The following is a 144179-nucleotide window of genomic DNA, read 5'->3' as shown; positions in this document are numbered from 1 at the left end:
TTACTTCATGAGCCCACTCGAATCGTAAATGGTTGCGAAATCTTAGCAACAAATAATCCTGGACAAATAGGGAGTATCATGACGAATACAGGGGTTAGCGACCACAAGGCAGTTGTTGCTAGGCTGAATACCGTGACACCCACAACCATAAAAAATAAACTCAAAGTACATCTATTTAAAAAAGCTGATAAAAATGCTCTTAACACCTTTTTGAGAGACAGTCTCCAATCCTTCCGATCTGATCATTTAAGTGTAGAAAAGATGTGGAATGATTTCAAAGAGATAGTATAGACGACAATTGAGAGGTATATACCATATAAGTTAATAAGTGATGGTGCTGATCCCCCATGGCACACAAAACGCGTCAGATCGCTGTTGCAGAAGCAACGTAAAAAACATGCCAAATTTAAAAGAACGCAAAATCCCCAAGATTGGCAAAGTTTTACAGAAGTTCGAAATATGGCGCGTACTTCAATGCGAGATGCTTTTAATAATTTCCACAACGAAATTCTGTCTCGAAATCCAAAGAGATTCTTGTCATACATAAAGCACACCAGTGGCAAGACGCAAACAACAGCTTCACTGCGCGATAACGACGGTGAAGTCACTGATGACAGTGCCACTAAAGTTATTAAACACGGTTTTCCGAAACTTCTTCACCAAACAAGACGAAGTAAATATTCCTGAATTCCAATCAAGAAGAGCTGCCAAGATGAGAAACATAGAAGTAGATATACTCGGTGAAGCAAAGCAGCTTAAATCACTTAATAAAGGCAAGGCCTCCCGTCCAGACTGTATACCAGTCAGGTTCCTTTCAGAGTATGCTGATGCGATAACTCAACCGCTCGCTTACAAAAAGTTCCGTACCTAAAGACTGGAAAATTGTTCAAGTCACACCAATACCCAAACAAGGGAAATAGGAGTAATGTGTTCAAATGTGTGCGAGTTCCTAAGAGATCAAACTGCTGAAGTCATCGGTCCCTAGTCTTACACACTAATTAAACTAACTTATGCTATGAACAACACACACACCCATGCCCGAGGGAGGACTCGAACCTCCGGCGGGAGGGGCCGCGCTGTCGGTGACATGGCACCTCAAACCGCACGAAATAGGAGTAATCCGCTGAATTACAGGCTCATATCACTAACGTCGATTTGCAGTGGGGTTTCGGAACATATACTGTATTCGAACATTATGAATCACCTCGAAGGAAAAGATTTATTGACACATAGTCAGCACGGATTCAGGAAACATCGTTCTTGTGAAACACAACTAGCTCTTTATACTCATGATGTAATGAGTGCTATTGACAGAGGATGTCAAATTGATTCCATATTTTTAGATTTCCAGAAGGCTTTCGACACCGTTCCTCACAAGCGTTTTCTAACCAATGCGTGCCCATGGAATATCGCCTCAGTTGTGCGACTGGATTCGTATTTATTGTCAGAAAGGTAACAGTTCGTAGTAATAAACGGAAAGTCATCGAGTAAAACAGAAGTAATAACTGGCGTTTCCCAAGGAAGTGTTATAGGCGCCGGCCGGGTGGCCGAAAGGTTCTCGGCGCTTCAGTCTGGAACCGCGAGATGTCTACGGTCGCAGGTTCTAATCCTGCCTCGGGCGTGGATGTGTGTGATGTCCTTAAGATAGTTAGGTTTAAGTAGTTCTAAGTTCTGGGGAACTGATGATCTCAGATGTTAAGTTCCATAGCGCTCAGAGCCATTTGGACCATTTTTTGTTATAGGCCCTCTATTGTACCTGATCTATATTAACGACATAGGAGACAATCTGAGTAGCCCTCTTAGATTATTTGCAGATGATGCTGTCATTTACGTCTTGTAAAGTCATCAAATGACCAAAACGAATTGCAAAATGATTTAGATAAAATATCTGTGTAGTGCGAAAAGTGGCAATTGACCCTGAATAAAGAAAAGTGTGAAGTTATTCACACGAGTACTAAAAGAAATCCGCTAAATTACGATTATGCGATAAGTCACACAAATCTGAAGGCTGTAAATTCAAGTAAATACTTAGGGATTACAATTACAAGTAACCTAAATTGGAACGATCACATAGATAATGTTGTGGGTAGAGCAAACCAAACCAAAGACTGCGATTCACTGGCGCAATAGAACTTAAAAAACTGTTTTGATTATTCAGCCACCTCCACATGTCGCATGTCACGGAAATATAACCAATCTCTGAAAGTAATCTTTCAATTTTCTCAACCATCTTATGATATATCTCTGGAATTATTTTGTCTGAAATCTCTAAGGATGACTTTGCATTTTATACCACGGCAAAGCGCTATAAATCAGTCTTCCAAAACCAACTTTTTCTACTGTATTTACTACCTCATTGTCAAGTGCTATCATTTAGATAATTAAGAGACGGTAGTTTTCAGCTGTGGGTCATTAATATCCCATGGTTTACGTATTTCGGCACATTCTTCAGACTCAATTGCTTTTTTTGATGTCGAAGGTTTACTCACATCTGTATCTTGATAAATAGTTTCTTGCCGCTTAGGAAGCATAGGCTGAAACTTACGATGTTTGTCACAGTATTTATTTTTCAAATGATTTATCATTCCTGATATAGTCGTCTTCTTTCCAATCCCACCACAAGAAATTTTTATTTCACACAATTTGTGCACAACACCTTTTGGATTATTCTCACCCCTCGAAGTATCCCCATATAGGCGATTTTTTTAGAAGTCATAAACAATTATTATTAGTTAGACCTTAGACAATTTCACTTTTAAACAAATCAAAATGTAGAAAATACGATAAACTGTGTTTGCATATTGACGATGTGTATCAAACTAAACTTGTCAACAAAACAACAGTAACAGTCGAGCACGTGGGATGGCGCGGCGTGGGAGGGAGGTAAGTAGATTTGGACAAACGAACGAAAAAAAAATGTCGATACAGGTTTTCCACCAAGCTGTGGTTGAATACTCTTCTCTAATATTCGGCTATTTGGCTAGAAATCCCGTTGAATATTCGATATTTGGCGTGTGGTCCAATAAACTTTAGTCTGGTTCACACATTTAATGACAAAGAGTGCACACATCTACAGGAGCACACCTTTAAAGCATGAGCTAGAGTGTTGGGTAAGCTGGCAGCCAAGTCTACCTGTTCTATGAGAAATTGCGGATCAATCTGTTGGTGATGGCATGCAAAAGTTGTCGACCATCAGAAGAAACTACCATTCGTTTTACAATTCATGCTGTGCATCAATACAAGTTGAAAAGCATAGAGCAACTGTGTTTGATATAAATACAGAACTACGGTTGTGCTTTGTTACTTTCATATACCCTGCAATATATGGGAATTTATAAATAAACCAAAAATTTGGAAGAGCTACATATGTGTTATTTATTTCTCTACAAAATCTCCTACATGCTAGAGTAATCAAACAGTCACGACCATGATTGAGAGGACAAAACAACCTAATCACAAGGTTCATATAGTAAGTGACTGGTCCTGAAATGACACTGGAAACTTTGAGAAGAAGAGGAATGGTTTGCTACTTCCAGATAATATATGTGCTTTGATTGTTGGACCATCTGACTGCTGACTGACTGTAGGAAGACTAATCTTATTGCATCTCTGTTGACACATCCTGAGGAGACTCGTTTATTAAAGGACATTTTGCATTCTATCGATTGCGTAACCTACCACACATTCTGCGAAAGCAGTGATATTCCACTACCTGAAAAAGTAAATTAAACAGTGTTATTATATATGAAAACCAGGATCCGATACACTAATGTTTCTTCTTTTGGCCATCATATAAAAGCTGATGTATTTTATCTGAGCCAGAAATATTCCTGGACTCCACAGCATTTGGTAGGGAATAGTGCAGAACTTGTTATCGCATTCAAACAGGACAATATAAATTAAAACATATTTACCAAGTACAGGTACGAAGTGACCAACAAATTTATTAGCATATGCACTGATTGACAGAATCACATGTAGTATGACTTTCTGGTGATTGATAAGGCTAGGAAACTGAATGATAGCTGATATAAATTAAACTTCTAGGCGTTCCTACTTAAAAGGTAGTGCACCAATACACAACTATATCAGTATAGTGTGGGCTATGGACAAATTTGCACGTGTTGTACACTCGCTTCGAGGGTAAGGCCCACAAAAACTATACGTCGACAGAAAAATCTAGGCAGTTAATGTGAAAATATGGAGCTGGAAGTCTTATCGAAGCAGTATCTAGAAAAGGTTAGATATTGAATGATAGAATTGAGGAAGTAAACTAAATACTAATGGATGCTCTTAGTTTTATCATGGCAAGAAATATGAAGTAATTTCATAGTATACATGAATTGTATGTGACCACAAAATGGCCTAGTACAAAGCAACATGTCGAGAACAAAAGGTAAAGTTATTCAAGCGCAAGAAGCTATTTGACGGAAATTATAACTTCTAAAATAAGAACAGCTGAAACGAGGACAGTCTCTCTCAGAAATGTTTAAACCAATAACAGAAAGTCTGAAAAGACTCTTGCAGACAGCAGATGGAGACAGACCAGAAGAGGAAGAACAGGATGGAGAAGAAGGAAGCACTCTTTCCGATTACATAAACAAATGTAGTGGTAGAGAGTTAGACATCATACATGGCGCTAGCAAAGATGAGCCATATATGCTAGGTAGCTAGCATGTACATTTAACCAAGAATGCAATACAGGTCAGGAAAACGAAATTTGGGAGAACAGCTTTTTTATTACAGCTAATAGTATTCAAAATTTCAGGTTATGACAAGTATCTATCGAAATAGAAGCAAGCATATACCGAAATGCAATACAGGCCAGGAAAACGAAATTTGGAAGAACATCCTGTTTTATTACAGCTAATATTCTTCAAAATTTCAGGTTATGACAAGTATCTATCGAAATAGAAGCAAGCATATACCGAAATATTACGTACGACTAACACACATAGGACAGGCAAAAATCCAAAAGGGAGAAAAAGAGGCTATAAAACTAAGAAATATAATAATATTATTAAATCCCCTTTAAGTGGCGTATATCACACAGGTGAAGACATCGACATTCAGCATAAAAAGACTGAACACTCTACCTCTATAGTATACAGGGTGAGCTACTAACTATTTCCACCAAGAATAACTCCGAATGTATGATAGGAGCTGAAAAGTTCGTAGGACAAAAGTTGCATGGGACAACGGGGGCCATAATATGATGCTGGTTTTTTGTTTCTAGGCGGGGTCGCTTCAGAGATATGAAGGTCAACTTTGTTTTCTTTTTTTTTTTTTAAATGGGATGCAATAGTTTGGTACTTATTTTCTGACAGCGGCTATCGAGAAAAATCGAATGATGTGTAACAGTAAGGTCTTTGAAGGTCAACGAAGGTCACAAAGGTGCCATGAACGTCCATTTACAGAAGGTGTTCGAAGTAATGCAGTGCTGCAATCTTCTTATCATGGATTGAGTGGTATTCCTTATCATATTGGCACTTATCGAAACACATGCTCTCACAATTCTCTCTCGCATATCTTCAGGTGTAGTTGGAACTTCTTTATAAACAATGTCTTTTACGAATTCCCACAAGAAAAAATTCAGAGGCGTCAAGTATGGCGAACGTGCCGGCCACGACACATCTCCGCGTCCAATCCAACGATTTGGGAATTGTCTCTATAACTCATTTCTAGCTTCGATCCGCATTCATCAACTTGTTGACCAGGGCCTAGAAGTGCCAAGACATGAATAGTGGTCACTTTCAACATCTGCTATAGTCAGGTTAGTACTGTATTTCCTTTCCTCTTCTGTGTTTCTTTGTACCCTGGAACTCTTGTTCTCTGGGCCACTTTTATTTGCCCACCCTGTATCACACGCCTCCGAAACTGGCAGCGGCATAGCAAAACTCCTCATAAAAGGCACCATGCCACAGTATGTACTGTACCTACCGTCAACTCGTGTATTAGCAATGACGGTGCTTGAAGTATGACTCATCGATATCTATGTACCATCCGATAGAGACAGAAGCGTTTCCGTTCTTTACAGAGGAAATTGCCCCGCTCTTTCAAGGTCGGCATGACCTTCTTATCAAGGAGGTGACTTTAACTGTGTACTTGCACCGGAAGATCAATTCCCTCAATATACCCTATGCCCAGAACTACGAATACTGGTGCAGCATATACATTTGGTTGACACCTGAGAGCATGCCGAAGGCCATACGACCAGTCATTCTGCTAGTCGTCTCGACCGAATATACAGGGTGCTCATTTTAACTGAAATATATCGAAAACTACACATCTGATCAAAAAAGATTATAGTTCCAATTTTTTTGGGAACCGGAGAGGGAAATCCGATGATACCACACTCGACTCCACACCCCATCCCACCCCACCCCATACGTGATTGGCGGGGGCAATTATGAATTCTTCAAAGGGAGCCCTCATTTTTCATTGCAGATTACAATTCTTCGAAAAAAAATCTACATGCGTTTTGTCCGAAGCATTTTTTTTCGTTTCGTCACAGATGGAAGAACACAAATGGGTACACAATCGTAATTTACGACGTGCTTCTCAATGGCCCTTGAATATCCAATGGCAGATGGGACCCCACCTCCGTGCTGCGAGGGTAGGGCAGGACAGTATTTCATAACTGCTAATTGGAAACCCCGTTCGCAACGCTGTACTCCTCCGACATGTCGAACAGATGACTACACGACGCGACACCATGGCCGTGTAGCGAACTACGAAGTATCATAACACGGAGTACACCGCGACCAGAGCTCGCGTATCGTGCAGATGTATAACAGATAGTGGCTCTAAACATTACGATATTTGCGCAGAGTTTATTGCCTGCTCACCTACCTATCATTTGGAGAACAGACGTGCAAGTGGACGATGAATGTTTCAACCATAGAAGAAAAAAACTGAAATGATCCTGATTTACGGTGATTGGAGGAGAAATGTTGGGCTGCTGTTGCGTTGTATGCCGAGCGTTTTCCAGAGAGAGCCCCGTCTCGTTCGTTCATTTACAAGGTCTTGAATGGTTTTATGTCTGATGGCAGTGTACAGACCGGAAATGAATCAAACGTGTTACGGGAGAAGCTAATAAAATTTCTCTCCTAGAGGCAGTGCTCCACAACCCACAGGTATGCGCCCGACAATTACAGCGTGATTCCGGCATTTTCACAATATTGCATCGTCATAAGTATTATCCACACCACGTGTCATTGCATCAAGAACTTCATGGCGTCGATTTCCATAACAGGGTAGTGCTTTGTGAGTGGTCACGTCAACAAATGCAAACGACCCTACGTTATTTGCCATGGTGCTATTTTACAATGTGTCTACATTCACAAATCATGGCAGCGTTAGCCGGCATAACATGCATTACTAGAAAGTAGACAATCCCCACTGGTTACAGGACGTTGACGATCAATTTCCTTGGTCGGTTAACATATGATGTGGCATCATGGGGAACTAATTTACTGGTCCGTATTTAATCGACGGCACATTGAATGGACGCAAATATCGAACGTTTTTGGAACTGGAACTACCGATAATACAGCAGGATGTTACCCTGGACGTTTGACAACGTATATGGATTCAGCGTGATGGGTGTCCAGCACATTGCGCAACTGAAGCACGGGAGGTATTAGACCGTGTTTATACTGTCCAGTCCCAAGAAAAAAAATTAATAATGATTTTATTAAGCAATACTTGTCAGATAAAATGAACGGAGAACCATTGTCACTTCATGAAATTAGTAGCATCAGAGTTGAAGCATTGGGAAACCCTAGTGGAGGATATTTGTGAAGGGAAGAGAGATAAGACGCATAAGATCAGTACACGCGCATTAAGACATTATTTGAACCGCACTTGGACAACAGAAGTTTTCCATATGTTACGTAAAATAGGGACATCCAGTAGCCCGTCGGACTACGGATTAACCACGTGATGGAACTATTTGAGACTGCACCAAGGGATACAAGCCCTGACACCAACGGTAGCTTTCCAGTATACGTAAGTGATAACATCGAGTGGAAACCTCTAAGAGAAATGAAACATTAAAGTATTTACGTGTCAAGGGAGCCAGCTAATGGAAATATCCCGAACTACTATTATCGAGGGTCAGCCGCGACTCTAAGCAAGAGATAAAATGAGAAGAGGTAGTCTGATGGAGAAGTCTGATGCAGTAGTCTGACGGAGGAGTACGCCAGGCAGCAGCAACATGAGTATGCAGAAGTAATATTCGCAGCGAGAAGTCGGTGACCAGATCTGGAGACACACACATCAACTGCAAGATAAGTATCATTATCTATTCTGGGGAATAGCTCTGAACATAGACGATCTGTCTTTGTCTCAAGGAACAGCTAGCAGTTGTAGCTTCGTAATTAACAAGAACAATTTACGGAATAGTAATTGTCTCTTGTAAGCTTAGGCGAGTGGCCTGTTGATAAGAATAAATTGAGTCTGGCAAGTAACACAGGAAGGGGTTAGGAACTGGCACCTCTTTTATAAGTTATCAAAGAGAATAAAGGTATTACTTAAATAAATACTGAACTCTTCGGCATACCCATCCTGCCATTAATCCTAAAAGATTATCACTGCAGACAATAACCACCCAGTTCTACATCGGAGAGCTTTCTCCCTCTCATCTCCAACAATAAAAGTGGACACTCAAACAACCCTCAGATTGTTGTCAACGTTCCTATCGCACTACAAAACTGTGCTGGGACACGACAATACTGGTTGATGGATCGGCGGAGGTGACTCAATTAATTGGCCCGCCAGGCCGCTGGATTTGACGTCGCAGGATTTCTTTATATGGGGACATTTAAAAGGTAAGGTGTACCAGCAAGTACCAACAGGCCGTGAAGACATGATCCACTGCATCAGAAACGCCTGTGCCGACATTCCCGCAGATATGCTTCTGTCCTGTACATGGTCATTTGAAAAGCGGATCACTAAGTGTATTGAAGGTGGCGATACTACGTTTGAACACTTACTCTAATTGTAAAAGTAGAGTAGCGTTCACCTCGCACCACAGCCACAGCGGCGCGTTGAGTAGCCCCTGTTCAGTATGTCGGAGGAACACCGTGTCGCGAAGGGGGTTTCCAATTAGAAGTTGTGAAATACTGGCCTGTCGTACCCTTGCATCATGGAGGTGTGGTCCCACGTACCACTGGATATTTAACGAAAATTGAGTAGGGTGTCGTAAATTACGATTGTGTACCCATTTCTGTTCTTTTGATTACAGCGCTGACAAAACGTATGTAGATTTTGCCGTAGAATCGTTGGGCGTTCCCATTGAAGATTTCAAAGCTGCCCGCCACCAGAACATAGGGTAGGATGGGTGGGTTGAGTGCTGTATCCTTGGCTGTCCTCCTCTGATCCAAACAAATTGGAACTATAACTTTTTTGATCTGATGTATAGTTTTCGAGATATTTCAATGTATTCAGTTAAAATGAACACCCTGTATGTGGCATGCAATCTAACGCTGACGTCCTTGAAGCGGAACTGTGGTCTGCAGCCTGCACCGACCGTACTCCATTAATATGTACGATCTCCCCCCGGCGGCAGCGGCTGTGGCGTAGCTGCCGTCCTTGGAAAATGAATGTTACCCACCCGAGAGACCCAGCTTGTCGAGACGCTATTGAAGATGTTTGGAGATTCTGAGAACGACGCCTTCGGGCGTATCCCATGACCCTACGTTGGTGGATGGACTGTGCCAAACCGGAGCTATGCCGTGCAATGATGACATATGGTCCTGAGCAAGCTGTGCGGCAACGTCAGACGATGGACTTTATTTGACAGTGCTACGCAAACGCGCCAACCAAGTGCCTTCTCCGGAGCGCAAGGTGCGGTACAACGAGCTAAGGTCAAAACTGTATCCATGATGCGACTCCACTTCGAAGGTGCAGTGGTCAGTGCACCAACACTAGACCGGGTTACAGGAGAACACTCAAAGAAGAACAGTCATCGATGTTCCACATTCACAACGAAAGCAAAAGACGACGAAGAGCCCTGATACATGCCCTGAACACAGATGATAGCAGACACCTAGCGTCGCAACAAGAAATATACAATGCCTTTGTAGAGAATTACCATCAACTTTACACTGCAGTGGATGCCGACATGGCGGCCATTACCGAAGCTACAGATCCGATTTTCTGCACCATTAAACCAGAGGTGAAAGCACAACTGATGGAGAAGTTTAGAGAGGAGGAAGTGGTGGAGGCCATTGGAAGGGGAGCGGTGAGTAAATCACCGAGACCAGATGTCCTCTCTTTTGAAGGCTATATGACGGCACCCAGGTGAACTGCTATCTGCCGCGAATTAACGTCTGCTGACGTGCTTAGCGCCGGCTTTAGTGGAGAGGCCGATTATTCCGATACACAAACCCTAGGGTGGCACAAGGTTACGGGACTACCGACCACCGACGCTCCTTTACTGCGTTTTTAAAATGTTTACCAGACTGTCAGCAGCGCGCCTCCGAGGAGTATTGCACCAAGTGATCTCACTCGATCAAACGTCGTTACGCGGAGATACCAACATCCAGATGATGGCTGGTGAGAATAACGATTTGATCGTTCTGTCAAAGAGGTGCCACCTAGCATAGATAGATTTTGATCAAGCGTTCGACAAAGTCAGTCATACTTATCTTGCAGTAGTCCTGACTCACATGCGTTTTCTACGATCGTTTATCACTGTTGTGATGCAGCTAGTCCACAACGCATTGTCCAGAGTGCTCGTCAATGTACATACAACGAAATCCGTCATGGTAGCGAGATCGGTCAGACAAGGTGAAACGTCCCCTTTTGAACAATTATACATGACTGTGCTTAAACTGACACACAATATTTTTTAGCGCAACGCAATCTGACTTTCAAAAATCCCTACAAAAGAATGGCCCTGACTAACATTAACCTATACGTTTCACAAATCACTTACCTCACAAAAATCTTCGTTACTCGAACTACTGCAATACAGCGAGCGCCACTACTGCCAGCTAAATAAAAGATTCAAACTACTGAAGGCACTAACTACTGATATGCGTAGTTAGCAAATGAAAGATTTTGATAGAGAACAAACAATGTATTTACCTTAATAGTCATAATTGACATCCAGTCTTACAAATTTCAAAAACTCCGTCATCTCTCTCCCCACATCCACCACTGCTGGCGGCTCACCTCCAACTGCGCAACGCTACGCTCTGTTAACATCCAGCTGCCGCTGCCCAACACTACAATGGCAGACAACAATGCAAACTAGCCACAGACTGCACACAGTACAGCCAGTGATTTTCATACAGAGCGCTACGTAACGTTGCCAATAAGAAAACATAAACAGCCTACTTACAAAGGGTGTCCCCAGTCTACGGTATTATATACACTGGTCCTCGACCCGTTACTCAGTTGCCTCCGTCACCGCTGGCGGGATTGACTTTGCAAGGATATAAATTTAAGTGCAAGGCGTATGCGGATGATCTGGTGCGGAATGGAAACGATATGCATGTGGCTTTACGCTGGATCCAAAAATATGGAGTGGCCACTGGCAGCCGCATAAATGTGAACAAGCCAGTGGTGATGAATATTGGTGTTGGACTAACGGAAGAATGTGTAGCGTCTTTATGCCTTATGGATACCTTGAAATGCCTAGAAATTGTTTTTACCAACGGCATGCGTCGAACAGCAGCTTACGACTATAAGAGACCACTACTGCAGTCAGTCCGGATGGGCGTCAAAGGGAATATCACACAGGCCTTAGACAAGCTGCAGGGTCACATACGTTAGAACCTACCTGGCGTTACGAATTCTGCACTTACCTCACGTACCGGTACTCCCGATGTCGGTGACGGTAGAACGACGCCTTCTGGCGGCGTTCAGTTCTATCGTGAATGTAGTTCTACTATTTACAGTAAGATACGAAGCCTTAATTCCTTGGTAGGGGTGGACTTGGTCTTGTGTATGACCACGAGTGAGCAGCTGCGCTATATATCAGCACGATGTTAAAATAGTGGAGACGACATCAGATATATCTGACAGGAATCTTAGTACAAGACTTGCACCAGTTTCGCAAATGGCGACAATGGCGGTCCAGCACATTTCCCAATCACTTCAGCATACTCTCGCTTTTTTGAATTGCTAGGATAATTCGTTCTCATGGGGTTAGTTTATGTTAAATGGGAGCAATTAATTCAGTAACCTGGACGTCAAACTGCTTACTACAGTGTGCATACTATCCTGAAAGAGAGAATCTCAGAAAGCGATGCAGAAATATGAGGTACCAGGCAATACATAAATGCCGAGCACTCGCTCAAAGAGAAAAATTCACCTGGAGCATTTTATCTGTGTAACACTAGAAACACATGCTACACACGATTAAATACTCTGATTTACAGCGGAAAAGATTTATGAAAACGCAGAGAATTACTGCCTTCGAGAACAGTCGACACCACTCTGCAGGTAGTGGTGAGCTCTAGGCAGCCAGGGACTCAAGAATGCCGACCTGGGCAAGTAATGTCACTCACCTCTTCAGCTAGGTGCAACGAACCTTGCTGTCAACAGCAGAGTGTGGCCATGGCACCAGCAACAAATATTGGCAAGGCTACTTTCTCAAATGAGCAGCAGCTAGTCAGGCAGCTTTAGTCCTCCAAAACTGCAATAAAACAGACCCCTTTTGCAAAGGCCGGCCGAAGTGGCCGTGCGGTTAAAGGCGCTGCAGTCTGGAACCGCAAGACCGCTACGGTCGCAGGTTCGAATCCTGCCTCGGGCATGGATGTTTGTGATGTCCTTAGGTTAGTTAGTTTTAACTAGTTCTAAGTTCTAGGGGACTAATGACCGCAGCAGTTGAGTCCCATAGTACTCAGAGCCATTTGAACCTTTTGCAAAGTGTTACCTCCTCTTGACTCTTCTTTGTTTCATGGTGATTTCAGATTGGTTCGTCTATGTACACTCTCTAGCCAATGGATTTTCCCTTTAAAAACCATGGCTTGCACTAGATCTTGTTGGTGTCACTTTAGTCAGCAGCTAAACAAATATCTTCGTACACGTTGAGACCACAGGTTCCAAATTTCGCGACCATTGCTTCTAGTCATAGAAAAATTCCTTCTAGGATGGCTAGGTTTCCTTCGAGTCACAATTTTGTAGCTGCGTTTTTGGTGCATTTGTGCCATCGTGCTACACTCATTCTTCATAGACTGACATTTCTGATTTCCAAGTGGACAGCCTAGGATTAAGGAGGTATGCCAAGACATCTACTGATAAACGGATAACGAGCCTTTTTCAGGAAGCCTTCTTCGTGTTATAGTCAAATGCATTCCTTTCTCACGAATTCAGCACAGTGCCTACACCTGCGATTGTAATCATATCAGAAGGTAATAGAGGAAAGCATTCAACTCCTACTTTTACCACTGCATAAACACATTTATACAACGAGAACACAGAATTGCTTCAATATAATGCTTCTTTGTGTTCAGGCTATTGGGAAGATTCATTTCAAGACTTGATTATGATCAAGTGTTAGTATTGCTTAGTGGAGTTTTCATCATGAATTAGCAAAACGTCTGTGTGAAAGTGGAAATTCACAGAGCAAGTCAAAGTGAGGGCGGGACAGTGATATGTTATTTATCGAACTTGATTAGCGCCAGGCGATGCACATTTATCAAAATGCGGCTTTTTTTTCTCTCAATGGTTCTTAATATTTTAGAATTTGATAGGGAACTCAGTGGGGTCATGTTTATAATAATCAAGAACAGCGTGTAGATCGTATTTTCTTTCTTTCCAAGCATTTTTCTGTAGCCTTCTCTTGCAAACCCGAAGAAACAAAGCAAAAAAAGCGTTCACAGTTTTTTTTCGTTGGATAGTGATAAAAAAGATGGCGTGTGACGAGGGCCTCACGTCGAGTGATAATTGCGTTTTGTAGACTTACGGGACTAAGTTGAACCTCTATTTGCTGGATCAGAGGTATACGTGTGGACAATTAACCACAAGAATTTTTCCAAAGACTCACAGCATTAAGATGAGCTGCACCTTATGGGAAAACATTATAAAAGTTTAGAAGTTCCCGGTTGCTAAACATGTCTGGATGCATTTAGTAACAATATAGAATTTTTATGCCTGACTAAGTTCTCAAAACTAGTATCAAGGTTTCTGCTACCAAATGCACTTTGCATAACACAAAAAAGTAATTACGTTCCACTTTCCTGTTCGCTATTATTATCTTTCTTAGCAAGGCAGATGGATGACCTTTCCCTAGATGAGAAGACGCCATTTAACATATTTGTGTACATTTGAGACAACATTTGGCACCCATTGTGGCAGAGACATAACATTTTCCCCCAGTATGGAGCCCTACATAGTACATAAGAGCATGTTGTCGTGTCGTATCTGAATGTTTTCACTGGTGCAGAATTGTTGGTCAAACACCAGGTCTATTGTGCAACTAAACACAGAAACTTCATGAAGCTTAAGAATTTTGTACTCAATGAGTGGGTGCCATTCCAGTCAATTCAGTTTTAAACGTTTCCTCATTTTCGTATCGGCTGTGAAAGTGATCTCATGCCTACACACCACCCATAGCTTTATCACATAATATCTTAAACACTAATATGATTAGAAACATTATTATTTCATAAGATATGGCGGGAAGAATCAAAGAAATGATTGCTATCTAAGCTTGAACAATTTTCATAGCAAGCTGCTAGTAGTTCACTTTTCTAGTTATGGCACAGGAGGACAAACTGCGATTTCAGAGTTCACATTTGCGCAATGTCACTTAACACAGAAGAACAAAATTACACGACCACTGCACGTTCTTAGCTTAGTGTTTTGCTTGGAGGCACACATTCGTACGCATCGTTTTCCAAGAAAGTATACAAAATTATTACGTTCTGATCTTTAATTTCACGTAGATTCATGCAGGTCCCATTTTAAAACTGCCTGAGATTTTGTGACTCTCTCAGGGTGGACGTCTTGAGTGAGCAAAATTTCATCCATTTACGCGTAAAGGTGCTTTTCCGTATGAACACCTGGATTCATGGCAGGAAACTAGCTGAAAACTCGCTGTGTAATATTTCTGGGTTTTCCAGCGAACATACGGGCGGTGCTATGACACGTGTTGCAATTGTGTTTGTGGCTTAACATCCCAAACTTGGGTACATATGTGAGGCTATACTTTGACAGAGAGGTATGCATTCTTATGTATGTATTTCAACAAGAAGGCAACACACAACTGACACGCTGCTCACAGTTATGGTGTCACTGATTTAGCATTGGTTGGTAAACGAACTCCGCAACTTCTCCGTGCTCAACACACGAATTCTATAACTTGCCCTAAACTGCTCTTACCGCCAGTACACGAACTATGCAACTAACAATAGACCTAGTATTTTATCTTGAACACTGTCTCTAATACAACAGTGAGTCATACCTCAGTAGTGGGGTGATGGGGCTCCTAATGCACTTTTGATATCAACTTGATATCAAATCAATCACTCACATTAATTAAACTGATCAATTAATTACCCCCACCCCCTGATGACATTATGAATTTTCACCAGAAGGCACGTGGGCCCCTCAGGGAACTCCCAGCCCACTCTCCTCCCCATAGCCACCCCCTCCCACCCTGTAATGTAATCCAAGATGGCGGCCTTCAAACAAATGGCGGGAAATTCGCTCAGTCTGTGTACAACTGCTGGACTGGAACGACCACATATTCCCTTCCCCTCCTCCCATCCTACCACCCCTTTAAATGGTCGGAAATTGAAAATTTGATGGTAAGTTGAAAAAATGGAGGGAAATTAAAATTTATTGGTGGAAATATCAAACACCTCACCTTGAGATCTGGACACCAATTGACCTAGTTCACCTCACCAACACCAACACCATGCCCACTTCCACCCCCACCACTACCACTATCACTACCTCTACCACTATGCCATGTCCCATCCCATCCCATCCCATCGCATCCCATCCCATGCTGTCCTATCCCATTCCATCCTGTCCTCTCCCCTCCCCTCCCCCCACCTCTTATGGCCCAAGATGTTACCTGTAGTAAACACATTGTCAACTAACAAGTAACTTATTACTGGGGTAATAAAAATAAATACTTGAAAGCTATAGTTTGTAGATGGCCTGCCAGGATAGTGGGTAGCAGCAACAGAAATAAACTCTGTAGACATGTTAAATCACTGTTGCAGACCCTAAATGATGGAGTGGAAGTCAAATGAACATGTAGAACTTTTCAAAACTTTAAGTTTACATCAAGCGCAGCAGTACATGAGTCTGCAGACTGGCTCTATGATGGGTCAGAGCAGTACACGGAATTGTTTCCAGACTTTGGCACCACTCGTTGAGTCTCATGTAGGTACAAAGCGACTGTAACTCTAGAAAGATGTAAAGTCCATATTATGTCGTAAGTGAACTGTCTTATAAGTGTCACTATTTTAATAAGATGGTAAATGATGTAAATATATTGAAAAAAAATATTAATTACGGCATGACAGTAGTTTGACAGTTTCACTCTTACGATGCTATATGGACGCCACATCAATCTAGATGTGCTTGACAATGGCGATAAAGGCTGGAACACTCTGTCGTGAATAGAGCATAGTTATACAAGCAGCTATTTGGTGCATCTATTCTAATAATCGTGTCGTTATCAGACATATATTATGTTGCTGACGCTAAAGAAGAAAATGTCGGTTTTGCACCTCACACCGACCTCGAAGTCATAGTAGAAAAACAAAATGTATCGCTGTGTGCACAGCTGTAGTCATATACTGCTTCGATATGCTACAACAAAAAAACAATGTATCCGATCGCTTCTGAAACAACAAAACAAGAACCCTCTCTTTGTGAGTGAGAGTCGATATGGTCTTTCTCCAATACAGGCGACAAAACCTCACACAAACCCGTGGAAACGACTTCGATCACTAGTCACCTGGTTCAGTAGACCAATAGATGTATATTTGATGGGATCACCACATATGGTCGATGTCAACATGCAGACGGTATTTCTTTCCCTGATATATATCGGAAGAAAGAGATGAGTTCTCTACCAGATAACGTTAGCGAAGTTTTCATAGTTCGTAGTTTTACTCCGTTGGATGTTACAAAAATATCAAGGGGAGAGAGAAACACTGTGCTGTCAAGAAAGACTCAGTCACTATTAAACTGTAGTATTTCTGGTGCGGTTATCATAGGAACATGATAAAGGAGAGACTGTCATTCAACATCGATGAATTGTAGCTGGTATGCTTCTGAATTCGTTTGTGTAGTCCGAGTATACTCCGCATGGTTATGAATTTCCTCGTGTACGTTAGTTTGTTATTTTTCTCGTTTGATAGCTCTCTACCTACAGCCTTCTAACTCATGTAACAGTGCTGTCGGAACGTTATGGGATTTCGAGTGAATTAGCAGGGCTCTGAAACTTGGTGGGGGATATCTCTTACTCGTCGCAATCAGGTGGATTCAAATGCTATATATCGAAGACTGGAAGATTCGTGAGGATACGACAGGTAAGCGATACTCTGACGAAAGGATAGTTGAAAGGTGAGCTCTATACCGTTTCTTCTAAGTACTATGGGCAAACATATTACAATCTCTCACATACATCTCGCGAAGTGACTGCAATGAGAAAATTACTAACTAATATGAAGGTTTCTACTGAGAGACAATAAGCAGCAGATGTTCCATTTTTTGTTTTCTCGATAAATAAGAGAAAACATTCTTCTTTGAGTTTTGTGTGCCTACAAGTGGATGGACTGACATCTTAATAGGGAGACTAAATTTACATTTATGTCTATATGCTTACTTCGCAAGCCATCATATGGTGTGTAGTGGAGGGTAACTTGTACTACTACTAATCATTCCCTTTCCTGTTCCACTCGGAGCGAGAGTGAGGAAAAAAGATTACCAATATACCTCACTATGAGTGCTAATCTCTATTATCTTACCTTCGTAGTCCTTATGCGAAATATACGCTGGTGCCAATACAATCCTTCTGCGGTGAGCTTGAAATGCAACTTCTCAGGAGGTATGAGGGGGAACATATTGTTCAACACCCTAGTATTTACCCCAGCGGCATTTAACCACCTAGCCCTTCTGAGAAGGATAGGACAACGTTTGCGAGACTGGAATCATTAACAGCTGTCAGGCACGGCGAGTGGTGGGTTGTTGTCGGTCGGGAGTCGTAAAGCCCTGTTACGAGGGCAAAGGTTCGCGAGCCAGTGGCAAAGGTTCGCGAGCACATGCAGTCCGGTGGTGGAGGCGTCTTGGGGGTGAAGAAGGGAGTGAAACATCCTAAAATTCCACATAGACTGATACGTCTCAGTCGGAGTGGTTCGGGAGCACTATGCAGAATTCAAAGTGACTTACTTCCAACAGCATGAGAAGACAACCGAGAGACAGAACGCAATTATCGTTGGATGTCTTCAGCTATTTGACGACGGTTACTGCCCATTTTGGTAACAGAGCAAGTGACTACCTTGCCTGTGGGAAGCCTACAGAGACGACATGGAAGCGTCTGTAACGGCTATCTGGCGAGTGCAATCCGACTGCAGAAAAAAAATTCCTCGCCATGCAAAGGGACTCTCATGATCAATATAATTAATTAGCCTATCCGTTCGATATCAGTGACGTGACACTGGACACGTGGAAGCGAGGGCAAGACTATCACGAAAAAGATTCAAAAGTTGGAGCAGGAATCAGACGTCTTTTCGTTGCGGCGTGATCTTGCATCGGAATTTCAATCTCCCACCTACACTGGGACAGATGATCATCATAATAAAATCAGGTATATAATCGAATTTAGAAAATGATATCAAGCATAAAGCTGATATTTACATCTTCTCTGTGCTGTTAACCTTGAGAGATTTCTGTATGTGACGAGAGATTTGTTAACTTTAAGAGAGTTTGAAAGTGAGGAGGGATCTTGTGACTGAGGCAGAGCATGCTCTTAGCACTCCGTCATGTGCCTAAAATGAGTTTAATAGCCGGCCGAAGTGGCCGAGCGGTTCTAGGCGCTTCAGTCTAGAACCGCGCGACCGATACAGTCGCATGTTCGAATCTTGCCTCGGGCATGGATGTGTGTGATGTCCTTAGGTTAGTTAAGTTTAAGGGGCTCCGGAACGCCCTATACTTGTAATGTTAAAATAACGCTTATAAATTACATCTTTCCTCACAAAATATTTGAGGTAGGAAGTTGAACTTTTTACAGATTATTTATTGGAATATGGGCTACAACTTAACACAGGGATTTTACAAAATTTTAGTTCAGTTATTAAAGATGATTTTTTTTCAATTGTAATGAAAATTCACAACGTTTTTTTGCAATTTTTTATTTATATATTCAAAAATATACAGTTTTTTGGAAAAAAGGCTGTGTTAAATTATGCAGAAGGTACTGTGTAACATTTACTGAAAGTTTGAAACAAATATGTTTGGAAGATCCTTAGAGAACATGTAATTAGTATGAGAAAATAAAAGTTTTGGGAATCGAGCGACAAAGATTGGATTAACTTCTTAGTGCATTCCTGGTCCATAGGATGGATTATCTTCATCCTCTGCAAACTCCTCCTCCAGCTTCCTCTTGTTCCTCCTCCTGTTTACTCTTGCTTGTATTTCTAGACTCTTTACAGCCCTGTCTGCAGCCCGAAGGCGTTCCTTGTCTAAAGCAAGCATCGCTCATACCATGTTAGAACCTATCTTCATTCCCATATTTCTAAATACCTTGCATCTTACAATGTTGCCATCATTGAAAGTCGCAACAGCATCATACACACCAAAGTGAAGTGTTTCTATTCCAACAAATACAGTCTTGGGGATTCTCGACCATATAACACTATTTACACTTTCATTGGGGTTTTGAGTTTTTCCGTGAATACACTTTGTCAACAGTTCAGGTGCTGCTAAGTCTCTGAAAATAGGTTTTATCACCTCCATTATTGCATGAGGCAGACTATGCTTATGAGTGTACACTTCACCAGTTAGCAATCCTTTGTTATATTTACACCAACTGTCTTCTTCTTTGGGACACAAGCTATGTTGGGGATTTTCATCGTCTTTATTGTTTACAGTAATAACACATACCTTTGGCTTTCCAGCATTTCTCCTTTTCTTAAAAGCCTTCAGAGGATTTCTAATAACTTTACTTTTACTCATTATTGTACTTCAACAAAACAGAGACTCAAGAAACAGAATTAATTACGAATATTTTCGAGATAACGACAGAGTAAATAAACATGAAACAATCGACAATCACACCAGCGATATATATTGAACCATCACGGGTTAGCCACAACACATACTTTATCTCACATCACTAAAATGTACCTGATGAACACGGACGTTAATAATAACACCATTTGACAGCAGTTTAACAGCGCCACAGTGGGTCACGCCCATGTAGAACACATTTCAAAAAAAAAAAAAACATTAAAAATAGTTGTAGTCTTCGGAATTGAATAAATTATATATCTATTAAAAGGTAATAGTCTGCAGATTCAGAAAACGCAAAAAAGTAAAAATTGAACTTTTCATGATTTTGAGCCTTTCCGGAGCCCCTTAAGTAGTTCTAAGTTCTAGGGAACTAATGACCTCAGAAGTTAAGTCCCAGTGCTCAGAGCCATTTGAACCATTTTTTGAATTTAATATTCTGGTCCTGTGATGAACGACGCGGCAGACAAGAGCAGATTTTTCTACCTGCTGAGAGACTGCTTAGAGGAAGTACAGCCTGTGCCATAGTGTTGTACAGGATTTTCAGTAAAGTAACGATACTTTAGCGGGGTGAAGACGCGTGTATGATCCAATTTCTTCTATCTTCAAAAGTTACTCGTGTAAACGGGAGATATCTACATTTCGCTTGAGAAATTCGAGGTGTATGGTCAACAACATCACTGTCTCAGATTTTTTAAACTGACGGGTCTACGTCAGTGATGGAACTACTGTATACATCCCACCCACTGCCGCTTCACTTGCATTGTGCCGCGGTCAGAGGCAGGAGTCAAGAGGGGTCGGGCAGCGACAGGAAGTCGTGGATTAGCCTGGCCTCCTTCTCAACAGGCGGTTCTCGGCAGTCCAGCTTTTCAGATACACAATACACTCGGTAGATGGTGCTGGACTAGACAGGAGGTGACTGATCATTTTTCTTTTTCGTCTTGAGGCAAATTGTTAAGGCAACTTGTTCAGGAAAGCTCTCAGGAAGTTCCACCCATCAGCCTCACGTCCTGAACAACCACAGAGATAACCCCCAACTGTTCCCGACAGAGTGAATCTTGTAATGGCGGACACGGTTGGTCTGGCTGCTCATAAGCCTCCCCCCCACCCCTCCACCTCCACGGGGCAGGTGTGGACTGCAAATACAACACGAGAGGGACGACCATTTGCTTCAGCACTGCAGGGTGAACAGCATGACACTGGTCGTTCAACAACAAGGGCATCTCGAGACAAAGATACAGGTGCTGTGCTTATGGAGGTGACAACCATTCTCAAATCTATTAGCAGCTAGAGCTTTCTACACAAACTCATCACTGCTGGGAAAAAATGTTGGTAGCTTGTGGTGTGCATACTGTAAGACCTTCGGTACACACACCATCAGATTATTTGACTTGTCGCTCTAACGAAGTAGGCGAGTGTCAGCAATATGTCTCGTGGTCTTATCGTGGCGTGTTTATCTTCTGCCGTTAGGTCAGACGATAGAAATGCCACTTGCACGCTTAGAGTAGCAGATTGACGGTGACCACCTTTAAACAGAACCTGATTAATTTTCACACACATTTATTAAAATAATAAAAATCATAGACATTACGTAATTTGGTTCTGGATGCTGTTTACAATTGACAATCTGAAGTTCCTTTGGTCTTGGTACGTTAATCTTATTCTCACATATCTCTGATACTTGATAAAGTGTCTATTCATTTACAGGGTGTTTCAAAAATGACCGGTATATTTGAAACGGCAATAAAAACTAAACGAGCAGCGATAGAAATACACCGCTTGTTGCAATATGCTTGGGACAACAGTACATTTTCAGGCAGACAAACTTTCGAAATTACAGTAGTTACAATTTTCAACAACAGATGGCGCTGCGGTCTGGGAAACTCTATAGTACGATATTTTCCACATATACACCATGCGTAGCAATAATATGGCGTAGTCTCTGAATGAAATTACCCGAAACCTTTGACAACGTGTCTGGCGGAATGGCTTCACATGCAGATGAGATGTACTGCTTCAGCTGTTCAATTGTTTCTGGATTCTGGCGGTACACCTTCTTTCAAGTGTCCCCACAGAAAGAAGTCACAGGGGTTCATGTCTGGCGAATAGGGAGGCTAATCCACGCCGCCTCCTGTATGCTTCGGATAGCCCAAAGCAATCACACGATCATCGAAATATTCATTCAGGAAATTAAAGACTTCGGCCGTGCGATGTGGCCGGGCACCATCTTGCATAAACCACGAGGTGTTCGCAGTGTCGTCTAAGGCAGTTTGTACCGCCACAAATTCACGAAGAATGTCCAGATAGCGTGATGCAGTAATCGTTTCGGATCTGAAAAATGGGCCAGTGATTCCTTTGGAAGAAATGGCGGCCCAGACCAGTACTTTTTGAGGATGCAGGGACGATGGGACTGCAACATGGGGCTTTTCGGTTCCCCATATGCGCCAGTTCTGTTTATTGACGAAGCCGTCCAGGTAAAAATAAGCTTCGTCAGTAAACCAAATGCTGCCCACATGCATATCGCCGTCATCAATCCTGTGCACTATATCGTTAGCGAATGTCTCTCGTGCAGCAATGGTAGCGGCGCTGAGGGGTTGCCGCGTTTGAATTTTGTATGGACAGAGGTGTAAACTCTGGCGCATGAGACGATACGTGGACGTTGGCGTCATTTGGACCGCAGCTGCAACATGGCGAACGGAAACCCGAGGCCGCTGTTGGATCACCTGCTGCACTAGCTGCGCGTTGCCCTCTGTGGTTGCCGTACGTGGTCGCCCTACCTTTCCAGCATGTTCATCCGTCACGTTCCCTGTCCGTTGAAATTTTTCTAACAGATCCTTTATTGTATCGCTTTTCGGTCCTTTGGTTACATTAAACCTCCGTTGAAAACTTCGTCTTGTTGCAACAACACTGTGTTCTAGGCGGTGGAATTCCAACACCAGAAAAATCCTCTGTTCTAAGGAATAAACCATGTTGTCTACAGCACACTTGCACATTGTGAACAGCACACGCTTACAGCAGAAAGACGATGTACAGAATGGCGCACCCACAGACTGCGTTGTCTTCTATATCTTTCACATCACTTGCAGCGCCATCTGTTGTTGAAAATTGTAACTACTGTAATTTCGAAAGTTTGTCCGCCTGAAAATGTACTGTTGTCCCAAGCATATTGCAACAAACGGTGTATGTCTATCGCTGCTCGTTTAGTTTTTATTGCCGTTTCAAATATACCGGTCATTTTTGAAACACCCTGTATCTTCATGGTTATGTACAGGAATATGGTAATCTTATTAGGCGCAGACTGAAACTTGACTACAGACTAATGCAGACAAATGCAGACTGACTAATCGGAGGTCCGTACACTCGTTATAATACCTCACACGTTCAGGTATCACTGCGCGAGTGTGATCCGCGAGGAGAAAAGGTTCTATGTTAGCAGCAATCTCATTGGCTGCGTTACATATTAATACGCGGATCAGCGGAAGCAGAACTTTGTCCGTCTCTAAGACAGCGCCATCTGGTAGTGCGGAGACGGACGAGCGCTGCGCCTGCGCTGTTGTGCTTAGCAGGGCGCGCTCTAGTGGGAAAGTTGTGTACGCGCTGACTACGCGGAACTATGTACACAACATAGGTAAAGACAAGCTGTCTAAGATAGTTAAACTAATGGAAACACTGGCTCAGCTTGAGGGGTCAGATTACCGTCATGGCCACACATATGAAGGGTATTCGCATCTGTCTATGGAGTGCTACTGGAGTTCACAATAACAGACATGAACTACAAGATTTTATTGGCCACCATAAGATCGTAGCAGTCATCTTTTCAGAGAATCGCCTGTGACCGAATGAAACTTTACAACTAGGAAATATGGTGGGTTATTGCACTGACAGACGTGCACAAGGTGGTGGCACAGCAGTTTACCTTCGCCTTACTATTTCTCACTGGCATGTCGATCTACTCAACCTACAGGGGATGGAGGCGACTGGGGCTTCCATCAAGACAGATTTGGGAGAGGTCACTTTTATGGTGGCACATCTTCGCCCTGCAGCGCAGCTCATAGCACAAGATTTACATCATATATTAGTACCAAACGGCAAGACATTTATAGGCGACGACTGGAATGCAAAGCATCCTACCTGAAATTCACGTACCACCAACCCTAGGGGCTGGTGTTGCACTGCCTGGAACAGGACTTTGATCTGAAGATCTGCAGACCTCTTGAGCTGACACACACTTCCTCCCCTAGTCATCAACCTCCAGATGTCCTTGACATTCTTATCACCCAAGGACCTGGGATTGGCCCCCGTCTTGTTACTATCAGTGACTTATCTTCGAACCATGATCCTGTTCTGACAACGCTACCAAGGACGAGTCATCTACCGAACCAGTAAGTTCACCGGGAAAATAACTGGCCCAAGTTCAATAGGTACTTAGATAACAACATCATGCCTACCCTGGAGGTTCAGACAGCAGCCCAAATCGATTATGTCATTGATTACTTAATGTGGAAACTAAGGAAGGCTGACAAACTGTCGTCTATAACGGCTGTTGATGACTTCCAGTCCCACGATCCGTTGCCTCCCTTACTTGATGAAATACGGCTACAGAAGAGCCGGTACCAGAAGCTATGGCAGTGGACTCGTGACCCAGTTTACCGCCGATGGGTGCATCGCCTGGAAAGGCAGTTTCGACGACAATTACTTGACTAGCGAGTGGAAACGTGGGAGGATAAGCTGTGCTCCTTCCTCCTGCAAACCAGAGACGAATGGTGGCTAGTGAAAAACTTGGCAGCTGATCCCACGCCCAAACGACCGCTTCAGATTCAGAGATTAATGGAAGACCCACACAAAAAAGCGTAAATATTCGCGACGGCGTTTGAGTGACAAATGACGCTTCTGAGGGAGCCTCTGAACAAAGCCCAGAGGGAACAAGAGTATGCCACCATACATCTAATTGGTCGGATGATCACTGCTCCAAAACAGTTCCATCCCCATCTAACTACACCTAGCGAAATTAGAACCATACTCAGGAAGCTAAATGGGAATAAGGCACCTGGTGTTGACAAGATCAGCAACTTATCACATAAATCATTGATGCTCTTGACAAGAACGTACAATGTCTGTCTCTTGACAAAGTATTTCGCCACTGCGTGGAAGATTGCCAAGGTAGCTCCTATTCCTGTTCCCAAACCACAGAAGGACGTTATCCTGGCCATAAATTGCCTACCCATTAGTGTTCTTACTGGTTTGGGAAAAATCTTCAAGAGAGTCATCCAGGCCCACATTTTGGAACCGCTGGTGGCAGATGGTAGAATCAGGGTAGAAAAGTATGGCTTCCAACGTAAACTATCCGCAGAGCTGCAGCTCTTTCGTCTGGCACAACATGTTACCGTAAATTTCAATATGTCTAGCGCTACTGCAGCGGTCTTCTTAGATATTGAGAGAACCTTTGTCCCCCCCCCCCCCCCCCCCCCATGAACCATGGACCTTGCCATTGGTGGGAAGGCTTGCGTGCCTCAGCGATACAGATGGCCGTACCGTAGGTGTAACCATAACGAAGGAATATCTGTTGAGAGGCCAGACAAACGTGTGGTTCCTGAAGAGGGGCAGCAGCCATTCCAGTAGGTGCAGGGGCAACAGTCTGGATGATTGACTGATCTGGCCTTGTAACACTAACCAAAACGGCCTTCCCGTGCTGGTACTGCGAACAGCTGAAAGCAAGGGGAAACTACAGCCGTAATTTTTCCCGAGGGCATGCAGCTTTACTGTATGGTTAAATGATGATGGCGTCCTCTTGGGTAAAATATTCCGGAGGTAAAATAGTCCCTCATTCGGATCTCCGGGCGGGGACTACTCAAGAGGACGTCGTTATCAGGAGAAAGAAAACTGGCGTTCTACGGATCGGAGCCTGCAATGTCAGATCCATAAATCGGGCAGGTAGGTTAGAAAATTTAAAAAGCGAAATGGATAGGTTAAAGTTAGATATAGTGGGAATTAGTTAAATTCGGTAGCAGGAGGAACAAAACTTTTGGTCAGGTGAATACAGGGTTATAAATACAAAATCAAATAGGGGTAATGCAGGAGTATGTTTAATAATGAATAAAAAAAATGAGAGTGCGGGTAAGCTACTACAAACAGCATAGTGAACGCATTATTGTGGCCAAGATAGACACAAAGCCCACGCCTACTACAGTAGTACAAGTTTATATGCCAACTAGCTCTGCAGATGATGAAGAAATTGATGAAATGTATGACGAGATAAAAGAAATTATTCAGGTAGTGAAGGGAGACGAAAATTTAATAGTCATGGGTGACTGAAATTCGAGAGTAGGAAAAGGGAGAGAAGGAAACATAGTAGGTGAATATGGATTGGAGATAAGAAATGAAAGAGGAAGCCGCCTGGTAGAATTTTGCACAGAGCATAACTTAATCATAGTTAACACTTGGTTCAAGAATCATAAAAGATGGTTGTATACATGGAAGAATCCTGGAGATACTAGAAGGTATCAGATAGATTATATAGTGGTAAGACAGAGATTTAGGAATCAGGTTTTAAACTGTAAGACATTTCCAGGGGCAGATGTGGACTCTGACCACAATCTATTGGTTATGAACTGTAGATTAAAACTGAAGAAACTGCAAAAAGGTGGGAATTTGAGGAGATGGGACGTGGATAAACTGACTAAACCAGAGGTTGAACAGAGTTTCAGGGAGAGCATAAGGGAACAATCGACAGGAATGGGGGAAAGAAATACAGTAGAAGAAGAATGGGTAGCTCTGAGGGATGAAGTACTGAAGGCAGCAGAGGATCAATTAGGTAAAAAGACGAGGGATAGTAGAAATCCTTGGGTAACAGAAGAAATATTGAATTTAATTGATAAAAGGAGAAAATATAAAAATGCAGTAATTGAAGCAGGCAAAAAGGAATACAAACGTCTCAAAAATGAGACCGACAGGAAGTGCAAAATGGCTAAGCAGGAATGGCTAGAGGACAAATGTAAGGATGTAGAGGCTTGTCTCACTAGGGGTAGGATAGATACTGCCTACAGGAAAATTAAAGAAACCTTTAGAGAAAAGAGAACCCCTTGTATGAATATCAAGAGCTCAGATGGAAACCCAGTTCCAAGCAAAGAAGGGAAAGCAGCAAGGTGGAAGGAGTATATAGAGGGTCTATACAAGGGCGATGTACTTCAGGACAATATTATGGAAGTGGAAGAGTATGTAGACGAAGGTGAAATGGGAGATACGATACTGCGTGAAGAGTTTGACACAGCACTGAAAGACCTGAGTCGAAACAAGGCTCCGGGAGTAGACAACATTCCATTAGAACTTCTGACGGCCTTGGGAGAGCCAGTCCTGACAAAACTCTACCATCTAGTGAGCAAGATGTATAAGACAGGCGAAATACCCTCAGACGTCAAGAAGAATATAATAATTCCAACCCCAAAGAAAGCAGGTGTTGACAGATGTGAAAATTACCGAATTATCAGTTTAATAAGTCACAGCTGCAAAATACTAACGCGAATTCTTTACAGACGAATGGAAAAACTGGTAGAAGCGGACCTCGGGGAAGATCAGTTTGGATTCCGTAGAAATATTGGAACACGTGAGGCAATACTGACCCTACGACTTATCTTAGAAGCTAGATTAAGGAAAGGCAAACCTACGTTTCTAGCATTTGTAGACTTAGAGAAAGCTTTTGACAATGTTGACTAGAATACTCTCTTTCAAATTCTAAAGGTGGCAGGGGTAAAATACAGGGAGCGAAGGGCTATTTACAATTTGTACAGAAAGCAGATGGCAGTTATAACAGTCGAGGGGCATGAAAGGGAGGCAGTGGTTGGGAAGGGAATGAGACAGGGTTGTAGCCTATCCCCGATGTTATTCAATCTGTATATTGAGCAAGCAGTAAAGGAAACAAAAGAAAAATTCGATGTAGGTATTAAAATCCATGGAGAAGAAATAAAAACTTTAAGGTTCGCCGATGGCATTGTAATTCTGTCAAAGACAGCAAGGGATTTGGAAGAGAAGTTGAACGGAATGGACAGAGTCTTGAAAGGGGGATATAAGATGAACATCAACAACAGCAAAACGAGGATAATGGAATGTAGTCGAATGAAGTTGGGTGATGCTGAGGGAATTAGATTAGGAAATGGGACACTTAAAGTAGTAAAGGAGTTTTGCTATTTAGGGAGCAAAATAACTGATAATGGGCGAAGTAGAGAGGATATAAAATGTAGACTGGCAATGGCAACGAAAGCGTTTCTGAAGAAGAGAAATTTGTTAACATCGAGTATAGATTTAAGTGTCAGGAAGCCGTTTCTGAAAGTATTTTTATGTAGTGTAGCCATGTATGGAAGTGAAACGTGGACGATAAATAGTTTAGACAAGAAGAGAATAGAAGCTTTCGAAATGTGGTTCTGCAGAAGAATGCTGAAGATTAGATGGGTAGATCACATAACTAATGCGGAGGTATTGAATAGAATTGGGAAGAAGAGGAGTTTGTGGCACAGTCTGACAAGAAGAAGGGACCGGTTGGTAGGACATGTTTTGAGGCATCAAGGGATCACAAATTTAGCATTGTAGGGCAGCGTGGAGGGTAAAAATCGTAGAGTGAGACCAAGACATGAATACACTAAGCAGGTTAAGAAGGATGTAGGTTGCAGTAAGTACTGGGAGATGAAGAAGCTTGCACAGGTTAGAGTAGCATGGAGAGCTGCACCAAACCAGTCTCAGGACTGAAGACCACAACAACAACAACAACACATGATAAGGTATGGAGGGAACAACTACTCTGGAAACTGGTTGAACTGACATCGATACCCATTGTTATGTGAAACTTATAGCTACTTTTTTGACAGACAGAAAGATGATTGTTATAGTAAAGGCCCAATCGTCTGATATCCGACTGGCGCAGGTGGGGCTGCCTCAAAAATTCTTTTTATCCCAAATACAATTTAATCTCTATGTAAATGACATGCCAACTTTCACAGGGGTACAAACTGGAAAGTTTGCCAATAATACAGCTTTTTTCACCAGCAGAAGACATATTCACATCAACAAAAATGGTTCAAATGGCTCTGAGCACTGTGGGACAACTTCTGAGGTCATCAGTCCCCTAGAACTTAGAACTACTTAAACCTAAACCTGGACATCACACACATCCATGCCCGAGGCAGGATTCGATCCTGTGACCGTAGCGGTCGCGCGGTTCCAGACTGCAGCGCCTAGAACCGCCTGGCCACCCTGGCCGGCTTCACGTCAACATTCCACGCCTTCAGTTACAACTCTATGCGACAGCCGCTTGGTGTGCAACCAATAAAGTGCAACTACATCCTGCGAAGATGACAGCCATCTGTTTCAGCAAGAAACGCCCCTTAATGCCTACAAATTCGAGACTACATTGGTGGGATATGCCCTGGAGGGCAACGATGACTTACCTGGGGGTCACTTTGGACAAACACTTCTTCCTCTCAGGAACAAAGCTTTTGGTATGGCCAAGAAACTCCTCCCCTCTTTCAAAAGTACTGACCTCTGTACCACAGACGAGCTTCAGTTATATATGGCCATGGTTCTCTCTAAGATACTGTATAGCAGCTCGGTCTTGGGTCTTGCCAGTCCAACACAAATTGGCTTTCTACAAGTTTTACAAAATATGGGATTTAGATGGATACTTCATGCCAGCCACTATACTTGCATCAGTGACTTGCATGCTGCCCTCCATATTGATACAGTACTTGAAGCAGTCCACCAATTGATGACAATCGTGTACAACAAAGTAGACACTTTGCATAACTCAGTGTACCATATAAGAACTCTGGGCAGGACAATACCCCTCTCTTTGCATCAGTATAAGGTCCCACATTCCTTGGTACTATGACATCATAACCCATTCTACCAACTGGCGGTATCTTACAGACCAATAAACAGGCCCTACGGAGTTGACTGTGAAAGGTTACTCATAATAAAGTGAACCCAAGCACCTACTTACCTTCCACCATGAAGTCTTGATCGCCATCAACGATGGCATTTCGATTTACAGCATGTCATAAAAAAAGGTGCATTGGGACAGTGGGTCACTGTTCCAATATCATTATTACTCATCTTTATGTTCCTCCCAGCAGCAGTTATTCACTTGTAGATCGACAGGAGGCTACTCCCCTGTACTTAAGTGATAGCTTACTGTCCCGTTATTATTACCACCACCTATCCTTCCCATATAGGGCTACCAGCTAGACTGGCTGGAGCAACCCTCTTGCGATAGACTAACAGCGAAAATATCCACACAACATCCTGTAGTTATTGATGAAATTGGACAGAGATACTGTCTAATGCTCTATCAATGGCAAATCAAATTGTTTAAATAAACAATATACTGCACGGCATGCAAAATAAAGACTTACATCAGTCCTGTCCGACGGCTCAGCACAGACTGAAGCTCCCTCACAAGTGGGGGATGGGAGGGGATGTGGGGAAGTGGCTGAGGGGTAGTGGTGGGGGTGGGGATGGTAAACAGTGCCCTCTGGTGTTAGTGGTGGTGTTGTGAACTAGGTCAGTTGGTCCCCAGACCTGAAGGTGAACACACAAAATTTGATATTCCCACCAATAAATTTGAATTTCCCGCCTTTTTTAATTTCCCATCAAAATTTCAATTTCCTGCCACTGAAAGAGGTGGGAGGACTGGAAGAGAACGTGTGGTCCTCCCAGTCCAGCAGCTCTACACAGGCTGAGGGAATTTCCCGCCATTTTTTCAAGGCCGCCATCTTGTATTATGTCACAGAAGGGGAGAAGGTGGGGAGGGGGAGGGTAGTGGGCAGTGAGTTCCCTGAGGGGGATCCGCATGCTGCCTGGATAAAACCCATGACGTCATTGGGGCGGGGGTATTTAATTTATCAAAAATGGTTCAAATGGCTCCGAGCACTATGGGACTTTACATCTGAGGTCATCAGTCCCCTAGAACTTAGAACTACTTAAACCTAATTAACCTAAGGACATCACACACATCCATGCCCGAGGCAGGATTCGAACCTGCGACCATAGCAGTCGCACAATTCCAGACTGAAGCGCCTAGAACCGCTCGGCCACTCCGGCAGGCATTTAATTGATCAATCTAACTAATTTGCATAATTAATTTGATATCAAAAGTGCACCAGGAGCCCCATCACCTCACTAATGTCTTACAATATTAAAATAAATAGTACTATTATATTTAATTATACTTTTTTATTACAAAAAAGTAAATTATTATCTTAAATAGCCTAACTGACAGAAAGATTTCGAAGAAGTGTTTAAAGGAAAGAAATTATGTAGTGATAAGCTTAAGTTGAAAGAGCTTTTATTCCTAAGACATTTTTTTAAGTTTTGTACAAAACAGTCTTCGAAAGTGCATCTGTCCATTTTACCGTTTTGCCATACAAAATTTTTTTATGGATGAATACTCGCCTTTCTTTGGTTTCCTTGTCAGTTTTTGATATGGAACCAGATCAGACGTTATTTGTAAGACTGTAGGAGTCTGTCTGTACTCTTTTGAAGTTACTCAGAAAAATGTAGTTTTTATGATGAGCCGATTCAAACAAAAAGTTATAACAAGAACGAAAACTATCACGCAGTTTTATCATTCTGCAATGCGCAGAGGGCTGGTCGGCTCCAATACAAAGAAAGAAAGATAAATACATTTCCTGATCACCATATTTTTTTATGAACGAGAGTCTCCACATCTAATGGTGCTCTGTGAGACAATGTTCGCCTAAACTCTTTAAATATCATTGGGGATAGCGCTTCTTTTACGCCATACACAACGTCCCTTCCCGATTGTGCTGGTCATATGGGCCACTCGACAAGTGGTAAGTGCGTCGATAACCGCTGCAGCAATGACTACTAACTTTCAACCGAATTTCCTTAAATAAGATTGGAGAGGGTGTACTATGGATTCCGAAAATTGTGTCGAATATTTTTTTCGCTTCTGTTTTGAGCTAAGCGGACAACTTGGTGATAACGACGGTGCCAACGCAGCCAGTTCCGCTCACGTGTGGTGAGGAGGCGATTGATATAGAGCGCCTCCCTACAGCTCAGCCGCGTGCAGAATTGCTGCGTGGGGCAAATTCTCGCTTATCGCACTCTGGTGTACATTATGGCATTTTCGGTGGACTTTCTGTACATGAATGGATGAATGAAGAATAGATTAGATTTCCGACAATGAGATCATTAGGGATTCAGCAAATGTTTAGAATGGATAAGGACGACAAAGGAAATCTGCTGTATCCCTCTTAAAGAAACCAAATGTACATGGCCTGACGGGGATTAGGATCTTCGTCGTCCCGAATACACGTCTAGTGTCTAACTAAACAACTGCTGCGAAGAACGCGCTGTTTGATGTGACATCTGAACCACTCTACATTTTTCTCGTACGCAAAGTTAGTTGTCACATAATGCGACAGAAAAATTCTAATAAATGATCAGGAAAATTATTAATACGCACCCTATAAGGTGATGTTATGGTGATCAGCAAACGCAAGAAAATATACAGTTTTTACTTAGACTCACATCTTCAAATATTATTAAGGTGTTGTACAGATGACATGAATCGTTCTAGCTTTCCGAAAGACTTTCACGAAAAGAAAAACAGGACTCAGCTTTTTACTATAAATATTTTGTATAAAATTAAAACAAGGCTAATTGAATGCAGTCGAATTAAATCTTATACTGGTGAAAAAATTAGATTAAGAACTGAGACCCTAAAAGTAGTAGATGAGTTTTGCTATTTGGCAGTAAAATAACTGATGATGGCCGAAGCAGAGAGGATATTAAATGTAGACAGACAGTGGCAATAAAAGAGTTTCTGAACAAGAGAAATTTGTTATCATTGAATATAGATTTAAGTGTTAGGAGGTCTTTTCTGAAGATATTTGTCATCATACAATGTAAACTTTCACGGCCGGTATTGTCTTCACTTAAAACTTCCGGGCTGATAGGCTGTGGTCGAAGTATAAAACTGTCTCCTGACGTTTCGTCTCCGACTGTGGGAGATATCCTCGGAGGTAAAGCGGCGAACTGCGAAGAGAACTCGAGGAAGCGCTGATTATATAGGCAGTACAGAGGGCGCCACTGTTGATCACGTGGCGTCGGCTATGAGATTGTCTCTGGTAATGCCAACATTCTCGATTGAAAGTAATCGATCGTCACGCTTGCGGTGCAACGTTGACATCCAAATTTTATCCAGTTTAACACCTTCGTCTTTACTGTTAAAATTATTACGATGTTTATCAATCTCGATAACCTCTCTATACAAGCGTGCATAATAATGCGAGGTTTTTGACATGACGCTCGTCTCGCTGAATTTTATTTCATGATCACCTTCCTGGTAAACATGTTCCGCTACGGCCGATTTATCCGTGTGACCCAGGCGGCAATTCCTCTTATGTTTGACAAGACGGGTGTTCACACTTCTCTTTGTGGTACCGATGTAAACCTGTCCACAACTACAAGGAATTTTATATACCCCCGGTGTAGCCAAAGGGTGCCGTGCATCTTTTGCCGACCTTAAAAATTCTTTTATTTTCCTAGTAGGTCTGAAAATAGTTTCCACCCCATACTTGCCTAAAACTTTCCCAATGCGATCTGTGACCTTGCTAATGAACGGAAGAAATACCTTGCCCATGGACGACTGTTGTTCGTCGTTACTCCTGATTCTCTGCCTAGAGCGAAGTGCTCGATCTATATCCTTGCTAGAATAGCCATTCTTCACGAAAGTTGACCGTAGATGTTCAATCTCATCTTTTAAATAAACAGGTTCACAAAGTTTGTGCGCCCTGTCTACCAAAGTTTTCATTACACCTCTTTTTTGTCTAGGGTGGTGGTTTGAATCTTTGTGTAGATAACGATCAGTATGTGTGGGCTTTCTATACACCTTATGGCCCAACGTTCCGTCCGGTCGTTTAATCACAGACACATCCAGGAAGTTCAATTGCCCATTCCTTTCTGTCTCCATAGTGAATTGGATTTTCGGATTAATGCTGTTTAAATGTGTCAGGAAGGCATCCAACTCCTCTGCTCCGTGTGTCCATACTACGAACGTGTCATCGACATAGCGATACCATCTGGCTGGTCTCTTACTGGCAGTCTGCAACGCCCGTTGTTCAAAAGTCTCCATAAATAAGTAAATCGGCCGTAGCGGAACATGTTTACCAGGAAGGTGATCATGAAATAAAATTCAGCGAGACGAGCGTCATATCAAAAACCTCGCATTATTATACACGCTTGTATAGAGAGGCTATCGAGATTGATAAACATCGTAATAATTTTAACAGGAAAGGCGAAGGTGTTAAACTGGATAAAATTTGGATGTCAACGTTGCACCGCAAGCGTGACGATCGATTACTTTCAATCGAGAATGTTGGCATTACCAGAGACAATCTCATAGCCGACGCCACGTGATCAACAGTGGCGCCCTCTGTACTGCCTATATAATCAGCGCTTCCTCCAGTTCTCTTCGCAGTTCGCCGCTTTGCCTCCGAGGATGTCTCCCGCAGTCGGAGACGAAACGTCAGGAGACAGTTTTATACTTCGACCATGGCCTATCAGCCCGGAAGTTTTAAGTGAAGATATTTGTCAAGTAGCCTTGTATGGAAGTGAAACGTAGACGATAAACTGTTCAGAATAGAAGGGAACAGACGCATTATAAATTTGGTGCTACAAAATATTGTTGAAGATTAAATGTGTAGATCATGTAACCAATGAGGAGGTACTGAATAGAACTGGGGAGAAAAGTTTGTGGCATAACTTGACTAAAACTTAATGATTAAGCGTTAATGGTTAATGGGACACACCCTGAGAAGGGATCACGAAATTAGTATTGGAGCGAAGTGTGGGGGTACAAATTGTAGAGGGAGACCAAAAGATGAACCTCTAAGCAGGTTCAGAAGAATGTAGGTTGCAGTAGTTATATGGATGTGAAGAGGCTTGCAAAGGATAGAGTAGCATGGAGAGCTGCTTCAAACCAGTCTTCGGACTGAAGACCGAAACAACAACAACAATCGTCCTGGTGGCAATGATTTCTGCATATATATTCCACAGAAAATGTTTTAACTTTGTAATCGATCATTGTGAAGCACCTGAATGTTTGCAATAATATAAAGTGGATTTTTAATTAATACAATCAGGTACGCTACACACATCTGTTATTACCATTCGCACTGTAAAAAGTACTTAAGTCTGATGGTAGTTTGAAACACATCGTGATGAAGTCTTCTGTCTCTCCCTCTCGAATACGGCAATGAGTAGGTGTCATGTATTATTTTTGTCGGGTCTTACCATAAACTTTAAACATTAGATGAAGTAATAAGACAAATAAATTAAAACAGTAATACAAATGAACAGCGCATCTGCCGAGGCATACCATTAACTAAATGAAGTACTATGAATCCAAGTTCATCAGGCCGGCCGGTGTGGCCGAGTGGTTCTAGGCGCTTCAGTCTGGAACCGCGCGACCGCTACGGTCGCAGGTTCGAATACTGCCTCGGGCATGGATGTGTGTGATGTCCTTAGGTTAGTTAGGTTTAAGTAGCTCTAAGTTCTAGGGGACTGATGACCTCAGATGTTAAGTCCCATAGTGCTCAGAACCAAGCAAGTTCATCAAGTCGGACCGTGGGATTTGATGAATTGTGCATTCAGTAGATAAACCTGCACGGGTTAAGTGTGGGTTTCTGTCATTTTCAGATAGACAGTCCTTTATTTAACTTCAGTTTCTGTCCATGATATTCGGTGAATTTCATGGCTATTGCCGCTTTTAAAGGGATAGTTACTGCGTCGTATAAATACTGATGTTAACGGCAGCTGAAGACGCGTTCTCGATTGACGATCGGCAGTGGAATCGAAACAACTTTCTGTATTAAAAGCCAGCGTACAAGAAAGGGAAGATAATTTAAACGCAAGGCCTCGTAAAACAGTGGGTTTTTTTGGTGACCTCTCCAGCAAGCGACTGCAGAGTAAAGCGGGCCACGTTATGTTGGAACCGAAGTCAAACAAGAGATAACGCACTCCACCCGCAGTTGTTTTCACGGCAAACATGCAACCTGGAAGTGGGCTGTGTGCCAACGGTTTACAGACCGGCTGCCTTAAGAACACAGTAGCTAGGCAGCATCCGGTCTGCAAACACCTGTTTATGGCACTTCAGTGCAGTAAATGACTGAATCGATAATACCAGTCTCAGCCCTTTTCCTAGACTGTTCTTCTGTTGTTCAGATGTTATCGTGCTAAGCTTTTTCTAACACTGACTCATCGTTGTCACGTCGTGTAACGATAACCAGACAAGTCATCGTAGGAAGGTAAATTGCAGACGAGGTCATTAGAGACAGAGTACATGCGATGATGAAAGAAGGGAACTATTCTGTCATTGGATGTATGCGATTCAAGGAAACAAAGAAAAAGTTAAGTTAGTTTTTAGGAGGTGAATATTATTTTCACTCCTGCCAACTAGAAAGTATCTCTAAGAGTTCAGCCCATTTCATAATACTGTTACTGATTCTGGAACTTAATTTTTGTAGCTACCTAGTTAACACGTGCGAAATAATTCAAAATACACTATCTATTAGCTGTAACAGGGAACAGTGAAATGTTCTCCATAATAGGACCAAAAAGTCGGAAGAGTAACGAATAAGTCATCAAAATTTTCTATAAGTTATGGTCTTTACATTGATTTCGTATGTGCGCAGACAGATATGTTTGAGGTGACACAGCGTGCAAATTTGGGAGAATCAGGCTACAGTTTTCATCTGGTCATAATGATTTAATTTTCCAAAGGTACCCCATAAACTATTTCCGGCAAGGTATGATGACCAAGGCCTCGAGTACTTTTCAAAATTCTGGTCCGTTTATATAGACCTCAGTATCTAGAGCACGTCGCCTAGGTTTTTTTCTAAAATTTATTTCTGTATTCTAGTACTTTCCAGCTATGATTAACTATACAGGTTTCTAGATTTAACGAAGATATCAATGAACGCACAGATTCTTGACTATCCCCGGTGGAATTATATTCAGCAATATTGCGGCTGAAGTACTCGTCCGACCATCGCAATTCAGATTTTCCATGCCACAATGGTTCCTTTTAAAATTCCATTGCCTACTTCTTGTCCCACACTAGTTCTATTCAAGCTTGTGCCTCATATCTACCGGCCTCTTAATTTTGAGACATTAAAGTACAACTCTCCTTTCTTGAAAAATCTGAGACTGACTACTAAGTAATCATCGCTAAACAAGATGCTAAATTTCCTTTGTAATTCATGAGAGGAGTTGCCCACGGTGTCTTCCCACGCAGAGAGCCTAGTTGCCTTATTCTTCTGCCGATCTCCTCTCCATGTGGTGCGGCCAGACTTCTGGCGATAAAACGTCCAGCATAGTGCCATAGCCCTCTCCTCCTACGTAAAAGAAGTGAAAAATTCGATTGTTGGCTGGGAAGATGAAAAATGCATCGATAAAATGATGGAGAATACATGAAAGACAATGAGATGAGCGACCACTACGGTCACGGTGGACAAAGTCCTTAGATATCGTCTGCTTATATATCTTAACTTACCTTAATCCATCTCATTAAGTTTTAATAAATTCTTAAAGTGACTTTTGGCCTCCAAGATACACTTAAGAGCCAAAGAAACTGGTACACCTGCCTAATATCGTGTAGGGCTCCCGCGAGCACGCAGAAGTGCCGTAATACGATGTGGCATGGACTCGACTAATGTCTAAAGCAGTACTGGATGGAAGTGACTCCATGAATCCTGAAGGGCTGCCCATAAATCCGTGAGAGTACGAGGGGGTGGAGATCTCCTCTGAACAGAACGTTGTAAGGCATCCCAGATTTGCTCAATAATGTACATGAAAGGGGAGTTTAGTGGCCAGCGGAAGTGTTTAAATCCAGAGGAGTGTTCCTGGAGCTACTCTGTAGCAGTTCAGGACGTGCGGGGTGTGGTATTGTCCTGCTGGAGTTGCCAAAGCTCGTCGGAATGCACAATGGACATGAATGGATTTAGGTGATCAGACAGGATGCTTACGTATGTGCCACCTGAGTCGTATCTAGACATATCAGGGGTCTCACATCACTCCAACTGCACACGGTCCACACCACTACAGTGCCTCCACCCTATTGTTCTGTTAAGTGGTTTATGAACCCCTGGGGATAATCTGTCCTTCTGAGAAACCCTCCGATCCCATCACCCTCCACCCCACCTCCATCCCTCTGAAAAATGGGCACTTGTTCAGTTCTGAGCCACTTTTACCACTCCTAGGAAATACCCCAGCCCTCTGCTCCCCCTAGCCACTTCCCTCCTCCCCTCTTCCATCTGGAAATTGTTGGGTAAAACATTTAGTCTGTGCTGGTGTAGAAGGATCTCAAGACACAAAATTCGAATCAATGTCAATAACATACTGCTGCATACGCTTTATTTAACCTGTTTGCAGGAGACAAGGCTCACCCCTGGTGGGAAATAGCTCAGTTGTGGTATTGCCACTCTTATGACATTGTATTGATGGGTACTAGTGCAGTTAGGTTAAAATCCTTAGTGTATCAATCCCATAACCCATCGGGTCCCCAGATATATTGAGGCACTATTGACTGATCCCTGCAGCTCATTTGCATATTTAGTGGGAAACATCTCATCAAAATGATTGACTGTGTGAGATATTGCAATTTGCGGGAAAAACACTTGCCACATATCTGAGGTCTTGTATGCACCAACGCTTGATTACACAAGCATCCTCCTACACCACCGCAACCTACATCTGATGAAAAAAACCTTGTGATCATGTCTCCACACTGTATGCAGGGCACATGGGCCAGGACATCGCATCATCACATGCCCATGTGCCAGCCACTTCGCTGCAACCACATCACACACCACTGCAACCAACCAGGACAGGACTGAAGGTCTGCATGTGCATCAACACCACTCAAGTGGATACTTCCTGTTGATCAATGCATCAGGGGGCGACAAGCCTTCGATATATGATACCTGGAAAACCAGCTCTGCTCTCTCACAAGTGGCTTCTTTCCATTTGTGTGTGAACCAATGTGTATAAACATGCAGACAGAGGTTTTCATTCCTCCACAGAATACTGTATTCCAATTGCTGATGCTGAATCAGTGAAGGTGTATAAAGCCTACGTTCTCTCTTCTCGTCCGCATTTTGCTATCATCCGCGATTGCATCAGTTTGATCGTCAGTTTACTGTTTCTGTGTTAATTTGCTTGCAACATGAAGCGTTTTTAGACAGCACTAGCGGCAGCACCAGTGGCAGTGTCACACGCCTGAGGCAAGGTGAATTACCAGGTAACCACATATTTAATTTCGCACTGTGAGATCGGATTCCGCAGTGTATATTTTCGTTAAATATGTTTCGTAGCATGAGTTTATTGTGTTCAGATTTAGGTACTGTAGCATCTGTTAAGATGTAGGTTTAATAGAATCAGATCGGATTTTATACTGTGTATTTTCGTAAAAAAAGTTTCATAGTATCAGGTCATTGTGTGTTCTGATTTCGAAGTATATTTTAGTAAAAAAATTTCATAGTAACGAGTAACTACATGTTCAAATTTCATAGGTTTTGTAGCTTTTGCTCATATTTCATATCATTGTTCAGATTTCGGTGGGTTTTTTTCCTTGTTGTTTCGGCATACATCCAGCAACTGGTGGATCAGCTGGAAGCTGAAAGGGAACGGCAGCAGCATCAACATCGCAAGTAAATATATTTCCTTATTTGTAGTTCTGTGTGTAGATAATATGTTGCTGTTAGACATATTATTGTTTACATTTAAAAAATCATCTTATACGTAATATGACGTCTGAGGCATATTCTTTGTTATTGTTGTAGTCGATTTCAAGGAGTGGATGAAGGTTGTGATGCCATTTGCATCACAGCTGTCATGTGAGTACATATTCATTCATTAAATGATTAAATTTTTCCCTAGTTTTGTGGGTGTATACTTCTTTTTCTTAAATTAGTATGTAGCTGTTGTAGATGCCTTCAGCGTCCATAATCGATGGATCCACAGTGGTTCAGGTGAAGTGATGGCTGAGTGGGTCGAGGAGATGGAGAGGGAGCTGTGTCACTGTGAGAAGATGCCAGATGACCTGAGGGATATAGCACAGAGCCAGACTAGTATGGGTGATATACGGACACACTTACTCTACTTACAAATAATCAGTGTTCTTTCCTTCCTTGCAGCAGCAGGTGGTACCTAGAAAATTGCACTTACACTGAAGAGCCAAAGAAACTGGTACACCTGCCTAATATCGGGTGGGCCCCCGCGAGCACGCGGAAGTGCTGCAACACGACGTGGCGTGGATTCGAAAAATGTCTGAAGTAGTCCTGGAGGGAACTGACACCATGAATCCTGCAGGACTGTCCATAAATCCGTAAGATTACTACGTGGTGGAGATGTCTTCTGAACAGCATGTTGCAAGGCATCCCAGATATGAAACTTACTGGCAGATTAAAACTGTGCGCCGGACCGAGACTCGAACTTGGGACCTTTGTCTTTCGCAGCCAAGTGCTCTACCGACTGAGACACCCAAGTACGACTCACGATACGTCCTCACAGCCCTACTTCCGCCATTACCTCGTCTCCTATCTATCAAACTTCACAGAAGTTCTCCTGCGAAACGTACAGAACTAGCACTCCTGTAAGAAAGGAGACTGCGGAGACATGGCTTTGCTACAGCCTGGTGGATGTTTCCAGAATGAGATTTTCACTCTGCAGAGGAGTGTGCGCTGATATGAAACTTCCTGGCAGACTAAAATTGTGTGCCGCACCGACGGGAGATTCTGTGAAATTTAGAAGGTAGGAGACGAGGTACTGTTGGAAGCAGAGCTGTGAAGACGGGTCGTGAGTCATGCTTGGGTAGCTCAGTTGGTAGAGCAGTTGCCCGTGAAAGCCAAAGGTCCCGAGTTGGAGTCTCGGTCCGGCACACAGTTTAATCTGCCAGGAAGTTTCATATCAGCGCACACTCCGCTGCAGAGTGAAAATCTCATTCTGCATCCCAGATATGCTCAGTAATATTCATGTCGGGGTGGTTTGGTGGCCAACAGAACCGTTTATAGTCAGAGGAGTGTTCCTGGAACCACTCTGTAGAAATTCTGGACGTGTGGGGTGTCGCATGGTCCTGTTGGAATTGCCGAAGTTCGTCTAAATGCACAATGTACATGAATGGATGCAAGTGATCAGACAGGATATGTACACATGTGTCACTTGTCAGAGTTGCATCTAGACATATCAGGGGTCCCATATCACTCCAACTGCACACGCCCCACAGCAGTACAGAGCCGCCACTAGCTTGAACAGTCACCTGCCGACATGCAGGTTCAATGGATTCATGAGGTGGTCTCCACACCTGTACACATCCATCTGCTAGGTACTATTTGAAACGAGACTCGTCCGACCAGGCAACAGTCCAATGTCGGTGTTGACTGGCCCAGGCGAAGCGTAAAGCTTTGTGTCATGCAGTCATCAACAGTACATGAGTGGGTCTTCGGCTCCGAATGCCCATATCGATGATGTTTCGTTGAATGTTTCGCACGCTGACACTTGTTGATGGCCCAGCACTGAAATCTGCAACAGTTTGCAGAAGGGTTGTACTTCTGTCGTCATTGGTCCCGTTGTTGCAGGATCTTTTTCCGGCCGCAGCAGTGTCGGAGATTTGAAGGTTTACGGGATTCCTGGTATTCACGGTACAATCGTGAAATGGTAGTATGGGAAAAACTTCACTTCATCACTACCTCAGAGATGCTGTGTCCCATTGGTCGTGCGCCGACTATAACACCACGTCCAAACTCCCTTAGATCCTGATAACCTGCCATTATTGCAGCAGTAACTAATGTAGCAATTGCGGCAGACACTTGTTGTCTTATACAGGTGTTGCCGACTGCAGCACCGTATTCTGCCAGTTTACATATCTCTGTGATTGAATACGCATGCCTATACCAGTTTCTTTGGCGATTTGGTATATTTCTCATTATTCGTTCTCTGCAGCACCATCATCCACGCAGTATGCAGTGATGTGGGTACTGAGGACAGTGAAGAAACAACCATGTAGACGAGTTCCTGTGCACCATGCTCTGCGATGAAAGAGGCCCCTCATCACTGTATGGGCAGCCACCACTGTACAAGCAGCCAAAGCCACAGTCGCCAGCACCCCCGCACCTCACCACATCTGCTCTCGTGTCTGTGCATCTGCCTCCCTCCGGCAACTGTCTCAGAGTTGTGATAACAACCATCATTGCAGCTGTAGCTGCAGCCTGGCTGCTCACACTGGGGTAATGCGCCATCTCCTCCTCCACATTCTTGCCCAAACCACAAGGTACGTGAACCTCCCTGTTTCTCATAGCAGCCACCAGCAGCGGCATCGTCGTTAGCTAGTTGTAGTTACAGCGGCCGGCCGCGGTGGTCTCGCGGTTCTAGGCGCTCAGTCCGGAACCGCGCGACTGCTACGGTCACAGGTTCGAATCCTGCCTCGGGCATGGATGTGTGTGATGTCCTTAGGTTAGTTAGGTTTAAGTAGTTCTAAGTTCTAGGGGACTGATGACCACAGATGTTGAGTCCCATAGTGTTCAGAGCCATTTGAGTCATTTTTGTAGTTACAGCAATAGTAGTAAGCCTGTGGATAGCGCAGTTCCCTCCCTCGTCCTTTTAGTGAAGGACATCAGATTAGTAACACCATACTTCAGTCAGAATACTCAGTGACTGCAGACGCCCCTGAGGAGCGAATCTCGTTCACCAGGATCGAGAATCCAGCAGGACAGTACCATTACCGTGTAGGGTTTCTCAAAGCATGCTTTCCGTTTCTGGAAACCGAGCTCCTCAAGGTTTTTAATGATCCACAATATCCAATCATTAAATGCTGTGCTTTGCTTGTTTCGAACTGGCGCACCCACACTCTCCCCCCCCCCCCCCCCAAACAGGCGTCTGGAATTGAAGAGACAAGCCTTCACTATATTTGGGAGGGAAAATGAGGTGATATCACCTTGAGTGCTATAATGGACTGGTTTTCTGGGATGGAAGTTAGAGGGTCAGCTAAATCACTCACTCAAATATTACACCTCGACATCCATAAGCATGTCTGTGGTCCAGTATATCGAGGGTCCAGCTACATAAAGCTTCCTGTGATCCCCACTGTGAAGGCGACTCTGCAGTCTCATATACTACCTACAGAGAAAAACATGTATAATATGCGACAGTGTACCAAACTGCATCATCCTATGATGATAAGGAGGCATGTATTAATGTCAAAAATAAAACCAAGGAGACTTGTGAGCCATGGTAAAATTTGCTGTTTTGAAGAGCGCGCCGCAGTGCGTAGTGTCAAGCAGTCGCTCTCCGTTTCTTGCAGTGGCGCCGTTGTGGCAATCGCAGCTTTGGTGTCTCCCTCTGGTGGGAAAGGAAAAGGTTGCATGTTCATGTGCATTTAAGGGGCGCTAGCAGCTCGGCAGTTCATCGCCAACTGTTATTTTTTATTATCTTCATCTTTTTAAAACAAATTTTGTAGGCTGAAGAGCGGCGTAGTAAGCTGCTGCCAGCCCGCCCCCTTCAGGGGGAATCGAAACTCAATAAAGGACAAAAAAAACTCGGCAGTTGGTCAGTCCGAGTGAGGCTGGGTCAGTCTCGCGTCACCAGTTGCTGGTCTGTCTCTCGTTCGGATTTGTGCGGCAGTGAGTGTTTGTCTGTCGTCAGAGTGCTAGTATGTCTGTCGTTTCGATCAAACTTTAAAGCCAGAAAATGAGAGTCTTGCCACTCCGTCAGTAACAGAACTCAGCTAGTTGACGCCCGGTCGGGGCTGTGTTCCTGCATCTGAGTCTGCGCGTTAGGCCGCCAGTCTGCTCGAGTTGCTTGGGCGACAGTCATTGGCGGTTGGATCGGTCGGTTGATCGGCCGCGCACTGAGACACAAGATGACTGGTCCGCCTTGAGCGTCGGCGCATGTGAAGTCCCCACGTGAGTCCAGAGGGCAGCGCCGTATAGAAAGGGGTAGTGGTTTCGGGGTCAATACGAGAGCAACAGGAGTCAAACCACGACATCGGGCTGGCCGGGGCGAGCTGCGACGCCATGAGACGGGAGATCGGCGCGCCTTCCTGCGTCTGCTGAAGCGGCTGGCAGCGGACGGTTCGGGAGAGCGTTGGGGGTGCTGCGCCAGGTCTTCGCCAGAAATCGCAGTTTATTAGAAGTTAAGTGATTGGAGATATGTTGTTTCATTTACTGGTTAAATTCTACTTGTTTTCTTGGTGAGGTCACCAGACGCTTTGTTTTTAGGTCGTCCCACCATTCTTCTCCGTTTGCCCACCCGCGGGAAGGTGGTTATTTATGAATTGGGTGGTCCGTTTTCCCTTGTGGAGTTGGGGCAGGTTAGAGCACTCTGCGGTTTGGGTTGTTCAGTAATCCCCCTGTCAATCTGCTATAAGTTAATAGCTGCCTCTGTCATGTTTGTCGGATTCGGTGTTAATGAATTTATTGCTTAAGGTGCAAAGGCCGAATTCTTGAAATATGTCTTTATCTTGCCTATCATCTTGCGAGGTGGTGTATGTGTAATGTAGAGCATGTTGGTACATTTTATGTAAAACTGCATTTCATGGATTTTATTTAAATTGTCTTTTTAGTATATAAAGTTGCCACCCTTCCACCGTAAGAATTCTTTTAAAAACAAGTTGCTCTTTCGCTGGCAAATAATTTTTAATGTGAGTGTTTTGTACCATTTCCATCCCTCTTACGGGGTGCATAGTTCATATGTTTGTGTGAGTTGTTAAAATTTTTTGTTTAAAGTAGTCTGGTGTGTTGCAGATTTGCACCAGTGTACTCTTTCAGAGGTTGTTGTGAGCGGTCGTGACTACGGCCGTGTTAAAAGGGAGCGGCAAGTTTCTCAGCCCGAAAGCTCATACTATTTAAAAAAAATAGTTATTTCTACGTCTGAATAAATTGTAACTTGATATTTACAGGGTGCTTTCTGATTTTAATTTTAAATCTGTTTAAAAAAAGGGCTTTTAGGAATAAAATTTCCATTTATTAAAAAAAAGGTTTGTAATTTGTTCATCAGTTACCTATTGGTAACTGCTTCCACGCTCACATAGTGTCATTAAATGTGTTAATGTTCTTGATGAATCACTAGTAAATAAGTAAATTCTTAAGAAAAGGTTTTGAAAGTAAATTCACGGTTCGGCTTGTTTTGCATGGTCTATCCTGGCTTGAGGAAGAAATTACAATTATTGGGGTCATCCATAGTGTACATCTCGATACAGCGTAGGTACTGGGGTTCGTGTGTGTTGTAACTCTGATGGTATCAAGTTCTCCGTCAGGATACGAGAAATACAGAAATTTGGGTCGTAGAATACCAAAATATCGGTTCATGTTTATTGCCTGGAGAGAGACAAGTCAGATGAGCAGAACAAGCAGGATAAAAATACAGTCGTCAGATGCTTCCATTTCTTAAAATTTGTCAGAGAGTGTAACATGCATGTGAGCATGCTGCTATTCTCCAGTGGAGACAAACACCATTATGTTTTAATCAGGGACATGACCTGACTCAGTTTCTCCAAAATTAGTAAACACAGGTGTAAAAAGCATATTTGCTTAAGGTGGGCCAATGCTTTCCAGCAAGCGAGTTTATAGCAAAGCATGTAGTATATTGTGCTTCCAAGGACCCAATACGTGTTCTTATGGGTACTGAGGGAAACAAATTCACAAAGTTTAAGGAAGCTCACCATCAGGAGCGATGCCCAGTTCTGGTGCACACTGACTTCAAATGCCTCCTCGCGCCTGTGATCCCCACTGTGAAGGCGACTCTGCAGTCTCATATACTACATTCACAGAAAAACATGTACAATGTGCGACGGTGTACCAAACTGCATCATCCTATGATTTGTGTCTTAACCAATACAAATCTTATGTTGAGGTTAATCCTGCAGTTTGGCTTCTCATTGAGCTTGAAAAACTTTCATGGGAGGTTGATAAGCTTTACAGCAACAACGTTTCCATGACCAAATTGAAGATGAATGAAGATTTGTACACTAACGCGGTGGACTGTCAAATCTGTGAGCTGCCATTAGACAGAAAAGTGGGAACTTTATATAGGGACTGTTGTCGTCTTAAGGTTCAAATGGTTCAAATGGCTCTGAGCACTATGAGATTTAACATCTGAGGTCATCAGTCTCTGGAACCGCAAGACCGCTACGGTCGCAGGTTCGAATCCTGCCTCGGGCATGGATGTTTGTGATGTCCTTAGGTTAGTTAGGTTTAAGTAGTTCTAAGTTCTAGGGGACTAATGACCTCAGCAGTTGAGTCCCATAGTGCTCAGAGCCATTTGAACCATTTTTTGTCATCAGTCCCCTAGAACTTAGAACGATTAAACCTAACTAACCTAAGGACATTACACACATCCATGCCCGAGGCAGGATTCGAACCTGCGATCGTAGCGGCAACGCGGTTCCGTGCCGAAGCGCCTAGAACCGCTCGGCCACATCGGCCGGCTCGTCTTAAGGGAAAGTTCCTTGGTGCCGCCCGTAACACATGTAACTTGAAGTATCAATTACCGTGACACTTACCCGTTTTCTTTTATAATTTAAGCAGCAATGACGCTCACTTTCTTGTTGAGTACTTGGCTAATTTCGGTATGGAGAAGAATAAGTCAGTGTCCTGCTGAGAGTGTTGAGGAACATATTCCATTCTCCAAACGAATGACGGCAAGAATTATGCTCCACTTCCTTGACTCGCTACGTTTTATGCAGGCATCATTCCAGAAACTTGTTGAAACTCTGCCTCAGAAGGATATGCACATCACTTGATCCGAATTTCCCGACAAGGCAAAGTTTCAACTCGTGACTAAGAAGCGGTTTTTCCATATGAGTATCTTCGTAATATGGCACATTTCAACGAAACCAGGCTACCCGACATAACTGCATTCTCCAGCAACCTTACAGGCGATGCCATATTGGATTCAGAGTATCAGCATGTTGTGGATGTCTGGTCTGAATTCAACATCTCCAGTTTAGGACAGTACACACAGCTTTACATGGACACTGATATGCACTTGCTCGTGAATGTTTTCGAGAAATTCCGGAGTATATGCAAGACCACATACTCTTTGGATCCCGCCTTTTTCTACACAGCACCTGGGTTGTCCTGGGACGCTATGGTCAACAGAACGAAGCACAGCATCACATTGTTAACTGATATTGATGTGCTTCTTTTCTTTGAGCGAGGGAGCTGTGGGGGACTTAGTGTATCCACAGGGACGGCAAGGCAAATAACACAACTAAGGGTGAGAGGTTCAACGCATCCCTTGATCCGAGTTACACCATGTAATTGAAGGTCAGTATCCTATACGGGCACACCATGCAACAATCACTGGCGATCGGCGATTTTTGATGGGTGCTCAAAGAAGGATGCAAGGGATTAGATGAAAACTTGAGGGTATGGCGACTGATTCTGATGTGGGGTATGTGTTGGAGGTAGAACTCACTTACCTTGTTAGTTTGCATAATGCACGTGCTGTTTTGCCACTATATTCAAAGAAACTAGTTCCACGAGGAGTCTCCACCTCAAAACTGATGACAATACTGGGGAATATGTGTGAAACGTCCCCTTAGAAAAATTATACATGACTGTGCTTAAACTGACACACAATACGTTTAGCGCAAAGCAATCTGACTTTCAATAATCCCTACAAAAGAATGGCCCTGACTAACATTAACCTATACCATTCACAAATCACTTACCTCACAAAAATCTTCGTTACTCGAACTACTGCAATACAGCGAGCGCCACTACTGCCATCTAAATAAAAGATTCAAACTACTGAAGGCACTAAATACTGATAGGCATACTAAGAAAATAAAAGATTTTGATAGAGAACAAACAATGTATTTACCTTAATAGTGTTCAAAAGTCATAATATATATATCAGTTCATGACATCCAGTCTTACAAATTTACTGTCTCTGATGGACACACGTCCAGATCATCCGCTCTCAAAACTCTGCCATCTCTCTCCCCACATACACCACTGCTGGCGGCTCACCTCCAACTGCGCAACGCTACGTGCTGTTAACAGCCAGCTGCCCAACACTACAATAGCAAATATTACAAGAATGCTAACCAGCCACAGACTGCACACAGCACAGCGAGTGATTTTCATACAGAGCGCTACGTGGCGTTACCAATATAAAAACCTAAACAGCCTACTTACATAGCCCCCATGCTCCCCACAAAAATTTTTGCAAATTGTTTTGGGCAGTGGCCAATAATGATTTGATAAAATTTTTCATAATTACAATAACAAAGATATCAAATGCACAGCCGGCCGAAGTGGCCGTGCGGTTAAAGGCGCTGCAGTCTGGAACCGCAAGACCGCTACGGTCGCAGGTTCGAATCCTGCCTCGGGCATGGATGTTTGTGATGTCCTTAGGTTAGTTAGGTTTAACTAGTTCTAAGTTCTAGGGGACTAATGACCTCAGCAGTTGAGTCCCATAGTGCTCAGAGCCATTTGAACAATTTTTTTTATCAAATGCACACACTTATTGATACAATGTTGGTCAAAAGCTAAAATTTTCTCACAGTCCATAAAGATAGTGCTGATTGTTCATCACAGTAAAATTTCAGTGTTTTTTTTTTTTTTCAAAGTCTGAGCAGTAAAAGAAAATACCCACGGAAGTAGTGGATTTCCATACAGTCTTGAAGAAGTAGTGTTGCCCTTCCAACGGAAAGACAATGCTGACTCTTGACATACAGACAGGTAATGGGCCGCAACAGAGCAAACCCACAGCAGAGTCAGTCGAAGTTTTGAAGGATATTGGTAGGTAGGTCATCACAGAGCAGACCCACTGTAGTCCTGGTAGAGATTATGGTATTGGTGGGCCACCAGAGGTGCAGACCCACTGCAGTCCTTGTAGAAACAATGGTATTCGTGGGCCATCAAAGATGCAGATCCACTGTAGTCCTTGTAGAGATGGCCAGCAGCCATCTGTTGCGACTGTGCAGGTGCACAATCATCATCGAAGAGTCTTGCGGACAATATAGCAAGTCCATGAACCACCACTTGTGCAATCACAAAACTTTTTGGAATGTCCTTAGAACCAGCAATGCTGTTAACCAGTCCCTTGCTGAATTATCAACACACGTGCAAGCACTAACAGTCCCTTTTTTTCACATATTGTGCATATACTATGACCCACAGAAATGAATGCTTACAAGTTACTTAGTTTGATGACTTGGTGTCAATTACAATTTTATAACATGAGAATGCAATTACAAAGGTACAAAATACATCATTAAAGAACATAACAATACAGATAACATTTGTGGTAATACAGGATTTACAAAAGAATCGAAGTAACATATACATCAGTGTTACAGGAATTATGACATAAGTAAATACATAAAAGGTCAGAATAACTATCGAAACATCAACTTCACAACAGAATAAACAGAATAAATAATGTCTAAACATCTTTACAAAGTAAATAACATATTATAAATGCAAATTATATTTGAGGATAACAGTATTCCTCATCATAGTGAATGTAGCTGAGTATTTGAAGAATTCTACAACATAAGTCTTATCAGATAAACACATAAAGACAGGAAGAACACAAATACACAAGGTACACAGGCACATAGTGAAATAACACAAAAGGACAGGACAGGGTTTGTTTTCAGTGTGACATTTGGTACTGCAGTCCAACCCAAAACTTCATTTCATAGATGTTTCCTCTTATTTCACCTTTTTTAAATACCTTGTCAAAACGCTACGCGCTGTTAACAACCAGCTGCCCAACACTACAATAGCAAATATTACAACAATGCTAACCAGCCACAGACTGCACACAGCACAGCGAGTGATTTTCATACAGAGCGCTACGTGGCGTTACCAATATAAAAACCTAAACAGCCTACTTACATGTAGAGATACACCATTCACCATCGTAGTCTTCAGCAGTGTCTCAGGTTAGGGATAGGGCTGATTAGAATCACCCAGGCTATCTCCTTCAAGCAATCCCACTCATTAAAGGAGTGTAGTGATCTGAATACAACACTAAGGGCTTCTACGACCTGAGACATTCAGAAAGATCTTTTTAAATTAATGAATAATTCAGTTTTCGCTAAAACAATGGAGAATTTGAGGGAACATTGGGAAATTTTGATTAGAACCGAGCGGGATGGGCATTATGGCGTAAGAAAATGCATCGCCAGACCAAATTTTAAACGAGTCACAGTATTCAGTGAGAACTTTGTTGCTGTGGAAATGGCAAAGGCTAAGGGTGTGCATCGTGTGGCATCGAAAACCGTCTCTATTTAAGGCTATTTTCAGTGCTTTACGTTGGTGTTCGCCGATCTTCGCTGCAGCCGCAGCAAATGGCGTAGCAATCTAGTGTTAGACCCAGAGGACACAAAACGTGTATACTATGCTGCAATATAAAGTCGGCCAGTCGCCTCATGCCGATAAAAGGGCAGTTCTCGTGATGGGACTGAAACTCTCCCATACTCACACTATTTTCTTGTTGAGAGACAGGGGATGGGGGGACTCTGAGTGAGTGAAAGGGAGATAATATGGCTGTGTGTAAATGTTGCAGAATAGTGTGACCCTTTAATCATAGCGTAAGTAATTGTGTGTTTGTGTGAGTGATGTAAATATTTATTTACTTATTTATACACACAATGTGTGTAGGAATGTGTTCTCGCTTCCCGCGCCCGGGTTCCCGGGTTCGATTCCCGGCGGGGTCGGGGATTTTCTCTGCCTCATGATGACTGGGTGTTGTGTGATGTCCTTAGGTTAGTTAGGTTGAAGTAGTTCTAAGTTCTAGGGGACTGATGACCATAGATATTAAGTCCCATAGTGCTCAGAGCCATTTGAACCATTTTTGAGGAATGTCTACTGTATACATTTGAAAATATATAACTTGTAAAAAAAATCTGCACACCATGTGCGTGAAAAAAAGTTGTGCATCAGAAATATACGAGGGGCGTTTGAAAAGTCCATGCAAAAATAAAAACTACTTATGTGTTTGGGGTAAACCTTTTTTATTTTTCGACATAGTCTCCTTTTAGACCTACACACTTCATCCAACGCTTGTAATTTGTTGATCCCTTCCAAATAATAGGAATTGTTCAAGTTTGCAAAATAGCAGTTAGTTGGTGCAATCACCTCCTCATTTGAATAAAATCTTTGTCCCGCCAGCCAACCGGGGAACAAATAGTGATCCGAGGGAGCCAAGCCTGGAGAATGGGGGGGGGGGGGGGGAGGGGGGGTGAATCCACAACTGCTGAGGTGTGTGCTGGTGCATTGTCGTGATGGAAAAGTACTGTATTGCGGTCCAATCGCCGGCGTTTTTCTTGCAGCTTGGTTTTCAAACGGTCCAATAACGATGAATAATATGCACCTGTAATGGTTTTACCCTTTTCCAGATAGTCGATGAAGATTATCCCTTGTGAATCCCAAAAGACAGTCGCCATAACCTTTCCGGCCGAAGGAATGGTCTTCGTCTTTTTTGGTGCACATTCTCTCTTGGTAACCTATTTTTTAGATTATTGTATGGTGTCAGGAGTATTGTATTGTATCGATGTTTCATCCATAGTGACGAAAAGATGCTTAAAGTCCTGCGGATTCTTCCTGAACAGCTGTGAACCATCCTTGCAACACTTCATATGATTCCGTTTTTGGTCAAGTGTGAGCAATCGCGGAACCCATCTTGCAGATAGCTTTCTCATGTCCAAACGTTTATGCAAAATATTATGTACCCATTCATTCGAGATGCCCACAGCACTAGTAATCTCACGCACCTTAACTCTTCTGTCATCCATCACCATATCATGGATTTTATAAATGATTTCTGGAGTTGTAACCTCCACAGGGTGTCCAGAACGTTCAGCATCACTTGTGCCCATATGGCCTCTCCGAAAATTTTGAAACCACTTATAAAGTGTTCTAATCGAAGGTGCAGAGTCACCCTAATGTTTATCAAGCTCCCCTTTAGTCTCCTGAGGCGTTTTGTCTTTCATAAAGTAATGTTTAATCAGCACACGAAATTCTTTTTCGTCCAATTTTTGACAATCCCTCGACTTCCTTGATTCACACCAATGCCAGACACAAGGAAACAGACCAATATGGCTGAAACTTGGTGAGCGTTTTTTCCAGAGATGCTACTAACTAAACACGACCTCGATACGCGCTGGTGGTGCCATCTGTCGGACTTTGCACGGACTTTTCAAATGCCCCTCGTGTATACTCACATTGCATGTCAGGTATAAGAATAATTTTTTAAAGTTTCACCTGCTGCTAGCCATCCAAGTCTGATTAGTTTTATGTGTAGATGTATATAAATACATAGTTCACAGTCCATTAAAATTGTTTTTGTATATCACCCATGTAACTGCTACTACTGAGATCATTGTAGTGTAAGAATAAAAGAATCTCTGCAGTAGCTTTAACATAGATGTACATATCTGAAAATTGTAAATATTTCAACTAGTGAATTGTTTTGTTACTGCATAAGAAAGTATCTCCATATTGAATATTACAATTAAATTGTACCTCAAGAACAAAATTGTATCTCAAGAGTCAAATTATATCCGTGAGAACCGCATAAAAATGAATTTTTTACTATATGTCTTTGTTGTTGTTATTTACGAAAAATTATTGTCCCAATTGCGTATATACAGGATGTGCAAGACACAAATGACACTAGTTTTGAACTTAAAGGTGAGGTTTAACATAGAAGATAACAAAATACATAGAATGGTTGCGTGGGATTATGCCTGTTGTGCAGTACGAATTGGCTTATGGGAGCAGGAGGCACATGACCATGCCCACATCTAAAGACATACAGAAAACATGTCTAAAATTATATCACCAGTACTTAAAGAAAACCAGAGATGTAGTATCTGGGCAAAGCTGTATACTGTCAATGTGCCAGCAGGGTGAAAAGAAATCATGCACATATTCTGAGTTAAAAATTTATGTATTTTTCATCCAAATTAAAAGTAAATTTACATTTTCATAAGCAGATAGAGGACTATCTTCACACATCCTCTGCTTCTTGAGTCGATGGATAGCAGGACACCCATAGAATTACAGGTTTTGGATAACAACAGACTTGAAGATTCGACACATCCGTGTGATCTTCTCCCTCCTTCCCCACTTTTGACGTATATGATGATATCAATGTGGTTGTATAATCGAAGCCATGTCACCGTATCCTTATGGGGTATACCAGGATCATCTTAGTGAATTCCATGTTAGAAACATGGTTAACCACTTTGCACACCTCCGTATTGTAGCACACTTCACATCCTTGAGACTTCAGCTATACAATGTTTGCTTAGAATGTTTCTGTTATCCGTTGCTCTCTGTACCAGAATAAGTTTCTGTTTAGCAGTCAGAACATTCGCCAAGTGTCTTAAAAGAATCCCATAAGCAATTTTATAGGTATAAAAGCAGTAAATCTCTTGCACTATTCCACTGTTTTCTCCACTGGCCCTTCTACGAACCATCCAGCATTTTCTAAGTTGTTGAAATCCGAGGGAGAAGTATAATGTTGTATGTCTCCAGTATAGTCAGCGCAACACTCCACTCTTCGTTGCCTAAATCAATCGGTAGGATGTAATACTGAAGATCGTTCTTTTAAAATCAGAGTATACGATATTGCATTTGAAACTCAACTGATGAATGAATGTTTAATGCACCTTCTTATGTATCATTCTTCATAAACGTTACTAGGAACATGATGCACGGATATCCAGACCGTAAGTATTAAAGTACTGGTAGCAATGAAAATTATACAACACACATCATCTGACGGTGAAGTAGGCTTGGAATTCATTATCGCTGCATCCAGTGGGTTCCTGGTTCCCCAGCAACATCTAAACTCACAATTCCACATTCTCTGCATTTCCACATAGCGTTAGGTAATGTATCCTACATAAACTCACCACGGAATCTTGAGGCGTTGAATTTTTTCCTAACAAACCTGAGCAATAAGAATTCTGTGTGTTCTTGACTTTTCTGGTAATAACCGCAGCACGACTAGACTGTGAGCCATCGCTGAGAGATCTGTGAGGGCAGGAACGAGAGAGGGGGGAATTCCGCCACATGTATTGGATATACATACCAAATAACCAATATTAAATTTCTATTTTCACGGATCCAGCATTTTAATACGATAATATACTGTATCCATGAGTCCATTATCACGAATATAGATCGGTCTAATCTTTATTGTGCTATGTTTCGTTCGATTATACTGTGCAATTATTTCTGGCAGGATTACTGTCTATTTCTATGAGCTGCAAAGATTAAAACATATCCACATTTGATCTTTCACTGGTCTGTTCAGATGTTCCATAATACTCGCCTTCAGGTGGGTGAATGTTGAGTAGTGATGTATTCCACACCGCTGCATCACGGTCTTGAAATAGCTACTGTAAAACTTCCCACTGTGTTCAGTTTGGAGGTTGTGCAGGCATAGATTCATTCCCGTGTGCAACGAATGCTCAAACAGCTCTGCGACATCTCTCCCGGTTTCTGTTTCAACAGTAAACGCCCAGGCAAATTTGGAGTATGTATTAATAACCATTAAAATATGTTTGAATCCTTTATTTTCATGTCAATATTCCTGCATATCCACAAGATCAGCTTGCCATAACTCATCCAAACCTTTGATCACAACATGCCTGCGTGGGTATTTCTTACCCGCTGATTTGCGCAGTTCTCGAACTACTGTTTCCAAACTTATTCGATTATACCTCCCTCTAAGATTGGAGATTATTGAAACAACCCTATTTAAATGAGCAGTACTACCAGCAGCAGCGATGCATGAGCAATTTCAGTGGATCTAGTAGTTAACTGGGACCGTTGTTGTATATATACTTCGGGTGCTGTCTGCAGACTCTTTTATGCTGGATGTCAATACCATCAGCAATGCAACCTCCAGCATCTAATGCTGGTTTCGTGATGGTTCTGTATTTTGCACTGCGCTGGTTTATCACTTTCCTATGTACACAAGTCAACTTCAGTACTTCACCATATATCTCCAGATCTTTGGGTGAATATTTCACACTTTTTGTGGGATTAGCAACAATAGGTTCATCACAGCAGTTTTTCTTTAAAATTCTCTATCGCCTATCTGTATTTGTTTTTTCTTTTGATCTTATAGGCTGCATGTCCTACATGTATGATTTTTCACCACTGACACCGAATGTTTCGTCTGTCCTAGCAGTGATGTCATGGCTGATGAAATCAGCAACGCCATTGTCACTGTGTAATTTCGCTGAGAGTCCATCGAGAGATTCAGTAACCAGTTGAAAGGTTTCTCTCAGTGTCTTCTCTCGATCCAAATGCCCTAACCTTAGCAGTTGTAACTTCTCTCAAACAGTCCTCTGTGCCTCGATGACCTTATGAGTAATCTACATTTTGTTATATACTGAGTAAACTCCTTCTCAGTGTGCATCTGACAGACATTCTGCCCAGTTCTATCAACCTTTACAGTTAAGTCGTATACGTTCGCTTCAATTCCATCAACCTTTACAGCTAAGTTGTATACTTTCTTTCTCAGAAGGATCTGGATGTACGTCTCTAATTCCTGAACCCTAGCATCTGTGTCACTGATCAGTCTCAGTAGAGTCTGGGCATATATTCCTAGGTCCTTAATATAACATTTGAGAAGTTGAAATTTTCCGTCGATTGATGGACGCGGTCTTTGTCTATGCATACGTATGCTCTCGAACTGAGTGTCCAACATACGTGATATAAACTAGTGTACACATCACTTCTTTCATATCTATATACGGAAACTCCTGGGAGTTCCGTCTGTACCTACCTTCATTCAATTTCCTTGATTTAACAATAAAGAGAAACCTGTACTGTGTGTGATTCCAACAGCCTGTGCATATCTTTACAAAATCATTGAATGACATGTTGGTTCGTACACGCGCTCAGTAAATGTGTTTTAAATTCAAACTGTCTTGTTTGAAATCTATAATGATATTTGCACTATCCCTCTCCAACTGATTGGGGCTCTGGAATATGACTCAAATAAAATACGTCAACACCCATACGACGACCAAAACATAAATATAATATAATTTGATTTTGCAAAAACAGACATAATGTCTTATGGGATAACAGCAATCAGTGATTTTGTAATGTTACTTAAAATCCGTCTTGATTGCAAACTTTTTATTCATATGACCGGTTTCGGTTCATTCAGAACCATCTTCAGATCTGATATTTCAGTTACAGGAGTAACCCGTCCAAATCCAGCAACTTTCACATGCAGCATTTTAAGTAATGTTATATAATTTGATCTTGGTTTTCCACAGCAACATCGTCAAATACAAACACAATGTTTGGCTTTGCTTTTTCTGACGGAAGGATTTGACTTTACTGTCTGAATGACGTATATGTTACACCATCTACACCCTTCAGCCTCTTTTGCAGTAACCGGTACTTGGCCTGAAACAGCATTTTTGAAAATACAAATACATCCTCAAAGCGAACTCCATCTGTGTGTATTAGCAGTGACATGAGAACATTTGTCTTGCCACAGTTGGATGGACCTACATTTATCACTCGCATATTAACGGGTACGAGTATCCCATTCTTCTCCTTTTGGTCTTCTTTCGCACCATCACAGGACCAGTCACTTACAACATTGTCCTGATGTTTCACCACACAGGCATGATATCGAGTACATCAAGTTTTGGTGTGCAAATCGCAGAAAATATTTCTGTCAGGTAAAGGCGCAAATTTACAGGCTACCGGTGTCAACAACAAATGCGACATGGTTCGTGAGTCCACAGATATAACTGGCAAACTGCAAGAAGCTCAGTAAGGGAAGACTTTTCACTAAGAACAAAATAACAGAAAGCCTGACTTCATGAGCACAGGTAGAAACTTCTGAAAGAAATAGCATTCCCCTTATTTATTCGTTTGCATAGACTTGTGTTCAGAATCGTAGTGCTAAGTGAAACACGAGGGCAGTTTGAAATGTTCTCGGAACAGAATAGAAACCTTTTCATTTTTCAATGTAGTCTCCTTGTAGATTGATGCACTTGGTTCAACGACGTTCAAGTGCCTTGATCCCATCTCGAAAATGAGTTCCCTCCATGCCTGCAAAATAGTTGTCAACTCCGGGTATCAATTATTCGCCCATCGAGAAAAATTTTCGCTTTTTGGAAGAGGTGGAAGTCTGATGGAGCTATATCAGGTGAATAGAGTGGGTGTGGCAACAATTTATACGTTAGTTCGTGTAATTTTACCATGCCGACGACACATGTGTGCGGGCGCGCATTGTCTTGATGGAAGATGACTTTCTTCCTTACTAATCCTGGCCTTTTTTCGCGTATCTTTTGTTGCCATTTGTCCAGGAGGTCAGCATAGTATTCTCCAGTTATTATTTGCCCAGTGGGGAGATAATCTACAAACAGAATCCCCTTCGCATCCCAGAACACTGGTGCCATGACCTTTCCGCCGATGGAATTGTTTTTGCTTTCTTTGGTGGCGTAGAATCAGCATGTTTCCACTGCTTTGACTGTTGTTTTGTCTCTGGGGTATAGTAGTGCACCCAAGTTTCATCTGTGGTCACAAACCGGAGCAAAAAATCTTGATTGTTTCTTCTAAAATGGGCCAAACATTGTTCCAATATGTCCATTCACATGCGTTTTTGATCCATCTTCAATAGTCGCGGCACCCATCTTGCAGATAATTTTTTCGTTTCTATTTCTTCAGTTAAAATGTGATATACTCTTTCAGATGACGTCTGGCAAGCGTGAGTAGTTTCACGCACTTTCAATCGGCGATCCTCCATGACCATTTTGTGTACTTTTGCAATGATTTCTGGAGTAGTGACACACCTTGGCCGACCACTGCGTGGATCATCATCTAAGCTCTCCCGACCAAATTTAAATTCATTTGTCCACTTGGCAACAATTGAATATGAAGAAGCAGAGACCACCAATGTATTCTGGAAATCGGCATGAATGTCCTTTGCTTTCATACCTTTCTTTATGAAGTACTTAATCATTGCTGGAATCTCGATTTTTTTCAACTTTCGCAAATCGCTGATCGGGAACAACAAAGCCACGTCACCGCCACAGCTCTCTTCCAGGAGCACTAACGAGGCACATGTTTACAGGCAACAGTCCAATGAATATCCCGATAACAACTCATTACGCTAGCGCTGACCTCTCGTGGAGATTCCGAGAACTTTTCAAACCACCCTCGTACTAACAATGATAAGCGTACACTACTGTTTTATACTGGGACAAATGTAACGTTCTCAAAGCTGAGAGAATTTGTTCGAGTTGTTGTTCTTCAATGCACATGTACTTCTCGAATTTTCAGATGAATGATTTTCAAGTACTGAATTTAATTTCTTGGAAGTTATACCAAAGGACTTATGATTGGGAAAACAAATTATTATTATTAAACATCTTATTCATTTTATCGTAATCAAACAGTTTATTAATATTATTAAATTTATTCGTTTGTGGCGTGTTAAAACTGGCAGTAACGGCAGTTCGTATTTGTGGCCCGGGGGAGGAAAGGGGGGGGGGGAGGGACGGTAACAAATTGTGACCTTACCCAGAAGCGAATCCAGACATTCGCGCCTACTCTCAGCGCTCCACCTCCTAACGGAGATACCACAATGACGGAGCAAGTGAAATTGAGAGCGATAGTAGTTGCTAAAATCGATATGCAAACCACCCTATTATCAACCAGTCATGATCCGCTGAAAAAATTACAAAAGGTAGCATTATACAAAGAGAAAATCAGCAGGAGGAATGAAGGATACCAACGGCAACTGTAAGATATTACGATGTGATATCTGGAATAACAGAGACGCACGTATCAACATCGAACAGGACGCCAGCTCCGATAGTGTATTGGCAACATTGCAAGCAATGTGAGCTAAATCAGTTGCAACATTTAATTCGCTTCAGGAGACGGAAACACGACAAAAAAAACTATCACAGGTGGAACGACGAACGGTAGGTCATAGTATTTACAAAGAACAAGGTACACAGCATTGGACTTATGCACCCACTGATAGTGGGTCATCTAATGGAGCATGCGAAAGCAAGGGTATATGTTAGGATACGGGAAATACAGTTGATGAGTAGAGTTAAGATTAAAATTACGGCTACCACTACTGTGGCAGGAAACTGTTTTGCACAAAACAGAATTTTTACCGATATAGAGCTAGATGCACATATAGTATCATTTCATATCGCTAGCCGAGGAATAGCAAAACAATATAACGACACGCTTCACGTGTGTGGCACAACGCGGAAATCGTGTAATTCAGCAAACATTTCCCAGAAAATAATAATGATATAATCATCCAATTCATGATGTTCAGCCATGATGCAAAACTTATGTAAGTCCAATACAACCTTGCTTTCATTTTTCAACAGGTCAAACGAAAGATCGTGTTCAGAACATATGTGCCAATACGAAATAAAATACCTAATGACAATAGAGGAGATAACCTAGAGAAAACCCCTGGCACTGTTGTACAATAGACTGCATTGAAATACTGAGGTTTCTTTACCGCAGAGCGTCATAATAACGAACTGTTTCCACAACGGTCGTAAATCCAGTTCCTGCAGTACATAACAAAGTACTCACAAAATTAAGTGAAACAGTCTCAGTAGTGCAGTGACCACAGAGTGAGGGAAAGCAACTAGATATTAGAGAGCCGAGAGATGACATGTGTTGTAGGGAAGCATTAACTCCATGTACAGTAGGCAGGAAATACAATACCGCGTGGCGATGCGCAAGAGGCACGTAGATTCTCATGGTCAAGGCAGTAGCAGCATTTATTGTTCCTGCGAACACTAACGTTCAGACAATTCATGGGGGGATATTGTGCGGCAGTAACACACTACATTCACGTTTGGGAAGGCCAGGATTAAAATTCCCGTCTGCTCACTCAGATATCTACTGTGATTTCCCTAAATCGCTTAACGCAAATGCGTGGTTTACCTAAAGCAGACTGCGATAACTGTCAGGATGGTTGCTTTGAAATATACAGGCAAGTTTCCCCCATTGTCCTTATTCTTATCCCCGCTTGTGCGCCTTCTCCTGTGACTTCTTTGACGGTAAGTTAAATAGTAATCTTTCTTCTTTCTTTTGGGGAGTTTCTTAGAGAAATGATAAGATCCTCAGCTCACAATGGACAGACTCAAACTGAAAAACGTCGCTACGTTTTTACGAACCATAGTTTTGCTAACGTCCCACCCTCTCGTCGGGAGCTGACGCTACAATATGGAAATAATAAAACATAAAATCATTTACAGGCGACTGTGACCCGAAATAAAATCCTGTGGTAAGGTTACAAACGCACTGAGACTAGAAATGAAACAGCAGCGGGTCAGGGCGTTCCCGGCTTCCCAACCAACGCTTTTAAATGGTTCTTCAACTTCGTGCTTACACAGATTCTTTTTAATTTCCTCTAATATTTAGTTAATAGGATGTCTACAGTGAACAACATACAAGGAACCATGTACAGAGAGCTCAAGACGTTGGTGTGGGAATGGCGCCTGGCCGCAGTCTCTCATACCGCCACTTGGCCTCTGTGACCTCGCCCAGCAGTGGCACCGGGCCTGCTGTTTTAGAGCCTGAAAAGCCACTCTGTCTCTACTAGTCGAAACCCCGAAGGACCAGCTTATATAAAGAAGCAGAACACCGATTTCGGCGAACCATACTGGCGCTGAATCATGTCTCACTTCTGATTTATATCTGTATTTACACGTCTTATGTGTTTTATTGAGAGTAGTTATTACAAACGCCAACAAGTGTACTGCCTTATTATGCCATATTGTTAATTTTCCATCTTGTGTGTTCCCTTTTGCTTTCTTGTTTACTTATTCTCCATGCTATCGCCTTTCAGCTTTGATTTAAAATGATTAAAAGCCAAACAAAATTTTTATTACGATAAAAATGTATAAAGCACATGACTTGGTGTTGGTGATATGGAGATAAAAATAGTGATGACTCTTGGTAATACTTGATTGGAGGTTTCGGTAGGGACGTGGGACTGGACAGGGTATTATAGGAAAGATGTTGGATGTGTTTGTGGGAAAAAACTAATGGATAGGGTGCATGTATCGAGAGGTTGGTAGGTTTCCAGCCTGACAAAGGTGTATATGTTTCAGTCTTCAGTTGGCATGGACAGGGTAGAGTGGATTGATTGCATTTCGTTCTAGGAACTGGAGGTGGCAAAAAAAACTTGGGAAAATAACTTTTGCGGTTTTTAACAGCTCAGGATAATAACCTATACAAAGGATGGCGTCGTAGTTTTGGTACGGTTTTTAGGAAAGAGAAAGGACGTTCTACAATCTGAGGTGGTGGTATGTGATGGAGTCATGAGCGGGCAAATACTGGAAGCTAGGCGTGAAAGGAACAGCAAAGGTGTCAGTGTGTTCGTGGACTTTTGGAGCGGTGACGTGGTTGAAGGTGGGACTACTAGGGATGGAAATGGAAATGAGCGTTTGGCGTCATTGGCTGGGAGGCCCCTTGCGGGACAGGTCCGGCCGCCTCGGTGCAGGTCTTATTACATTCGACGCCACATTGGGCGACCTGCGCGCCGAATGGGGATGAAATGATGATGAAGACAGCACAACACCCAGTCCCTGAGTGGAGGAAATCCCCGACCCAGCCGGGAATCGAACCCGGACACGTAGACGGCATTCCGTCACGCTGACCACTCAGCTATCGGGGCCGACAACTAGGGATGATGAAGGTAGGAGTCGAAAAGGTTGGTTTCAGTTTAGTTGTCGGAGGGAGGTTGACTTTTTCGAAGGCGTCAATAGTATAGAGCAGGACTGCGTTCTGTAAGTCGGTGGAAAGTTAGCCAATGCTTAACTGCGTTTACAGGTAATGTTTTATTACGTTTACTGCATGTTTGTGCCGTTTCTGGCGTATTTTTTCACTGAGTAAATTATGGACGCGTCTTTATAATTAGCGGTGACGTGTTAATATGTCCCAGTCATGTGTAGCACTCAATGACAAGTAGAATCGATGGGATTCTCTGAGTATTTCAAGAGCTTGTGGAAGGGGAGGCGGTTGGTGCAGGTAGATTTCCATTACGCGTTCTAATTTCAACTTCAGCCACATGAGACTAGCAGGAAAAATTGCAGGTAAATCAGTTCCAGAGTCTAATGATTAGCTCTTCCGTCGAGTACTTCTCTGTATTTCACTGACATCACTAAAGTTCAATGTGGAGCAGTTTCTGCACGATACCTAGCAGAAATATAAATTCAGTTTGTCGGAAGAAGAAAATAGAAAGATCGGCCATTGGAACACAGCCAAGATCAGCACTTCTGCGTATACATGCACTCCCCACGTTCGGAAAATTGGTCCTATTTCCAGGATGTAATTTTTACTTTTTTTATTTTCAAGGAATTTTGATTTCTTATATTTGACAAGTCAAGTCAATTTTTTTTATTCAGCTATGTGTTATGAATGTAAAACGTTAACTTAACATTAAAAACTTTAGCTGGAACAGCTACGAGCAGCAAACTATGTGTACGATGGAAATCCCTAGCATTCAGAGCATATACTGCATTAGGACCGGACTTCGTAGCAAATATTCATGCTACGCCGCGTTTCAGTTTACGGATATGTGTAACCACCAAAATTCTGTGACAAAGTGTGGCAGGAGTGCTACATTAAACGATAGAAAAGTACATATTCAGTATACGAAAGAGAACTCAGCAAGGGAACTCTTCCGTCGAAACAGTTACGGAGATATTCATTGTGAAAGCAACACATACAAAACGTCTCGAAATATTTAATTAAGAAGCTGAAGGAACTATAGATTTCAAAATTGTTGAGGCTTTCGTGGCCACTTGTTGACAAACATTTCGAAAGAAAGGCCATGGACTTAGCGCCTTGTGGACCTAAGGTGTAGTACAGGTACGCTGGTGAAGAACAGCTCGATAACTTCCAAAGACATCTGAACGGTCACCGTGAAAACATAAAATTTAATATGGCAGTAGAAAGGCACCAACATCTACCATTTCTGGATTTGCTGGTTACAAGGAATGGTGAGAACATGAGATACTACGTGTATCTAAAACTGAGATACACAGACTGATAACATGAAAAAACTGTCAAACCATGAACTGAGCCAGAAAAGAGGGATTATCAATATGCTCGTAACACATGCAGTGTCGTCCTAACCGCCGTCTGCTTCACGTCTGCTGTGCAGCGAGCTACCTTAATTTGAGTATTAACTGTATTTTTCTTACTTGTCACTTCTTCTTCCGTGTGTTTTTGCTTTTAGGAAGCTTTAATTGTCGAGTGCTATTAATAGTGTTCCATAGATTTCGCGTTTGTTTTGAATACAGTCAGAGAGAGTCCCTTTAGTCAACCATAGTGCCAGTAGTACTAGTGTTTGTTTTCAATACAGTCCAGAGACAGGTAGTGCTATTTTCATTGCTTTCTACAAGAAGTGGCTAGCAATCACAGTTTAGTCAATAATCAGCCGCCTTTAGTGAATTAGCAGTCTAGTTAAAAGTTGATTAACTCTCTTCAGTAAATAGATTCCTTAGGATGGATAGGATGTGTGACTGCTGTGTACGGACGCAGGAGGAGCTGGCCACTGTTCGCGAACAGCTGAACGTGTTGATGGCCGCGGTCAGCCGTCTTCAGGCTGCTGCCTCGGGAGTGTAGCGGCAGTGGGGAGTGTGGTGCGTCGCAAGGTACACCCCAGGTGTTACATGCTTCACCCACTGTCCCTGCTGTCGAGACATCTTCGCGGGAACCGGGCGCGGTTGGGCCACCCTCTCCCCAAGGGGAGTGGCGGGTTCAGCGGCGTTGGCGGCGCACGAGGCGGAGGGTAAATGTGGAGGCTGGCCGTGTGGCATCGCCCGCTCTGCCTGTGAGTGGACATGTTGCTGCTCCTTCAGCAAGGTCCGAACAGGCACACGGGGGGAGGGGTTTATTACTTATTGGGAGCTCCAACGTTAGGCGGGTGATGGAGTTCCTTAGGGAAATAGCGGAAAGCTCGGGGAAGAAGGCCAATGTTCACTCTGTCTGCTTGCCGGGTGGTCTCATCCGAGATGTGGAGGAGGCCCTACCGGCGGCGATAGAGAGCACTGGGTGCACCCGACTGCAAATTGTTGGTCATGTCGGCACCAATGACTCCTGCCGTCTGGGTTCAGAGGTCATCCTCAGTTCATACAGGCGGTTGGCGGAATTGGTGAAGGCGGAAAGCCTCGCTTGCGGGGTGGAATCAGAGCTAACTGTTTGTAGTATCGTTCCCAGAACCGATCGCGGTCCTCTGGTTTGGAGCCGAGTGGAAGGCTTAAACCAGAGGCTCAGACGATTCTGCGCAGATCTGGGGTGCAAATTTCTCGACCTCCGCTATCGGGTGGAGAAATGTAGGGTCCCCCTGAATAGGTCAGGCGTGCACTACACGCTGGAAGCGGCTACAAGGGTAGCGGAGTACGTGTGGAGTGCACATGGGGGTTTTTTAGGTTAGAGAATTCCCTCCCTAGGCCCGACAAGACGCCTCCTGAGACGCGGCAAGCTAGGAGTAGGCAAAATGCAACAGGGAATAACAATATTAATGTGCTAATAGTTAACTGCAGGAGCGTCTATAGAAAGGGCCCAGAACTGCTCTCATTAATAAACGGTCAAAACGCCCATATAGTACTAGGGACAGAAAGTTGGCTGAAACCAGATGTAAACAGTAATGAAATCCTAAACTCAGATTGGAATGTATACCGCAGAGGCAGGCTGGACAGTGAAGGGGGAGGCGTGTTTATAGCGATAAGAAGTGCAATAGTATCGAAGGAAATTGACGGAGATCCGAAATGTGAAATGATTTGGGTGAAGGTCATGGTTAAAGCAGGCTCAGACATGGTAATTGGATGTCTCTATAGGCCCCCTGGCTCAGCAGCTGTTGTGGCTGAGCACCTGAAGGATAATTTGGAAAATATTTCGAGTAGATTTCCCCACCATGTTATAGTTCTGGGTGGAGATTTTAATTTGCCGGATATAGACTGGGAGACTCAAACGTTCATAACGGGTGGCAGGTACAAAGAATCCAGTGAAATTTTTTTAAGTGCTTTATCTGAAAACTACCTTGAACAGTTAAACAGAGAACCGACTCGTGGCGATAACATATTAGACCTTCTGGTGACAAGCAGACCCGAACTATTTGAAACAGTTAACGCAGAACAGGGAATCAGCGATCATAAAGCGGTTACGGCATCGAAGATTTCAGCCGTAAATAGAAATATTAAAAAAGGTAGGAAGATTTTTCTGTTTAGCAAAAGTGACAAAAAGCAGATTACAGAGTACCTGACGGCTCAACACAAAAGTTTTGTCTCAAGTATAGATAGTGTTGAGGATCAGTGGACAAAGTTCAAAACCATCGTACAATATGCGTTAGATGAGTATGTGCCAAGCAAGATCGTAAGAGATGGAAAAGAGCCACCGTGGTACAACAACCGAGTTAGAAAACTGCTGCGGAAGCAAAGGGAACTTCACAGCAAACATAAACATAGCCTAAGCCTTGCAGACAAACAAAAATTACGCGAAGCGAAATGTTGGTTGGTTGGTTGGTTTGGGGAAGGAGACCAGACAGCGAGGTCATCGGTCTCATCGGATTAGGGAAGGATGGGGAAGGAAGTCGGCCGTGCCCTTTGAAAGGAACCATCCCGGCATTTGCCTGGAGCGATTTAGGGAAATCACGGAAAACCTAAATCAGGATGGCCGGACGCGGGATTGAACCGTCGTCCTCCCGAATGCGGAAGCGAAATGTAGTGTGAGGAGGGCTATGGGAGAGGCGTTCAATGACTTCGAAAGTAAAGTTCTATGTACTGACTTGGCAGAAAATCCTAAGAAATTTTGGTCTTATGTCAAAGCGGTAGGTGGATAAAAACAAAATGTCCAGACACTCTGTGACCAAAATGGTACTGAAACAGAGGATGACAGACTAAAGGCCGAAATACTAAATGTCTTTTTCCAAAGCTGTTTCACAGAGGAAGAGTGCACTGTAGTTCCTTCTCTAGATTGTCACACAGATGACAAAATGGTAGATATCGAAATAGACGACAGAGGGATAGAGAAACAATTAAAATCGCTCAAAAGAGGAAAGGCCGCTGGACCTGATGGGATACCAGTTCGATTTTACACAGAGTACGCGAAGGAACTTCCCCCCTTCTTGCAGCGGTGTACCGTAGGTCTCTAGAAGAGCGTAGCGTTCCAAAGGATTGGAAAAGGGCACAGGTCATCCCAGTTTTCAAGAAGGGACGTCAAACACATGTGCAGAACTATAGACCTATATCTCTAACGTCGATCAGTTGTAGAATTTTGGAACACGTATTATGTTCGAGTATAATGACTTTTCTGGAGACTAGAAATCTACTCTGTAGGAATCAGCATGGGTTTCGAAAAAGACGGTCGTGCGAAACCCAGCTCGCGCTATTCGTCCACGAGACTCAGAGGGCCATTGACACGGGTTCACAGGTAGATGCTGTGTATCTTGACTTCCGCAAGGCGTTCGATATAGTTCCCCACAGTCGTTTAATGAACAAAGTAAGAGCATATGGACTATCAGACCAATTGTGTGATTGGATTGAAGAGTACCTAGATAACAGAACGCAGCGTGTCATTCTCAATGGAGAGAAGTCTTCCGAAGTAAGAGTGATTTCAGGTGTGCCGCAGGGTAGTGTCATAGGACCGTTGCTATTCACAATATACATAAATGACCTGGTGGATGACATCGGAAGTTCACTGAGGCTTTTTGCAGATGATGCTGTGGTGTATCGAGAGGTTGTAACAATGGAAAATTGTACTGAAATACAGGAGGATCTGCAGCGAATTGACGCATGGTGCAGGGAATGGCAATTGAATCTCAATGTAGACAAGTGTAATGTGCTGCGAATACATAGAAAGATATATCCCTTATCATTTAGCTACAAAATAGCAGGTCAGCAGCTGGAAGCAGTTAATTCCATAAAGTATCTGGGAGTACGCATTAGGAGTGATTTAAAATGGAATGATCATATAAAGTTGATCGTCGGTAAAGCAGATGCCAGACTGAGATTCATTGGAAGAATCCTAAGGAAATGCAATCCGAAAACAATGGAAGTAGGTTAAAGTACACTTGTTCGCCCACTGCTTGAATACTGCTCAGCAGTGTGGGATCCGTAGCAGATAGGGTTGATATAAGAGGTAGAGAAGATCCAACGGAGAGCAGCGCGCTTCGTTACAGGATCATTTAGTAATCGCGAAAGCGTTACGGAGATGATAGATAAACTCCAGTGGAAGACTCTGCGGGAGAGACGCTCAGTAGCTCGGTACGGGCTTTTGTTAAAGTTTCGAGAACATACCTTCACCGAAGAGTCAAGCAGTATATTGCTCCCTCCTACGTATATCTCGCGAAGAGACCATGAGGATAAAATCAGAGAGATTAGAGCCCACGCAGAAGCATACCGACAATCTTTCTTTCCACGAACGATACGAGACTGGAATAGAAGGGAGAACCGATAGAGGTACTCAGGGTACCCTCCGCCACTCACCGTCAGGTGGCTTGCGGAGTATGGATGTAGATGTAGATGTACATGCAAAACGATTTCGAAGCACCTCGGACACGAGATGCAACGTCTGGAAAACGTCCTGAGGATCGATGGGTACTCCACCAGTTGTATAAGAGGAGTCATGAAACCTAACAATCAGCGAAATGACAGGTCGAAAGGAGGAATATCAGGTACGGAGTTTCTGTAATATGTCCCCAGGGTGGTGGGAAGAATCAGCCATATATTGTACAAACGCTATGTAAAGACTATTTACAAACCAACTAAGAAAATCAAAGAATGTATCAGACGGCAACTTACGAAAGGGACCCACTTGCAATGCCGCAAACAGACTGCATATAGTATACATGTGGAAAAGGCTACGCGGGATTCCCGGGCATAAATGGCATTGCAGTTTGGGACACGTGGAGAAATCGTCTGTGGTGGAGCACGTGCTGTGTATGACTCATCACATAATAAAATTCTCCAACACGGAAGTTCTCACTGTGGGTTTGAGGTACAACGCTCGACTGCTCAGGGAAGTCATAGAACTTCATAAAAATTACAAAAACGAGAAAGTGGTAAGCCTCAAGCTAAACGGATCTGGAATTTCCATGCTGCAACGGACGACCGTTTGCAGGTAGCAACGGGATAGCTACGACAGTAATGAGCAGGAAATGGCATCAGACGTTTGTGCGGCAGGTACATGTACTCTGCGTACGCGAGCTCGACTCCAGACCTCCAAGGGTGAAACTTTGACAAAGCTAACGACTAACGCTGGCGAAACGCCAGAAAAATCCTCAGGCAAATGCCGTCCAAAAATCCAGTGACAGAATCCAACAGGCAATGTCATAGAATTTCTTGGTCGATCTTGATGTCAACAATACAGTGCCAATAAATAACATAGTCAGTCACCACACAGCATAGAGGCGCTACATGTCAAGAGCATAATTTTCAGATGTTTGTGATTGGATTCAGGCTGCTCAACGTTATCCGCATCAATACAAAATTCTTTTTGAGCTTGTGTGTGTATAAAACATGTTAGATATTATCGCTCAGTACGGCATAAAGACAGTAACAAACATGAGATAAAACACATCAACTTCCAGTCTAATAAAATATAAAAATATCTGAATGTGTTTCTCATAGACATGTGGCTGGTCGACCATTATTCTAAAAAAAGAGAGAGAGGTAGATAAACAGCTAATCACTCTAATCACCAAAAAATAATTAATGTGGAGTGATGAAGTTTCGGGAATACTTTTGTCTGGACAACATATTTAAGTGATTAACATTGTAAGATCACAGATTAATGTTAGTGCGAGATAAGCCATTGCAAATGTGAAATGCTGGTACTTTAATAACCGATGTAACACACAGAATGTTGAATTCAAGCATGCAGAAGTGTTTGCATTGTGTTTTACAGGTGCCGGATGTACCTTTGTGGGATGGAGTCCCATGCCTGTTGCACTTGGTGAGTCAATACAGGGGCGGTCAGTGCTGTTTTTAGATGACTCTAGATTTGTCATTCGATGATGTCCCACATGTGCTCGACTCTTTCTACATCTATTGATTGAGTAGGCCAAGGCAACATGTCGCCACTCGATAGAGCATGTTAGATTACAACAGAGGTATGTGGGCGAGCGTTATCCTGTTGGAAAGCACCCCCTGAAACGCTGTTCGAGAATGACAACACAACAGATCGAATCACCAGACTGACCTACAAATTTGCAGTTAGGGTGCGTGGGATAACCACGAGAGTGCTCCTGCTGTCATACGAAATTGTAACCTAAAATGACTCCAGGCATTTGTCCAGTGTGTCTAGCACGCCGGCAGGTTGGTTGCAGGTCATCAACTGGCTTCCTCCTAACCAACACACAGCCATCACTGCCATCGAGGCAGAACCAGATTTCATCAGAAAATACAACAAACCTCCACCCTGTCCTTCAATGAGCTCTCGCTTGACACCACTGAAGTCGCAAAGGAGGGTAGTTTGCTGTCAGCAGAATGCAAGCTACAGGACATGTGGCTTGGAGCTGTTCTTGTAGTAACCAATTTGTAACAGGTCGTTGTGTCACTTTTGGTGCCAACTGCTGCTCAGATTGCTGCTGCAGTTGCAGAACGACACGCCGAAGACGATGGTTCTTGTTGCCTTAAAGACGTTCTTCACTAAAAACGTAAACTCACGATGTCCCGCCTCAAAGGTAAATAACACTCACGACCGTTACAGCGTGTATTTATAGCAGTTCTGATCTGCATCCTCATAGTGGCACTACCAGTGCTACTCTTATGCGCCTGTAGCGAAATCTGAATGTGCATCATCTTTCAGATGTAGAAAAACGCCTACCAGCTTTCGTTCACGTCGCGCAACTCCTTCTTGGTGTTGCAAACTTTTTTTCCCTCAGTATATAACCCAACATATAAGATGAACCAGCTACTGCGCGACACATTAAAATATGTCACCTAATATTTTATGAAGTACTTCTGATGAGTCTTAGAAATTTAAAATACATATTAAACTCGTCCTACAGTTGTCTAAGACTGAGGACAGATCCCTATGTAAACAAAAGGCCAACCTTCTGTTAGCATATGAAATACAGTCGGTTGAAATATGGTTCACTGTAAGTATTGTGGCACTTGTATTATATACAGATACAATCCTTGCGCCTGAGCAAGAAACCTTAAGTTAATGGAGTGTAGCTAACGTGTAATAGTATCAGAATGTTTTCGTCTTGCAAGATACCCTCATGGTACCGCCTCCATAAATGTTTCTCAGTTTAGCCACAAGTCAGCACTAAGCGGCGTAGGCGGCGTACAGTACGACTGGTCTGTTCCTTCTGATTCGACTCCGCTAAGATAAAGATAACCATTTCCTAAATTACCTTGATCAATTGGTGCGTGGGACTACCTGTTCTCCATACCGGTTCTCCATAGACCTTCCCTTGATGTAGTCCCCTAAAGCAGTTCTTGTAGCGCATTGGATTAGTTCGGAGATGTAATCGTGTGCTATATCTTGGGAGTTGCTGTCTTCACATCTCGACGCTTGTTATCACTTGTAGCCAGCCAACTCGTATCTCATTGACTCACTGAACTTTAGTTCAACAGTGGAGTAATAGTGTGTAAGGTGACGAAAATGGTGTGATCGACCTCTCACAAGCTCCCTTCACAGCTATATCTGCTTATTCGTATTTCTGTAATCCTACATGAACAGCTACCCAGAAGAATGCCATTAACTTCCCTTGTTTTAATAGCTGATGAAATGCAGTGCATTTAGGAAAGCGGAACAGATGAAAAATCTGTTTCATTGCTTTGATAACTGCCTGATGTTCAGCATCAAAGACAATAAATTCATTTGGGAAACAGTCGGGAAAAATGAATAACGTTATCCCGCTACTTAGATCGCCCTGTGCACACAACTTCAAATCATACTTCTGATATAAATTCTGTTAAAATCTCAGTTTAAAAAGATGAGTTGTGGTATGATATTACAACCTGTAAAAACAAAGTCTTTTGGTAAGCCAGTATTCAGATTGGATACTTATTATAACATATGACAAGACCTGATGGCTGCTAATTTAAGTTATTCACATGATGCCTAGGTCTAATACAGTGTGGTCTCGTAGTTTTTGAATGCTGGGTGAACTGTACCACGGAATAAAATTTATATGCATGTCACATTGCGAGAAGCTGTCGCCAGAATGAAGCTAGTGATTGCCAGCGTCAGATCAGAGACTGGGTGTGAGGCTGGTTCTACTATAAGCTCTAGTAACCAACCGAATGTCCTCGTGATGGACTGCATCTAGTATCTTCGAGTAAGAAGATCGTATGTATCCGCGTGATGCGAAATGTAACGAAGCTTTTGTAAAAATATTTCATTCAAGTTCTGCCTGCCCCTCAAAATTTACCAATCAAGCATAGTGAGTGCTATCAACGATCCTACTTTGAGGTCGTTCAGATGTGCCAAGCAAGTAAGTGTTTCATCAAATGTAAAGCCTAGGAATCTCAATGTATTCTTAAACGCTAACGGACTGTCCCTCAGATACAGTTACGTACGCTAAAATCACGACGGAAAGGTTACAACTTATGCACACAGTTTAGATTACATAAAAATTAAAATCATTGTTTTATGAACAAGCTTCCCACCTCTTGAGGGTCATCTGAAGTTCACGAAACGTGGTTATAAGGATAGAGGAAGAGCAGAAGACAACAAAATCGCCTCATACAAAGAACATGTGACAGAATTCTTCACTGAGGACGAAACACTGTTAAAAACAACTACGAAGAGACGGCGTGTTGTTATTGAAAATGCTGTCAGTCAGGAGCTAGGTTCTTCGCTACAGACAAAGCAGATTCTAACTCCGACATGGAGAATGGGCAATGACAAGTTCTTGTGTTGTCGGAACGATTGTCCATTCATCTCTTTCCATGCATTCCTGATTTAGTGGAATGTGATATCTTGCCATGTACTAGAAGTTAAAGTATTAAAGTATTTAGGCATTGTATCTGCAATAAGAAAATGTGATAACAACACCATTGCGCTGTATGACAGATTCTGCACCTCTACTCTTCCCTTCTGAAAACCTCCTGATTGATTCCCTTACTCTTGTAATCCAGTGGAACGATATATAAAACTAAGAAACTCTTTTACTACTTTATTCAATTAATCTCCGAACCTTTGCTTTCTCTATTCGAAAGGCTGCTAGGTTTTCTCCTGATGGCCTGTATTTGAACCTTCGCAGTGCTGTCCGCATGTGCCTGTATGCAGGGGTAAATTCGTTATCTCATCAGAGGACAGTCTACCACTTTTGCAGTATTGAGATCTGTGAAGTAAGTGTTTCAGCAGCGTGGTGGATCACGCTTGTGATGTGGTTCACCCCGTCGGGGACGCTATCTCTGTATTCAAATATAGCTATCTGACTACACTGCGTCCGTTTTGGTTTGCTGAGAACCCATTTGGCTGGTTTGTTTCCTGTGTAACCAGACTGGGAAGTATGAAATTGCAATGAAATCCAGACCATTAGCTGCTTACAGGCATTGATAAATATCAAAGGGGACAGCTGAAAATGTATACCCCGATCAGGACTCGAACCCGGGATCTGCTTACGTGGCAGACGCTCTATCCAACTGAGCCATCGAGGACACAGAGGACAGTGCGGCTGCAGGGATTTATCTCTGGCACGCTCCCCGTGAGACTCACATTTGCAAATCTCTGTCCACACACTACATTGGTAGTGGCCCTGCCCACTATACTCATTACACGCAATGTGAGCAATGTGAGTGCATCCGCAGTGAAGAAGATAATTGGCCGGTGAGCCTTATCTATATGAAGATGGTATCTGTTCTTTCGGACATGACCGAAAGAGATGGTATCTGTTCTTTCGGACATGTCCGAAAGAGCAGATACCATCTTCGTATAGACTGGGAAGTGGTCAGTTGAATGAAAATCGGTCCCAACTTTCCACTGAGCGGTGTCTGCAAGTATAGGCGAACAAATGGAAAGGGCTACGGCAGAGAAGAACGCCGTTGCCAAAGCTGAAGTGCGTCGCTTGACGTGTATTCTGGTTACTAAAGTACTCAGAGAAGAGAAGACAGTCAGCTTCTCGTAGATTTCCAGAGAGTATAACGAGAATTAAACTTTCTTACGGGGACGAATGGACGTGGGAGTTACTTAATTAGTTCTTTGAGAGCCTCTCTGTCCGATGGGTGCACACGGTGGTCTCAGTCTCTTAGCATAATAGCGTCAGAAGCTTTGATGTGTGTTTCCTGTAGGCATATGCCTAATGTTCATTCCTGTGGTAGCAGTCTTATCTCCTCTAACAGGGCTCTGAATGAATTCATATTCCACCGAAGAATGGGAGCCATTTATCGGCGAAGATTTTCTGTACCCCGTTCTTCCTGACTTAGTGACTTCAATGGCCATTAGAGGGAGCAGTAGGTGGGCTTTTCGGTAAATACACACATCGCCTACTACAGGTTTTTTTTAACTCTCTGAGAATAAGAACGATCTGTGATTTGATGGTTCTCTTTGTTTTGAATTAGGGAAATAAGAGTACATGTAGACAGAGCTCCGCTTGCCTGGATAAACCTTGTACAAATGAGGTCTGAATGGTTCTCCAGAATTTGTCCGATAACGACTGTTTCACCTCAACAGCCATTCTTCCCATCGGCACACCTTGGTTTTGAGATTTCATTTTCAATAGAGTTCGGATGTTTAAGCCGAGATCCCATTTCGTTGTGACATTCAACGTTCCACCCATTCAGGTATAATAGTGGGGGTTGTCATGACGTCACAGACTTGAAACCTACTTTCGCCATGTTAGTAAGGCCAAACATTAGCATCTGGTGTAAGCGTTCTGATAAAAAATGCCAGCTTGCATCATTTTCAGGTGTACTAGTCGTTCTGCTTATAGTCTAAAGTGTAAAGGATTAATTCGTAAGTAGACTTGTTCAAGCGATATTTTGTTTTATATAGACGAATTTTGGTTGCGCTGTTTACTTTCACTGTGATAGCTTTACTTCTGTCATGTGACTCGTAATTTCCTATCAGTCCAGCCCGAAAATCCATCTGAGTGAACGCTGTGACAAGGAGAGCCTGGAAACCCGTCAAACATAGCAATATACATTTCAAGCGTTTTAGGGAAGAAAATATAGATCGAACATCAGTTTCGTCAGTAAATATTAAGGAAGATTCTGGGTTACGAAAGCAGCCTCTTCACATCACATACTTCGTTTCTTAGTTATTCGAAACGTTTAACAAAAGAAAGTTACGTCAACGAGGCCAAATGCGTCCTATTACTGGGTCAGATATGCCTTTAAGACCAGAAAAACCTTTGAAAATGTCTTCCTGACACTATTTTATTCACGAAAGCACTGTAATATTTACTATTTAAATCAACTGTTGCTTGGACACGAAAGAAATTAAGAACAATAAGCAATTATGAACTATAATCCGCTAATGTTTAGGGGCTACTGTCATGGCGGCACCGGCCTCAAAGTAGTTTACAGTGTAAGTTCTTACGTGACCTCCACGGCATGTCTAGAGCCTGGGATTACAGAGCACTGACAGCGCTCTATAGTCCCTAGCTCAGGAATTCCGGATTCGCAAAACCTGTTACGCAGCCAACGAAGACTGAGCTCCTTGAGGGGTTCGTCACTTGATACAACCAGGAAACACGTATGGCTTACCGAATGCCATGGACATCGTGAACTGTATTCCTCCCCCTCCTTCCAGTGCTATTTTAATTTATCTCAAGTGTTGGGAAAACTAAGAGAAATAGTTTAGCTCTTTCTTAGTGTGTATAAGTATTTCCTTGGCACTTGCTAGACAAATTATCTCGCTTAGTGAGTGCCCTGATGAACGTGTATGCAGTTAACACTTGAAACAACTTGGGCGGACGTAGTTCAGCGTCGTTGTCCATGTATCGTACGCACATATTACTATATCGATTACTTACAACATTAAATGTGTTTATAAATGATATGACTTGAAATTCTTTCTCCTACTGCAAAGATCTCACTACAGCAAAACACTGTTTATCAAAATATAGCGTTTTCGTGCCGAACGAAATTGCTGATGAACGGCTAGTTGCTTATTCAATGCAGCCTTGGCCCTCGCAGCCTTGTGTCATAAACAATACGTAATGAGTTCGTGCCCTAGAACCACCAGAGATTATCCAATCGATTGTAGAATTATCTTAATTTTATGTTTGTTTCTTTGTGTGTCGATGTGTCTGTGAATGTGTGTGTTTTATGGTACACAGGCGGCGACGTAAAGGGGAGCAGTTCTTGCAATGTTTAAGAGAGCAAAGAAACAGTGTCCTGTGTTAAACCACTTAAAGAAGGCAGTTAAAGCCACTCAGGCGGCCGGATGTCATCTACTACAGACAACGGCGCCCATTGTGCCCCAGCTCGTACTCACAATTCAGAGCCACGAAAGAAGCTCAACACTACGCCGGTTGTGCTGCATCACACACACTAAGCTCCAGTACAACATGCAGTTTCTTTCTTTTTAAAACTCATTGCTGTGCTTCACGTGTTGCCACTTCAGCACGTCAGCCACAGTTTTCGATCTGTTTAGCATATTTTCTGTGGCGACATACCTGTCCCCCGTGTTGTGATCACGAAAGGGGTGATAGTCTGTGACCTTCTTAACAAGAGAATAAAATACTTGAAAGAAACTAACAGAAGAGAACTTTTAAACTAATTAAAAATCTAGCACGAAAATTTCAAAATAAAAAGTGTATGTCCCATGCGATACTTTATTTACAGAATTATAGATCAGTTTCGAAAATTTAAACTAAGCGATTGAATTTACTTTTGTGGCTTTGCTGTACTTCCGATAGTTATCAATCAGGAGGTGATGGAGGGGGGGGGGGGGGAGGGTTCTTCCCTCGAGATCTACATTCCATCGTCGCAATCATCTGAATATTAAGTCAGTTGTTGACACGCTTTGAATATTAGCGTATTACGCGGAAAGCACACTGCAATGGCCAAAAACACTTATCTTCGTTTTGTTAAAATCCAGCGTATTATAGAACACGCAGTTTGGGGCGCGTTGCCACGGTTATTACGGATCCTCCCGTCGGAGGTTCTAGTCCTCCCTCGGGGATGGGTGTGTGTGTTGTCCTTAGCATAAGTTAAAGTTAGATTAAGTAGAACTTACCACAAATTCCCAATTTTCTAAAATTTCTCCGATGTAGACCTGTGGCCCTATGTTTACGTCTAATTAAAAACAGCTGATTTTTTTCATTACTTATGCCAACAAAGTGTGTGGAAAGACCATTAAGACTAAGTCAACGTAACGACACTTCATAGCGCATGAGCGAAGTCAAAACGTATTTAGTAAGGAGTTTACAACAAATGTAAGTTTCATTTTCCAATTCCGTCAACTCACTGGCAGTATAGTGAAGTATGTGCCCGGTGCGTCTCGCCCTCACAATCAGATCTCAGCTTAACGTTTTCTCGTAAATTGCACTGCCTGATACGTCCCTCGTTACTAAAGTTTTCATGCGTGTTTCGGAGTGTACGCGCGCTTGTGTGTGTGTGTGTGTGAGAGAGAGAGAGAGAGAGAGAGAGAGAAAGAGAGAGAGAGAGAGTGGTGTGTTATGTTATGTCATCTTAATCTGTCTCTTCTATAGCGATTTTTAACCTTCCCAATTTTATAATACGTATTATATAGTCTCACTTACACATTACAATTTATTGACATCCGGCTTCGGATGACAAGCAGCCATTATCAAGTTTCTTACAAAAAGCCAAAGTCTGAGGTCACTGAAAATGTTCAAATTCTACAAGAAGTTTCTTAACACAATCAGTTTAGTAAAATGCTTACAGTGATCAAACTACGAGGACGAGTGGCAAATAGACGGTATTTATTCCACATTCCAGAACCTACTGCTGTGAAAAAAAAAATGTAGGCCTTTAGATTCAATACCTAAACACGAGTAACAAAGAGAAAGTTACATAAGTGAATCGCAAAACGGAAGGTGAGGGTCGCGCAGCCATGATAACTCTGAGCAATTACAGACGCCGCAGTCTAAGGACAAATTAAACAAGACATCTGCCGACTGACGGCACTATCCTTACAGCTATATGTAGTAACGAGTATCTTTCCACGATGAAGCGGACACAAGAAGAGGACTCCAGCACGTTACTGATAATTAGAAGATTTACTTCATTGTGTTATTTGCAATTTTACCTTATATTTATGTCATGACTACTGTGATTTGAGATCCTAGCTTACGTTATAAACTTTTTATAGCATTTCTGTATACGCTTTACAAAATTTCTGTAACGATGCGGTAGTTTCATCAGTAATTGAAGGCATTTTACTAAATCGGTTACATAAATAGGTTTCCTGTACAATCTGAATGATGACAGTAACTATAGATTCTGGCTTTTGGTAGGAAACTTGATAATGGATGCTTGCCAACCGAAACCAGTCGTCAATAAATTATAATCTGCAAGGCTGTTTACCATGTACTGTTCTGGCCAGTTGCTGTTGCTCCGTGTCACCATGCCTATTACAATCCGTTTTAGATGAGCTCGTAATTGTACAATGTTACCAAATTTCTTGATTGTTAAGTTTCTGTCATATTCAACGGTTTTTATCGAGCTCCATTTACTTAAAGCGCTGTATGCTGAGCGTAACAGCGGAAATTTCCAACTCATTTCGTGACCGAAACTTGATTCCAGTTGAAGCTTCCGAACGGAAAAACGCCTTTTCCTTGCAAAACCTGCTATTAACATCGACTTCGTTTCTGCCATCCTGTGGAGTTCTAACTGTTAATATCAGAAGTCATTCAGGCTTTTTGTCATGTATCTCAGTGACACTGACGGCTAAAGGAAGGCTAGAAGGAAGGAAGATAAAGATTTAACGCCCCGTCGACGACATGGTTATTAGATGTGGAGCACAAGTTCGGGTTGCAGAAGGATGGCGAAGGAAATCGGTCTTACTCTTTTAAAGGTAGCATTCTGGTATTATTCTTTCGTGATTTAAGGAAATCACAGAGAAAACTAAATCTGGATGGTCGGATGGGGATTTGTAATGCTATCCTTCCGAGTCCACTGTTTGATTACGTCACAAACTTGCTCGGCCTCAGACAGGCCGAGTGTCCGGATGTAGGCAAAGAGCTTGGACGAAACTGTGGAAACACCTTGTGAAATGCATGCTACAAAATTAATTCAGATGGTAACCAAGCCTGGAGATTGCTCTGTTGTATTTGACCGTGAACGGCATCTGTGTAATGTCCTCAATACGTCGCAAGTGTCATTCGTGGTCAGAACAGCGTTACGTGTAGTTGTGACTACATTATGTCGGAGCTAAGTGAATTCGAACGTTGCAAGATTGTATGGTCGTATGGTAAGTGCTTCTGTAACCAGGTGTTTGGTGATTCAAGATGCACTGTATCAAAGATTTATATCCTATACGGGGAGAACGAACGGAGAATAAACGTCATCCGCTAAGTCGCAACGCTAATTAAAGTGTCTGTTGAATTATCGTGCCAACGGTCACTAAGCCCGCCCGGTTAGCCGTGCGGTCTAACGCACGGCTTTCCGGATTAGGAAGGAGTGCCTGGTCCCCGGCACAAATCTGCCCGGTGGACTTGTGTCGACGTCTGGTGATCCGGCCAGTTTGTGGATAGTTTTAGGCGGTTTTCCATCTGCCTCGACGAATGCGGGCTGGTTCCCGTTATTCCGCCCGAGCTACACTATGTCGGCGATTGCTGCGCAAACTTCTCCACGTACGCATACACCACCATTGCTCCACCACGCAAACATAGGGGTTACACTCGTCTGGTGGGAGACGTTCCCTGGGGAAGGGGCGGGGCGGGGGGGGGGGGGACCGGGGGGGGGTCCACCGGGGGCCGAACCGCACAATAATCCTGAAAGAGTGGTTCGGTGTGGGGCGACGGAGGGGTGAAGTGGACTGCGGTAGTCGTCGTGGGGTTGTGAACCACTGCGGCTGCGGCGGGGACGGAGCCTCTCCGTCGTTTCTAGCCCCCGGTTAACATACAGTACAATACAATACGGTCATTAAAGAGGATGCTGACTAAAAATAAAAGGATGACAGAAGTCACTTCAAAACTGAATACCGCACTCGCGACCGCTGTTACCACCAAAACTACACGAACGGACCTCGAGAAGCAAAGAATTCTGGGGCGAGTTAGAATATCAGAACCGCTCATCAGTGATGTGAATGCCTGTAACAAGAAAACGTGGTGCCGGCCATAAAACCTGGACTATGTAACAATGGAAGAAAGTTATTTGGTTGGATGAGTCTTGTTTCATACTGTATCCAACTTCTGGTCGAGTTTACGTCCCAAGAGTGGTACGTGGCAGGTGTTCGGTGACGATTTGGACAGCCATATCGTGGTATTTCATGGGCCATATGGATACTCTGCAAGGTCGCATTACTGCTAATGATTGTGACCGTTTTGGCTGATCAACTCCATCGCATAGCACAATGTTTATTTCCCAATGGTGATGCTGCGTTCCAAGACCACAGGGCCCTGTTCACACAGCTCGCATCTTCCAGGACTGGTTTCGTGAGAACGAGGTTGAATTATCGCATCTCCCTGGCCGTCACAGTCAAGAGATCTGAATATTGCTGAGACTTTATGGTCTGCTTTGGAGATAAAGGTACGTGATCGCTAACCACCTCCATCATCGTTACCTGAATTAGCAAATATATTGCTGGAATAGTGGTGTAAGTTTCGATTGAAAACCATAAAAGAGCTGTATTTATCCTTTCCGAGACGACTGGAAGCAATTTTGAAAACCAACGCGTTTCAAAAGAATGGCTCCTAGCACTATGGGACTTCTGAGGTCATCAGTCCCCTAGACTTAGAACTACTTAAACGTAACTAACCTAAGGCCGGCCGGGGTGGCGGAGCGGTTCTAGGCGCTACAGTCTGGAACCGCGCGACCACTACGCTCGCAGGTTCGATTCCTGCCTCGGGCATGGATGTGTGTGATGTCCTTAGGTTCGTTAGGTTTAAGTAGTTCTAAGTTCTAGGGGACTGATGACCTCAGAAGTTAAGTCCCATAGTGCTCAGAGCCATTTGAACCATTTGAACTATCCTAAGGCCATCACAAATATCCATGCCCGAGGCAGCATTCGAACCTGTGACCGTAGAAGCAGCGCGGTTCCGGACTGAAGCGCCTAGAACCACTCGGCCACAGCGGCCGGCCCAACGGGTTTCCTACATCATATTACACAAGTTAATGTGGTGTATTTTTCATGGTTCCATCTTTTTGCCCACCCCCTGTACATTATGTCGAAGAGACGCCAAGTACCTAGATCAAGTTTAATAACTCAATAAGGTAATAATGCAATAAGTGAACAGAAATCGTCCTGAAATGGGGTTTACGGTGTAACGTTGTTGCTTTATTTGCTATGAAAACTGTGCTGATAGATAATAAAACCGGGTTAAAAGCTGTGAGCTGTCTGAGGAAGTTAACCTTGCATCACTGAGCAACTGTTTCACCAGGTATCCAGTCTAGCTTACCAAATTCCCAACCAGACTAACATTAATTATAATCTTATAATAGTCATACGACAACCGGTGATATATATATATATATATATATATATATATATATATATATATATATATATATATATATATATATAAGAGAATTTAAATAAAAGAAATAAATCAGTTTATATTTGGAAATTTATTTTAACATTGATCATTGGAATTTCAGCATATTAAACATGAGTCATAACTAAGCTGGTGCCTTATTTAGGACTGTGAAAATGTGAGTTTGTAATCTTACGGAACACATCAAATATGGAGCCAAGATTGGGAGACTGCATACAACACTGCATTCATAAAATAACACACGAAGAACGTTGAAACATATGCAAGAGGAAATTAACCACAACCAACCGATTCAATTTTCACCCAAAGAAGTTACGTTCGTAGCGCAATCCCGTCCATCATGAAATTACCACACACTGGTTTACTAAATTCATACTAACTCTCTGTGAAATCTTCCCGAAAAGAATAGCTGAGGGCTACTTTGATGCTTTCATCACATGCTTCACGTGGTCAACTTGGTTTACACAAAGAGTGTAACTCCACAATAATTTTGATAATTAAAATAAATTACATCGAAACGCAATTTACTAAAGAAAAACCTCGAACTGGTTACTATCGTCTTACTATTAACCTGATGGGTCAAACAGTTGTATAAGCACGTGGTACTGGTCTCACAAAGTACACCCCACGTAGGTTGAACATAAAGAAAAGTTGCTATATTGAAAAATATTGTCAAGACGAGACGTTATAATCACACGAGCATTCGCACTTAAAATTTATGATCTTAGTTAGAGTTACTGATCAACACGTGGTTCCACTTTACTCACAAAGTAGTGACAAAGCAACTACCGGAAGATATTCTGAACTTCACACGCGAATTACACTGCGTTGCAATTTAAGATAACATTAGATATTTTAGAGCTAAACCTGAAATAAAGGTGATTAAATTTTCAGTTAGGCTGAACTTAAGAAATCCATTGTCCTACGAACTTAGCCGACACGCGCTTAGCCGGAGATCTTACCACTTCAGACGCTCGCCGCGGACAGACTGCCGTGGTCCCTTCCTGAGGGGTGGCTCACAAATGCAAACGGAAGTGACCAGAGAGGCAGCTTCCTATACCAACATGACAAGGGACGGACAGGACCATACTAAGGATAGAAACCTCTTTGCTTTTACAAAGCGTAGCTACCTGTTCCAACGTTGGTCCTACTGTTCTCTAGCAGACAGGCTTGTCTGCTGCCATCCAGCATGCAACTAGAAATACATTTGCTCATTCATTGTTTCACACAGAAGGGAAGGGGGATGACAGTATCTTATCATATACAGTATATGAAAGAAAGCGGATGTAGGTTCCGTATGAGACTGTGTGACATGAATTACATATAAACTGTGTCTTAAAGTGTAGTAGTGTGACAGATCGTTCTTGTTTATGTGTAAAAGTAACACGTTCCACTACTCAGTCTCCTCCCAGATAGTCAGAAACGCCACAGTAAATTTAGAAGAGGAATTTATGCGGTAAATGACAACACATTTAAGAAATCAACATGAAAGGAATCCAACAGAGACCTTTCAACGGTAAATTATAGCGGAGAATATAGAGTATTTTCTGACGAACGGAAGTCATTTTTAGCGTTTATAGCTGCCGAATTATGACACCGCCTTGTTATTAATCTTACTTTTTTCTGAGTCACTGGAGAGAGCCATCAAACAGAACACTGCCCAGTACTTTAATGTGACCACATGTAAGAAGCGTGAATAATTACCTTTTGCAGCGCGGACCTCTGGGAGATGTGGAGGAAGAGAGTTAGTGAGGTTTTGGAAGGTACAGACGGGGATGTGGCTTACAAAACACTCGTTCAACCTATACTTGAGTATTGCTCGTCAATATGGGATCCGTACCAGGTCGGGTTGACAGAGGAGATAGAGAAGATCCAAAGAAGAGTGGCGCGTTTCGTCACAGGGTTATTTGGTAAGCGTGATAGCGTTACGGAGATGTTTTGCAAACTCAAGTGGCAGACTCTGCAAGAGAGGCGCTCTGCATAGCGGTGTAGCTTGCTGTCCAGGTTTCGAGAGGGTGCGTTCCTGGATGAGGTATCGAATGTATTGCTTCCCCCTACTTATACTTCCCGAGGAGATCACGAATGTAAAATTAGAGAGATTCGAGTGCGCACGGAGGCTTTCCGGCAGTCGTTCTTCCCGCGAACCATAGGCGACTGGGACAGGAAAGGGAGGTAATGACAGTGGCACGTAAAGTGCCCTCCGCCACACACCGTTGGGTGGCTTGCGGAGTATAAATGTAGATGTAGAAGGCAGCTGATCCACGTCCTGGTTGTTGAATGCTGTGCGTCCTGTTCATGGCAGTGCAGACATGGTCCTGTTTACTGCAACATCGAGATTACACTGTGAACAAATAGAAGAATGCGCTGTCCATAGATGCACATCCATTGATTTTCCTGAACTATGCACATGGAATTTTCCTCTCGATGGAAAACCAACAGAACCACGGTAACATTGAGTAAAAAGACAAATTTGGTGGTTGTAGGATCTCAGTGTTTGAAATCATCATGTTTTATGAGTTTATAGTGTTTCAGATCTTCGATAGTGATAGAGAATCCTTGTTCAAACCCAGAGATACTGCAACATACCTGTGACTTTTCAGACGTGGAGTTGTACCAAATTTCCTCTTCATGAACCACAGTGACCGTTCGCATATTCCTGCTCTGCTAGATAAATTTATCGCAGGTTTCCAAATCGTTATTGATTTGATACTAAATAATCTGAAGTAAGTATTATTCTAAGAGATACTAAGCTAGGCATGGTAACAATACGCTTTTCGTACGAACTAATTTTCGATGCTCAACTACTTTATAAGTGAAATATTATGATCAGTAGTGACATGTTAGGCACATTCGTCAGTTACTTCGTTAGTGAGTTACTGGGCATTTCTCGCCACAGTCGATTTTTAGCGTATCGTCTTACGCACTATTTTTTCTGTTGTTCATTACTGACATCGCGCTTGCATTATTACAGTGTAGTGATTGATTAGCTGTTGTTTAAGCGTTATACTGAAGCTGACTTTACATAGGCTTTAGTATGCTTGTGAAGAAGAACTTTCACCAAGCAGCATTAACTGCCAACGAACTTTCCTTTCAATTCGTCACCAGTAAATGTTTCCAGAATCCTTAATAGGTGTTGGTTCTACATTTTATAAATTTCATAGCAGTAATTTTACAAATATTTTCGAGTATTAACAGTAATGATCTCATCTGAAAGGTAGGGCTACATTGGTTTTTGCTATTATCGTGATTTTAGCTTCGCGTTTTATCGTAACTGCTGTTTGAATTCGTTTTTAAAGCATGTATTTTTGTCGTTGTATACCCTATCACATGCAATAATATGATTATTTAGGAAAATAGATGATAGTTAATCAAAATCGGCTTTTGCACTGTCTGCTAAATAGCACAAAAATTTCGTACTCGCTAATTTTTACCGACAGCATTATCGTCACTGATACGGTAATGCGTAAAAAACGTAACAGCGTGTGTTGCTACGTAGGAAGAGTTTCATCTGAAGTCATGTAAATACTTCGAAGGGCAACTGACAACTAGTCTATTATGTATTATGTAGGTGATACATATTTCCTTTGAGAGTGGCATTAATTTCGCTGCAACGTCATTCAACCCGTTGAAAGAACAACTGAAGAATTGAAATCTTAAGCACTCCGTAATTTTTTGTGAACCGTACTGCATAATTACATACCCATTTTTTCTCTACAGTATTTGATAACCTGATGGCGAAAAGACTAACTAAATTAGAAGTTTCAATGTTGATTCGTATATCGATAGTAATTGTAGTTTTACCAGGGATTTTAAAAAGTAAGGCCAAGTAACTTTTATTGAAAGCTGCAATATATTTGCCACAGATATACTACACTATTTTTCAACAAGGTCATCAAGTATCTACTCATATAAACTACTGTCGGAACGTTCTGCCAATCGTTCAATTCCTCGCGACAAAAATCCTCTTCTTACCATTCGAGAACCACTGTGTGAACGTCTTCATCGTTTGAAAATCTCCGGTTGGAGCGAATCTGTTCCTCGATAGCTTAGGCTTTGACGTCTGTGGTCGATGTCGATTGTCTTCCTTCCTATCAGCTTCACTCACGTCTTGTTGCGCAATGGTCTTAGCGTGGGAAGCATGTGTAACTTCCTTTTTGCAGTCTCCTCGTAAAAATGCTTTTGGCGAGATGAAAACAAATTACAAATATCTTTAACGTAGCAAAAGTTTAACGTTGCAACGGTAATAAAGAAGTCTCTTAACTCTGTCCAGAAATCCTAGCACCAGCTACCGTAAACGTGTATTGTAGTAGACGATTTACGGCCACATGCATTTGTGGTTTCCTTTTTTTGTTGCTGACGTAATTTTACAATGTAAGAGTGTATCTTGACATTAAGTTCACGAAGAGAAGCTATTATTTAACAGTTTTATACCTCAGTTCCTTGATCTGAAAATCCGATCAATTTTCAACCATTGCCTTTATTTCAGTGATTTAACAGAAGCAAGAGAGAAATTGTTACCGAAGTTAACCGGTGAGTCATCCTTTACCGTCCCGCTGATGTGTCGGTCCAACTACATGTAGCCAAATGCGATTATTAACAATTTCAAATTAAACTTTTCTTCATTCTTCCGCTATTGTAAGTAATACTTCTTAGCTGCCTCAAGCTGGAACGTTCCCTCAGCCTGATGTAACAGTTACCTATAACAATACCAACTTCTGCATAAGACAGCAATCTGTGTCGTGTTCAAAACAGATAAACCCTAAGTTGAAAATATTATAATTTCTCCGAAACTGCTTATCGTATTTTGAATGTCAAATGCCGTTGAATTCGTTTATTTTACAACTTCGATAGTAGCAGCAGAAATTATTACAGGTCTATTTGGAAAAGAGAAGCTGTTACCGATATCTATGTAATTAATATAACTATGAAAAGAGATTACACGTCATTTAATAAGGACTGTTTCACAATTCATTTGGGCGAAAACAGAATTACGATATTTTAAACGGTTCAGTAATTATTTGAGGTGAAAAACCAAAGTTCTAATCCTGCAGCGTGTGCTGGTTTCGATGTACATGCTGTGCTGTTGTAGGTTCCCACCGCTGTTCCCACTCACTTAAGAAACCAAGATCTCTTGCGGTCATCTCGGCAGCGTAACGTAGACGTTGGTGGCGTAATTACTTTACTCTTCCTGGCACATTAAAACACTGTTGAGGACTTGATATGAATCGGTAATTATACAGGGCTATTACAAATGATTGAAGCGATTTCATAAATTCACTGTAGCTCCATTCATTGACATATGGTCACGACACACTACAGATACGTAGAAAAACTCATAAAGTTTTGTTCGGCTGAAGCCGCACTTCAGGTTTCTGCCGCCAGAGCTCTTGAGAACGCAGTAAGACAAAATGGCGACAGGAGCCGAGAAACCGTATGTCGTGCTTGAAATGCACTCACATCAGTCAGTCATAACTGTGCAACGACACTTCAGGACGGAGTTCAACAAAGATCCCCCAACTGCTAACTCCATTCAACGATGGTATGCGCAGTTTAAAGCTTCTGGATGCCTCTGTAAGGGGAAATCAACGGGTCGGCCTGCAGTGAGCGAAGAAACGGTTGAACGCGTGCGGTCAAGTTTCACGCGTAGCCCGCGGAAGTCGACGAATAAAGCAAGCAGGGAGCTAAACGTACCACAGCCGACGGTTTGGAAAATCTTACGGAAAAGGCTAAAGCAGAAGCCTTACCGTTTACAATTGCTACAAACCCTGACACCCGATGACAAAGTCAAACGCTTTGAATTTTCGGCGCGGTTGCAACAGCTCATGGAAGAGGATGCGTTCAGTGCGAAACTTGTTTTCAGTGATGAAGCAACATTTTTTCTTAATGGTGAAGTGAACAGACACAATGTGCGAATCTGGGCGGTAGAGAATCCTCATGCATTCGTGCAGCAAATTCGCAATTCACCAAAAGTTAACGTGTTTTGTGCAATCTAACGGTTTAAAGTTTACGGCCCCTTTTTCTTCTGCGAAAAAAACGTTACAGGACACGTGTAACTGGGCATTCTGGAAAATTGGCTCATGCCACAACTGGAGACCGACAGCGCCGACTTCATCTTTCAACAGGATGGTGCTCCACCGCACTTCCATCATGATGTTCGGCATTTCTTAAACAGGAGATTGGAAAACCGATGGATCGGTCGTGGTGGAGATCATGATCAGCAATCCATGTCATGGCCTCCACGCTCTCCCGACTTAACCCCATGCGATTTCTTTCTGTGGGGTTATGTGAAAGATTCAGTGTTTAAACCTCCTCTACAAAGAAACGTGCCAGAACTGCGAGCTCGCATCAACGATGCTTTCGAACTCACTGATGGGGACATGCTGCGCCGAGTGTGGGAGGAACTTGATTATCAGTTTGATGTCTGCCGAATCACTAAAGGGGCACATATCGAACGTTTGTGAATGCCTAAAAAATCTTTTTGAGTTTTTGTATGTGTGTGCAAAGTATTGTGAAAATATCTCAATTAATAAAGTTATTGTAGAGCTGTGAAATCGCTTCAATCATTTGTAATAACCCTGTATATTTCCTGGACAACTTTCAACAAACTGAATGAGTTGAGGCCGCCTCACTGTGCTCTCAAAGCAACTAACTTCACATAATACCTTCCGCAACCACAACTGAACCAGCGATTACAGAGAGTTCATTTCGGTCTGATAGTGAGAAGGGGCAGTTTTCCGTGAAGAGGGAAATCTGGTAGAGCACGCTGTTTCCTACCAACCCACCCCATAGCCTACCAAACTGTACCCCCAGTAGTGAATGGTTCTCGATGTACCATCAATGATAAATGTAGATTAGCAATGTTCTAAATGTCCATACTGTTAATGCGTAATAGTAACCAAGTGTGAGATTAAGTAGAAAAGTTAAAGTTCCGTTCATTAGCAAATAGTATTGACTTAGAAAAATTACAAAGGTCGTGAAACGTAATCCCGTACGCGCAATGCAGTAAATCTATCGCAGCACTACATTCACAATAATGTGCACGCGGGATCGTGTTTCACGATCTTTGAAATTTTTCTAAGTCCGAAATGTATGCTAATTTACGCAACTTCAACTTTTTCTACTTAATCTCACTGCTCGTTACTACTGTGCATAAACAATATGGACATTTATGAACATTGTTAATGTGGTTTCCTAGGGGTTGGTTTGGTGGGCAAATGCGAGCAGTACTAGGTTTATGCATCTCGCTCAGTCTGAAATTATTTACGTTCGTTATCTGTGACTTATGTCATCGAATTTAGCACTTCACTACACACGTCAAAAGAAGTTTTGCATCACCTCTGTTCCCAGAACTCCTGAAGATAGACGTTGACTGTGGATATTGTATCACAGACATAGTCCCTTTGACTGTTCAGAGATGTCACTAAAGCCGCTCAAAGATGTAAACAACGATGTATGAGCAGCGCCTATTAGACGGATAGCGTCCGACAGCCTATCAGTTCCAGTCATTCCACCAGGAAGGAGGTACACGGCTCCAGTAGTCCGTAGTTCAACCATGCCAAGACAGTCAATAACGCGGTTCGATCGCGTCCGCATTGTTGATTTGCGCCAGGAAGGGCTCTCAACGAGGGAAGTGTCCAGGCGTCTCGGAGTGAACCAAAGCGATGTTGTTCGGACATGGAGGAGATACAGAGAGACAGGAACTGTCGATGAGATGCCTCGCTCAGGCCGCCCAAGGGCTACTACTGCAGTGGATGAGCGCTACCTACGGATTATGGCTCGGAGGAACACTGACAGCAACGCCACCATGTTGAATAATGGTTTCGCGCAGCTACAGGACTCAAACTGTGCGCAATACAAAAATGTGTGTGAAATCTTATGGGACTTAGCTGCTAAGGTCATCAGTCCCTAAGCTTACACACTACTTAACATAAATTATGCTAAGGACAAACACACACACCCATGCCCGAGGGAGGACTCGAACCTTCGCCGGGATCAGCCGCACAGTGTGCGCAATAGGCGTTATGATGCGCAACTTCACTCCCGACGTTCATGGCGAGGTCCGTCTTTGCAATCATGACACCATGCAGCGCGGTACAGATGGGCCCAACAACATGCCGAATGGACTGCTCAGGATAGGCGTCACGCTCTCTTCAGCGATGAGTGTCGCATATGCCTTCAACCAGACAATCGTCGGAGACGTGTATGGAGGCAAAGCTGTCGCTTATACACAGTGTCCAGCGAGGTGGAGGTTTCCTGATGTTTTGAGGTGGCATTATGTGGGGCCGACGTACGCAGCTGGTGGTCGTGGTAGGCGCTGTAACGGCTTTACGATACGTGAATGCCATCCTCCGACCAATAGTGCAACCATATGGGCAGCATATTGGCGAGGCATTCGTCTTGATTGACGACATTTCGCGCCATCATCGTGCACATCTTGTGAATGACTTCCTTCAGGATAACGACATCGCACGTCTAGAGTGGCCGGCATGTTTTCCAGACATGAACCCCATCGAACATGCCAGGGATAGATTGAAAAGGGCTGTTTATGAACGACGTGACCCACCAACCACTCTGAGGCTGAGGGGTCTGCGCTGAATCGCCGTTGAGGAGTGGGACAATCTGGACCAACAGTGCCTTGATGAACTTGTGGATAGTATGCCAAGACGAATACAGACATGCGTCAATGCAAGAGAACGTGCTACTTGGTATTAGAGATATCGGTGTGTTCAGCAATCTGGATCACAACCTCTGAAGGTCTCGCTGTGTGGTGGTACAACTTGCAATGTGTGGTTTTCGTGAGCAATAGAAAGAGCGGAAATGATGTTTATGTTGATCTCTGTTCCAATTTTGTGTGCAAGTTCCGGAACTTTCGGAACCGAGGTGATGCAAACCTTTTTTTGATGTGTGTATACGAGTAACCGCTGTGGTGCTTTTATTCATTCGCCGGGATGTCTGCCGTCGCGTGCATCGCGGGTGTCTTTAGTGTCCAAATATTTACAAGACCGTGTTAGATGTGGAGGCTGACTATAATATGAGTGTTGATACTGCAAATATTATTGATGTTATACATGGTATTTCTGTGTTTCGTTGCGTCCTTGATGATTTTGCATCGATTGACGTTGATGTTCAAACTGTTCAAGTGTGGCTTACGGTTGCTATTGTTCGTGTTGATTCTGCCTTACATTCATAAGCTACTGTTTGAAAAATTTCCCTCCCCATGATTTTACTACACGTCGAACTTTCCGCTTTAGCGGCCCAAACAAGTGATTGCGATCTTCCACGAGGATCCGTGCCAATGCACACTCCTGTACCAAATGAGCATCATTCTTCCAACATTAATCTGCAATCAGACCCACTATGACCTTCCTTCTTGTTTCCGTACTTGATGCTTTCCTTCTGTGCCACCTTCCTCGTGACATAGCCGTTTCTGTGACGGGTTTGTTATTTCTTATGAATGCGCTCATTGGATTTCCGGCACATGTTTTACGAGTAAATACATCTCAGTATATTGTCAGTGAAAGTCGGTCAGTCGTCTACATTAATTCTTTGTTATTTAATCTTCAAACACTGCATACTTTACATTAAACATAAAATCTGCGATAAAATGATTTTTTTGTTGTTAATAATAATTGCTAAAACGAACATTAATGTAACGACGTAAAACCTGTCTGTTAAGAAACCTGTTCATTGAGCGCAGTAATTTTGTGAAGGACAGCCGTGTTGGCAAGGGCAAATTACAAAAAGCTGGATGGAGGGCCTGTGTGATATAACAGAGGTTCCCGCCGGCTGCCCGTGCTGGCGGGGCGTTGCGTCGGCCGTGGCAGGGGAACGGCCTCGGCAATTACATAGCCGACGCTGCGCCAGAGCTTTGTCTTGCGTCCGCCTCGTGACCACAAGCAGTAGTACGTTCCCACCAGGGTTCATCTTATACTCTATTCAACTTATACCATCTTCTTTACTGTTATTTCGATCAGTTCTCATTCTGCACTGAACAAACACTGAAGGCTGCCCATGTATACTGCAATGGTTAGGACATAGTTCTGGTATTTAGATCGACTGTGGTTCAAAACTTTACAAAATCAACTAAGAATATTGATACGATTGTTCTTCTATAGAAACAGAAGTCTAATTTACTCGTTCGCCTTTTGAGCCACACTCTTTAATAACAATTTATTGGGAAGCCGTATCATAATCGAGTGTGAGACATATATTTCGAAGTAACAGAGCTGTAGACTAATATGAATGTCTTGTATTAGATAAAACTGCGTATCAGTGAATATGTCAATTAATTTACCACCTTAAAACCCCGAACTTCAGTTAAGGAACTCTTATTAAATGGAACTATACTATTTTAGATCAGGAAATATTTTAAAATCCCGATCAATCCATCTTTTTTTTACAACCATTTAATCTGAGACTTTATCTCTCCACAGCCAAAAAAAATTTCCAAATTGCGTCACGTTTAGTGTCGCTGATAATCACAGTCTTGGCTTCTGCCACTAGGCCATTATTTTTACTCCTAGTGTTCTTGAAGCTTAAGCTAGTTTGCAGATGAGCATGGTAGAATCATCTGCCGCACGTCGTCTTGGAGCCATAGAGAATGAATGATTGGGGTTCAACATACTGTCTACGATGGTGTTCTTAGAACCGTTTTGAAACCAGATGCCTATGCCTTGTTGCCTGAATGCTGATAAAAGCTACTCACGTGGCTGCAGTGGTACACTATTGTTTCTGTAGTTCATTACGCCCAGTTGGCCATCTGCTGTCGTGTCTGCTCCCCCCTTTGTTCTTCTTCGTTATATCCTGCAAAATCCTAAGGTTAAATGAACCAAATCTCAGAAGAGTTCTCCTAATGGGACAGTAACTAGGACTATCACTCCTAGTGCGTGGACGCGTGCTCCTGTTTTACCGTCTTGCCATCACCAACAATCATTGATGACTATACTTTGCGTTTCCGGTTAATTGGACGAACAACAGTGAACTAGTAGCGTCGCAAGTTGTTTCGAGCGAAGGTTTGTTTTAGGATAGCTTACTGTATATAACTTCGGGGGCTGACATCTAGCTGCCTACCCGGGAGACACGTGCATCTGTCACTGCCTGCTGTGGGAAAGCTATTCAATGTCTCTTACTGAAAGCGTACATTCATCACCTATAAGAATCTAAAAAAAAGGATAGTAGTTTTTTTGTAATATCTTTCAAAATTTGTATACTGCACTTTGTTATTAATAGAAAGATGGCGTGAAAATCTCAGCTTTCTAAGAGCATATTTTCGGAGACAGAAAAATTTACTTTCAAGTTAGAAAAGCTACACTTAAGAAAGGAAATTCACCTGGGAACATTTATGAATTGTTTTTGGTTATCAATTGAAATACTCACCTAAAGTATTAGGGTATAGAATTATTTAACTGAAATTTAATTTAAAAATTTCAAATACCTTACAATTTTCATAGTATGAAATCTAGAATAACTTCAGAAAGAACTAATAAAATCTGTATTTATTTTATTATGTGTTACGTGAGCTTGTGAGTAAATGAGAGTGTGTATGTGGAACATTCGTCAAATTTCAATATTGTATTATTTACCATCTTAAGTAACCTGCAAGAATTACACAAGCCTGTCGTGGGAAAATGATCATAGGGGATTTACCCACTTTTCTGATGACGTATGACGTATTGCTATTGTAACAGAGCAGCCAGAAAGTCAGCTGTAGTAAAATCTGTATCTAAAGAATATTTCCAGAATTATTGTCTTTTCAATTTCGTTTATTAAACATTACTATAATATTTGTATGTCAGATTGACGCAAATGCGTCTCTGTATAAGGATTGGTGCAGACAAGTTTTGGCGCGAGTATGATCACGAGCGAGTATTCTGATTGGCAATTAGTATGGTCAGCCAATCAGAATTGAGACGTTTCCCGATCGTTACCTGATAGATATACTGGGAGTGAGGGTGGAAGAAGGAAGTCCCTCGCTAGATTTGAACGCAGACGGTCATGTTACTAGTGCCAGTAAAAATAATGTGTAAGATGAAGAATTACTTAGTGTTTGAGTTATTGGTGAGCTAAGTCGATAGCAGTTGTTGTTGAGTCCTGCTTGGCGAAGTTTCAGAGGTTTCGACTAAATATGTTGGACAGATATTAGCGGGTGAAATATTGGGCTTCATAGAATCTGCATGGCATGTTTCAGCATTCAACTACTGAGCATTTTTGGCGAGCAGTTTGTTTTTTAGAAATCCACAAGAAGGACCGAATGTAATAACTCGTATTAGTGGTGAAATTAATGACTGTGAAAACGTTGTTTAGTTTGGATCGGGTTTGGACAAATTGCTGGCTGCTGCGCGTGTGAAATGTGTGTATGAATCGTGAAGTGGAAGAAAATAACCAATAGTTTAAATGTGGACTGAAGAGTACCTTTTCTTTGATTGTGAAGGACAAAATAAACATTATTCCGTGGAAATTACTGACATTATTTTCCAGAAGGCAATCCATTTTTTTACTGCCCGATAAAATTGGATGACAGTATTTCTAGAGAAATTTCTTTCATAACTAGAGTTGCGCGGCCTCAGTAGTTGTAGATACTAGGTGGTGTTTTTTATCAACGCTGCTTTTACATCATCTTGCTAGTATCTACGTTGCCGTGTGAAGGGTCATTGAGCTGTAGGCGAATTTTAATTTGCAGCCTGCACAGTGACAACGACCAATAGACAGGAGAAATTAAACCCCGACCTTGCCGCAAAGTGGTACACTCGGCGCACCACAAAGACCTCGTTTTTTTATTTGGCATTTGCTGATATGAAATGTAAGACAAGTTTATACTTTAATCTCAGAACTTGAGTTTTATTACCTTGATACGTTACCTGGCAAATATGGAATACGTACCAATGTTGCAGCTCAGATTCCCTACTTAATCCATTGTTCCCAGTAACAGGGAAAGAATGTGCGATCAAACGAATATACTGGGTGACAATTATTGAACTATATGAAATAAAATCGTCATAACTTCTAAACGGTGTTCGTTAGGAGTTTCAAACTGCACAGATGGCCGCAGGGCATGATGCGAATTACACACATCAAAAAACTTTTGCATCACCTCGGTTCCGAGAGTTCCGGAACCAGTACACAAAATTGTAACAGAGATCAACATGAACATCATTTCCGCTCTTTCTATTGATCATGAAAACCACACATTGCGTGTTGTACCACCACACAGCGAGACCTTCAGAGGTAGTGATCCAGATTGCTAAACATTATGGTAACTTTAATACCCAGTAGCACGTCCTCTTGCATTGATGCATGTCTGTATTCGTCGTGGCATACTATCCACAAGTTCATCAAGGCACTGTTGGTCCAGATTGTCCCATTCCTCAACGGCGATTCAGCGCAGACCCCTCAGCCTCAGCCGGCCGAAGTGGCCGTGCGGTTCAAGGCGCTGCAGTCTGGAACCGCAAGACCGCTACGGTCGCAGGTTCGAATCCTGCCTCGGGCATGGATGTTTGTGATGTCCTTAGGTTAGTTAGGTTTAACTAGTTCTAAGTTCTAGGGGACTAATGACCTCAGCAGTTGAGTCCCATAGTGCTCAGAGCCATTTGAACCCTCAGCCTCAGAGTGGTTGGTGGGTCACGTCGTTCATAAACAGCCCTTTTCAATCTGTCCCAGGCGTGTTCGATAGGGTTCGTGTCTGGAAAACATGCTGGCCACTCAAGCCGTGCGATGTCGTTATCCTGAAGGAAGTCATTCACAAGATGTACATGATGGGGGCGCGAATTGTCGTCCATGAAGACGAATGCCTCGCCAATATGCTGCCCATATGGTTGCACTATTGGTCGGAGGATGGCATTCACGTATTGCACAGCTGTTACGGCGCCTTCCATGACCACCAGCGGCGTACGTCGGCCCAACATCATGTCACACCAAAACATCAGGGAGCCTCCACCTTGCTGCACTCGCTGGACAGTGTGTCTAAGGCGTTCAGCCTGACTGGGTTGCCTCCAAATCTGTCTCCGATGATTGTCTGGTTGAAGGCATATGCGACACTCATCACTGAAGAGAACATGACGCGTATCCTGCGCAGTCCATTCATCATGGTATTGGGCCCATCTGTATCGCGCTGCATGGTGTCGTGGTTGCAAAGATGGACGTCGACATGGATGTCGGGAGTGAAGTTGTGCATCATGCAGCCTGTAGCGCACAGTTTGAATCGTAACACGACGTCCTGGGTCTGCACAAAAAGCATTATTCAACATGGTGGCGTTGCTGTCAGGGTTCCTCCTAGCCATAATCCGTAGGTAGCGGCCACCCACTGCACTAGTAGCCCTTGGGCGGCCTGAACTAGACATGTCATCGACGGTTCCTGTCTCTCTGTATCACCTCCATGTCCGAACAACATCTCTTTGGTTGACTTCGAGACGACTGGACACTTCCCTTGTTGAGAGCCCTTCCTGGCACAAAGTGACAATGCGGACGCGATCGAATCGCGGTATTGACTGTCTAGGCATGGTTGAACTACAGACAACACGAGCCGTTTACCTCCTTTCTGGTGGAATGACTGGAAGTGATCGGCTGTTGGACGCCCTCCATCTAATAGGTGCTCCTCATGCATGGTTGTTTACATCTTTGGGGAGGGTTTAGTGACATCTCCGAACAGTCAAAGGGACTGTGTCTGTGATACAGTATCCACAGTCAACGTCTGCTTTCAGGAGTTCTGGGAACAGGGGTGATGCCAAATTTTTTTTGATGTGTGTAGTATGAGCTATATGGTTTGGTTTAGCGACGAAGCCCACTTTCATTTGGATTGATCGTCAATAAAAAAAAAGGCCCATTTGGGGACTAAGAATCGTTATTTCGTGACCGAGAAGTCTCTTCACCCTCAACGGGTGACTGTGTAGCGCGCAGTGTCCAGTCATGCGCGATATTCCTTGACAATATGGTGACTACCGAACGCCATGTGAAGGTTTTGGAAGATGATTTCATCCCCATCATCCAAAGTGACCCTGATTCCGATAAGATGTGGTTTATGCGAGACGGAGCTCGACCCCATCGAAGCAGTAGAGTGTTAGATGTCCTGGAGGAGCACTTTGGGGAGTGCATTCTGGCTCTGGGTACCCAGAGGCTACTGGCAGGGGCCTCGATTGGCCACCATATTCAGCGGATCTGAACACATATGACTCCTTTGTGTGGGGCTATATTAAGGACAAGGTGTAGAGAACTAACCCCAAACCCACTGCTGAACTGAAAACAGACATTGAGGGCGTCATCGACAGCATCGATGTTCCAACACTTCAGCGGGCCATGCAGAATTTCGCTATTCGTCTGCGCCACATCATCGCCAATGATGGCAGGCATATCGAACATTTTGTAACCTAAATCCGAATATCTGCAGCGATGTATACATGTTAAATAAAGTGTGTGCATGCCGTAGTTTGTAACTAATTTACATTTTTTATATAGTTCAATAATTGTCACCCTATACGTGTACAAAATGTTGGTTACAGGATCATTACGTACCTCCCAATGTGCTGGTGAGTGTCGTTTTCTGCAAGACTTTCGGACTTGCTTTAGTATCACTTCAGATGTCACTGTTGAAGCCAAACGCAATTCAGATATCTTAACTATAAATGCAAGTGAGGACTTTCAATAAAATGCTCAAAGCGGTATGAATGACTACAAATAGCGCAGTAAAGAGAAGTAATTTTATCACATGTGATAACTGCACATTCTATAATATGAGTGCTCAACGCCACGTCAGTGTCACTTGTTAAGCTGTCCACTGGTTCACCAATATCGTTCTGCCATGCATAACGAAGGACTGGTCTATATACTTCCGCAGATAATTTATAATAATTGACAGAATGTATCTCGATGATAAATAGTGTGTCATGCAATTTTGGCTGCACGTTCGTGGAAAGTAGTTTAAGAGGGTCTGTTATTCTCGTGGCACATATTTTGTATTGCCTGAAGAAATACACGTTAGAGATTGTGCATATTTTGTTTTAGATATAATGATTCTTAAAATTACTTCTTTTCCTCCAGAGTCTTCCAGTAGTACCTGTTATCCCTATCTGCAGACGAGGAGTCACAAAGTACTAGTGACTTAGTAGGCAAATATGTATTCAAAACCAACAAAAAAAGTCTTCAGATGTTCTTTCATTATCTTCCCGCTCACACTTGCATCTAGTAAGACATTTAGAGACCACGTTTTTTTTATTTCCCATGACACATGGGGTTCAAAGTTTCCATTTGGTTCTTGGAAGCATGTATAGAGTTTGCCTGCCAATCATCCATCTGTTGATACAGCAACATCGATCGGGTAGCTGTGTGTTGCACTGTTAACTGATTGCAACGTCGAGGCAGTGTTTCTCTCCCCTTTCGTACTTAGTGTTCTTTTGGAAGAAAGCTCATAATTGAAGTGACTCTGATCACAGTTCCATACGGAATCCATTTGGATGTTTTGTGACGTGATACCTGCACTGACTTCATCGATAAATGTTTGAACTCTTTGAGTGATCTCTTCTTCATCCTTATCTTTTCGTGCATGGAGCAGAGCTATACGGCGTGATGTTATTGTAAACTCCTTTTTCAGATCAGTAATAAATCGCAGTGCCACTATAAAGTTGGTACATCCGAGACTTTTGGCTACTTCCAGTATCCAATGTTGTAAATGTCAATAAAGATGGAAGAGCCGCCTTTTCGTGCGTTATAAAATTTCGCCATTATAGACTGCTTGATGATACTGAAATGTAACGTAGGGTTTCCTTTAAAAACTGTATGCCTTCTCTTTTCTTTGCCATATAGCTTTCAATATTGCTTTTAGCCTTCAGTTTAGGGTATCCTTCCAGGAGGTTGTCATGTGAGTTGAAACTTCTGACGTGATAATCATAGTGTATGGCCGGCCTGGTGGTCGAGCGGTTCTAGGCGCTACAGTCTGGAACCGCGCAACCGCTACGGTCGCAGGTTCGAATCCTGCCTCGGGCATGGATGTGTGTGATGTCCTTAGGTTAGTTAGGTTTAAGTAGTTCTAAGTTCCAGGGGACTGATGACCTCAGAAGTTAAGTCCCATAGTGCTCAGAGCTATCTCAACCGTAGTGTATGTTCTCTAGTGTTGTCATCAAACACCACGATGACGTTTTCGACTTTAAACTACTTACCGGGAGAAGGTTGGAATGCACTTTCAATGCCTCCATAGCCTCGTCTTGAACTTGCCGTATCACTACCGCTTGCAGTGAGTTGTTCGCCATTGTCAACAGTATAATTGTGTGTCAGTGTTACAGCAGTAACCGTTTATAACCGGTAATAATATTTTTGGCCTACACAAAATACCAGAAAACATGCGAATGACCGATCTCCTACACCATTACCATCTCCACGAAGAAGAGTTCGTTTTAACTTCATCTTAATTAATCGAGATGCATTAGTAGGGTTGATTGCCAATCACCGACCCATATGGCACTTTGTTACACAAATAACTTCACAAAATGCAACTTCACATACACACTGCACCATCTCTACTGGTCTCGAATGGAGTAGCGTCAGGCAGATGCCGAATTCATAACGGTATACTCAGTGGCCTCTAATGCACGACTGCAGCGATTTGCAAATAAACGAATATCCTCGGTGCAATAATGGGCCTTTAAATGAACCCTCACGCGATTCTGCTGTAAATGTGTTTCTTTTCAGGCCCAAGTACTTTTCTCATAAGTTGAAGACAGTTTTCAACTACATCTGACAAGAAAACGTCCGCTCCGACACATCGATCTAAATTTCACTGTTGCCACCGACGTAAGAGCTAGACCGCAAATGTTCCAGTCTGACGTCAAAAGAGTAGCAGGAAAGCGACGCCATCATTGCACAGTCTAATATAGTCCTGTATTTGCCCGCAATTCGAGTACAAAGAGTATACTAATTTGTAAAAATGCACGTCTCCACATTATACTGGTTCAAATGGTTCAAATGGCTCTGAGCACTATGGGACTAAACATCTGTGGTCATCAGTCCCCTAGAACTTAGAACTACTTAAACCTAACTAACCTAGGGACATCACACACATCCATGCCCGAGGCAGGATTCGAACCTGCGACCGTAGCAGTCCCGCGGTTCCGGACTGCAGCGCCAGAACCGCTAGACCACCGCGCCCGGCCACATTATCCTGCTTCATTATCACAGTAACATTGAAATCCAATTAATTTCAAATATTAAAGCCACTACGTGAATTAAATCGCTCTGTATAAGAGTGATACATCATTGTGGCATGCATTTCAAGACGTTGAAACTCGCGTTTCGGCCATCAGTTTCACGTATCGTGAGATTCTAGTGGACTGAATGGATCAGAAAATTTTTTACGTACTCCGAAAGGGCAATTGCAGCTCGTAGAGTGAAAAGTGAGATAACTATTATACACAACTTATGGAGGAATTGTTCTGGCATATAAAACCAAAACTGATCATTTTGAGTAGCTATCCAACTAACTATACCTCATGTGCTTCACTTAATCTTTTTAATGAGGCAAAATACTGTCCTTTACGTGACACTGTACATTACAGTTTGTGTGACAGATAATTATTCTGTTATTAAAGTTTCTCCTGAATGGAAAATCACTATCGATCAAAGCCCATAAGTTCTTATTCAACTAAGCTACAAACAAGTTACACAAGGCTGTACATTTAATTTTTATTTCGATTTATATGTGGCGTATTCCATTCAACCATGTCAAATTTATTCTTATGTTTTTCACGACGATTTAATGTCTGGCTCACAAAGCTCGGCTCTCAGCCCCCGTGTACGAAACAGGAGCCAGCAGCGTCCGTGTCTGCGACAGGAACGGGACGAACAGCAGCTTGAAAGCAGATGACGGACAGCGTCCAGGTCACGCAGCTCAAGCCTCTAGCAGACCTGCAGGGTGATTGTGACCTCTGCGCCCCATCAATGAGTCCTTGGAAGTTGGCAGTGCAACTGGCAGGACCAGCGTCCTTCCAGCCTGATTTGCGGTTCCATAGACGATCAGTGGCAGCTAGGCGTGCCAAGGGTCTACCTCCATAGCCTCCCCTCTCACTGGATAGCTATAACTAGCACTCGGGCTGAGACTACGCACTGGGCAGTCGGCAGTCAGCACTTATCAGTCCCACATTTGTTAAGAGAGCTGAATTATTTATGTTGCCGCTTCCCGTATGCTCTGTGGCGGTTGGGGTGGCAATGACATCATGTGTCCTGGTTTTCCCTTCGCTGTCAACTCTCCCAGTGACTTCAGACTTCCGGAACTTCAGCTTTCGGCGACTATTTTTTGCTGGGACGACACCTGAATACTTAAAGTTGAGCTGTGCCTAGTCTTCCTTACGAATCTCTACTTGTCACTAGTATGACGGTATCTCTCGGTTTTCCAGGATGTCATTATGCTTGGCTTGTAGATTTGGCTGCTCGGTCGTTCCCCCGTGTTTGCCGCAATTAGCTCAGCATTTCTGCTAACTGACACTTCTACTGGTCAGTGCCACAGGCGGTTCGGCTTCCGGGGGCTGCCAAGGTGAAACATGAACGAACTTTTAGTGTCCACCGGAGATAATATCCTGGGCCGTAACATCCCCCCCCCCCCTTTCTTCAAAAAATTCGTCTCGAATTTTTCTGTTTGGAGTACCCATAGTAACCTGATGCTACATATTTTGCATCAGTAGTGACACATTAAAGTACTTAAGTTATTCTCCTATTACCACACAGCTAATTTACATAATTTTCAGCGGTTCATACACCGAAGCGATGATGTAGGTCTTTGCAGAATTCATTTCTTACACACTAACACAGTTATTCATATACCGGGTGATCAAAAAGTCAGTATAAATTTGAAAACTTAATAAACCACGGAATAATGTAGGTAGAGAAGTAAAAATTGACACACATGCTTGGAATGACATGGGGTTTTATTAAAACTAAAAAAAAAGAAAGTTCACAAAATGTCCGACAGATGTCGCTGGACAGCAAACCGTCAGTGACTGCGCATGACAATCGTGTGTAAAAGAAGCTGTAATGAGAGAGAGAATCAGATGCGCCAGCAGTCGCAGCATGTTGACGTTACCTGAAAAGGCGCTTTTAGTGAAGCTGTATTATCAGAATGGGGAATGTGCTAGTTCAGCGTTACGATCCTATCGCCATAGGAAGGGGATTCGAATGGGTAAAGGTCCGTTGACAAATGCAGCTGTGGCGAGAATGATTTCGAAGTTCGAAGCGCCGGGTTGTTTAGATGATAGACAACGTAGTGGCCGACCGAACACAAGGCGTAATGCTGCTGAGACAGTTCAGGAAGAAATGGAATCTTTAGCGGGTTCGTCTATGCACGGGGAAGTCAGCGCTTGTGCAGTCGCTCGTCGCACCGGCATTCCATACACTACTGTTTGATTGGCACTTAGGCGTACCCTCCGATGCTATCCGTACAAAATCCATCGGCATCATGAACTGTTACCTGGCGATTTAGTGAAGCGGAGGGCATTTGCTGTGTGGGCGTTTCAAAAGATGGCGGAAGATGACGACTGGTTGAGTAACGTGTTGTGGACCGACGAAGCTCATTTCACGCTCCGAGGGTCTGTCAACGCCCACAACTGCAGAATTTGGGCTACCGAAAATCCTATAACTGTCGTGGAAACTCCATTGCACGACGAGAAAGTCACAGTATGGGTTGGATTTACCACATCTACCGTTATCGGGCCTTTTTTCTTCGAGGAAATGCGTGATTCTGGTTTTGTAATTGCTACCGTGACGGGTGAGAGGTACGCCGATATGTTACAGAATCGCATCATCCCCAGCCTGGCTGATAAACACCTGCTGGAACGTACGATGTTTATGCAGGATGGCGCTCCACCTCATGTTGCTAGACGCGTGAAAGATCTCTTGCGTGCGTCGTTTGGTGATGATAGTTTGCTCAGCAGCCACTTTCGTCATGCTTGGCCTCACAGGTCCCCAGACCTCAGTCCGTGCGATTATTGGCTTTGGGGTTACCTGAAGTCGCAAGTGTATTGTGATCGACCGACATCTCTAGGGGGCCGAACTGCACAAAAACCCTGGGTTCGGTGTGGGGCGACGTAGGGGTGAAGTGGACTGCGATAGTTGTCGTGGGATTGTGGACCACTGCGGCTGCGGCTGGGACGGAGCCTCTCCGTCGTTTCTAGGTCCCCGGTTAACTTACAATACAATACAATACTTAACAATGCCGTTAGCTAGCTGCTGGTCTGAAAATTCTTCTATTATTGGATACACACAATGCGGAATTCGATATTGATTCTTATACACTGGAGCATTATTCTCTGTAGGTATTCTATGTTGCATGATAGGCGTTATTGATAATGTGCCACTCAGATTAAATAAATCCATGAACTGCAGTAACATAGCTTCCATTGCTTCTCTATCATTTCTCACGTAACGCAGATGTATTGCGAGGCAGGTTTACGATACCGCTCGCAGGCTAGAAGACACAGCCCGGCGGGCACTGTATACAAATGTGAAGTAATCAGGGCAGCACAGGGTACCGACATGCTGTGAAGAACCCATACTTTGCACTTAACAACAGCACCTAGTGACCTGTGTCTAGGGGTCGAAGTGGCTGAGTAAGGCTGATGTAATTAGCAAAGAGCATTCCACTTGTCCCCTCCAGAGGAACTACGTCAGAGGTGTAGGGAAAAGACGTATGAATACGAGAGCCCGGAGGCTCAAAGCGGGCAGTCGTGTCGCCATTATGCCTGCGTCTAGAACCGGAGAGAATGACGATTGTTCAAGTTACATGAAAACTACGACGACCTATGGTGATGGTTATCGGCAGCCAACTGGCCCGCAGAAGCTACCTCCAACCTCCGCTGCACGGACGCGTCATCCCTGTGGCGAGACAGGCCGCACATTGTAGCTGCTCCGGCGCGAGGAGGGAGAGGGCTGCTAGCATCCGCTCTCTGGGTGGCAACTTCCGGAAGACTGCAAGCTGCTGTCCACAGGGGCGGGACTGTGGTACAAACTCGCAGCTTCCCGGGTGCAGAGCTGTCTGCAGGCACTGAACGAGCTGCCCTGGGCGGACGGCCGCAGCTGATAAGGCTCACTACAACGACAGCGGTCGGCTGCTTCCCTTCGGCGCTCTACATGGGGTCCACGAGTCGCACTCGAGGGAGTAGTCAGCCGTGTTCCGGGCCACGGGCACAGTTAACATTTACGGTGGAGCGAGTAGGATCACTACGTTTGCAAGGCTGGGCAACCTGACGCCACCGCTGCAGATTCTGACATTCGGCGCTGAACCACGCATGCAGCATGGCGCCATCGCCGAGTTCAGCGCAAGGCCGGCTGTGTACTGTCGATGACACACAAGCCGGGCCGGCCGGAGTGGCCGAGCGGTTCTAGGCGCTACAGTCTGGAACCGCGCGACCGCTACGGTCGCAGGTTCGAATCCTGCCTCGGGCATGAATGTATGTGATGTCCTTAGGTTAGTTAGGTTTAAGTAGTTGTAAGTTCTAGGGAGGAAACTGTCTGTCCACGTCCAGCACTATGTTTTGGAGGGAGAGTTGATTTTGTTGAGTGGTGAGTGAGGCAGTGGCACTTGACGTAGGTACAAACTCAGCAAAATGTGGTGCGTTGAGTCTAAATTTTATTTACACTATGTGATAAAAAATATCCGAACATGCTCCAAAACATACGTTTTTCATATTAGGTGCATTGTGCTGTCACGTACTGCCAGGTACTCTATATCAGTGAAAAATGGCTCTGAGCACTATGGGACTTAACATCTGAGGTCATCAGTCCCCTAGAACTTAGAACTACTTGAACCTAACTACCCTAAGGACATTACACACAACCATGCCCGAGGCAAGATTCGAACCTGTGACCGTAGCAGCAGAGCGGTTCCGCACTGAAGCTCCTAGAACCGCTCGGCTACAGCGGCCGGTCATATCAGAGACCTCAGTACTCATTAGACATCGTGAGAGAGCAGAATGGGGCGCTCCGCAGAACTCACGGACTTTGAACGTGGTCAGGTGACTGGGTGTCGCTTGTGTCATACGTCTGTACGCTAGATTTCCACACTCGTAAACATATCTAGGTGTACTGTCTCCGATGTGATAGTGAAGCGGAAACGTGAAGGGACACGTACAGCACGAAAGCGTACAGGCCGACCTCATCTGTTAACTGACAGAGACCGCCGACAGTTGAAGAGCGTCGTAATGTGTAATAGGCAGACATCAATCCAGACCATCACACAGGGATTCCAAACTGCATCAGGATCCACAGCAAGTACTTTGACAGTTAGGCGGGAGGTGAGAAAACTTGGATTTCGTGATCGAGCGCCTGCTCATAAGCCACACATCATGCCGATAAATGCTAAATGACGTCTCGTTTGGTATAAGGAGCGTAAACATTGGACGATTGAACAGTGGAAAAAAGTTGTGTGGAGTGCGAAAGACGGTACACAATGTAGCGATCCGATGGCAGGGTGTGGGTATGGCGAATGCCCGGTGAACATAATCTGCCAGCGTGTGTTGTGCCAACAGTAAAATTCGGAGTCGGTGGCGTTATGGTGTGGTCGTGTTTTTCATAGAGAGGGCTTGCACCCCTTGTTGTTTTGCGTGGCACTATCACAACGCAGGCCTACATTGATGTTTTACGCACGTTCTTGCTTCTCATTGTTGAAGAGCAATTCGGGGATGGCGATTGCATCTTTCAACACGATCGAGCACCTGCTCACAATGCACAGGGTGTGGTGGAGTGGTTACACGACAATAGCATCCTTGTAACTGACTGGCCTGCACAGAGTCCTGACCTGAATCCTACAGAACATCTCTGGGATGTTTTGGGACGCTGACTTCGTGCCAGGCCTCACCGACCGACATCGATACCCTTCAGTGCAGCTCTCCGTGAAGATTGTGCTGCCATTCCCTAAGAAACCTCCCAGCACCTGATTGAACGTATGCCTGCGAGAATGGAAGCTGTCATCAACGCTAAGAGCGGGCCAACACCGTATTGAATTCCAGCATTACCGATGGAGGGCGCCACGAACTTTTAAGTCATTTTCATCCAGGTGTCCGGATATTTTTGATCAAAATGGCTCTGAGCACTATGGGACTAAACATCTAAGGTCATCAGTCCCCTAGAACTTAGAACTACTTAAACCTAACTAACCTAAGGACGTCACACAACACTTTTTTTTTAAACGTAATAAACTTTTATTTACAAAATAACAAATACAGTTATGAGATTCGAAGGTACTTTCAATTTCTATTTCTGTTAGTTATCGAGTCTTTTTCTTTTCTTTTCTGATATGTAGCTTTGTTGCAGTTGTCTGTTTCGTTATATGTTTGTACGTTTGCAGGTTGATTTACACTGTTGCACTGATTTGTAAGTCAGAGGAGCAAAAATATTTAATTTTTTCAGTTTTGTTTGCATTTTTGTTAATTTTATGGGTTGTTGATTCAAACACTTCTAAGTTCTTGACTTTAGGTAGAGTTATTGGTCTGGTGCCATTATGTGGCATGTAACTATTTGTAGAGTTGTCTTATTGGCTAAGGCTTACATCTAGGAAACAAAGGACAATGACAAATATGTATGACTGAATATTATATATATAGCGAGGTGTCTACGAGATAGTGGTCGAGGGGAAGAGAGAGAGAGAGAGAGAGAGAGAGAGAGAGAGAGAGAGAGAGAGAGCGAGAGAGAGTGAGAGGGCGATAAGGAACACATTGAGACATAATTTAAAAAACTCTATAAGTGGACAAAACATATTCTAGGTAAGCTTAACTTGATTAGATAGGAATTGCAGAGAGATGTTTCTTTCGTTAGTGTACTCACATAGTCATCTTCCGCGTAGCGAGTGATGTTTCGCACATTTGTATGAACGCTACCTGGTTATGCGTTATATGTGTAGCCGTAGCACTCATCTAATAATATTTACACTTTTTTTTCTTAATATATTTTCCATCTGAGACGACGATATTTTCGTCGTGTCGCACTATTTTGCGTTGCGGACACTGTGATTGCACTGCACAAATTTTACACCGCACTCACTTTTAAAACACACAAAACTTCGGGGGCGTTGGAGGGTCTCTGCATCAGCGACGACGGAGGCGTGGAGGGCTATGGGGGGCGTGGTGTGGCGGCGTCGGCGGCGTCGGCACCCAGTCATCACGAGGCAGAGAAAATCTCTGACCCCGCCGGGAATCGAACCCGGGACCCCGTGCTCGGGAAGCGAGAACGCTACCGCGAGACCACGAGCTGCTATTTTTGATCACATAGTGTATTTTTTGTTTGTTTGCTATCGTTGTCAGAGTTAGTTGTGTGAGCTAGGGTACAAGATGTTTAGAGCTTTTTTTGTAAAGACACAGGAACCGTGGGCCTTTGTTTAAAGGTAATGGTGGACGGGCTAATTTACTGCCACTGAGGTGTCCATTTTGCAATTTGTGTGGGCATGAGTCTCCGTGTGCCAGAAATGTAGCAGCTGTGTGTTCTGTATGTAGGTATACTGGCCATCTGTCTAGTAGTTGTACTGAGTGTAGATGGCCGATGATTCGCCGGAGGAATTGCTTTGTGTTTACATTTTTTGTGTAGATCTGTATGGGCGTTTGTGTTTTGTCTTGTTTAAAAAAAGTCGGTTTCATAAGTTGAAAGTAGAATACGTAAAATAGTGGAAACACTTGCTGCTACCGCATATGCATTTTCTGCTTTAACTCAGCAAGTGCAAGCGTTGTAAGTAGGCTGTTTAGGTTTTTATGTTGGTAACGCCAGGTAGCGCTCTGTATGAAAATCACTGGCTGTGCTGTGTGCAGTCTGGCTGGTTGGCATTGTTGGAATACTCGCTATTGTAGTGTTGGGCAGTTGCATGTGAACAGCGCGTAGCGTTGCGCAGTTGGAGGTGAGCCGTCAGCAGTGGTGGATGTGTGGAGTGAGATGGCGGATTTTTGAGAGCGGATGATCTGGACGTGTGTCCGCCAGAAAGAGTAAATTTGTAAATTTGTAAGACTGGATATCATGAACTGATATATATATATATATACTCCTGGAAATGGAAAAAAGAACACATTGACACCGGTGTGTCAGACCCACCATACTTGCTCCGGACACTGCGAGAGGGCTGTACAAGCAATGATCACACGCACGGCACAGCGGACACACCAGGAACCGCGGTGTTGGCCGTCGAATGGCGCTAGCTGCGCAGCATTTGTGCACCGCCGCCGTCAGTGTCAGCCAGTTTGCCGTGGCATACGGAGCTCCATCGCAGTCTTTAACACTGGTAGCATGCCGCGACAGCGTGGACGTGAACCGTATGTGCAGTTGACGGACTTTGAGCGAGGGCGTATAGTGGGCATGCGGGAGGCCGGGTGGACGTACCGCCGAATTGCTCAACACGTGGGGCGTGAGGTTTCCACAGTACATCGATGTTGTCGCCAGTGGTCGGCGGAAGGTGCACGTGCCCGTCGACCTGGGACCGGACCGCAGCGACGCACGGATGCACGCCAAGACCGTAGGATCCTACGCAGTGCCGTAGGGGACCGCACCGCCACTTCCCAGCAAATTATGGACACTGTTGCTCCTGGGGTATCGGCGAGGACCATTCGCAACCGTCTCCATGAAGCTGGGCTACGGTCCCGCACACCGTTAGGCCGTCTTCCGCTCACGCCCCAACATCGTGCAGCCCGCCTCCAGTGGTGTCGCGACAGGCGTGAATGGAGGGACGAATGGAGACGTGTCGTCTTCAGCGATGAGAGTCGCTTCTGCCTTGGTGCCAATGATGGTCGTATGCGTGTTTGGCGCCGTGCAGGTGAGCGCCACAATCAGGACTGCATACGACCGAGGCACACAGGGCCAACACCCGGCATCATGGTGTGGGGAGCGATCTCCTACACTGGCCGTACACCACTGGTGATCGTCGAGGGGACACTGAATAGTGCACGGTACATCCAAACCATCATCGAACCCATCGTTCTACCATTCCTAGACCGGCAAGGGAACTTGCTGTTCCAACAGGACAATGCACGTCCGCATGTATCCCGTGCCACCCAACGTGCTCTAGAAGGTGTAAGTCAGCTACCCTGGCCAGCAAGATCTCCGGATCTGTCCCCCATTGAGCATGTTTGGGACTGGATGAAGCGTCGTCTCACGCGGTCTGCACGTCCAGCACGAACGCTGGTCCAACTGAGGCGCCAGGTGGAAATGGCATGGCAAGCCGTTCCACAGGACTACATCCAGCATCTCTACGATCGTCTCCATGGGAGAATAGCAGCCTGCATTGCTGCGAAAGGTGGATATACACTGTACTAGTGCCGACATTGTGCATGCTCTGTTGCCTGTGTCTATGTGCCTGTGGTTCTGTCAGTGTGATCATGTGATGTATCTGACCCCAGGAATGTGTCAATAAAGTTTCCCCTTCCTGGGACAACGAATTCACGGTGTTCTTATTTCAATTTCCAGGAATATATATATATAATGACTTTTGAACACTATTAAGGTAAATACATTGTTTGTTCTCTATCAAAATCTTTCGTTTTCTAACTATGCCTATCAGTAGTTAGTGCCTTCAGTAGTTAGAATCTTTTATTTAGCTGGCAGCAGTGGCGCTCGCTGTATTGCGGTAGTTCGAGTAAGGAAGATTTTTGTGAGGTAAGTGATTCATGAAAGGTATAGGTTAATGTTAGTCAGGGCCATTCTTTTGTAGGGATTATTGAAAGTCGGATTGCGGTGCGCTAAAAATATTGTGTGTCAGTTTAGTGTTGATCAGAATAAGTAAAGAGAGAAATGGCTGAGTACGTTCAGTTCTGCTCAGCTGTTTGAAAATCAAATAACGTAAGAGTATTATCAGCACAGTCATTAATAAATTTTTCTGAGGGAACGTTTCAGCGTTAACATAGCAGTTTGAGAGTATGAAAGAGCAATATTTCGAACTTAGTTGTGAGTTAGGGGTCCTTAAGGAGAGTCATGATCAGTCGCAATCGGAGGCTCGGGGAAGTACGTCTGGACTGAGAGCGATTTCTGTTCCATGTGACCCAGCAGTGGTCGCACTGATTAATCACTTCTTGGGCAATGCAACGAAGGACGTGACAATTTTCGTTAAGGATATTATGGATTCTGCGGAAGCACAAAATGGTTCAAATGGCTCTGAGCACTATGGGACTTAACATCTGTGGTCATCAGTCCCCTAGAACTTAGAACTACTTAAACCTAACTAACCTAAGGACATCACACACATCCATGCCCGAGGCAGGATTCGAACCTGCGACCGTAGCAGTCGCGCGGTTCCGGACTGCGCGCCTAGAACCGCCAGACCACCGCGGCCGGCCGGAAGCATATGGGTGGTCAGATGAAGTTACCCTGTATGTACCACGAGACATTGAGTAAAGCACATACTTTCCAGGGGTGGGCCGCAGGATTGCGTCAGCGTTACCAAAAGCAGAGTAGTGCGCGATTTTTTCGGGAGAAATTAAGTAGAAGCTAATGGAGTACTGTTACAAGAGGCAGAAAATAGAACGGTGTTTTTTTTTTTTTTTTGCGTGTTATGCCCGCTGAAATGTTACGGAGGGTATGGATGGAGAACCCAGAGGACTTTCAACTCTGAGAACGAAGATGTGGAGCGCAAGTGAGAAACTCAAAAGCATTTTACAATACCCCTTAGACAAGTGTATGTCGTGTAAGCATGAGGGATGGAAAAGACCCACCGTGGTTCAATAAGCACCTTGGAAAGTTGCTGCAAAAGGAAAGAGAGCTTCGTCTCTAACCTAGGCGAAGTTAAAATCTGGTACACAACCAAAAGCTGATGATGCAAAAATGAGCGTGATTAGAGCTTTGCGAGAAGTATGCGATGAATTTCAATGTAAAATTTTGCCAAACGATCTTGTAACCCACAAACTTTTCCTTGGCATACACAGTACGTGGCGAGGCAACAACGGCTGTCATATCCCGTTCCTAATACAGAGAGAGGAGCGAGAGAGAGAGGGAGAGAGATATGAAATTAATTCTGTAACTTGAATGACAAAAAAGTGTTGCTTACTAAATTCCGAGTTGATTGAGCCTAACCATGGATCTATGAGTTAAATAATTAGAAGATGTAAAATGAAACTAATAATTTTATGTGCCATATGTTACTGAATATCGATTGTGTGATACTGGCCTCTGCAGGTAAAACTGACTTGCAGCGTCATATCCGAGCTTGGAATGACTACTTTGCTGAAGTAGGTCTACGACTGAACATAAAGAAACTGGAGTACCTCGCCACAAATCTAATTGACCGAGATACCATGAGAATCAATGGTGTTGATCTGCCAACGACAAGAACTTTTAAGTACCTAGGCAGAGATTCCTTGTCACTCTGGACGAAGATATTAAGATCACAGGCCTGCACCCTGTTTAGGCACAAGATCGGATGAAATCGTGACAGAAGGCCAAAGCAGCGGACCCTGTCAGCGTGTGGGACAAGCGCTAAAGTAGAAGAAGAGTATTTTATGCCCCAAGGCTAATTTTTTCTGGCCAACGGACTGCACAGATGTCTTCCCTGCATAGAGAACTATCGGTTTGAGGCAACACAGTAATGTTCCCATACTTCAATTAATGAATCTAATAAAAACGCAAGATGGCGAAAATCCTCAAAATTGACAGCCTTTACATTCGAAGTTAAGCAGCCAAAGCGTAGTAACACCAGTTGCTTGTTTGTTCGGAGAACTGGCGCCAAAGCAGGCCTCCAAACTGGAAGTTCACAGAGCTGTGCCGCCCTGCCAGTCTGCGGCCAGAGCAACCATTACCTCCTCCGACCACGGTTATGATGGCTACGGGACTCTTTTCGCCACCCATGGAACTACACTATGAAGCGGCGCCACAGTTTGAAAAAAGCATGGATAGAGAGCCTCTGGTCCTATTTAGAGCGCGTTCGGTTCCGGATGTTAGACGTATCTCTTTGTGGAAAGCGGAATCGCTTAAGTTACCATCTTACAACACGTGTATTGCTTTCCTTACTTCGAAACCGCCTTGTATGAAGACCGGCAACTATTGTACTACAAAATTTATGGCGGAAAGCTAACGGCAACTACAGTGGTTGCCGCCGGGCAATCACGCAAACTGCTTCGCACGCGTTCGGTATCCCGACTCCGCTGACAGTGATGTGACAACCTTCTATGTGCCGCTCTTCCCCTTGCTATCATTTCCGAAGTCACGGCTTTCAAATCTGCTTTGCGCATTTCAGCTCTTACAATCAATTCTCGCTCTCTCGGGGGACTGAGCTAAATTATTGTTCGTTTTCTGTGTGCATTTGAATAATTTTCTTGTTTAATTACCTATACTACAGCAGGTCGGCATTGGCCAAGGCATTCAGAATTGTGAGAGTGCTAGAGATAACGCGTAACAAAGTTACCTCACAACTGTGTTCTTTTTTTTAAATTCCAATGTATTCGAGTTAACTTTATTTATTGTCTTTCATTGACTGTAGCTTTTCCCCGTCCCTTTCTCATGAATTATTTCTTTAATTCTGCCAGAAACATTTGCAGTAGGTGGTGAAGACAGATGTCTTCGCGGTTCAGGGACAGCAAGATTAGCATGTGAGTAATCCTCTTTGACTGACAGGGAACAATATTAGGCAACATGTCATCGTTTTTACTCTATAGCCGCCAACGCGCCGACAACTAAAGTCACTCATACCACCTTAAATTCACGAGTCGTTGTAATCTGACTAAAAATCCTTCGAAGTTTTTGTCTTATATAAAGATAGTAAACGGACCGAAATCGCCTATTCCATCGCTCATTGACCAAACTGGCACAGAAACAGTAGATGACAAAGAGAGGGTCGAAATACTGAATTCGGTCCTCAGAAATTGTTTCATCGCATTAGACCCCAATAGCGTTCCTCCTGTCAGTCACGGCATGCATGCCTAATTGGAATAGAAAATCTACTAATAATGCTGATTAGAGAAAGGCCAACTGGGCCGGATAAGATACATGTGAGGTTGTATAGAGATTATGCGAAATAACATACCCCTTCTCTTCTGGCAGTAGTTTATCGTTAGTAACTGGATTAAAAAAGGATACTTAGGGATTGGAAGAATAGTTTAGGTCTTTCCCATTGTCAAAAAAGACCGACATGCGTAACTACAGACCTACACTTCCTGACAAGAAAAGGTAAGCACCCATAATGAGAAAAGGAAACGAAATGAAATTTCACACATTAGGAAGTTATGTGACGTTATCTCAGTGAGTAGAATATTGAATAAAATTTGTAAAGTACTTGGCAGTAAGAGATCACTTATCCGTACAACGAAGCACCTCCTCTGACCTGGATGCATGAACTGATTCGTTTGGAAAGGGTATCATGAAGTCGTTGTATCAAATCCTGAGGCAAGCTGGCCCAAAATTGTTGCAACTGGTCTTGATATCCTGGATACTGGCGCGGAGATGGAGTTGATGTCTGACCTGATGCTACACGTGTTCTATTGGGTACGTATCTGTGGCTCTTGCCGGACACGGGAGTACATCAACATCACGTGGACTGTTTGTAGAGACAAGTGATGAGTGCACGAGCTTTGTCCTGTTGAAATATAGCATGACCGCTTTGTCACATGAGTGGTAATAAATGAGGATGCAGGATGTCCGCGTCGCACTGTTGTGCTATCTGTGTTCCCTAAATCATTACCAGCGGTGACCTAGAGTCATACCCGGTGGATCTCCACGCCATGACGCCAGGATGGTTGAAATGGCTCTAAGGACTATGGGACTTATCATCTGAGGTCATCAGTCCCCTAGACTTAGAAATACTTAAACCTATCTAACCTAAGGACATCACACACAGCCATGCCCGAGGCAGGATTCGAACCTGTGACCGTAGCAGCAGCGCGGTACTGGACTGAAGCGCCTAGAACCGCTCGGCCACACCGGCTGGCTGATGACGCCAGGAGTAACGCCGTTGCGCCTCTCCAAAACACTGGAAGAACGGTACTTCTCTCAGGTCACAGCCACAATCACCAACGATAGTCATCAGGGGTAGTGCGGAACCGCAGTTCATTGCTAAACATAGTGTAACGCCATTCATCAGCAGCTCATATTTCCAGATAACAGAACCACACTAAATTCAGCCGTTTGTGATGTGGTGGGATGGTAAAGTGGGATGGCACAAGATGTTGTGGACAGCCCATTATTTGTTTGTTCTAGGATGGCAGGCGCAGGTGTGAAAGGGCTACATCGCGCTTGGTGCACAATAATACGGTGATCCTCCCTTGTGGTTGGCTCAGATGGATCTGAGCACTATGGGACTCAACTTCTGTGGTCATTAGTCCCCTAGAACTTTAAACCTAAATAACCTAAGGACATCACACACATCCATGCCCGAGGCAGGATTCGAGCCTGCGACCGTAGCGGTCTCGCGGTTCCAGACTGCAGCGCCTAGAACCGCACGGCCACTTAGGCCGGTCTCCCTTGTGGTGGTCAGACGTTGTCGACTGGAACCTCGACGACAAATATGCCCGGCCTCACGTTCCCATGGAGTCCAGAAATGGGCCTCTGTTCGCCCCTGGTAGCTGAGTGGTCAGCACGACGGAATGTCACACCTAACGGCGCGGATTCAATTCCCGGCTGGGTCGGAGATTTTCTCCGCTCAGAGACTGGATGTCGTGTTGTCCTTCTCATCATCATTTCATCCACATCGACACGCAAGTCAATCCTCCCGAAACCAGATAGGTAAGCAGGTAACAGGATCGAATCCTCTCAAACTGGCACATTGTATGTTGTATTATAGACAATAATATAATTATCTCTGCCACGTTCCTTATCTCCTTCCCCTACCCCTCCCATGTTTTAAACAAAAAATATTGATTCACTTATGCACGCTTTGCGCCTGACCTTGAGGGGGATTTAGTCGCTGGCTCAGTGCCGGCTGGACTTTATATCTATAAGATAAAAGATAAAACTTTTAAACATACAATACACGCGAAAAATTTTTACATCTTCTACTGCAACTTCATATGCTTTCCTTTGCCTGCTTGGAGTATTCATAACGTTTAGAACTGCTACCTGCTTCAAAGGCAGGATTCGGTCCCACCGTTTTTCAGACCCTTGCGGGCTTGGGAGGATTCGGTACCATTTTTCTGACCGCGGGAGGATTCGGGGCTGCGCCCAGTCGCCGAAGTGGCGTCAACTCGAAAGACTTGCACCCGGCGACCGGTCAACCCGACGGGAGGCCCTAGCCACACGGCGTTTCCAATCGGCCTCTGTCACATCCGAATGTTCCACAAACCTGGATATTGCATGATTAGACCAACGGCGTAATGGCGATCAAGAATGAGGCATCTTTCATACGGTGTCAGGTGTTGATAAAGGTTGCTCACATGATACACAGCATATGTGTGTCCTTCATAGTGATCACTCAACATCTTACGTTGTTCGCGTTCCACTTCCAGGCCAGGTAACAACACTAAACATGAATAACACTAATGCACTCTAGTGTCCATTCTATGACAGAAAATTACTCCTTTAATAACCAATTTTTGAACACAAAATGTGAAAAATAAGAAGGGTTTCTCAGTTTAAATACTTGGGGGAAGTCATACAAGAAAAGGGTCTGGAAAAAGATTAACTCAGAGTATTTATAATAAAAAATCTCTTTCTAAATGCAGCAAACTAAGGCATTACAGCATTGTAATCGAACCTGAATGTCTCTATGGAGCAGAAACTTTGATTTTAAATAGGAAGAGGGATATTGAAGAAATTCAAAATAGAGAAAGAAAGATTATTAGGAAAATATTAGGCCCCAAAATTTGCTGATGGAGAAACGTATACGTTGAGAAGTAATAGGGAAATAGAAGAATATACAGACATACATGGTGACATGAGAAAACGAAGACTTAAATTTTATGGGCACATTAAAAGAATGGCACCAACTAGGTTGACAAAACAAAGAGTAGAATTCTGCGAAAACAGAAGTATGGCCAAAACTGAGCCAACTAAGTGGATAACTGCGATTAAGGAGGATCTTAAAATAGCCGGTGTAACTAAGGCACACGTTACAGATAGAAAAACATTCAGGCAAAAGATATTTGCTTGAAAATTTGGTCAGAGGGAAATTAGAAAACGGACTGGAACACCGTGGTCCGATGAAAGAAAGACACTTCATTTTGGAAGGATGAAACAAATTTGGACACAAAGGAAGGCCAACCACCAAAAGTGATATTGATGGATTGTACCTCCCGTGGTCCTGTTGGGCCCATACGTTAATAAAAATAATTTACACCACCAGTGATGGTGTGTACGTGTACAAAGTTATATCGACAACCAATCATGTTTTATAGGTAATACCCTTTTTTTTGTCAGGCAGTGAATATCGCTGACGTCAGTCTGTTTAGACTTATGGAAAATGTTTTATGCTCACGCGTTACGACATTATTGGAGAACGAAAATCTGTCTAATAAATAACATTCGTTTCACAAACAGAGATCTTGCGAATCTCAGCTCGATGTGTTCGCCCATGAGATTCAGATCGCAGTAGATAAAGATGCTTAGTTTGATGCTTTTTGATTCCAGAAGGAATTCGTTCCAATTACATGCTGTCGTTTAGTGAACGAACTTACTGAATAGCGGATCAGACTTGCGATCGGAAACAGGACTTACTTGCGGAGAGAACTCAACACACAGTTCTACACAGAATAATATGGACAACTGTAAAGGTAATTTTGAAAGTATCCCAAATGATTCCTATAGGGACGCTACTATTTATAAGGCATAACATTATCCAGTAGATAACGTTGGATGTTCCTTTAGGCTATTTTCGGACCGTGTTGTTGCCTATAGGAAGGTTGCAGTGCTAGAAAAATGGTTCAAATGGCTGAGCAATATGGGAGTTAACATCTGAGGTCATCGGTGCCCTAGAACTTAGAACTACTTAAACCTTACTAACATAAGGACATCACACACATCGACGCCCAAGGCAGGGTTCGAACCTGCGACCGTAGCGGTCGCGCGGTTCCAGACTGAAGCACCTAGAACGGCTCGGCCACAGCGGCCGGCTAACAGTGGTAGAAGGCTGTAGCGAAATGGAGGAAGACCAGCAGAGGATAGACGGCTGATTGCAGGGACTGGTAGCAGATGCTGAAAGAAAATAAATGTAACGTATTGCGCATAAATAGGCTGAGAGATCCACTACTGTTCGATGACACAATTAGCAGGAAGTTACTGTAAGCAGTAACTACCAAAAAAATACCTAAGAATAACCATTCGGAGCCACCTAAAACGGAACGAACACATAAAAGAAACAGTAGGAAAAGCATATGCCAGACTGTGATTCACTGAGAGAATCTTATGGAAATATAATTCATCCACGACTGGCTTACATGACACTCTTTAGAGCAATTCTTGAGTACTGTTCATCAGTACTGGATCCAACCAAGTAGGATTAATAAAAAAGGTGGACAAGATCCAACGTGTGCGGTGTGGATCACGGAGAGCGCTAATGTTGAAATTTCGAGAGCTTAATTGTCAAGAAGAGTCAGTCGACATATTGCTTCCTCCCATATACGTCTCGCAAAATGATCATAACGAGAAAATTAGAGAAATTACATGTTACACGATGCTTTACCCACATTCAAACTTCCCAAGCATTACTCATGAACGGAAGATGAAAGCTGGGATACGATAGTGGTACCAGAAGTATCGTCCGCCGGACACTGTATTGTAGCTTGCGAAGTATAGATGTATAGTAGGCAGGAATCAAATACAGTGCCGAATTTCATCGACTGTGGAGCGGAACTATTCGGCAGTGAGTATTAGTATGAAGTTCAAGGTCAATAAGTCTTTCCGTATCGAAGAACTAACTGCACTTTTGTAACAGATGGTTGATTAAATGTATTTGATCTCTCGTGTCTGTTACCTGAAATCGCCCCCTTTTTTCCTTTTTTTTCCTAATAAACAACTGACCTTGATGATGCCCTTTTTTTTTTACATTACAAGCGATCTGCAAAAATAAACCAATTAAATAGGTGACGGGAAATAATTATTTCTTTCCTGCCTGGTGAGATATGACAACATTTCGTCATTCCACTTGTGATGTTTGTCGAAATCAAGGTAACTGTCGTCACCCTATTATGTAGTGTACCTTGTATGCAGTCCCATCGACCAGCAAGGCTCTAGATAGCACGAAATGAAGAAACGCAAACAGACCTCACAGCATTCCCCTGGAGATCATTCGTAGTGGTGGCTTTCATCTAAAAGCCAGGCAGTTCTCGCTGTTTCTTCTAACGTGGGAAACCTGTAAGGTTCCAGCTGGCATGAAGAACTTCACAGTCGTCGCCATATTTTAAAAAAATGGCGACAGTAGCATATGTGGTAAATACCGTGGTATATCCTTGCATCCTGTTGCTAGTAAAATGTTTGATAGAATTCTGTTAAATCGACTCCAGACTTTTCCGAAAGAAGGAGGGATGGAAGATTGGGTTTAACGTCCTGTCGGCATAGAGGTTATTAGAGATGGAGCACAAGCTCGGAAGGTGTCAAGGATGGCGAAAGAAATCGTGCGTGCTTTTTTAAAGGAACCATCCCGGCATTTTCCTGGAGCTATTTAGGGAGCCGTCGTCCTCCCAAATGTGAGTCCATTGTGCTAACCACTGCGCTACCTCGCTCGGTAACTCTGAACGAGACTGTGCTTCCTGAATAGCAGTGCGGCTTTCGTCCGTCCAGAGAAACTATTGGTATGATCTTCTGTCCAGGACAATTGAAGGAGAAGTGGAGGGAACAACATAAACCTTGATTATTTGTGTTCTATGACTCAGAAAAGGCCTTTGATACAATGCTCAGAGGAGGTATGTGGAAGGCCTTAAAACGTTTTGGCTGGCCTGAACACTTTGCTAACTATTCAAGCTTTCGATGATGCCATATCTGGGAAATTGCTATAACGGAATGAAACATGTAACAAATTCCTTATTACTAATTGGCTCAAACAAGAACGTGTTCTCGTGCTAACGTTGTTTACTCTGTACCTAGTAGCTATACTTTATGAGACATCGTCTGTAAACAGTTCAGGAGTAGAGCTTAAATACAGATTTGTCGGGGTGCTACTTAATCAGTCCAGACAGCACTCTGAAAGGTTCACAAGTCCCATTCAGATAAGTGAACTACAGTACGCTGAAGACAATGCTTCTCCAGCTCACATACCCCCAGTGCGACAACAGTCTGTAATTTGGTTCAGTGCTGCATACAAAGGATTTGGCCTGGCCCATCATCATCCCAAAAACAAAGGTACTAGCATAGCCAGCTCCAGGAACTGCCTTTCCGGACATCAGTACCTCTATTTTCAGCATACCTTTGAAACAAATAGATCGCTCCCTCTATCTAGGAAGTATATTATCAACTAAATGCTCGTCGGAAATGGACGTAGAGAACAGGATTCATCCCACACATGTTACTTTCGGACGTCTCCTACATCGTGTCTTCCTGAATAAAGATCAGACACTACGCAACAAACTAATGGTGTATCGAGCTAGAACGCTTCTATCAACAGAAGCTTAGACACATTATGAATGTCAAATGGGATGACTCCGTATCAAACATTACTGTTCTTGAGAAGCAAAAGATGTGTAGTGTAGAAGCTACCATTATTGTTCATGAACTCAGATGGATTGAGCATGTGCAACGGATGAGAAATAGCAGACTTCGTCGACAAATTTTGTATTGTAAAATGAGCACCAGCAGAAGGCCCTGTGGTGCTCCTCTGAAGCGCTATAAGAACCAATTCAAGGAGAGCCTAAAGAGTCTAAACAATGAACCAAGTAATTGGTGCGCCGCAGCAGAAGACCGTAAACATTGGCGCACAACTACTTCAGCTGTTATCTGTTTTGAACAGGAACGTCAGACGCTGGAAAACGAAAAACGTCAGAAATGCAAACTTCGACAGGCCCAGCCACGCCCTCCATCCTCTATTATGTGTAAAGTACACTGATGAGCCAAAACATTATGACCACTGGCCAACACGAGGCTGAATGCTTCCAGGTTGTGTTGAGGGTACGTGACGCAGGAAGAATGCAAGCGGAAGAGAGATGAATAGGCAGTCATTTTAGCGAAGATACCGGCCGCACATGCGGAAATTCACTAATATTAACGGTTTTGACAAAGGGCACATTGTTGCGGCGCTGCGGCTGAAAACAAAAAACTCTGACGAGGCGAAGTTCAAATGTTCAAATGTGTGTGAAGTCCTAAGGGACCAAACTGCTGAGGTCATCGGTCCCTAGACTTACACACTACTTAAACTAACGTATGCTAACAACAACACTCACACCCCTGCTCGAGGGAGGACTCGAACCTCCAGCGGGAGCACGCGGCGAAGCAGGTCGCCTGTTGGCGTTCTACAGTCATGAGCACTTACGAAAAGTGGCTGAAGGATGGTGAAATAACGAGGAGGACGTATGATATTGGATGACCACCTCTCATAACAAGACGTAGAGGTCGGAGGATCTCCTACTGTGTAATTTAGGATGGGCAGCATCTGTGGTAGATCTAACGACAGAGTATAATGCTGGTGCCGTCACAAGTGTTTCGGAGCATATCGTTCAAAGGTCATTGTTGAACATGGAGAACCATATCACACGACCCCAACATGTTCCTTTGTTGACCCAGCGACATCGTCAATTATGATTGTAGTGAGCACAGCATCACTGAGTTTTCACCGTGGGCCAAAAGAAAAGTGTCGCATGTAGAATGAATCTCATTTCTTGTTACACCAGGTCGATGGCTGGGTTCTTGCACTCCGTCATCCAGGCGAATGGCTGCGCGAGACATGCACTGCGCCACAGATTCAGGCCTGTGAGGGCACAATTATGCTTTGGGGTACATTGAGTTGAGCTTCCATTGGCTCTGTGGTGGTAATCGAAGGCATCAGGACAACAGTGAAATATATGAACATTATTGCAGACCACCTGCCTCGCTTCGTGATTGAAGTCTCCCCCTACGACAATGACGTTTTCCAGCAGGATAACTGTCCGTCTTGCAAGGTCAGAATCGTGATACAGTGATTTGACTGGCATTATAGCAAACTTATTTTGATATCTTGGCCAGTAAGTTTCCATGATCTGAACCCATTGGAACAAATATTTGGTGCAAGCTGCATGACCCCAAACCACGATCCCGTTATTTTCAGAAATTACTTGACCTGTGCGGGGAGGTCTGGTGCCACATACTTCTGGAATCCTGTGAAGGGCTTGTAAAATCCACACCAAGCAGAATATCTGTTGTGCTGTGTTCGTAAAGTGGAACAACACGTTAGTCTACTAAGCCATCATAGGCATCTCCATACTTGAAATGCCACCCAATAATGGAAATGCAGGAGAAAGATGGAAACTCTGATATGAGTATCAACTGCATACTGTGTAGTACGCTGAAGAGTCAAGAAACTGGTACACCTGCCTAATATCGAATAGGACTCCCGCGAGAAAGCAGAAGTGTCGCAACACGATGTGGCATGGACTCGAGTAATGTCTGAAGTAGTGCTGGAGGGAATTGACACCGTGAATACTGCAGGGATGTCCATAAATCCGTAAAAGTACGAAGCGGTGGAGATCTCTTCTGAACAGCACGTTGCAAGGGATCCCAGATATGCTCAATAATGTTCATGTCTGGGGAGTTTGGTGGCCAGCGGAAGTGTTTAAACTCATAAGAGCGTTCATGGAGCCACTCTGTAGCAATTCTTGACGTGTGAGGTGTCGTATTGTCGTGATGGAATCCAAGTCCCTCGGAATACACATTGGACATAAATGGATGCAGGTGATCAGACAGGATGCTTACATACGTGTCACCTGTCAGTATCGTATCTAGACGTATCAAGGGTCCCATATCACTCCAACTGCACACGCCCCACACCATTACAAATCTGCCACCAGCTTTAACAGTTCCCTGCTGACACGCAAGGTCCATAGATTCATGAAGTTGTGTCCATACCGGTACACGTCCATCCGCCGGGTACAATTTGAAACGAGACTCATCCGACCAGACAACATGCTTCCAGTCAACAGACCAACAATGTTGACGGGCCCAGGCGAGGCGAAAGCCTTGTTTCGTGCAGCCATCAAAGGTACACGAGTGAGCCTTCAGCTCCGAAAGCCCACATCGATGATGTTTCGTTGAATGGTTCGCACGCTGACACTTGTTGATGGCCCAGCATTGAAACCCGCAGCAATTTGGGGAAGGGTTGCACTTCTGTCACGTTGAACGATTCTCTTCAGTCGTCGTTGGTCCCGTTCTTGCAGGATCTTTTTCCGGCCGCAGCGATGTCGGAGATTTGATATTTTACCGGATCCTTGATATTCACTGTACACTCGTGAAACGGTCGTACCCACTTCGTCCCTACCTCGGAGATGCTGTGTCCCATCGCTCGTACACCGACTATAACACCACTTTCAAACTCACTTAAATCTTGATAACATGCCATTGTTGCAGCACTAACCTATCTAACAACTGTGCCAGAAACTTGTCTTATATAGGTGTTGCCGAGCGCAGCGCCGTATTCTGAGTGTTTACAAATCTCTGTATTTGAATACGCGTGCCTATACCAATTTCTTTGGTGCATCAGTGTAAATGACCTGGCTAAATTGAGAGCAGTTTAGTGAAAACGACGTATACAGACGTAAACTTCATTGTTTTGAGAAAATTTATTTAATTTGCGTTGCTTGTTTTGGTATTTAGTGAATTAAAATGCTCACAATCGCCACACATCATTCCTGCATTGATATTCTCAAGGGCACATTTTTTGTTCTTTTATGTACTATGTTTTGCTACTGTTTTATATATTGTCTCTGCAGGACGAAAGGATGTTTGACTTTAAATTTTATAATGTGATTAGCCTGATCATTGCCGCTAATTATCAACATTTATCACAAGTAGGCATACCGCGTCTGGTCTCAGGTGGAAAGGATCTGTCACTGCAGCCAGAATTTGCATTCGGTGTAACCCCTAGGTGAACCAGTTATGTTATGACCATAATGGCTGCCGCAATTTTCTGTGTCTTATGGTGAGACGATATATTTTATGTTATATTCTCATAAACTTTCTGCATGAAAGAGCAAGGTATGGGAATTGCTGTGCTTGTAGCTCGTGTTTCCCCCAGTTGTTGGGACGTGGAAAGATGTGCCACCTCCAAGTTTTAGGCGGTGGGCAGACAATGGCAGAAATTCAGGTGGTTTCCCACCAAGAACTCCAGTGGGTCAGTGGTTGCGCGAATAATAGGCTTTGGGAATCTCTAAAGCCAGAGTTCTTCAAAAGCGCCTTTTAGAGTAGTGCAAGCCACGTAAGCTCCGAAGCGATTTCAAGAAAAGCCCACAGGTTGTTCTAAAAGCAGAAGCAGAGAACGCAGCAACCGCTATGTTTCTGTAAACAGTGTGGGGAGCGAGCTGCTTGGTTCAAATGGCTCTGTGCTCTATGGGACTTAACATCTGAGGTCATCAGTCCCCAAGAACTTAGAACTACTTAAACCTAACTAACCTAAGGACATCACCCACATCCATGCCCGAGGCAGGATTCGAACCTGCGACCGTAGTAGTCGCGCGGTTCCGGACTGAGCGCCTAGAACCGCTAGACCACCGCGGCCGGCGAGCGAGCTGCATTTTCACGCCCAGACATTGTTCCGTCAATCTTAAGGTAAGGGCCAGACCACTGCCAACTTTTAGTTTGTTGGCAGAGAATACAACAAGTGTTGGAAGAGAAAATTCTGCAAGCTTTCCCTGCAGGCGGGAAGGGAGAGCGATGATTTCAGTTGTCAATGTGGCAAAGCTTGCGATTTCCTACACTCCTACGGTAATTTTGGGAAGTGTGTGAGAGTAGGCAATCGGTAGTTGATTTTGGGATGAACACATGTGTCTCGTCAATGGAAAGTCGCTGTTCTGTTCCATGCTTCAGCTTGGTGCTTCTTTAGCTGTTTTGGAGTAAGCGTCGTGCTTAGCATTTCTGTTGTCTTTGCACTGTATAGCTCACAATATGCGACTCTGTCTCCCAACTTGAGATTGCCTCTTCATCGTTAGTTCTCTGTTATAATGAGATCAAACGTTGATACTATCCAATATATGTCTCTTTGTGAGTTTTTCAGACTTGGAAAGTGATTTGCATCTCAATTTACAGACTACCAGAGAGCATTCTGGTGTCTTCTGAAATGTTGCAATGTTTATAAATCTGGATATTACCACACTGGTGATTCAGAGAAATCTTAACATTGTACTCATATGGCTGTCTACATTTTTTGATGAAAATAATGTAAACCAATCCAGCTTCAGCTTGAACAATATTGACTGAGAGCAAATAAATTAGTATTTGTAACATAACGTTTTGTTCTTCTATCATTTCCACGCACAATATTTTCATGAGGTGACCCTTTCCATTAAAAATAAATATCGTCGGATGATTATACCTCACTGGATTGCAGCCTCACTGTCAAAGTTTTTCCATGTAATCCACATGCCTTTAGGAGAAACTTATTCTTTTCTTTGAAACTGGAAAGTTAGCTGGGTCCTTTTTATATACTGAATTAAATTTTATTCTGTGGATGATGAAACTTCAGCTGCATTAGCACTTAGCATGGTGAACAATTACCAGTCTAACAGTTTACGATTGTATTGGATTCAATCTAAGCATATATTCGCTTGTTTGTTCATTTGTATGTTGAGTTCGAGAGTGTAGCAGGCTGCTTACAAACGACTTCTGAACCCAGGTCGACTCGCACATAGTACAAGTACGACGAGAGATGCAAACAATTCAGGGGAGTCCATGCGATGACTCGTCGCTACTAATGTGAGGATGAACGACGGAGCTATTATATAGGTGTCTCTGGTTCAGTTACTTATGGATGTAGTGCACATAAATGGAGAATGACTGACCTATCACGGGACTCTTTTTAATGTCTCATTTCTTCAACGTCGAGTGTGTGTGAATTCCTAAGGGACCAAACTGATGAGGTCAACGGTCTCTAGACTTACACAAAACTTAAACTAACTTATGCTAAGAACAACACACACACCCATGCCCGAGGGAGGACTCGAATCTCCGGAGGGAGGAGCCGCACAATCCGTGACACGGCGCCCGAAACCGCGCGGCCATCCCGCGTGGCTTCAACGTAGTCAGTCAAGAAACCCTAGCCACCGTCATACACCAGCTCCAGATGATAGACAACCCACACGATATTTCTATGCGATCATTCAATAAAATATTTTACTGGTACGCTCGGATCTGTCTCTTTATATCTACGTTCGTAGACTCGTTTTAATAACGCGCTTGTATCCGTGGGCAGAGTTAATTTACACCCCTCCGACACTCCGGAACGCATACCTTTAACTCCATACACGTCACAAAATAGCCCGATTTAGCTTCCTTGAAATCGCGGTTGACTTGTGGAATTCAAGAGTGCAGAGTAGCTCCCGAAGGTCATAAACATTTAGCCTTACAGGTGAGCAACGTACTATTCGTGGAGTACAACAACTGCTCTGGCCTTAACATCTCTGGACATCTCCCCCGCTGAACACGAATGAGATATAAGAGACAGTAGACTAGCCATTTAGTACATTACCCAAATGCAACAGTGAGGGCAAGGAATATGGGGCAATGTATCTCAGAATACCACTCGCCACTAGGATGATCATCAGCGACGAGAAAAGAGATTTTCATTGCCAACGATAGAAACTGCAAAACGTAAGCATCAATGACTCTGGATTTGCCACCACATAACGCTGCCATGACATAATGCCTCTAACTTCAGTCTTCACTGAGTTAAAATATTCCTTGAGGTAGCAATGGTTTTATCCCGTCGCCGTTTCGTCTGTTGGAATTATAGGTATCTCTCTTCTTCTTTCTCTCTCTCTCTTTCTCTCTCTCCCTCCTAGCGTTTAGCCCATTGGAAAGGTCTACTTTTTCTCATTATTTAGCAAATTTATTTTATTTAAGATTTGTGGCCGCATCCCATTCCTGTTGACTCAGTCGTCAGTTAACTTAAGGGAGGAGGGAAGTCGTTTGCACCATCTGTGTGTGAACCCTGTAAACTTCGTTAAGAGTGTAATCGTATTGTAACTGTTTTGTATCGTATTTTCTGCGGCAGGGATCGGGATCCAGCCCTGCATATACCTAAACAAGCGTGGACTACTGCCTAAACTTCATACTGAGGCTGCCCGGTATACCAGACCAACAGTCGTTAATAAATCACACAGATTCGATCCGAGTTTGATTTACCTCCTTATGCCGCATGTTGTCGCACTTCGCTTTAGTTGTAGATAACGGTCTAATAAGTCCACATATTTACCAAACATGCCCACAATCGACGTCTATACGGGCTGTGTCGAAAACTCTCTTTCAAATCACGTACAGAGTGATCCATGAAAATTAGAAGAATCGCTTGTGTTACTCATTAAGGGACTTGTTATGATTCAGAGCACATTCGTTTTCTTTTTCTCGTATTCTTATTATTTACCTTACTTATTGCGTAATATGCATTGCATGATTCTATAGCTTGAGGCGCAGGGAAGTGAGCCAGACCTAGATCGAATCTGTGAGGCGAATAACGACCGTGAGATAGTACTCCTACCAGCCAGCGTTTGGGGTTTAGGTGCTTCCCCACTGTCTTTTAGTAAAATGCTCAGTTCTTCCCCAAATTTTGTCCAAGAGAATTGGATGCACAAAAAATTGAAGTACGATAACACACCAAACAAAGTTAACAAAATTCACAGGTGGCGCATACAATTTCCCTTCCTCAGTTTACCTTGACGACTGTGGCATCGGGAAGGACATCCAGCCACAGAGTTAAATATTAAAATTGAAGCTGTATTTAATGTACATCGACAATATTTCATATTGAACACATTCGTCACTCGTAACTGCACATTCGCAATTACCTCGCAAACGCCTCGTTTGTGGAACAATTTCGGCACAATCTCTATATACTCCGCGAGATACTTTACGCTGTTCAGCGCATGATATTTCGGGTGCCGCTATTTTCCCACTTTCGTGTTGCAATCGCGAATGGCGTGCAGGCAGTACGATTTACGGCAAAACTCTTGATGAATTCGTGCTACTATAGTCTTATTGTCATGGTGATTTTGTGAGATGTGTGGTAGGAAGTAATTTGTCGCTTGACTTCTAATGGAATGCACCTCCTCTGAATTTTAGCCAAGGAAACCTCATGGTTAAATACATACGGACTTCAGAAAGTGAGTTACACATGTTGTCCCACGCTAAGACATTACGCAACAAGAGTGGCACCTTTTCAGGAGAGAGTACATGTTCCGTATTTCCGGTAGTCACAATTGGTTCAAATGGCTCTGAGCACTATGGGACTCAACTGCTGTGGTCATAAGTCCCCTAGAACTTAGAACTACTTAAACCTAACTAACCTAAGGACAGCACACAACACCCAGCCATCACGAGGCAGAGAAAATCCCTGACCCCGCCGGGAATCGAACCCGGGAACCCGGGCGTGGGAAGCGAGAACGCTACCGCACGACCACGAGATGCGGGCGGTAGTCACAATTCTCCTGCTGTACTGATAACAGGTGCAGCACAGTGTGGGAGTGAAGTGCCGCGGCAACTGGAAACGTAATTGTAGTCCGGCGGATACTACGTTTCTTGTGGACAAAGCGTCAAAATTGGACACAGATTCACCACAAACTCCTGGCGGTCTATGAACCACATGCAGTATCGCCTCCAGCCGTAGTGAAATGGTGCCAACAAATTGAGAAAGGCCCCAAAGACGGGGGTGAAACTGATACAGAAAGAAGGCCATCAACATCGACTACAGTGTCCAGCGTCCAGGCAATCGAGGAAGAACTCCTGAGGGCGGGGGGAGGGGGGGGGGAGGGGGGAGGGGGGAGGGGGGAGGGGGGAGGGGGGGAGGGGGGGAGGTGTGGAAGTGATTTTTCCGACGATGAGGACGTTCACAAAGAGGGTTTCGAATGGTTCAGTGACTGAGGAGCGGATTTCAATCGTCGAGGAATTCAACGATTGGTAGAATTTACAAGACGTTCTCGCGCTCTTGGGATGCACCCGTGACTAATTGTGTTTGAATCTTCTTTGTCTCCTCTGTTCACCATACATGATAAAACAGATGATGGGGAAGAACGATTTTTAGTGTCTACTCAGTAACCGAAACTGATCTCTTACATTTATGTCTGTACGAGCTCGTATGAGATAAGTGTACCTACTGGACACTTGAAACGCAGAGTCGGTTTATCAGCATGTTTTGGACTGAATTTTCACATTATAAGAGCACTGAAGGGAGATCTGTTTTAATTGTTAAAAACCATTCAAAAGCCAAGATCGTAAAACATATTTTTTATTCAAGACAATCGGTTTCAACAATCTTCAGGTCTTAAACATTTTTTTGTAGTAAAACATGTTCATTTTGCGTTGAATTTCATGCGCAAGATGTCAACTGGATAAAACTCAGCACATTATAAACGTTTGACACCGCTAAAATACTTAAAAACACACAACGCCTTGTCGAAAAGGCCATGTCCGTATACATATTGCTCACAGAGGCTTATTACATGATACAAATACGGTACGCAATAACACATCTGTGTACAACATGAGGTTCAACGTAAAACGAATATGTTTTACTACAGAAAAATGTTTAAGATCTGAAGATGACAACTAAGACTGTTGAAACCGGTTGCCTTGGATAAAAAATATTTTGTGCGATCTTCCTTTGGATTGGTTTTTAACAGTATCTTTTGGAAATCTGTTAAACAATTAGACACCATATGGTATCCTTCCACCATTTGGGTATCCTTGCACAACCGTGCCACTACATCATTTGACGATTTCGTACTTCTGTCGAAGAAAGTTTAAGCTGCTGTGAGTTGAGACCACTGTGAACAATTCCTATGAACTGACCATTGAAAAGAGATTATGTATTATGGCGCAATGTTGTTTCAACAATGATTAAAACACAAAGTGTTGTTATACACTACTGGCCATTAAAATTGCTGCACCACGAAGATGACGTGCTACAGACGCTAAATTTAACCGACAGGAAGAAGATGCTGTGATATGCAAATGATTAGCTTTTCAGAGCATTCACACAAGGTTGGCGCCGGTGGTGACATCTACAACGTGCTGACATGAGGAAAGTTTCCAACCGATTTCTCATACAAAGACAGCAGTTGACCGGCGTTGCCTGGTGAAACGTTGTTGTGAGGCCTTGTGTAAGGAGGAGAAATGCGTACCATCACGTTTCCGACTTTGATAAAGGTCGGGTTGTAGCCTATCGCGATTGCGGTTTATCGTATCGCGACATTGCTGCTCACGTTGGTCGAGATCCAATGACTGTTAGCAGAATATTGAATCGGTGTGTTCAGGAGGGTAATAGGGAACGCCGTGCTGGATCCCAATGGCCTGGTATCACTAGCAGTCGAGATGACAGGCATCTTATCCGCATGGCTGTAACGGATCGTGCAGCCACGTCTCGATCCCTGAGTCAACAGATAGGGACGTTTTCAAGACAACAACCATCTGCACGAACATTTCGACGACGTTTTCAGCAGCATGGACTATCAGCTCGGAGACCATTGTTGCGGTTACCCTTGACGCTGCATCACAGACAGGAGCGCCCGCGATGGTGTACTCAACGACGAACCTAGGTGCACGAATGGCAAAACGTCATTTTTTTCTGATGAATCCAGGTTCTGTTTACAGCATCATACTGGCCGCATCCGTGTTTGGCGACATCGCGGTGAACGCACATTGGAAGCGTGTATTCGTCATCGCCAGACTGGCGTATCACCCGGCGTGATGGTATGGGGTGCCATTGGTTACACGTCTCGGTCACCTCTTGTTCGCATTGACGGCACTTTGAACAGTGGACGCTACATTTCAGATGTTTTGCGTCGCATGGCTCTATCCTTTATTCGATCCCTGCGAAACCCTACATTTCAGCAGGATAATGCACGACCGCATGTTGCAGGTCGTGTACGGGCCTTTCTGGATACAGAAAATGTTCGAGTGCTGCCCTGGCCAGCACATTCTCCAGATCTCTCACCAACTGAAAACGTCTGGTCAAAGATGGCCGAGCAACTGGCTCGTCACAATACACCAATCACTACTCTTGATGAACTGTGGTATCGTGTTGAAGCTGCATGGGCAGCTGTACCTGTACACACCATCCCAGCTCTGTTTGACTCAATACCCAGGCGTATTAAGGCCGTTATTAAGGCCAGAGGTGGTTGTACTGGGTACTGATTTCTCAGGATCAATGTACCTAAATTGCGTGAAAATGTAATCACATGTCAGTTCTAGTATAATATATTTGTCTAATGAATACCCGTTTGTCATCTGCATTTCTTCTTGGTGTAGCAATTTTAATGGCCAGTAGTGTATATTTAGAGGACGGATTTTCCTTGCCTCATATTTGATGATTCTGATCCCATTGTTTATGCAGTTATTTTTTATTCGCCTTGCACAATATTTGTGAGTGTGTGTCTAAGAGCTGGAAAGGAAAGCTGCCAGTAATTGCACTCGTATCAGGTCCAGAAGTAGACCGTTGTTTTTTGGATATTGCGACGGAGCCTACAGAATGTAAGACAAGTGAATAAAGGCGATAGCGGTAAAACGCTGTCTGAGATGAACAGACGTGGCGAACGTGAGCGGGCTGGGGAAGGCAGGCCGTGGTGGGGCGCGGCACGCAGCCCGCCCGCTGCGATGCATTATTCATGTCGCCAGCAGACAAAGCGCGCTGCATGTGCGCTTACTCCTCGCCAGTCTCCCTCGCATTCTGCATCGTCTGTACCATTCCGTTTTAATGAGCTGCTACATGTCCGTGTCAAAATATTTACCAAGTCTGCAACAGCATCCTAATAACGGACTGCTCGCGGATCTGTCCAACTTTTAGAGGATGAGTCTGGCAGAAACAGCGAACTGACACAGATTGTTGTCCTGAAACATTAATCGCACGTAGCCTGGTTTTCGTGCCATTGCAAGCTCGACAGTAACTGAAGATACTAACTGAAGATACGCATAGAAAATTGTTTTATAAAGCTTTTGCCGCTATGTGTCCAAGTTACAGTTTATCAAGGAGACCAGAAGGTTACCCGAAACATTAACTATGTCCTGCAAAGAAAATGCGCCACAGTAATATTCGTTATCCAGTAGCGATGATCCCACTTTACTCATTTTCGAGCGTAACAGACGTGCTGGTAAGAGTACGCAGTTAAGGAAAAATGCAGATTCCTGCAGTACTTAACCTTTTATTGTAATCTATTTCTACACCAGTCACTTACTTAAGCTCCTGTATAATAAAATTTGCCAAAATTAATGAATTTTAACTCTTAAGTGAGACGGAGAAGAGTGACAATACTAAAGTGTCAATTACGTACTACTACGCGCACCGGCTGATAAGAATATGTATTAAATCGTGCAAGAGTTCGCAAGTGAAGTTCTTCAGTAACGGTCACACAGATAACGTCGCATGTCTTCATAATCCGTACAGTCCTTATTCCATCACTCTTTAGATTTACCACACTGATCGATTTTTTTTTTTCGTTATCACTTTGCTGAGAAGGTATGAACAATTGCCTTTTTACAGAACGTTGTTGTTCTCTTCTCGGAGATCTTGTTTTCTTTTTCTCTTTTACCTTCGGTTTTCCTTTTGCTTCTGCTTAAGAGCATTCTTCACTGGTAATGAAGGGATTTCCGACTTTTGGGACCTTCGCTCCCTGATGTCAACTGTTGACAATTTTGGTAGGGAACATATCAGAAATGGGAGCGTGCGCTTGCACACTTGCCAACTGAATTCTAGCACTCTTGTACAAACTGCCTATTGGCTTCTGTCTCGGGTTATTCGACCGACGTTCATCTAATGATTTTTCTGACGTTTCGCCAGCGCGAGTGGCTGGCATTGTCAAAGCTTCACCCTCCATTGCCGGTGGTGAACTGGAGCAGAGCTCGCGGGCGCAGACTATATGTACCTGGCGCGCCAACGTCCGAGGGCTTCTCCGCGGTCATTTCCGGTGCGGTTCTCCTCTTGCTACCTGCGACGGTCGTTCGCTGCAGTACGGGAAGCCAGGATCCGTTGACCTTAAGGCTTTCCTCTTTCTTGTTCAAACTGTTCGCGTGTTTTTGTATTTCTACAGCTTCTCTGAACAAGCGCGTGTGATAATGCTTCTCAACAGCCAGAACTTCCGTGTCGGCGAATTTTATTACGTGGTCGGTCTCATTCAGTGCGTTCTCTGCCACGGCCGATTTCTCCACCTGCCCCCACCTGCAATGTCGCTTATGCTCTTTGATCCTGGTGTTGATGGATCGTCCAGTCATTCCGACATAAACTTTTCCGCATGTGCATGGTATACGGTATATTCCCGACATTGCAAGTGGGTCTCTTTTTTCTCCTTCGCCGATCTAAGACACTCTTTGATCTTCCTTGTCGGTTTGAAAATCGTCTTTACGCCATGTTTGCGCAATATACGGCCGATTCTGTCCGTCACTCTGGGAATGTATGGCAGAAAGGCCGTACCCGACCTTTCTTTTTCTGGTTCCTTACTTCGCCGAGTGTTTGGCTCTGTTACACTTCTAATATAATTTGTGGAGTACCCATTGCTCCTCAGGACAGTTTCCAGGTGTTGCATTTCTCGTTTGAGGTGTTGCGGCTCACATATTCGTCCTGCTCTCGTTACGAGCGTACTAATCATGCCTCTTTTCTGGCTCGGGTGGTGGTCTGACAGTTTGTGCAGGTATCGGTCCGTGTGTGTCGGTTTTCGATACACGCTGTGTCCCAGGGTTTCGCCGTCCCTTGTAACCAGCACATCTAGAAATGGCAGTTTCTTGTCCTTTTCTACTTCCATGGTAAATGTTATGTTGGCATGGAGGCTGTTCAAGTGTCTTAGGAAGTCACCGAGCTGTTCTTCACCATGGCTCCACACCACGAAAGTATCATCGACGTACCTGTACCACACCTTAGGTTTGCAAGTCGCCGAGTGCAGTGCGTGTGCTTCGAATTGTTCCATGAAGAAGTTGGCCACCACTGGACTGAGAGGACTACCAATGGCGACGCCTTCCAGCTGTTCGTAGAAATCGCCATTCCACGTGAAATAGCTCGTGGTGAGACATGCATGGAAGAGCTTTCTGATGTCCTGCGGGAAATTGGAACCGATGTGCTCCAGAGCGTCACTGAGTGGCACTTTCGTAAATAACGAAACAACATCAAAGCTGACCAAGATGTCGTTTGGTGCAAGTTTCAGTTTCTTCAGCTTCTCAATGAAATGTCCTGAGTCCTTAATGTATGTGTCGGTCTTCCCCACGTGTGGCTGGAGCATAGAGGCCAAGTGTTTTGCCAGTTTATATGTCGGTGATCCAGGAGCGCTAACGATCGGTCTCAGTGGAACGTTGTTCTTATGGATCTTGGGTAATCCATACAGCCGAGGTGGTAGGGCTTCTGTGTTGCGCAGGTTCCTCTGTATGTCCGCCGGCAGAGAAGACGCCTTGATTAATCGATTCGTATTCCTTGTGATACGCTGCGTCGGATCTGCGCTTAGTTTTCGGTACGTCGTCGGATCTAATAGGTCTCGGATATTTTGCTCATACTCTCCGGTCTTCATTACGACGGTCGCATTCCCCTTATCGGCAGGCAGAAACTGCCATATCTAGATGTGCTGGTCACAAGGGACGGCGAAACCCTGGGACACAGCGTGTATCGAAAACCGACACACACGGACCGATACCTGCACAAACTGTCAGACCACCACCCGAGCCAGAAAAGAGGCATGATTAGACGCTCGTAACGAGAGCAGGACGAATATGTGAGCCGCAACACCTCAAACGAGAAATGCAACACCTGGAAACTGTCCTGAGGAGCAATGGGTACTCCACAAATTATATTAGAAGTGTAACAGAGCCAAACACTCGGCGAAGTAAGGAACCAGAAAAAGAAAGGTCGGGTACGGCCTTTCTGCCATACATTCCCAGAGTGACGGACAGAATCTGCCGTATATTGCGCAAACATGGCGTAAAGACGATTTTCAAACCGACAAGGAAGATCAAAGAGTGTCTTAGATCGGCGAAGGAGAAAAGAGACCCACTTACAATGTCGGGAATATACCGTATACCATGCACATGCGGAAAAGTTTATGTCGGAATGACTGGACGATCCATCAACACCAGGATCAAAGAGCATAAGCGACATTGCAGGTTGGGGCAGGTGGAGAAATCGGCCGTGGCAGAGCACGCACTGAATGAGACCGACCACGTAATAAAATTCGCCGACACGGAAGTTCTGGCTGTAGAGAAGCATTATCACACGCGCTTGTTCAGAGAAGCTGTAGAAATACAAAAACACGCGAACAGTTTGAACAAGAAAGAGGAAAGCCTTAAGGTCAACGGATCCTGGCATTGCCTGGTTCACCACCGGCAATGGAGGGTGAAGCTTTGACAATGCCAGCCACTCGCGCTGGCGAAACGTCAGAAAAATCATTAGATGAACGTCGGCCGAAGAACCCGAGACAGAAGCCAATAGGCAGTTTGTCAACAAGTGGCCACGAAAGCCTTAACAATTTTGTACTCTTGTACAAGTTCCTGGAGGGACTTACTTTGCTGAGCTACTGTCTCCAGTTGTGATTCTATAACCGACAATATTGACTGCAGTTTCGTTTCTAGCTGTTACACGAGAAGGAACAAAATCCTCCGCCGAATAAAAATAGGATTATGTCAGCGTATTGCCAAATGCCTTCGCTGCCCTCTCTACTGTTGCTGTGCGGCAATTGGCGCTTCTGACTGAAAACCGCAGTGGCGAATACTCTAGCTTGAATGTTTTGTACTTGATAAATGTTCAAGTATTGTTGTATCGCATCACGTGACAGACAAAACCATGTAGACCTAACAGCTAATTTTCCGTATCTAATGACCTCGATGTCGACGGGACGTTGAACCTAATCTTCCTTCTATTTTAGTTACAGCTAATACAATAAATTAAACTCCAGTTACTTGTTAACACTGCTGAAATTACAAGGTGCGTATGTTACTTTCGACCCTAACAAACAGACGTTCTTACCTAAATACCAAGAAAGATTCAAATGGCTCTAGACACTATGGGACTTAACATCTGAGGTCATCAGTCCCCTAGACTTAGAACTACTGAAACCTAACTATTCTAAGGAGATCACACACATCCATGCCCGAGGCAGGATTCGAACCTGCGACCGTAGTAGCTGCGTGGTTCCGGACGGAATCGCCTAGAACCGCTCGGCCATCGCGGCATGCTACCAAGAAACAAAGGAGCAGAAAGAACAGATGTCTGGTCTTCAACCAGTCTTCTGACAAGTGCAGCCAACACAGAAAAATTATTTCTATGTGTCGCAGCAAGACTGGACGACAGTTCAAGAGTTCTTACTTCTGGAGAATTTCGAACACATAAAATGATCGTTAGATCGGTTTTAGTAAAATACTTTGTTACAGAATACTTCACTTAGGTACACATTCATATGGGGGCGATATACATTTGATACAATCGTAGAACACAGCGATAACAGTTTATTGCTTTGAATAATACTGAATATGAGTCATGTACCATTTTACATTTAACTCTGTACTTAATTACACTTTTCTGACTAACCACACTAGGACGCTGCTGGATTGGAACTAAAGTGATGCTATTACCATAGTCGGCTATCGGAGTGGGCTCCTGAGTGGACTGAGCCGCGCTCCACTCTAACGTAAGCAAACTTCCAGCACCGGCGGCGTAATTGGGTAAATTCCTATGGAGCCAAACTTATGAGTTCATCGGTCCCTAGGCTTACACATTACTTAATGTAACTTAAACTAACTTATGCTAAGGACAACACACACACCCATGCCCGAGGGATGACTCGAACCTCCGGATGGGGGAGCCGCGCGAACCGTAACAAGGGGACGCAAACGACCCGGCTACCTCGAGCGGCCACCAGCGGCGTGCGGAACCTCTTGAGGGACAGTCTTCGTCGACGGTACTCATTTGTGACGGGGTCTGGCAGTGACTGTCGTCAGCTATTGGCTCCGTCGTGAGATATCGGTTCTACCATAGCACCTTACTCTTCACCCGACACCACATTCCACCTCTGCCCCCCCCCCTATCCTCCTCCCCCCCCCCTCCGCCCCGCCTCCATATCTCCGTACCATCGCCGGACGTTGGTGGGGAGACAGGGACTGCAGCGACGCCCAGTGACAGCTCTGTCTGCACCCCAGTATCTACCTTGCGACTGACCGGGAACACACGCAGAATAACTGGCTACAGGGTTCACAGCCACATCCAGGGACGCAGAGCCGTGCGGTTCTAGGCGCTAGAGTCTGCAGCCGAGCGACCGCTACGGTCGCGGGTTCGAATCCTGCCTCGGGCATGGATGTGTGTGATGTCCTTAGGTTAGTTAGGCTTAAATAGTTCTAAGTCTAGGCGACTGATGACCTCAGAAGTTAAGTCGCATACTGCTCAGAGCCATTTGAACCATTTTTTTGATCTCCAGATGGAGGGAAAAAGGAAGCACAACCCGTACGTAGTCATTTTTTGTATGTAGCAGCAGAACATGTGACGGTGTATAGCACATCACGATGTGAAAAGCAGCTATGCACCACCGAGTGGGGAATTTATTTCAAACTACAAGGCCAGCCAAGGCACACCTATTGCAAAATCAGGTAGTGAGTCAGAACTAATTCCTCCAGCAATAGCCCGAAAGTCAAGAGGAAAGTTTTGAAGAATTTCAAAACCTCGAGTGTCCATTTGGTAACATGACTCTTGAAACTAACCAACGCTTTGCGAATAATTCCAGCCGATAACACGTCGGTGTTCGAATGTTGTGCAGCGGGCCTCAACAACAACTCGTATTGATAATTAGAGAATGAAAGAGCACAACGTTGCAATTTTTGTGCTGTCCATGGTGGGACAGCCTTAGAAGGAATGAATAAAGCTTGCATCAAAAGCAGACGGTTAGTAAGTAAATAGAACTATCAACCATACAAACACTGGTGGAACATGGTAAAACCATAGACAATGGCGAGCGCCTGTTTTTCAAATCGACTAAAATCGTACTGTGCTTTGTTGAGAGTTACCGAGGCAAAAGCAGTGGGTCTACCAAACGAACCATTTCTATGGAAATGCATTGCGTTAATTCCATAAGAAGATGCGACCACAGCTAACGCAACAGGCTTAGCTGGATCAAAATGAGTTAGACAACGACGACTTAACAATATTGCCCTTAACTGCTGAAATGCGTCCTGACATTCTTGGGACCACACAAAAAGAACACCATTTTGGCGCCGCCGGTTCAAAATAATGGTTCAAAGAGCCGTAAGCACTATGGGACTTAACATCTGAGGTCATCAGTCCCCTAGACTTAGAACTACTTAAACCTAACTAACCTAAGGACATCACACACATCCACGCCCGAGGCAGCATTCGAACCTGCAAGCGTAGCAGCAGCGCGGTTCCTGACATTTTATTTATTTTATTTTTTTTTGATCTCATTTTGTTCTATATTGTTCGTTGAATTTGTTCGGGGCGGACGTCCGATGACACCGGTTCAGGTCCTTTGTTGATCCGTTCACTCAGTTTTTTTATTTCAGAGCTGAGCTACCGTGCCGACGGTATGAAGCGCCTAGAACCGCTCGGCCACAGCGGCCGGCGCCGCCGGTTCAGCGGAACAGCAATTTGCTCAGCGTTAAGAATAAACTTAATCTAATAGGTTAATATTCGCATGATGGCCTGTAACTCCTTGATGTTATGGGACGCTATCATTTATTATATGTTTCGAATATTCAGGTTCTTCATGGAAGAAGGAGCACTTTTCCTTGCGACATCTTACGCCAGCCTCTGAGAGAATCTGAAATGAACATTACATATTTGCCAAAGGTTTCGCAGGCGTACGGCCTCTCAGAACCGTTTCATTCAGATGAATCGTACGTGAAAGGACTTTAGCTGTTAAATGTTCTAGAAATGTAGAAAGCTAGCGGGAGCTGACCTACTTCCAGATGGTGGTCTTTGAAACTGGAACAATCCCAGATGAGTATTGATCACGTAAAATCACTTTGACTTCTTGTCCAGCGGTGGTCTCACATAAATCAATCTTCGAAAAAAATCTGCCCCATTTTTCCAAACTGTCCGTTAATTCCTCCGGTCTTGGGTGAGGAAAAGAATCTATGACAGTTTGTAGCTCTACTGTGGCTTTGAAATCATCTCACAGACGTAAACCTTCTGACATCTTTTCAAGTATTACCAGGATAGATGCCTAATGACTTGCAGAAACAGACTGTATCATCAGCCCATTGTCTTTTCATTGTTGCAGTTGCTTTGTAACCTGCTCTTGTATAGAATGGGGGACTGGATTAGCATGATAAAATCGTCGTTGTGCATTGACTTTGACTGTAATGTGTGACTCAAGATCTTTAGCCCTTCCTAAACCTGGTTCAAAAAGCTCACTGTAGCTATTGCACAAGTCATAAATATGTTTTTGAGGCACGAAAACACTAATTTGTAACACTCTGCCTTGTATGAGCAGGATGAACAAATCAAAAAAGTCTAAGCCAGAACTATTTCCATTCTTTCTATAACATTGTGCATGGAATGAAACACGCTTTGTAACATCACGAAAAGTCGATAGCAAACAGCACACACCAAGTACTGATATTTCATGTTCGTTAAAAGCAGACAAAATAGAAGTAGGCTTTTGGAACTGTGGGCTGCCGACCAAACCATAGGTGTCTTTATACTGATTAGGGAAACAGACGGACGTGTGTCTAATTGAAATTTGTCTGCCTTCTGAGCCACTCTTAATTGGAGAAAAAATTTGTTCTTCTGTGTGTGGACTAGAACAGAAGATTTCCGCAAAGTGAGACTTTATTTCTGCCTAGCGTACTGGTTGGGCCGTGACAGCATTCATGTGCTGATAGCTACTCTGCCGCCGTGCGTTAGACCAGCACTTTGCCTAGCGGCGCTGTAAACACATGGTCTCTATATGACCTTGCTTGCCACATGTGAAGCACTGTGCTTCACGACAAGGACATGTTATCCTATCATGAGTAGAAAAACACTGTGGACAAGACTTCCTCACCTTATTCAGAAGTCTGCATGTACTATACAAAGGAAACGTTTTACCTGTACTTTTAATTTGGTTCCTATTTTTTTTTCACTTCAAAAGTAACGATGGACTGAGTGCCTTGTGCACTACGAAAAAGGGAATAAGAAAATGATCTAACCTCAAAATCAACTACAGTTATGTCCATAATATTTTGAGACTCTATAATGGACTGAACTGTTCTCAGATCCAAGTCTGGCAGTCTTAGGAAAGCATGATGTATGTGTGCATTTGTCATGTATGGCATGACTGTATTACGTAGCATGACACCATTATGATTTTATCTGCAAGAACTCTTGAACCTGCAACGTCTCGTTAGCCCTTTAAGTTCAGAAATTCACTGTTTTAATCACTGTTCAGTGTGCTTCTTAGGACGCTAAAATTTAACTGTCGCCGCAGTGATATGAATCTGTGCCTCGTATTTCTCGTCGATTTTTCTAATGAGTTTTTCATAATCAATACCTTCCAGCCGAAAGTTGGGAATCAATTTGACACGCAGATGATAGACAGCTCCGACAACGGACAGAAAGAATGCAATGCACACCATACCTTTAATGCTCTAAGAGGAGAAGTGTAATATTCCTTGCAGTTAACCGGACGAAACTTGGTGCCGCAATCGGCTGTGGTGCTGGTTATTGCGAGAGCAAGTTAGTCATCTGTCGAACACTGAGCAGCAGTCGTTCAGTACGTTGCACCTGAAACCAAACAACTTCGTTTAAAAATAGTTCACGTAGGATCTCAGACATGTTTACACACTTTAGACTAGCTAGAAAACACAATAATACTATTGTCGCTGTGACTAGAGGTATAGCCGGCCACTGTGGCCGAGCGGTTCTAGGCGCGTCAGTCCGTAACCGCGCTGCTGCTATGGTCGCAGGTTCGAATCTTGCCTCGGGCATGGATGTGTGTGATGTCCTTAGGTTAGTTAGGTGTAAGTAGTTGTAAGTCTAGAGGACTGATGACCTCAGATGTTAAGTCCCATAGTGCTTAGAGCCAGTAGAGGTATACCAAGTAAATCCACTCAGGCAGGCGAGAGCGGAAGTCTAATCAAAATTACTGGTCGCCATGTTTATATACGGCGGACGAGACAACGTACTTGAACACACGTGAGAAACAGAATCGTAGCCATTTTTTTATGTCGTAGCAAGCCCGGACGACAGTTCTAAGATTTTTACTTCCGTAGGAGATCGAATAGATCTTACTACATACGAGGGGCGTTCAATACGTAATGCAACACATTCTTTTCTCGGCCAATTTCGGATGAAAAAATGCAGAATTTGTTGTGGGACGTCGTGGAATATTCCCGTTTCAGGTCCTACAGTTTCATGGAGTAGCGGAGGTATACGTAGCTCTCAAAATGACGTGTGTAAAGGAGATGTGTTCCAAGCAGAAAGCTACCATTGAGTTTAGCGGAAAACCAGAGTATCGCAGATACTCATAGACTCTTGCAGTATGTTTCCAGAGACCTAGCAGTGAACAAAAGCACGGTGTGTTGTTGGGTGAGTCGTCTGCCATCATCGCAAAAAGATCAAGCAAAAAATGTTCAAATGTGTGTGAAATCTTATGGGACTTAACTGGTAAGGTCATCAGTCCTTAGCCGGCCGGGGTGGCCGAGCGGTTCTAGGCGCTACAGTCTGAAAGCGCGCGACCGCTACGGTCACAGGTTCGAATCCTGCCTCGGGCATCGGTGTGTGTGATGTCCTTAAGTTAGTTAGGTTTAAGTAGTTCTAAGTTCTAGGGGACTGATGACCTCAGAAGTTAAGTCCCATAGTGCTCAGAGCCATTTGAACCATTTTTTTTTCATCAGTCCCTAAGCTTACACACTACTTAACCTAAATTATCCTAAGGACAAACACACACACCCATGCCCGAGGGAGGACTCGAACCTTCGCCGGGACCAGCCGCACAGTCCATGACACATGATCTCCCACGTGCCGGCCGGCCGCACACAACTGCTACTCGTGCAATGTGGCAACGTGCAGACACTCTCATTCGAGGTATCGACAGATCATAATCAAATACCTCGCTACACAAGTCCACATATCTGTTGGTAGTAATGACTAATGACACACTCGTCCACCATTTGGGGTATTCAAATGTGTGTGTCTGATGGGTTTTTCACCTCCCAACAGAAGACCATAAAGGCCGACGAAGGACCATCCCTGCGGAATTGCTCGCGCGTTACGTGCCTGATCTTGACAATTTTTGTCGAACATCTTCACAGGCGATGAAAAGTGGTCTCACCACTTCGAACCTGAAAGGAAACGGCCATCCGTGGAGTGGCACCACACCACCTATTCTGAAAACTTCAAAGCCGCACCCTCGGCCGGTAAAATTATGGCGACGGTCTTCCGGGACTCTGAAGGGGTTATTCTGTTTCACGATCTCCCTCATGGTAGAAGGATCATCTCTGAAGTGTACTGTGCCACCTCAGAAAATGAAATAAACGACTTCAGTGTGTTCGTCGCCACAAAAATACAAACGAAATTCTCCTTCTCCATGACAACGCATGGCCTCACACAAGTCTGCGGACTCGAGAGGAGCACACAAAACGTCATTTGACTGTTCTGCTTCATCCACTCTACAGCCCGAATCTCGTAGCTTCCGATTTCGATCTGTTTTGCCGAATGAGAGGTGGACTTTGTGGGAAGCAGTACGTGGATGATGGGGAGGTATGCGGAGATTATTGATGCAAGAAAATATTGGCTCCCACGTCGACCAGTAGAGTGGTACCATGCGGGCATACAGGCCCTCCCAGTAAGGTGGAGTAAGACCGTCGTCTTGAACGAAGATAGTGTTGAAAAATAAGGTTTTGTAGCCAAAAGAGTGGACAATAACATGGTGTATTGGAATCCTGAATGAACCCAACTTGCTTTCAGAAAAAAAGTGTTGCATTACTTGCTGAACGTTCCACGTATTATGAACATTATATCAGTTTCTGCAAATCGCTTTAATACAGAAGGCGATTTTCACTCTGCAGCGGTGTGTGCGCTGATATGAAACTTACTGGCAGATTAAAACTGTGTGACGGACCAAGACTCGAACTCGGGACCTTTGCTTTTCGCGGGCAAGTGCTCTACCAACTGAGCTACCCGCCCCGTCCTCACACAGTCCTAGTGAAGCTGTGAGGACCGGTCGTGAGTCGTGCTTGGGTAGCTCAGTTGGTAGAGCACGTGCCCGCGAAAGGCAAAGGTCCCGAGTTCGAGTCTTGGTCCCGCACACAGTTTTAATCTGCCAGTAAGTTTCGCTTTAATACAGTTTACTCAGTTTTGGTAGAGACTCATATGAGGGCGATATACATTTGATACAATGGTAGAACACAAAGATAACTGTTCATTATTTAGAATAATACCGATTTACAGTCAAATATCACTTTATATTTAACTCTGTATTTTAGCACACTGTTATAACTAATGACGCTAGCTCACTACTGGATCTGAACTATGTTGAGGATACTATCACAGTAGGGTATCAGAATGGTCTGAGCGGTGCTCCACTCTGGCGTAAGTAAACGTGCAGCAGCGGCGGCGTACGGAGCCTCCTGAGAGCGTATCTTCGTCGACCTCTCTCATTCGGGGCAACGATTGTGTTTACCTTGCGGTGCCGTCGTGAGGTACTAACTTTAACATTGGTGCTCACTCTTCTGACGACACCACAATTCTGATGCGAATTCTTGACCGAACTTCCTTTGATGAATACAGCCATAATTGTTTAGTTCGAAATTGTCATATATTAAGACAAATGATTAAAATGAAATGTAACATTCGTGAAATGTATCCGCGGTTGCGAATACGAAGAACCATCAGCTGTGTAAGGGAATGATGACACTGAAAACTGATGCACGACTGGGGCTCGAAACCGTATTTCCTGCTTTACGTGAGTGGTCGCCTTAACCGCTTTGGCTATCCGTACACGATCACGGCCAGACCCAACCTTCCATATGTCGTCGTTCCTGCGTCACATCCTGTACTCATACACACATTATGTAATTCCCGTACAGGGGGGATCATATTGATTGAAAGTAGATGCGTGGTATCGACGGATAAATACGATATTGCAGTGCCAGTGTTGTTAACAAGAATGACGTAGTGTTCCTCCGCACACTCATGCATGTCCGAAGAAACTTTGCATCGTTCTTCTTAACAATACCGGCATTGCAATATCGTGAAATTTATCAATTTATTTCGAGTCTTTAAAGGGATACAGAATGTTTCATGCCTGAACCCGTTTACGGATTAAAGTTGTTACAGATGCGACCACATGGCCGGCCGGTGTGGCCGAGTGGTTCTAGGCGCTACAGTCTGGAACCGCACGACTGTTACGGTCGCAGGTTCGAATCCTGCCTCGGGCATGGATGTGTGTGATGTCCTTAGGTTAGTTAGGTTTAAGTAGTTCTAAGTTCTAGGGGACTGATAACCTCAGCCGTTAAGTCCCATAGTGCTCAGAGCCATTTGAACCATTTGAACTTAACATCGGAGGTCATCAGTCCCCTAGAGCTTAGAACTACTTAAACCTAACTAACCTAAGGACATAACACACATCAGTGCCCAAGGCAGGATTCGAACCTGCGGCCGTAGCAGTCGCGCGGTTTCGAACTGAGGCGCCTATAACCTCTCGGCCACCGCGGCCGGCTGTAAACGCCTTACAATTGGCCGTTCGGAAAATGGTCGTTTGAATTGCCTATAAATCCATTTGTTAGGCAAAGTTATTTATTTCACAATACTATGTTTTTATGTTTGACTTTTCAACAGACAGTCGCGTTTATCCTCTCCGCTACTAACGGCTGCTCCCACATGTCGACAAAGTGTCTAAAGATCTACATTTATTATCCTGGACACTTCATCAAACTGGGCTATACATAACACTGACATTAATGTCCCCGATGCTTTATCGCCTTTTTACTTCAGTGGGGCGAAACGTACTGGACTTGACTGTTTCGTTAAATATGTGACTAGGACCTTTTCTGCGTTGATCGCCATTGTGGGGTTAGGTTAGGTTAGTGTTGTTTAACGTCCCGTCGACAACGAGGTCCTTAGAGACGGAGCACAAGCTCGGGTTAGGGAAGGATCGGGAAGGAAATCGGCCGTGCCCTTTCAAAGGAACCATCCCGGCAATTGCCTGAAACGATTTAGGGAAATCACGGAAAACCTAAATCAGGATGGTTGGAGACGGGATTGAACCGTCGTCCTCCCGAATGCGAGTCCAGTGTGCTAACCACTGCGCCACCTCGCTCGGTGCCATTGTGGGGGTTGCAGTAAATACCTTTTAGCTTCCGTTATCCTAATGAGGGACGCTTGAAACCGAAATTCTTTGACTGAAGAAAAAACGCTACAGCTATTCATCTCTAAGTTTGCACATTGACTCTGATGCTTCCGGATGATGAGGTAATGTTCGTGTGTAGGCCACTTGAAATTCACAAAGTACATTACACAAATTCTTTTACATAAATAAAAGCAAACTGCATCTCACGGACTTTTATTAATGCTACTGCGAACTAAAACATCCAGAATCAAAGCGCTTTATGGAAAATTTTACAGTCACTCTTATGAAATTGCCTCGGTTAGTAGTTGGACTGCAATAAAGGCTACATTCCACTCGAGAAAGTTTTTGTATTCCTTTTCAAAATTATTAACACTCGCCGTAATGTCAACTGCTCCAAAAACTTTTTTCCTTTTGAAATTTGTCTCTTCTACCTCGAATTATCTTTTTGCGGCGCAGTATCAACCTCTGGTGGGACACATTGTAAGATCCTTTCAATAACAACTGTGTCAAAGTCCGTAATGCGACAAAACTCGCTCACAGATTTGAAGTCCACATGATATACTCCAAACTAAAAATCCATATGAGTTGATGGTATAATTATACGTCCAGTATCGTGGCCTTCGGAGGGGGGGGGGGGGGCAAAGCTTCCTAGCCCCATAATTCACATGGTAACCGGTTTGTAACCCTTACAAATAGCCAGTCAGTCCACGAATTCCGACCATTGGTAGTGCGCACACAATACGGCGCCTCTGAGCCCTGAAAAGCTACCTGCCAGCAGGGGCGCAGTATAAATTGCAACTGCTTGGCAGATGAAAACTCTGTAACGGACTGGGACTCGAAATTGGAACCGTTGCCTTTCGCAGGCACGTGCTCTATCAGCTGAGCTATCCAAGCACGACTCACGTCTCGCCCCCGTAGCTTAACTTCCACCAGTATCTCCTTTCGTACTTTCCAAACTTTTCAGAAGTTCTGCATGTCTTGCATGCCTTGCATACTCTACTGCAAAGTGAAAATTCATTCTACGAGATAATGTGTCTGCGGTAGTATATCATCTGTTTTATTTTG

This window comes from Schistocerca nitens, chromosome 3 (genome assembly GCF_023898315.1).
Source record: "Schistocerca nitens isolate TAMUIC-IGC-003100 chromosome 3, iqSchNite1.1, whole genome shotgun sequence".
Lineage (NCBI taxonomy): Eukaryota > Metazoa > Arthropoda > Insecta > Orthoptera > Acrididae > Schistocerca > Schistocerca nitens.
Note: the sequence above shows the minus strand (reverse complement) of the source record.